General features: G+C 46.1%; 5 protein-coding genes across 9 annotated transcripts; 1 reads left to right on the plus strand and 4 right to left on the minus strand.

The window, feature by feature from the left end:
- Window positions 1-2,584: 2,584 nt before the first annotated feature.
- Window positions 2,585-10,964, minus strand: dio1 (iodothyronine deiodinase 1). Its single transcript, XM_061825387.1, has 4 exons — window positions 9,092-10,964; window positions 7,832-7,975; window positions 5,653-5,852; window positions 2,585-4,071 (listed from the first exon to the last, which is right to left on the minus strand). Exons 1-4 carry the CDS (start codon window positions 9,426-9,428, stop codon window positions 4,006-4,008), a joined length of 747 nt encoding a protein of 248 aa, XP_061681371.1. The 5' UTR covers window positions 9,429-10,964; the 3' UTR covers window positions 2,585-4,005.
- Window positions 10,965-11,672: 708 nt separating this feature from the next.
- Window positions 11,673-16,836, minus strand: rex1bd (required for excision 1-B domain containing). Of its 2 annotated transcripts, XM_061825389.1 has the most exons (6): window positions 16,675-16,836; window positions 16,221-16,303; window positions 14,280-14,484; window positions 12,193-12,281; window positions 12,000-12,106; window positions 11,673-11,807 (listed from the first exon to the last, which is right to left on the minus strand). In XM_061825389.1, the coding sequence occupies exons 1-5, from the start codon at window positions 16,675-16,677 to the stop codon at window positions 12,034-12,036; spliced, it is 453 nt and encodes a 150-aa protein (XP_061681373.1). In that variant the 5' UTR covers window positions 16,678-16,836; the 3' UTR covers window positions 11,673-11,807; window positions 12,000-12,033. The 2 variants fall into 2 exon arrangements, with proteins under 2 accessions (XP_061681373.1, XP_061681372.1); XM_061825388.1 differs by lacking the exon at window positions 11,673-11,807 and having other exon boundaries at window positions 11,931-12,106.
- A 1,211-nt stretch (window positions 16,837-18,047) lies between these two features.
- On the plus strand, window positions 18,048-25,866 carry fam78bb (family with sequence similarity 78 member Bb). The gene is made up of 2 exons (XM_061825094.1): window positions 18,048-18,325; window positions 23,075-25,866. The coding sequence occupies exons 1-2, from the start codon at window positions 18,060-18,062 to the stop codon at window positions 23,595-23,597; spliced, it is 789 nt and encodes a 262-aa protein (XP_061681078.1). The 5' UTR covers window positions 18,048-18,059; the 3' UTR covers window positions 23,598-25,866.
- A 780-nt stretch (window positions 25,867-26,646) lies between these two features.
- Window positions 26,647-38,406, minus strand: LOC133503074 (UDP-N-acetylglucosamine transporter-like). Of its 4 annotated transcripts, none has more exons than XM_061824211.1 (8): window positions 36,818-38,406; window positions 34,231-34,441; window positions 33,934-34,088; window positions 33,079-33,201; window positions 31,105-31,279; window positions 29,784-29,902; window positions 29,573-29,706; window positions 26,647-28,718 (listed from the first exon to the last, which is right to left on the minus strand). In XM_061824211.1, exons 1-8 carry the CDS (start codon window positions 37,007-37,009, stop codon window positions 28,628-28,630), a joined length of 1,200 nt encoding a protein of 399 aa, XP_061680195.1. In that variant the 5' UTR covers window positions 37,010-38,406; the 3' UTR covers window positions 26,647-28,627. The 4 variants fall into 4 exon arrangements, with proteins under 4 accessions (XP_061680195.1, XP_061680197.1, XP_061680196.1 ...); XM_061824213.1 differs by lacking the exon at window positions 36,818-38,406 and adding an exon at window positions 36,135-36,388; XM_061824212.1 differs by lacking the exon at window positions 36,818-38,406 and adding an exon at window positions 35,721-35,855.
- Window positions 38,407-39,616: 1,210 nt separating this feature from the next.
- On the minus strand, window positions 39,617-103,406 carry notch2 (notch receptor 2). The gene is made up of 35 exons (XM_061824215.1): window positions 103,227-103,406; window positions 88,661-88,742; window positions 71,638-71,912; window positions 70,746-70,953; window positions 70,275-70,408; window positions 68,858-68,980; window positions 67,681-67,918; window positions 66,110-66,264; window positions 64,482-64,667; window positions 63,508-63,621; window positions 63,062-63,175; window positions 62,744-62,977; window positions 60,290-60,400; window positions 59,040-59,232; window positions 58,800-58,945; window positions 58,531-58,644; window positions 57,732-57,851; window positions 57,212-57,364; window positions 56,370-56,598; window positions 55,339-55,540; window positions 55,103-55,256; window positions 54,823-55,007; window positions 53,233-53,365; window positions 52,893-53,144; window positions 51,906-52,015; window positions 49,667-50,202; window positions 48,226-48,567; window positions 47,194-47,336; window positions 46,906-47,110; window positions 46,653-46,740; window positions 45,649-45,802; window positions 44,232-44,551; window positions 43,282-43,429; window positions 42,141-42,238; window positions 39,617-41,891 (listed from the first exon to the last, which is right to left on the minus strand). The coding sequence occupies exons 1-35, from the start codon at window positions 103,297-103,299 to the stop codon at window positions 40,500-40,502; spliced, it is 7,464 nt and encodes a 2,487-aa protein (XP_061680199.1). The 5' UTR covers window positions 103,300-103,406; the 3' UTR covers window positions 39,617-40,499.
- Between the last annotated feature and the right edge of the window lie 616 nt (window positions 103,407-104,022).

The raw sequence follows: 104,022 nt of genomic DNA on the forward strand, positions 1-104,022 counted from the left end.
ACCATCGAAGTCTGCTCTCTCTCGGACCTTGTCTCCAAAACCAACTCCAACTTTGTCTGTCCCTCTAATGAGCTCATTTCTAATCCCGTCCAACCTGCGAGAACCTCAAAATCTTCATTTCTGCTTCCTGTAGTTTCTTCAGAGTCACTAGTGTCTCTAATCCGTCCATCACGGCCGGCCTCACCACTGTTCTGTTTTCTAAACTTCTCCCTTCGTCCTAGCGGAGGCTCTTCTGTCACATAGAACACCAGACACCCTCCGCCAAACTGTTCCACCCCGCTTGGACCCGTTTCTTCACTTCCTTTCCACACTCACCATTGTTCCGTACTGTTGACCCCAAGTATTTGAAGTCCTCCACCCTCGCCATCTGTTCTCCCTGGAGCTTCACTCTTCTTCCTCCGCCCCTCACATTCACGCTAATCTTCATTCCTCTCCTTTCCAGCGCGTGCCTCCATCTTTCTAATAGTTCCTCTGCCTCCTCCCTGCTTTCACTGCAGATCACAATATCATCTGCGAACATCATCGTCCAACCGCATTCCAGTCTAACCTCAATCTGGCGGCCTATCCATTACTACCGCAAACAGGAAGGGGCTCGGGGCGGATCCCTGATGCAGTCCCGACTCCACCTTAAATTCTTCTGACACACCTCACCGCCGTTCTGCTGTCCTCGTACATGTCATACATACAGTACATATTTTTCCACCACACTCATTCACGCACATGCACATATACTCGGTACCACATCGATACGGCTTTTATCTTTGGTTCTGTACTTAAACAAAGTAGCTGTAATCCACATTTCTTTTTGGGGGGGGGTTCCTAAATGCAGTGCCGCTAATGATGGGAATTTATTGGGGGACCAGGATGAACCCTTTGACACCATTAACGTGACCTTTAACCTGTATAACTAACTAATAAAGGTAACGAAAAACAACAGCGAAATGGAGAACTCGGGACCTCCCAAATAAAAATTGATAAAAGACAACAATAATATCGATCGGCGGGGGTGTTCAGCAAGACTGAAGGAAGTGCCGGAAGTCCTGGGAAGTCTCGGCCAGGCGGCAGCCACAAATTTCCCACGTTCAAACCCCGCAAAATGTAGAAATGAGACTTTTGGGGCGTACTTCCCAAAAGATCTGGAATTGGAACCGCGGTGCGCCGACTTCTCCCATTAGACGTGACATGGCGGCCCTCTTCCGACTGAAAGCACTTTTTCGTTTTCGACGCTCGCGGTGGAAATGCGGCAGAACAAGCCGCGACATGCGATCTGATAAGAAGAAGAATTTCTCTCTCCAGAAGTTGCCCTGCGTGCGACTCGTCGCCCCCCAATTTTGCCCCAAAAGTCCCCCCCCCACCACCACCACCACCACCACCACCATTTGCCTGTTCCGAGAAAATGTCGACAATCTGTCAATTTTACTGTCTGTGTGACCGAAGCCGCGCCAGTCAATTGCATTGCGGGTGTTTGCTCTGGAATTGCTCAAGAGCACGTGATATTCTGCAGCGCCTCGACCCCCCCCCCCCCACACACACACAGTTATTCCGCGCTTCCTTCGGGACACGTTGGGAGCAATTTGCCGTATTCCCGCAAATTTCGAGTGCACCCACGATTCCATTTTTCAGAGGGGAAAAAAACAAAAACGAAATCAAAGTTACATTTTTCAAAAGATTCACACCATTCAAATTTTATGACGATTCCCCGGCAAAATTCAACCGTATTTCAATTAATATTGCACACTTTCCTGCACAAAATTTTTCATACGATTCAAACCAATCTTGAAACTGTTCCGTTCATTCGGGACAACTTAAACATTTTTTCACATTTCTCAAATTCTGACAATGTCACAGTAAAAAAATTCTCAAAACTATTTGACACAAATTTTCACCCCCCACCCCACACACAAAATTTGTCAAGCAATTCATCCGATTCCAAAATGAAAACTTTCCGCATTCCGGCGATGTAAACCCACTCCGTTGGACAGCTCATTCCATATTTTTCAGTCTTGCACATTTCCCAATTCAATGCGGACATTTTACGTGTTGACCGCCTGCTTCCCCTTCGTCTAAAAAAGTCCGCCGTGAAACCATCTGGCTCGTGACATCACCCATTCAGGGTAAAATTCTCATCCATTTTCTTACCTGCTCATCCTCACGAGGAGTACTGGAGCCTATCCCGGCTGTCAACGGGCAGGAGGCGGCGTACACCCCGAACTGGTCGCCGGCCGATCACAGGGCTCATAGAGACAAACAGCCGCACTCTCAATCACACCTAGGGGCAATTTACAGCGTCCAATTAATGTCGCATGTTTTTGGGACGTGGGAGGAAACCGGAGTGCCCACCCGGAGAAAAGCCACACTTGCAGGCACGGGGAGAACACGCGAACTCCACACAGGCGGGTCCGGGATCCAACCCGGGACCTCAGAACTGTGAGGCCAACCCTGTACCAGCAGATCGACTGTTCACCCCATTCAAGACATTTATGGGTATGAGTGATAACATTCCCAAAAATTCCTTCATGTACAGATTTACCTACGCTATATCAAATAAAAATTGTCCAGTAGATTAAAATCCAAATTATTAAAACAAATGTGAGCATCGCATCAACGTGGAGAGCACTTTTTATTTTTATGACACTGCAATACAAAAAAAATGTATTAGATGCAAGACAGCCAAGATCCATCACAGGCGGCTCAACTTTCAAGCCTTCGGATTTGAGCTCCCGGAGGTTTGCGCCGCAATCGTCATGTAAAAAGCGGCCGAGTGTGAAGAGATTTGGCGCGTCGTTTTATTTTGAAGGTAAATGCCGACAGGCGGCATCCCCTATTACAAAAAAAAAAAAAAAAAAAAAATAATAATAATAATCCAGAGTCGTTCTTGAACTGTCAAAACGTAAACATTCGCAGTGCTCAACAACTTTATTAGCACAATCCTAATTTAAAAACCTAAAAAGATTCAAATCAAAATGGCCGACTTTAGGACATTCCGGTGTCAAATCTGACGTCCCTGCATTCATAAACTTTTATGTTTTTTTTTTTTTTTTGTGAAGGAAGAAAAGGCCTAATGATACGATAATTAAGTACCGTAATTCCCGGCCTACAAGTTAGTCTTAGCGCCGCGGCGTTAGCACTGCCGGGTTAGCACCGCCCCGTTAGCGCTAGCACCGGCGCGTTACTGTTAACAGCTCCGCGTTAGCATTAGCACCGTCACGTTAGCGTTAACAGCGCCGCGTTAGCGTTAAACTTTCTGTGTAGCGAGATTTATCACCAGGTGATCTCAGTAGGCCGCAAAATACGGTATTGTTTTTTTTTTTTCTCCAAGAATTTTCCTTTTTCATTTTATTTACAAACAAAATACAATAAAAAATAAAGTTTCATCTTGAAAATCCCTTGTTCAGAATGACGTTCTTCCCTTATTAAACTCGAATACATGCTTTTCATATTTTCACTCGATCCTTTAAAAAAAATGACAATTTTAATCCGGTGGGATTAGGATTTTTTTAATCCTGATAAAAAAGGTCTTTGCTCGTGTTAAAGATGAAAGATAACTCTTTGTTTCTTGAAGAAAAATGGAACTTTATTCTTATATTACAACTGTTTTTCTCCGGGCTTCAAGCCGTCCGAGATTTGGCCCTCGGACAAAGTCATTTGGTAATAAATTTGCTCAGCACTTGCGAGTCTACGTTTCCCCGCCGTTGAGTCGCGGCCGCGATCTGATCTCCAAAAGTCTGCGTTTCGCTCTATCGGGGCGCAGAGTCCGCGCGGTTTTATCTGCGGCCGTCACCAAGAAACGCAGACGAGCCGAGACCAGGTCCAGCTCGGGGGACACGCCGCGCGAGAGTTTTGAGCGTGAGCGCGTGTTGCCATGGCGAGGGGGGGGGGGGGGCATGCCGGCCGGCTGGCTGCCCCAAAAAAAAAAAACACAAAAACTGCGACTAGCGAGCGCCGTCTAGTAAGGATTAGCGAGCGGAAAAGGGAGACCGCGAAGCGCGGGAGGCATTTTGCGTCCTACTTGATCTTCTCCAGCACAGAGCGCACCTCCTGCGGTTTGTAGCCCCAAGGCCCCATGCCCCCCTGCGGAAAACACAAACATCACAACAAAGTCTCCATCCGTACTCCTCGCGGGCTCAAAAAGGCAGCGCTGAATTCGCGTCACCTCGGAAATGTATTTTCGCATCCCTGAAATTCCCGTCAATCCGCACGCCGGCTTTTTCCAATTTGAGTATTCTCGGAAATGTCGCGACGCTGACGCGCGTTTTAAGATTTGGATTTGCCGGTTGCGACGAAGTACTTTTGCCATGGCGGTTGCGTCTTTGTCTTTGAAATGCAGCGTAGACGAACAGTAAAGACGAGAACTAAGAAGGGCCTCGGCGCAGTACCGGTGTGACGGTCTGAGCGCTCCCCCCCCGTGCTGAAAAGTCTCCTTGTGATGGATGCGCACGCGTTACTAACAGGGGAACTCCCGGTACACGGCCGACGCTTCCCCCGGTCTCGTAGTTCCCCTTCTTCTACATAGAGGGAGCTAACATACGTTATATTCCAACCTTTAAACAAAAGTTGATACAAAAAAAGATATAGACATATATGTACGTTCGCTGTGTTCGTCTTTCCGAGATGTCCAGAGCGAACGTGAACGCCTCGGATGGGGACGTTTCAGACTGGCCGGAAGTTTACAAAACACACGCGCATGCGCGTTAATCACAGGGAGACTTTTCAGAACCGGGAGCGCTCGGACCGTCACACGGGCGAGCCAAACGATTCCTCGGCTCTCCGCAGGCTCCGGACACGCGATTGGCGTGAACCGAGAGGACGTCGACGTCCGCCCGCCCGGCCGAGTTTCCCCGTCACGAAATTTGCACGGAAGGAGGCGGACGTGAGACGTGGCAGGCAAAATGTTGCTTCGCCTCCTTCTTCTACAAGGAAATCCAACTCAAAAGTGCAAACACGCAAATTTTCCTTTTTCCTCGTGGGATGCGGGTGAATTTCCCTTTAAGGCATCATAAAAAAAAAAAATGAACTCAAACTGTCATTTATAATCAAAGTGTTTGACTTCTTTTTTTGCCTCTGAATTTTTTTTTCATACATTAACTTGCATCGACCTCAACAGAAAGAAGCGATTTTTTTTTAAGGAAACCACTGCGTACTAATTACATATCAGTGCGGAAATCTAATTTTCCCAGTCAGGATTATTGAAAAATCAGATGCCGAGAATCTGAGTCAACTAAATCCATTTTTTTTTTTTTTTAATTTCCCACAACATTACTAGTTTCTCTGATTTGACAATTTCAAGTTTTGCGTCAAATGAAGTTTTTGTTTTATGCTTTGAACTACTGACAACTCCCAAATTCCAAACAAATTTTGAGCGCTTATTTGCATAAAATGAAATATGGTTGCGTATTTTGTTGGACTCAAGTTTTGTTTTCCAGAGCTACGTACATTATATTTATTTACATGTTAACCGCCTCCTTCCACATTGTCCAAAACATTCCGCCGTGAAACCGTCTGGGTCGGGAGATGACCTATTTTCATATTACATGCTACTTCTGTTAAAAACTTTTTTTTTTTTGGGGGGGGGGGGGGGGTCATTCAGGATTTCTTTTTTTAACGATTTATGTATACGTTCTAGCGCTTCCTGCCGCGTCAAGCGGGTCTGACCTTGTAGAGGACTTTGCCCTCTCGCAGCACGTAGAGCCTCTCGGGCAGCGCCCCGTACTCCACGGAGGCGGCGTTGCTCATTGGGTCCAGCACCACCTGGCACAGCGGGTCCTCCTTGATGAGGATGCGCGCCGCCGCCATCCTGTCCTCCAGGGTCTGGTGCTTCTGGACTTGGATGTTGTTGGTGAAGGACCAGCCGTCTGAAACCGAAAAGTACGGTCAACCGGCGCTTCGACAACAGACAACAGGTTCGACGTCCCGGACCGCAAAAGGTGGAAAAAACAAAAGCATGCTATAGGGAGACCATATCATTGAGTTTATTATTATTATTATTTTTTTTTTTTTAATAAAGTTTCTGTTAAAAAAAAAAAAATGGAAGCATGTCTCGTCGTGCCTGTGTATGTGCCTTTAACAGATTGTGTGCCAGATGAACTGCATCAACTTTTCTCATGACGCTGACGCACATTTTGTACTAACCGCAGAGACCCGCAGTACTTGAGTACTTACATGTGATCAAACACGGATTTCGAACGTGCTTCGGATACGCCCCCGCTCAGGAGATGTTTATTAAAAAAAAAAAAAACCGAGAGACCAACTGCCACCGATGGATTTTGAGCCGGTTATGGAACGGTAGAAACGCACAAATGCAAAACCAATTGGCCACGAATCACTCGGACGGACCAATCAATGCCCTGCCCGGAGATGCTGCGGTGCAAAAACTCTCCCAGACTCGCCCTCTCTAGCACAGGTTTCAGGAAGACAACAAAGCGGACCCCCCTCCTCCTGGCCAAACCAGTTCTCAAGGGACCTTTTTGTTTTTTTTTTGTTTTTTTGTAATCAGGTCTTGTAAATGTTCTTCCGATGTGAACTGGAACAATTATTAATGATTTATGGCGTCAGGTGGTGATGTCATGCCAAACCCGCTTGGAGGAATTTAGCGCACCAGGCTTCAGTTTCTAAGGGGGCGGGTATCTTCGCCCCTTTGGGGCACTGCCCTGTTCCGAGAATTCAATCGGAACTCCATCAGTGCCCGGTGCTTTCCTCAGCAACCCTCCAAAGCTTGCATCTCGTTATTTGGGACACGGCGTCGAGAGGGGGAATCTTCTCCTCGGTGTTGGTGCGACGGCGGTCGTCCGGCACGGTCCCACCGCCGACCTGATCCCCCCCCCCCCCCCCCCCCGAGGTTGAGAGTCCACTGCGCTAAGCGGCGCGGGCCGATAAGCGACCAGACAGCGCAGCTCTCGGGCAAATGAGGTTTTGACCAGCGGCCTCTTGCACAACGCTGGCCGGTATTCGTTACATTGCCGTTGACGGGAGTACAGTTCAAAGATGTGAATCAGCCATGAGTGAAGTTGTTCAAAAACCGGTTACGCTGGTTTGAACGCTCCACATTCTCCCCAGTGGTGGAACCATTCACAGGACTGCAGCCAGCGCTAGTTACCTTTACTCAGGACACTTGGGAGCTTTTTTTTTTGGGGGGGGGAGGGGTTTAACGGCGTTTCAATCCACTTCAACGGGGAACATTCTTTGGCTATAGAATGAATAAATATAATATATATGAATGAATATAATGAATTACCAGCTTGGTCACGGAAGGAATTTAACTTAGAAATCAAGGAAACACCGCATTCCGAATCAATGTTCTCTCATAAAGTTAACAGAAATGTTAACAACAAAAACAAAACAGTTTTTCCTAAATTAATATTGAAAAGTAGCACTAACGTCGATAAACAAACAAGGGAAAAGTGTAACTTGAAATTGAAGAGCAATGACTGCACATGTTGGAGCGTTTGTGTCTCAGGTGTGTGCCTTTAAGGGGTGTGGCTTGGTGTGTGACATCAGGAGCCAGAATGAGTTTGCGTGTGAGCGCCCGGACGTGAGCGGTGGCCTACATCTGCATTTAGTTTGACTGCTCGTCCAGTCCAGCACACGGCGTGAAAGTGGGGCATTGTTTTTTTTTCCTTTTCTTTTGTTCCACTTGACATATTGATCAATTTTTTTTCCCCAAATTTTCCATCTTGGTCTCTCTCTCTTTTCTAAATCTCCTAAAAAAACACGGCATGTGTGTACAGTTTTGAAATCCACCGTATACGTGAACGGGACGACGCTGATTGCAAAAAATGCGCTTAAATGTTGCAACAAAAGCAACGTTTTACGGCACGCGCCAGCGGCAGCCCACCCGTCGAGTGCGCCTCCTCGATGTAGACCACCAGAAAGTCGGCCACGTCGCCAAAGTCCCGGACGAGCTCCTTGAACAGGTCCAGCTTGAACATGAACGGCGGTCAGGTGCAGCTCCCGAAGCTCAGCACCAGAGGCCTCGAACCTGCACGCACAGCCAGGAGGGGGCGCATGTTTGCAGGGGGGGGGGGGGTTGGAAAATTACATTAATTAGAAATAAAATGATTGCAGGAAAATTTAGTGTAATTTATTTTTTTTAATTAAACCATTTCACATCTTCAATATAAAATGAAGAATTTGGAAATAGTGTGTACTTTCATTGCTTGTGAACACAACTTAACAAAAATTATTTGATATCAAATGAGTTTTTATTTTTTCAAATTCTTGTTTCAAGAACTATAAATAAATGAATAATCATATGAATTCAATCATTGACAAATTTATTACCATTAAATATACCAGAAATATGATCCATTTAAACTGATTTTACGGTGTTATTTGAAAAATACAGATTACATTTTTTGAACATAAAAATGAATGAATTTTTTTTCCCCCAAAAGCTTTTTAAAAATGTAGAATATTTTGGGTTACAGTAATCATAAATACCACAACTTTTATATTGGATATTTTTTTCATTTAATCAAATTATTCCTAGTATTTATAATCAATAAGAAATCTGGTGTATTTAATCACTGGCAAATGTATTATAAATTACGAATGGTAAACTGCAGAGAATTATTTTATCACAATGATCATTTCCATAAAATTGTATGTTTGTAAAAAAGAAAAGTAGAATTTCACATTTTTTAATTTAACCATTGGTAAAATCACTAGCTGGGGTGTCGATTGAACTCTTCTCCCGCAGGAGCTCGACATTAAAAATTGCAAGAAAGATTTTTTTTTTTTAAACACAAAACGCTAAGCGGGCGTTGGAATTTAATTTATTTCACTGACTGTTAAGTTTCTTTACGTTTTTTTTAACGCCACCTGCGGCGTTTCCTTTGAAATATGAAGGCTTTTTTAATTTTTTTTTTCTATTTTCCATGTAACCAAGAACACGCATCACTTGTTTACTTGTGCATTTGTATGGGGAATATTGATTTTATCATCATTTTCGTCGTAAAGTCCACCTACTGCTCACCCACACTTAAGGAATAGGAATAATATCCTCCTAACCGAACAAGCACCACACCTGTCTGCTGGAAACCAAGCAAAATTATTAATACAGTCTGACATTTTTTTTTTTTTTTGTAGCCCTCACCTCGGAAGAAGTTGCCGATGCTGCTCTGCCGGCCGTCCATGGTGACCACGGGCGAGTCCGGCGCTCGCCCCCCGACGAACGCCTTCTGCCCCAGGGACGCCCACATGTGCTCCGCCGCCGTTTTGACGAACTTGGAGGTCAGGAACGTGGGCCCCCAGTCCTCGTACGTGAAACTGGGATTCTGGTTCATCGTGGTCCTTTCGTTCAACTTCAGGATCGCCTTCTTGGCCAGGGCCGGCGAGATCCAGTGAACGACGCGCAGGACCACGTTCAAGCACAGCACGTAGAGGAGCATGAAGCCGGTCCGGACGTACATCGACAGCTTCTGGGCCAACATGACCGCAGCGGCCGCAGTCGAGTCGCCGAGTGCGGGTGCGAGTGCGGCGACGGCGGCGGCGGCGGCGAAATAGCTTACAAAAGACACGAGTGATGCCTTCAGGGGCGGGGAGGGAGGAACGAGGAGGACGGAGGCGGGAGCGCGAGCCGCCTTCACGCGCGCCTCGGACTTTCCAACGCCACCTGTTGCGGAAACTTACACAACGGCACGGAAGCGAGGTTTTCAACCGAAAACCTCCAAACGCCAACGTAAAATGACCATTGAAGGTTGAACCTGTACGAACAAGTATTAATCTGCAAGCTGTTTATTTGTAAAAGGAGCTTTAGCAGAGAATACTACTGCCAAGGTACTCAAGAGAGGCAGGCAGGAGAGTACTTGGGGTGCCTTCTAATAGGAAATGGGGAGAAGGTGACTTGGTGGTGGAACCGCAAAACACAGGAAGTCATCCGAGCGAAGAAGAACTGCGACACGGAGAGGACGGAGGAGGGGCGATGTAGGGCAAAGGTAGAGGTAGAGAAGGCTAAACAAGAGGCATACGACGACAAGTACAACAGCTTGGATACGAAAGGATCTCTACAGGTTGTCCAGACAGAGGGATCGAGATGGGAAGGATGTGCAGCAGGTAAGCCTGATTAAGGACAGCGATGGAAATGTCTTGACTGGTGCCAGTAGCGTGCTAACGAGATGGAAAAAGTACTTTGAGAAGTTGATGAATGAAGAAAATGGGAGAGAAGGAAGAGTAGAAGAGGCAAGCGGGAAGGACCAGGAAGTGGCAACGATCAGTAAGGCGGAAGTTAGAAAGGAAAATGGAAAGACAGTTGGTCCCGATGACATACCGGTGGAAGTATGGAAGCAATTTGGAGAGGTGGCTGTGGGGTTTTTGACCAACTTATTCAACAGAATACTTGGGGTCAACAATCCAGAGCAATGCAGAGTGTGGTAAGGAAGTGAAGAAACGGGTCCAAGTGGGGTGGAACAGTTGGCGGAAGGTGTCCGGTGTTCTATGTGACAGAAGAGTCTTCTCCGCTAGGGTGAAGGGAAACGTTTATAACCAGGAAGTGGCAACGATCAGTAAGGCGGAAGTTAGAAAGGAAAATGGAGAGACAGTTGGTCCCAATGACATACCGGTGGAGGTATGGAAGCAACTTGGAGAGGTGGCTGTGGGGTTTTTGACCAACTTATTCAAAGGAATACTAGCGGGAGAGAAGATGCCAGAAGAATGGAGGAAAAGTGTGCTACTCCCCCCTGTTTCAAGAACAAAGGGGATGTTCAGAGCTGTGGAAACTACAGAGGAATAAAGATGATGAGCCACACAAATGAAGTTTTGGGAACGAGTAGTGGAGGCTACACTCAGGGCAGAAGTAAGTATCTGCGAGCAACAGGATGGTTTCATGCCGAGAAAGAGTAACACAGATGCATTATTTGCCTTGAGGATGCTCTTGGAAAAGTACAGAGGTCAGAAGGAGCTACTTTGTGTCTCTGTAGACCGAGAGGAAGCCTACGACAGAGTACCATGAGAGGAACTCTGCTGTGTCAGAAGTATTTAAAGTGGAGGTGGGACTGCATCAGGGATCCGCCCTGAGCCCCTTCCTGTTCGCGGTAGTAATGAAGAGGCTGACAGATGAGGTTAGACTTGAATCCCTTGGACCATGATGTTCGCAGACGATATTGTGACCCGGACTGAAAGTAGGGAGCAGGCGGAGGAACAATTAGAAAGACGGAGGCACGCACTGGAAAGGAGAGGAATGAAGATTAGCGTGAATGAGAGGGACGGAGGAGGAAGTGTGAGGCTACAGGAAGAACAGATGGCGAGGGTGGATGACTTCAAATACTTGGGGTCGACAATACAGAGCAATGGTGAGTGTGGTAAGGAAGTGAAGAAACGGGTCCAAGCGGGGTTCGACAGTTGCCGGAAGGTGTCTGGTGTTCTATGTGACAGAAGAGTCTCCGCTAGGATGAAGGGCAAAGTCTGTAAAACAGTGGTGAGGCCGGATTAGAGACGGTGGCCCAGAAGAGACAACAGGAACCAGAACTGGAGGTAGCAGAAATGAAGATGTTGAGGTTCTCGCTCGGAGTGAGCAGGTCGGGTAGGATCAGAACCGAGCTCATTAGAGGGACAACCAGAATTTCACTCGCAATCTCTTAGTGGCACCACCTCAACACCCAAACTAAAGCCACAGATTGAGGATGACGCCTGGAGTGGAAGCTCCTCCTCCCACTTCAACATAGAACGCGGTCTTGAGGTTTGTGTTCAGCGATCCCCTGCTTCAAAGGTGACGATGACGCCACACTTGTACTACTGCTGTCGACCGCAGCTCACGCTCAGCACTCACGCAGACTCACAGACATCAAGCGCAAACACCCGACCAGGCTCCGCCTCTTAAAGGTAAATGCACACACACACGCAATCCAATAAATTCAGTATTTTCTTGTCATTGTATGTTTGGATTTTTTGTGTGTATGTGTGTGTGTGTGGGTAAGTCAAAGTACATTTGCAACGTATTTCACAGAAAACTTATATTATTTGCCTTTACATATTTACACAAAAAAAGAACACTACGAAAAGCTGACTTGTGCCCATCGGCCCAAAGGAGGTCTCCGCCCGTCAGTGGCTCTCCTCGGAGTCGTACTTGAAGTCCTGCATGATCTCGCTGAGCGCCTCCTGGGTCTTGACGATCCTGAACAGTCGCAAGCACACGGGCGCAGTGACGTAACGGTGGGCGACGTAACCGCGGGCGACGTAACCACGGCGACCGGCCCTCACTCCTGTTTGAGCCGCCGGACGGTCTCGAGACTCGTCTCGTCTTCCGGGTGGTCCTGCGCCCGCTGTCGGGCCAGCTGCAGTTGAGCTGTCTGAACGCAGAAAGCACAACTCAAAGACGGTCGCGCAGACGTCAGAAAAATTAAAATAAATACAATAACTAATTGGCTGGCGACCGTCGACAGCTGGGATCGGCTCCAGCGCTCCCCGCGACCCTTGTGAGGATAAGCGGCAAAGAAAATGGATGGATGGACGATAACTAAAAAAAATGATTTGACATTCTTCTAAGCCACTGTAACATTACACGGAGTTTGAACAAGAACACTGCACTGAGCTGTAGGAAAATAAAAATAGAAATTCAAAATGTATATGAAAATATACCTCAATATTAATATTAAAATTTAGATACTGACTGGAAATATTCAAAAAAAAATCACTTCAAAGTTAATTACAACAGCACTGTAAATAGGCAGTGATTCACTTCATTTTCACTAAGACAGAAGTTCTTTTATTAATTTTTGTAATTGTATCACAAGCGCAATATTGAGGCCTGGTGCGCGTCTTAAAATTGCGCGCCCTCTTGTGGCGATTCGGAAAAATGCATTTAATTGACAATAAGCACTAATCAGTACAAAATGAAGGCAGCTTGTATAGAAATCATGCGTGAAGGTCAAAGAAGTGACTTTGAACTGTTGTGGAATTATTTTGTTTGCGCAAAATTGTAAAATGGGAAATTTAAAATATGGAAGGACGAGGTCATTTATGCAAAACATAATTGTTATTGTGACCATGCGGTAACGTGACGAATAGTTCCGAAATGTATGGAAAACTTTGAAGTTGGAATTCTGTGAACCCATCAAGAAATGTGGAATGTGCAGCTTCATGTGTGATATGGTTTTTAATTAATTTGGGGGAGTTTGAAGGTGAAAAGTGTGAAGGTGACAATCGTTGGAATATCAAAAATTGTTTTCAGCAATTCTTTTCAACGATCTCAACAGTTTGAATTTAGCGTGAACAAAAAAAAAGTTGCCAGTCACTCACTCCAATTTCATTTTTGTTCAACAGTGCCTTCATCTTCGTGCTGATGAGCAATGCAAAACGCCATCAACAGGCTAACGCGGTGTCATAACCCTTTAATGAATGGATATCTGAACACAAACGGTGGAGCAACAAGGCGGCACGGTGGAACAGCTGGTAAAGCGTTGGCCTCACAGTTCTGAGGACCCGGGTTCTATCCCGCCTGCGTGGAGGTCGCATGTTCTCCCCGTGCCTGCGCGGCTTTTCGCTGGGCACCTCCCAAAAACATGTGAAATTAATTGGACGCTAAACTGCCCCGAGGTGTGATTGTGAGTGCGGCTGTTTGTCTCTATGTGCCCTGCGATTGGCTGGCGACCAGTGCAGGGTGTACCCTGCATGCCTCCTGCCCGTTGACAGCTGGGATAGGCACCGGCACTCTCCGTGACCCTTGTGAGGATAAGCGGCAAAGAAAATGTATTGACGGACGGACAGACAGTGGAGCAACACATGTAGCCGCTACCACAAAACAGGCATATATTCTTTATCCTGTGGAAAGAATGACTGTAGTGTTGTACTGATGAGCAAATTAGAATAATATAATATATACATATAATAAATAGCAGATCTGCTTGTTTGTGTGTAAAAAAAAAAATACTTCCACTCATTGAAAAAAGGCCCGTCAATCAGCTCCGTACACAAAAGTGCCATTCCTATAAAACTCGAGTGACCACAAAATATCTCGCGGACCGCCAGTTTGAGACCCCTCTGATATAGTTACATTTTTCTTAAAATATTTGTTTTTTTTGTGGGCAAGATGGAACAGGTGGACAGTTCCACTCATTCCATGATAAAAATTTGTTTTTTTTTTTGTTCTATTGGGAAAAAACAAACTGGAAGAAAAAAAAAAACACCGATTGGCTGTTTAATCCACCACTTATTCGAGGACTCTTTTGGATTTAAAAATGTTTTTTTTTTTAAAATTCTATTTCTCATAACCGGCGTTCCTCGCTCATCAACGTCCCGCCCGGTTCCGAGCGCCGTGTTGGTAAATCCCACAGAGGACTCGAACTCACCAGCTGGAGCTTGCGCTTCTCTCGGCACTGCAGCTTGTCGACGTGTTCCGACAGGTCGGGCCGGTCCAGGCGGAGCCGCAACTCGTCCTTGATGTCCAGAACCTCCTTGGAGATGCCGCTGAAGGCCAGCGTGATCTGGTGCACCAGCTGCTTGTAGTGCTCAAAGTCGTAGCGGGGGCCCGTCTTCAGGTAGGCCTCGTGGCCTCTGCGACGACAGGAAATGAGGCGGCGTCACTTCACGCTTCACCGCCCCCGCAAATTTTCGTTTTGATTCGATATGAATAACGTGACTTTGTTCGTTGAGCTGTGACAAAAAACCCCCCAAAAATTTCCAACATTTGGGCACATATTTTACACAGGGAAAAAATCTCAGTGCGCACAACCAACAGGTAGATGGATTGGATAACAAAAGTCTAAACACCCGCGATATAATCCCAGTTGTTTTTGTGATATTAAAAAAAAATGGGCAAATCATTCAAAAATATACGCCATTATGTGACCTGTACAACTCGTGTCGCTCACATTTGAAAAATGTACCAGTGTGGTCAGTCAAAGTTGCGGGTGTGTGTTCCGTTTGTAATTATGAGTGTACCCCTTTAAGAGCGGAGGGGGGCGGTGTCAGGTAAACAAGGAAGTAGAAGTCAGCTGAGCAGCAGCTCGTTCTCCGAGACCGTGCGACAACTGCGCGATTGCGCAGTGGTGCAGCTTAGACGGAACATTGGCCAAACTACACAAAATAAGCGGCGCCTTTCAATATCTATTTTTTTTTTACTCTTAAATTTTACGTGCGTGATTTTTCGTGTTCGACTGTGCAGATTTGCGAGCGCGATGGCGTGCGTACACACCCGTGAAATCACACTGACTGCAACTCAACTGTTCTTTTTTATTTTAAACGGTGATATCATTGTTGCACAAGTGTGCACACCCTTTTTTATAACTCAGTAAATGGGAGTCCTCACACACCTGCCATAATTTCAAGTGGCTCTGATTAATGCAAAAAATAAATTTCAGCTGCTCGAGAAGGCTTTTCACCATATATCTTCCTAATTCTATCAGAAGCCAAAAGATTTTATGCTTTTACTGCTTGCTATTTTGAACTATTCATAATTCCTCACACATGGTTTAAGGCACAGGTGCCAAACTTAAGGCCCGAGTCCAAAATCCAGCCCGCCACATGATTTTATGTGGCCCGCAAAGGCAAATCATGTACGTCAACTTCCGTGATTCTTGTTCAAATGTGTACCAAAATTTCAAATGGTCATATCACAAATCATAATCTTGAGGTATTGCAAGTGTTTTTAACGTCACCAAACATCAGCAATGGTTGAAAACCCCATTACCCTTGAGTTCTGATTCCAAAAGTAACTCGTAAATCTCACGCGTCAATATGATGAGGTGATAAATGACTTTTATGGTTTCAGAGTCATAACGGCCCTCTGAGGGAAACTCGAACGACAATGTGGCCAGCGACAAAAATGAGTTTGACACCCTTGCCTTTGGCGCGGGCAGCGTGGGATCGATTCCCGCTCAGGGCGTAGTCCGCCTGAAGCTAGCAGGGATGGGCTCCAGCTTTCCCGTGACCCTTGTGAGGATAAGCGGCTTGAATAAAATTACTCCCAAAAGCATGATCCATCCATGATCCATGTTTTTGGGATTACAGCTCCCAAAAAATCCAACCTTGGTTTCATCAGATAATAAAATCTTGCAAAATTGTGGGAAAACATTTGAACTGGGGTCATCCACGATAGATAGATGAACAAATATAGATTTGTAGTAAATAAACACCTCCCAAAAAATTTTAATAGAAAAAAAAAAATGAGTGAAACCACTGAGAATGAGAGAGATTATCAGGTGTGCGGTGAGATAGCAACCAGATTCACTTGCAAAAAAAATGGATCCAGTACATGATACGACGGAATCGTTACAAGCAAACAAACGTACTCCTCAAAGAGTCGATAGGCCTCCAGACGCTCTGACTGCAGCTGGTAAAATCTTTGGATCAGCGCTTTGGAATCAGTGGAAACCTGCAAGAAAACAGTCACGTTGGAAAAAGCAAAAAAGTTATCAATACTTCGTTACATGACTTGAGTACATACAATCCATTATGCCGAGTTTCAGAAAAAAAAAAAAAAAAAGGTACAGTGAAGAAATGACTGGAAAAATCCATTTGTTCTCTTACTTGGGAAGTTAGGTACATTTCGCTCTTTTCTTTTTAAGAGTTGAACCAATACTTCTACCGTCAGAAGATTTTAGACTCGGTTTATAACTCTATTATTGAATAAACGAATGCCGACGTGCTAATACTTGAAAAAAAGACCACAGTAATTTTCTTAGCTTGCCACACGTGCGTCGCTTTAAAAGTTTCTACATATAACAACATGACGTAATTACTTACCATATTCACTTGTTCAGAAACACACTTATTGTCTGAAAATGACGATGAAAGAATTCAAATGTTGACAATCACGTTCTTCCAAATTTTGTTTCGAGTTTAGTCATCGGACTGAGTAGACGCGCACTTCCGCGTGGAAATGACGTCACGACGCCACATCCGTGTTAGTTTGAAGGGGCTTCAAAATAAAAGATTTGCTGACAACGATAAACCATCTCCTTTTGCAATTTCCCATATTACTTGTTCATAATGAGGACCAAATGTTTATATTATTACATTTCACGTCGCTCTTTTTGTCTCAAGCCGTCTGCCTACCCACGTGTGATGATGATGTTATCCTACCAATGTTAGAATTGGCTTCATAATTAAAGACAATAACCAACCGTGCTGATTAAATGCGTTAACTTGTAACCCCTCAAAAAATTAAAACACTAATATACGAGTTTCTGATGAGGACATATAATATTTCGAACACGTTGTTTTCCGCGTTTCTCCCGTGGAAATGACGTCACACAAGTGTAACTATTTTCTGAGAGCTTCAAATTAAAAGACTAACGGAACAGCAATAACCCGTCTCCAAAAGTGTTTGGACAGTGCCGCATTCAACACCATATCACTTATTTCAGTAATATTAATAACAATTGGACGTTAAAAGCCTTCTTAAATGCGAAAATCCCTGCTCTAGAGCTTCCCGATGTTTTGGAAACCACAAGATCTCTGCGATACAGTTTTGTGTTTTGCTATTGTGTTAAATAAGAATATAAAAATGGCTTGTGCGGGTTTCAAACTGCTTGCAAGATTTGAATGTAGCCTTACTGGAATATTCTAGCCGAGAGAACCCGTAGAAACTGTATTTCCATTTCTCTAAAACAAACAATGAGATTTGAAATTTTTCATGATAAACATATATTTCAATACAAACATATATGAGCGTTCATCATACGAATTGTACAACCTAACGGGACAAGGCGAAAGAAAAAGATTTAAATGTTCCTTCTTGAATGGTTCAGGATTTACGGGGTTAAGGGAGAGGGAGATCCACAATATGGCTCCGCAGGTTTGCTGCCGATGACGTCACATCCAGACGGGGGCACTCCCACGCAGCGTGCCCGGCGGTCCACGGAGCCTCCTCATCCCGCGGAGTTCAGCACCGCGCACGGATGAACAGCGACACCCGCGCGATGCCGGCGGCGGCGGCGGCGGACTGATCCGCGCTATCGTCGGGAGGGGACGAGGAGCCCGACGCCCGGCATCCGCCTCCCGTGACATGGCAGCCCGGGCGAGCACGAGGAAGCCACCGGCGGGAGGGCAGCGAGCGACTCGATCCCCGGTGACGCACGCACCCTGTCGGTGAGGGCTGCCCGTCCCCCGTCCCGGCGGCGGTCGCCATGGGCTGCATCCACGGCGTCGCCTGCAACAAGTCGCGCGTCCGCAAGGAGAACGTGGTCGTGTGCGAGCTGGCGGCCGCCATCGACCGCCGCCCCACAGCCGTGGAGGAGGACTCGGCCATCGTGCTGCGCTACAAGACGCCCTACTTCAAAGCGTCCGCCCGGGTCGTCATGCCGCCCATCCCGCGCAATGAGACTTGGGTGGTGGGCTGGATCCAGGCGTGCACGCGCATGGAGTTCTACAACACCTACGGCGACCTCGGCATGTGAGTGGGCTCGAGGCTATTGATTGGTGTTTTATTTGCATTTTCATTCTTTGATTCTTTAGGTAATTTTTTTTTCAAATACTTTTGCTGTATTTTTTTTTCAGTTTTTCTCCATTTTTTATTTGCACAACTGCACATTTTTCATCTGTTCTACATTTATTTTAGTAGCGAATTTCCCAGTTTTCATTTTGCCTTTTATTTTTTTTACATTCTTGAAATATCCATCCATCCATTTTCTTTGCTGCTTATCCTCACAAGGGTGACATGGAGTACACTGGAAGGAGGCGGGGTACACCCTGAACTGATTGCCAGCCATTGGCAGGGCACATCAACCAGTGACACTCACAATCACACCTTGGGGCAATTTCGAGTGTCCAATTAATATTGCATGTTTTTGGGATGTGGGAGGAAACCGGAGTGCCCGGAGAAAACCCACAAAGGCACCGGGAGAACAAGCAAACTCCACACGGGAGGGGCCGGGATCGAACCCGGGTCCTCAGAACTGTGACCCCAACGCTTTACCTGCTTTAACGCTTCTTGAAATATTTTCAAGTTCATTTTTTTTGTCATATTTTGTATATCATTCCTACAAAACCATCAACCAGTTGATTGCAGTCTGGAAGGGCTGATGACAAGTAAACAGAGGACAAAATAGATTTGGTGTTTGGTTTTTGTTGGGGATGGGGGTCACTAAACCCGGGCATATTCGCTGCTTTGGACTCACAATGTCGCTAACTTTTGGGGTAACCTATCCTCCGCTGCCATTGACGGCTGTTGACGTCCAATATCAACGCTAACATGGAGGCCTGGCAGTGAATTCATTGTTGAAAAACTCACCTATTTGCTGCTTCTGTGTTCAAGCCAAAGCCATCTCCGAATAGAATTTTTGTTTTCCTTTGCTGCCACATCCACAGGCAACTTCAAACCTTTTACTCCGTTTTTTTTGTTTTTTTTTTTATCGGTGGCAGGGCTCAATTTTTATCGTTATCATTTTTTTAATCTTTATTTTTATATGTGAGCAAATTCTCTCGATGAGCCTCATGTGAAGGACGTAAATTTGTGTTGAATAATTCAATTACCGAATATCGTTGGTGTAACATGGTAGCGCGATTGCGTTGATGCTTTTTTGATCCTTCAATTTCAAGGCCAGATTTATGTATCGCCAGAGGACCATTCGGCCACGCAACAGATGATCCGCACACCCACGCATTTTGTTCTTGTGACTTTGCCTTCCTGCGTGGAATTTGCACATTTCGCCGGCGTACCCGGAGAAAGCCCACGTAAGCGCGAGGGGTTTCCTCCAGCTGCTGGGGCTTCCTCCCACGTTCCCAAAACGTGCATTTTACGTCAAAAATCGTCAACGTCTACTTTCGTCGATTGGTGCCTTCGACTGGCTGGCGACTAGCGCGGGGTAGGGAAGAGGAAGCGCCGCGCTAGCATCTCCTTGAGTGGCACCAATCCATGAATTATTTAGTGTATAGATATGTCTGGGGCGCCCCGGTTGGAGTCTTCCAAATGATCCAATATGCTGATTAAGATAACTCATAGAAAGATGAAACCAGAAATGATTGCTTGGTTATGAATACATTTTCAAGCGGTGGTTCTTTCATATACGTTTTTAGAGCACTCATGGATTTGCAAGTGCGATGTTATGTTATCGCACTTGCAAATCTGCACAGTCGAGAATGAAATATCGCGCGCGTAAAACTTGTTACTAAAATAAGATATTGAGAGACGTCGCTTATTTTGTGTAGTCTTGACCGATGTTCCCTCTAAGCTGGGCAACTGCGCAATTGCGCACTCTCAGCGCACATGAAAACCGATCCAGCGCAGTGACACGCAGCCTGACGTCGGAAGCGCAAGGTCTCGAGCTGCTGCTCAGCCTACTTCTACTTCCTAGTTTACCTGACACTGTACCCTCCTCTCTTAAAGGGGTACACTCATAATTACACACAGGAGAAACACCCGTAACTTTATATGTGCGGGCATGACAGGCGGACCACACCCGTAGCTTTATTTCTGCGGGCAGCCTGACGTCGGAAGTACCCGGTCTCGAGCTGCTGCTCAGCCTACTTCTACTTCCTAGTTTACCTGACACTGTACCCTCCTCTCTTAAAGGGGTACACTCATAATTACACACAGGAGAAACACCCGTAACTTTATATGTGCGGGCATGACAGGCGGACCACACCCGTAGCTTTATATCTGCGGGCAGCCTGACGTCGGAAGTACCCGGTCTCGAGCTGCTGCTCAGCCTACTTCTACTTCCTAGTTTACCTGACACCGTACCCTCCTCTCTTAAAGGGGTACACTCATAATTACACACAGGAGAAACACCCGTAACTTTATATGTGCGGGCATGACAGGCGGACCCCACCCGTAGCTTTATATCTGCGGGCAGCCTGACGTCGGAAGTACACGGTCCCGAGCTGCTGCTCAGCCTACTTGTACTTCCTACTTTACCTGACACCGTCCCCCTCCTCTCTTAAAGGGGTACACTCATAATTACAAACAGGACAAACACCCGTAACTTTATATCTGCGGGCATGACAGGTGGACCACACCCGTAGCTTTATATCTGCGGGCATGACTGACCACACCTGAACATTTTTCAAATGTGAGTGACTCTTAAGAGTCACAAAGTAAATCACAGCACATAATAAAAAAATCAAAGACTTTTCTTCCGCAAAACACCAGAGAACTGCTGAAACAAGACCACAGTTTGTCATAACATTAGTTGGAGTTCAATCACTGAGGGATGGGGGCGGGGGGGGGGGGGGATTTGCCATTAGGCAAATGCAAGCGATTGCCTGTGGCCCCAAGCGTCTCATAAAAATGGATTAATAAAGCTCTCACCCATTGAACGCAGTGATTTTCGTCTCGTTCCACATGCTTGAAAACAGCGAAAATTGAGTGCTTCTCACGCAAGTCAATATTCTGTCTAGTGAGGGCGCAGGTGCAAAACTGATTCAGGAAGCAGGTCGCAACACGCTAAACAAAGTTATTGGTGCGTCCCGAGGAAAATGAAGTCTCCTTCTTCCAGTGAAGCGGAAAAGCCAAGGCAAGAGGAAAGCAACATTTTTTATTGAAACTACTACCTATTCAAATACAGTGGTGCCTCGGTCCTCGACCGCAATCCGTTCCAGAAGGCCGGTTGAAAAGTGAAACGTTCGAAAACCGAAGCGTGTTTTCCCATGACAATAAATGGAAAATGAAATAATGCGTTCCAAGCCTTAAAAATATATTTATTTTTTAAGCGTTCTTCCACCATCCCCTCCACAGCCAACCTGGCTGCCAGGACCAGTGGAGTGGTGCCGTCATTCATTCGGGCGTCCAGATCTGTCGCCCGATTGCGAATGAGAATCTGGGACGGTGCAAAGATTCAGAGGGAGAAATGAGTTTGTGTGAAATGCATCTTTTCACTCAATCCTCGACCGCAATCCGTTGCAGAAGGCCGGTTGAAAAGTGAAACGTTCGAAAACCGAAGCGTGTTTTCCCATTAAAATGAATGGAAAATGAAATAATGCGTTCCAAGCCTAAAAAGTAGTTTTTTTTTTTTTTTTTAGCTTTTCCTAATAATAAACTACATAGTAGGAATACATGTATAATTTAAATACTTTATATAATTAAATCATTTGAGAAATATATTTATTTTTTGCTTAAAATGTATGCTTTAGCAGTATAATATGCTCGGCTGGGAATGCTTTGCCGTATTTGTAGCGACTCGGCCTTCAGCCTTGTAAACCTTTTTTTTTTTTATTAACAAAAGTGGGTGTGCATGGTGGAAAGGGAGTATTTGTTGCCTTAGGAAGTAGAAAAAACCCACTGACATTCAACTCAAGCCATGAGTTTCTGCATATCTGTCAATAAATTATTATTTTGGGACTAAAAGCCCTCTCTCTGTATTATTTTTGTCGCTTTATAGTTTGTGGCGTCACAAAAGCAAAAAATTTATTGGTGTTAAAGTCACTGTTGTGCTTCATATGTTTCTTTGTATCCCCCCCCCCCAAAAAAAAAACCACTGATTAGAAACTGGTGTTTTTATTAAAAACAACCAAAATTCTACAACTAATTATTAAGGGAAAAGAAAAAGCAAACAAACTTTCATTTTTTTTTTTGGGGGGGGGGTTGCTTACAGAAAAGAAAATATTTTGTGGGTTTTGGAAGAACAGTGAAAATGCCGTAAATCCGCTAACGGTGAATTAGACAAATGCCAATATTTCATCACAATTAAAAGGTCTTACAAATGTGGATCATCGATCCCAATTTTGTTGTAAAATGCTCCGACCAACAATCACACAAAAACATTTTTACAAAATTAAAACGCTAGCGAGCGGCCAGTGGATCAGCTTGTAAAGCGTTGGCCTCACAGTTCTGAGGACCCGGGTTCGATCCCGGCCCCGCCTGTGTGGAGTTTGCATGTTCTCCCCGTGCCTGTGTGGCTTTTCTCCGGGCGCTGCGGTTTCCTCCCACATTCCAGAAACATTATTTGGACACTCTAAATTGCCCCTAGGTGTGATTTTGAGTGCGGCCGTTTGCCTCCATGTGCCCCTGCGATTGGCCGGCGACCGGTTCAGGGCGTGCCCCGCCTCCTGCCCGTTGAGAGCTGGGATCGTCTCCAGGACTCCCCTCGACCCTCGTGAGGATAAGTGGCAAAGAAAATGGATGGATGAATGAAAAAGCTAGCAAAATCCTGGAGGTACCGCAAAGGCCCTTCTGACCTCCCTCCCCGTGTGTCGCCCCCCGCAGGTCGAGCTGGGAGCTGCCCGAGCTGCGCGAAGGCCTGGTGCGGGCCATCAGCGACTCGGACGGCGTCAGCTACCCGTGGTACGGCAACACCACCGAGACGGTCACCATCGTGGGTCCCACCTCCAAGCCGTCCCGCTTCACCGTCAGCATGAACGACAATTTCTACCCCAGCGTCACCTGGGCCGTGCCGGTGAGCCGATCCGACGCGCCGGCGCTCACCGGCGTCAAGCGCGACCAGAGCTTCACCACCTGGCTGGTGGCGCTCAACGCCGCCTCCAGGGAGAAGATCCTCCTGCGCGCCATCAAGTGGCGCATGCGCGTGGACATCGCCGTGGACCCCGCCAGACCTCTGGGCTCCAGGGCCCGGCTGGTGGGCCGGGCGCACCAGGACCAGCCGCGGGTGCTGAGCCGCGCGGAGCCCATCCCGGCCAACGCCATGGGGAGGCCCAACGCCAACGACGCCCAAGTCCTCATGTGGAGGCCCAGGAGGGGGCCTCCGCTTGTCGTCATCCCGCCCAAGTAGACGCCCCTACCACAGCCCCTCGACCATTTATTCCATATCAGTCTTCATGTCCGTGTACTAGTGCGCAATTTCCCGTTACGAGTAAGAGAATTCAACGCACTAATAGAACGACTATGTCTTACTCGGTAACTAGTGCCACTTTTGCTCTGTGAGTACGGTAAATGCCTTTTCTTGCTTGAGCATTCACTGTTGGCCTACTAGCACATAAGGAAACCTTGCGAGTGCTGCACTAGTAACACTACCAGGCCCAACTGCTTTGCATGCGTCACACACTAGTAGCCTCCCGGAACCATTCTGAGCCACCCCTATAAATCTCAAAAGCTAGCAAGGCCCCCTGGTTTGAGTATTTAATCATGTCGATGCCCATCTTAAGGTCCATACACTAGTACACTCTTTCTCCTCACTAGTAAAACAATAAAGCGCACTAGTAGAAGGACCAGTGCGCAGTAGCTGAACAATTGTCTGTTTTTTCCACTACTCGTGCCACTTTCGATCTTCCAGTACACAATTAAACTACTGTACTGCACTAATAACACCGCGAGGCATGTGTGTCACACACTAGTAGCCTCCCGGAACCCACGAGTAACACGAAAATGATTAAACAGCATTCCGTAAAACCCCCAAAAATCTTGTCAAGCCTTCCGGCAAAATATTTCGCCATACATTTTTATACACCCCCACCTCCCCAAAACAAATATTGATCTCTTAAAAAAAAAAAAAAAAAAAAAAAATTCACACACACCCCAAAGATTACATTTTGGGGCAAAATATTATGCCATCACCACACCCCACCCAACAGACTTCTTAAAGGCTAAGCCACCCTAAATCTCAAAAGCTAGCAAGGCCCCTGGTTTGAGTATTTATTTAATAATGTTGATACCCAACTAAAGGTCCATACACTAGTACACTTTTTATCCTCACTTGTAAGACAATTCAGCGCACTAGTAGAACGACCAGTGCGCAGTAGCTGAACAATTGTCTAATGTATTTTCCACCACTCGTGCCACTTTAGATCCTCGACTACACAATTAAACTGCTGTACCGCACTAATAACACCACGAGGCATGTGTCACACGCTAGTAGCTTCCTGGAGCCGAATAGTCGAACGAAAAGTTTTGTCTCTCCAGTAAAATAGAATTGTGTTACCATTGTGCAGAAATGTCGTGGAAAACCTTTCTCAGTGAGCTGTTCTACTAGTGCTCTGAATTGTTTTACGAGCGAAGACCAAGAGTGTACTAGTGCGTGTACCTGAAAGCTCCATATGAAGAATGCCTTAAATCCTCGCGGCTACCTTGCGTGATCTGAAAAGCATCACGGCCTCGACTTCGGCACAACCGAACATCCGGTTTTCCGTAGTGCTTATTTGGGGTCACAGGACTTTAGGCAAGAGGTCGGCGACACCATGGACTGGTCGCCGGCCATACGCGGGGGAGACGACACCGATCCAGTTTGTAATAAGTCAGCCTTAAAGAAGCCAATCGCGATACGTTTCCATCGGGCCCCGCGGTGTCCGCTTGCTGCTTTGTTACACGAGACTGCCTCAAACGCCACTCGGACCGGACACGGCGTCGGACTTTACTGTGTTCCTTTGTTTCTTTCTGTTATCGTTTACAGCCCGGGGAATTGCGAGTCGCAATGCGCCGTCGTCCGTCGTTAGCCTAGCGGGGTTGCGACACAAACAACGGAATGAAAATCGGAAAGCGGAGGTACGACGTGTTAGCGCACGCTGTCCGTGACCTCAAACGCGGGAGCGCCACGACCCGAGGACCCCTCTCGTTTACATATTAAAAAGTATTGTGATGATTTCCTTGTACCTGCGTTTCGTTTCGGTCAACAACTTGAGGATGTTACGTTTGTCCCAATTTTGAGCTCGCCCGACTGGTGTTTATATGTATGTGTATGCACGTATCATATCAGAACTGACTGAAAAATTTCATGTTTACACTGGAAAAAAAAAAAAAAATTACCTCAATGAGTGACTGTACTGTGAGGGCTTCGGTTGGTACTATGAAGTACACACTTCAGCCCCTCCCGCTATTGAAAGTCATTTTTTTTCCATTTAGTTATTATTGTAAATGTCATTCATAATGAGGTTGATTGCAACCGTATTTATTAAAAGGAAGGCCTTGTACACATTTAATGGATGAGAATGATTTGTTTTAAAGGAGTTTTTTTTGGAACTAAATATGTATAAATATGTACCGGCTACAATTCGGTGTCTAGAATGCACCGTCTGTACCACCGCGCAGGGTTACTTCAGGTCAGAACCGAACAGCCAGCCAATCGCAGTGACGCTTTCTTGGTCACGTGACATCGCATACTAAGAAAGCGTCACTGCGATTGGCTGAGTGTTCGGTTCTGACCTGAAGTAACCCTGCCTGGTGCCACACACGGTGAATTTTAGACAGCGAATTGTAGCCCGTTGAAATGTTAACATTGAAAATGGACACTGAAATACAACTCTTGAAAATGTGATGACTTTACATTTCAAATTCAAATCCTGGTGGCACATATTTATTTCCATAGTTTTTCCCTACAATGGACAATTTTTCAAAGACCCCCCCCCTGTACACACACATTATCCTAGTGCCAATTTAAATCTTACTACCACCATAAATGCCACTGGAATTGGGGAAAAACAACAACACACATTCAAATTCACGGATAGTACAGTGCAGAAGGTGAGCGTGGGGACCCGAAGTGCAGATGTACCGCATTGTTTGACGATGCAAAATCATTTTTATCCGATTGATTAATCAGTAAAATGCTTGATTGTAAAAATGTTACATATTCAGATTTCATTTAGAAAAAGAAATGTTACGAGACTCAAATTGTACTTTTTCAAGAGAAAAAAATTGCAAGGTTTACTAGTTGTGTATATTTAGGGCTCAAGTAGAAGATCGTGCTTCCCAGTTTTGTCTCAAATGTGACAAAGCAAAACTTCCATTTAGCAAAAGTGTCGTTGTTGTGTGTTTTTTAAATATACTGCTTTGGGTTGCAGAGGGGAAAAGAAAGTTTATGCATACCATAAAGGCAACACGAGCACGCATTAGACACATTTTTCGACTTTATACAAAGATTGTCTTATTCGTAATTGAGACAATAATTTGACAATTCCAACAAAAAAAGAACAGTAAGCACAATTAAATGATACAACTTGATGAAGCTCTTCAAAATAAAAGCTCATAAATCTCTCGTCAGCATTAAAAAAAAAATAAAATAAAAAAGGGGAGGGGCCCATTTTAACCCCAACATTGACGACAATAAATTACATGAGCCGAAGGAATGAGTGATTTAAATTATTTCATTTTCGGGTAACAGCCTATTTTTAAAGCCGCCATTATTTACATCCACTGTTAACGACTTCATATTTTAGTAATAACTTTATGTCTCAGTGTTTCTCAAGTGACTTGGTAGCCATGTTGAGCCACTATGGCCACTGGTTGCCTGGCAACAACACAAAAACGCCTCCCTAAGTGCCCACAATCGTTTTTTTTTTTTTTCCCCCTCTCCTCCTCCAAAACATGAAAAAGTTTGCATTTCGATTCCACGAGATGCAATCTCGGCCGCCACGATTAAGAAATGGGATTCGGGCTGCTGGGTGAAATTCCCCAAAACTAAAACGGGACCACAACCTTTCACTTGCTGACCGGAGAAGGTCCGATGATCTTTCCCTGAAAAGGTTGCAGCGCTTTCTCGGTTCATTGCGAAATTTGAATTTTTTTTTTTTTCCCGGTGAATACAGTGGAACCACGTTTTTCAAGATGAACCAGGAAGTCTGACTAAAACCAAAATGTATGAAAAACCAAAGCAACATAACCCCATAATGTAAATCCAATGATTCCGTACTAGATACCTAAAATCATTAACACGAGAGAGAGAGAGATGAGAGATTACAAACAGAAACCAGCAGGAAATCAATCGGATAGATTAAGTGGAAAAATAATTTAACATCACCTTTACCTTTATTTTCAACTCTTGGAATGGAAGACAGTGAGAATGTGGAGCGGGAGGAGCCATTTTCGTACTTTGCTAAGTTCTTTCTCAAATCCTCTCATCTTCCTCACCTCACTTAGCAAATGGCTGACACTCGGAACTTTTTGTCGTATTCTAACAAAGGCCCGTTCAACAGAGCGCAAGGCGTATTCCACGATGGAAGCTTTTCTCAACAATTCAAGCCAGGAACAAGCCTCCCGGTCTGCTCGGCAAATCGGGTCTGTGGATCACCTCTCGCCGTACATAGTAAGTTTCTTTCGGCTTGTCCCGTTGGGGGTCTCAGATGAACGCTCGTATTTGTTTGCTTGATGCCCTTCCTGACGCAACCCCGCTTGGGGAGCGGGGGCCCAGGTGAGATACGAACTCACCATCCCTGGTTTACAAAAGGCCTAAACATCGAAACATCTGGCTTTCAAAATAAAATCAGGTCATTATAATGAGTTTCACCACACTTTCTTTGGCCCCGTAATCTCTTATTTTGTGGGCATACACAAACAATTTTGTGTTGTTTATTGGGTGTTACTGCTGAATATGCTCGCAAAGAAACGGTGTTGAAACTGTTATTATAAGGCACGCTTTTATTTTGAAAGCCTGACCTTTGCCAGGATGAGGTACTCCGACTGCCAGGACGATTGTTATTGCTCTGAGTTGTTATTAAAAGCTTGCATTGTGAAATACGCCAAAGCTGTTTGGTGATCCTTTTTAAAAAATGTAATACTTCGAATGTATGAGAAATGGGATATAATTTTGATGGGGGGGGGGGGGTAATTGAAAAGCGAGGTTCCACTGTAATGAATTTCCTACCCTTACACGGCACCCGTTCCTCAGTTTGAATACACGCAGACATTATTGCTCCAGATGGAATGATTCTGCAAAAACGTTGTGACTTCCTGTTGCCAGCTCAGGCACTTCAGGTGTAAACAGAGATTGTGCTCGACCTTTTCCTGACCTCTTCCTGTACGCCCCTTCCAAACTGACCTTTCCGCCTCTCTTTCCCTGACCCCCGTTTGGTCCCACTGGGCCTTGGGTCCGCCTCACGCCCTGCTGGGGTTTGGGGCCGGCTTGCCTTTGTAGCCGTAGAGGAATGTGGCGGCGATGACCAGGACGGCTCCCAAGAAGAAGATGCTGGTGTGGTGACACAATTGGAGAAGGGGATCAAAACCATAAATCTCTCGAGCACAAATTACCGTACCCCAACTATAAGGCAGATTGTTTAGAAATATTTATGGGTTTTCCCCAATATACAAGTTCTGTAATTCCCGGCCTAGAGCGCACCTGGTTATAAGCCTCGGTACACAGAGTTTTAACGTCAGCGCAGCACTAGTGTTAGCGAGGGATAGCGTTAGAGAGGTGCTAGCGTGGCGCTAGCATTAAACTCTGTACCGAGGCTCATAACCAGGTACGCTAACGCCAGCACCGCGCAATCACTATCGGCACACTAACACTAGCGCCGCACTATCGCTAGCGCCTCATCACCGCATAAACCGCAGGGTTGAAAGCGTGTGGAAAAAAGTCGCGGCCTGGAGGCCGGAAATTACGGTACAAGTTTCGCGCCTTCGGTGCAGTACCACGTTGTGCCACAAGATGTCGTAAATAGGAAGCAAGAAAAAAAGGTGAGAAAGGGTCTCATAATTAGCTCAAATAATAAGACCTTACCAACACAGGTGAATGAATATATACGTGCGTATTGTTCTATTTCCTGTTTGCATACTCGATGTGTTTACGGAGCAGTTGTTTCAATATTTATTATTACCATAAGACCTTCGCCAATTTCTGTTACCCCGTCTATGGCGTTTTGCATTATGTTAGTATTAAGCTTGCGTGGTTTTCTTTAATATTTTGGGGTTTGAAAATCAAGTTTTGTGTCTGACGACAAAAACTGGCAGCATACTGTATATAAGCATATAACTGTAAAAGCTTTAGCTTTACAGATGCCACAGCAAATCACAACGAACCCTAAATGAGGGCGCCGCACGCACCTGGTGGGCTCGAAGTCCTGGAGGAAAAAGTAGGAAATAAACGCGGAGAGGATAATGGAGAGCGACGTCGCAAAACCTTTCAGGATGTTGTCAGCGTACTTGATGACCGCCGCGATGACCAGACCGCCCAGCGCCTGAGAGAAAACAAAACACATGCGACGCAGACGGACGGAGGCGGGGCCTGAGGCGCCCGGCGGACAGCGGGACTGACCTGCAGCGTGACCACCGCGCAGGTGACCGCGTTGTAACCCTGGAACATTCCCGACTCCATCACTTTGTCCCCGTCGAAGCTCAGCATCCCGAAAAAGCCGAAAAACAGGCCGAATATCCCTGAAAAACGCACACAGAAGTTCCTCAAGGGCCGCAATTGAGTTTTAATAGCAAGTCATTCGTAGAAGACATTAAAAAAGTAAAAAGTTTACGTGCATGATGTAAAAAGGTTTATTTCAATTATTTCCATTTTGAATCATGAATTATAATTCATTAAACTTTTTTGACATCCAGTCAACATGCAAACTAGCTAACGGTTAGCCAGTTGACAGTATACCGCTAACCAGAGCCACAAAATCTGCTATCACTCACTGACGAAACACGTCACTCATCAGAGTCACAGATACTACAGTGTAGTACAGAAGGATGGCAACTCCAAGTGTACGAAAAAGAAAACGCCCGCAACACAGATGCACATTTTTTGATTGCATTGGTATTGTCAGTATTCATCCATTCATCCATTTTCTTTGCCGCTTATCCTCACGAGGGTCGCGGGGAGTGCTGGAGCCTATCCCAGATCTCAACGGGCATGAGGCCTCACTAGCAAGACAATTTAGCGAAATTAACTGTCTTGTAATGGGTTTTTTTCGACTGCAAGTGACAATTTTGGCCCCAAGTCATATTACTAGTAAACTACTGTTTTGCAGTAGTTATACGACTAGACCAATCTTATAGGCATTTAACATGCACTAGTAGCCACTTGGATCCTACTAGTCGGATCAAATTGCCTACAAGTAATGATTTTTAACGCAATGGTAACATGTAGTTGTTTTACTGGTATCCGGAAATATCATGCAGCAATGGAAAAAAAAAATATTACAGTCCTCATAATACATTCTACTATTGTGCTGGATTGTCTTAATAGTGAGGACAAAGATGTACTAGTATAGGGATGAATTTGGCATACTAGTAGGACAACAACATGTAACTATCCATGCATCCATTTTGTAAACTGCTTAACTACCCCCACAGCCATTTTCTAAGATGCTTATCCTCATGAGGGTCGCGAGGAGTGCTGAAGCCTATCCCAGCTGACAACGGCCAGGAGGCGGGGTACACCCCGAACTGGTCGCCAGCCAATCGCAGGGCACATAGAAACAAACAGCCGCACTCACAATCACACCGAGGGGCAATTTAGAGGGTCCAAATAATGTTGCACATTTTTGGAATGTGGGAGGAAATCGGACTGCCCGGAGAAAAAACACACAAAAAATTGTAATGGATTTGATCAGAAGCGTGTACACGCGCTAAGTTGAACCGACCGAGCTGGATGTTGCGTATCCAGACGCTCTGCTTGCTCTCTTTCAGGATCTTCTCAAAGTAGACGCCGGCGAAGCCGCTGGAGCAGCACGCCACCAGGACGGCCGTGACGCCCGCAAACTGGGAGCCCGCGGACACGGACGCCTTCTCCGCCACCACCGAGGATTCGGACGGCCACTGCGGACGCAAGACATAAAGTGAGGCGGTACTCGTCGAGGGCCGTGGCTGTATATTCCGAAAAATAATCGAAAAAAATAAAAATCACAGTTTCTTGATCGGCAGCCGTAGCGCGACATCATTGAACTTCGCTACGAGCCACGTTCAAAGTAAACAGGCACAGTTGGAATCATGAAATCGGGGGACTCGACTCGAAAATGATCCAATTAGAATGCACAGCGGCAGTCGCAATTACACTCAGCGGCGTTTCGTCGGCGCCGAAGGGAGGCGGAAAGGAGTGGGCGGACGCGTTCGTGAAGTCGCTTTTGTCGTCTGTTGTAGCAAACCACCTGCTAGCAAAAAGAAAAAGAAAAAGCTCTCCGTCGTAGCGGGATGTGGAGGAGGTGATACGACAACTTTGTCACCCTTTCATTGGTTCATCCCGTTCCCGAGTCATTGTTGTAATTAAGACGTAGTCGTTTGGAACAAAACATTGACCACGTCGACTCATTACAAATAAAGTCATCAGGCCAAATTTATGCCGCAAATAGTCAATAATCCATTAGTATTTGACACTGTAAATATGATCCGCAAACACTTTAATGCAGTCACTCACGTTTGAAAATTGTACTGGTGTGGTCAGTCATGCCCGCAGATATAAAGCTGCGGGTGTGTGTTCTGTTTGTAATTCTGAGTGTACCCCTTTAAGAGCGGAGGGGGGCGGTGTCAGGTAAACTAAGTAAGGAAGTAAGATGAGGAGCCGCTCGTGTGGTTGCGTGTTAAAAAAAAAAAAAAAAAAAGACGTCAGGCTGTGGTGCGGTGAGAGCGTGCGACAAGTGCGCAATTGCGCAGTGGCGCAGCTTAGACGGAAAATTGGTCAAGGCTACACAAAATAAGCGACGTCTTTCAATATCTATGTATTCCTACTTGTAGCAAATTTTACACGCGTGATTTTCCGTCCTCGAGCGTGCAGATTTGCGAGTGCGATGGCGCAAATCACAGTGACTGTTAATGTCAGTTTAAACTCACACAACTTGACAAGCTAACCCGAGTTAAAAACGAGCAACTACAGCCGAACACGGTGGTGCGCACAGCACCCACCAGTCCAGGCCCGGGATTTTAGATCCAAGCACATTAAAAGTCACAGATACGACTGAGTAGAACGTGAGGATGACGAATCCAAGCACTTCAAAATATAATTTTTTTTTGCAGTGTTTGAAAAAAAAAAAATAAAAAGATCACAGTACCGTCACTGTGATTTGACGAGCGCGTACGCGCCTCCACGCCATCCCACTTGCAAATCTGTATAGTCGAGCACGAAAAATCACACGCGTAAACTTTGTTACAAGTAGAAATAATAGATATTGTAAGACGTTGCTTATTTTGTGTAGTCTTGACCGATGTTTCCTCTAAGCTGCGCAATTGCGCACTCTCAGCGCATATGAAAACCGATCCAGCAAAGTGAACCACAGCTTGGCGTCCTTTTTTTTTTTTTTTTTAACACTGCTGCTCAACCGACTTCTACTTCCTAGTTTACCTGACGCCGCCCCCCTCCGCTCTTAAAGGAGTACACTCATAATTACAAAGAGAACACACACCCGTAACTTTGTATCTGCGGGCATGACTGAGCACACCCGTACATTTTTCCAATGTGAGTGACTGACAGTATTCTACAAAAACAAAAAGGAGTGAAATAAAAAAAAAAAAAAATAACTGGTACTATTAGTTGTGAGGCCTCAAATGTTCTGCCACGTTTTCACTTCACCCGTGCACTCTAAAAATTTAAAGACATGCTGTAAAAGTGAAAATTGACCAGCTACCTGCACGAGAGCCACTCCGGCCATGAGGATGATGAGCGAGAGCCACTGGTAGATGCCCAGCCGGCGTCCCAGCATCAGCACGGAGAACAGAGCCGTGGTCAGGATCTTCAGCTGGTACGTGAGCTGGTGGAAGGAAGGACGTGAGGGAGGGAGGGAGGGAGGGAGGAGGGAGGGAGGGAGGAAGGGAGGGAGGACGGAGGGAGGAAGGGAGGGAGGGAGGAAGAGAGGAAGGAAGGGAGGGAGGGAGGAAGGAAGGAAGGGGGTTAGAAGGGAGGGAGGGAGGAAGAAAGGAAGGGAGGGAGGGAGGGAGGGAGGGAGGGAGGAAGGAAGGAAGGAAGGAAGGAAGGAGGAAGGAAGGAGGAAGGAAGGAGGAAGGAAGGAAGGAAGGAAGGGAGGAAGAAGGAGGAAGGAAGGAGGGAGGAAGGAAGGAAGGAAGGAGGAAGGAAGGGAGGGAGGAGGAAGGAAGGAGAGAGGGAAGGGAGGGAAGGGAGGGAGGGAGGAAAGAAGGAAAGAAGTGATGGAGGTAGGAAGGAAGGAAGGGAGGGAGGGAGGAGGGAGGAAGAGAGGAAGGAAGGGAGGGAGAGAGGAAGGAAGGAAGAGAGGAGGAAGGAAGGAGGAAGGAAGAGAGGGAGGAAGGAAGGAGGAGGAAGGAAGGAAGGAAGGGAGGGAGGAAGGGAGGAAGGAAGGAAGGAAGGAAGGAGGGAGGAAGGAAGGAAGGAGAGAGGGAAGGGAGGGAGGAAGGAAGGAAGGAGAGAGGGAAGGGAGGGAAGGGAGGAAGGAGGGAGGGAAGGGAGGGAGGAAAGAAGCTCCGAAAGTGAGCCCGGAGAACAAACCAGCACGGCTCTGTCGTGGTACCTGGTAGGTGGCGGCGTCCAGGTTGGACAGGGCCACGTAGAGCAGGTTGTTCTGCAGGGTGTAGACGCCCGAGGGGATGGCGAGCTTCAGGGTCTCCAAGGGCTTGTGGGCGATCTCCTGGCGTAGGACGCTGTTGAAGGCTCGCACGCTGTAACCTGAGGAGACGCCAAACGCCGTGTTTGATTTTCACAAGCCGCGTCGCCGAGGTGACGGCAAACCTTGTCTTTTGTTCCCAGCTGAAAAAAATCGGCTGAGACGGATTTTTGTCACTTTTGACTTAGCCGTCGCTCCACTCACTGTGGTCTCTGAAGACGAGCATCAGGCAGATGAAGATCTTCGTGAGCTCGGCCGCCACCACGGCCGAGGAGGCCAGGTACCGCGGGCCCTCGGCCTGCAGGGTCCGCGAGTAGCGCATGACGAGCACCAGGGACGTGGTCTGGAACACCAGCACGCCGAGGGAGAGGTACTTCAGCCGGGACGAAACCGTGGCGGCCATTGGGCAAGAAGGCTGAATGGGGAAAGGGGGGCGGGGGGACAACATGAAGAAAAGTGAACTCTCAAACACTAACGGTGTAGCAACACATGTACACAGGCAAACAGTCACAAATATTCTTAATCCTCTGCGGAAAGTGTGAGTGAGTTGCAGCAATTAACAACTGAACTATTCCAATGTTTAATTTACTGTAACATTAGCACCATTACTGTTGTACTGTTAACGTCGGATACACTTTTGCTTTTTCTCCTTTTAATTTGAACTGTGTTGCTTTTTATTCTCACACTCAAGACTGATTAAATTTACCATCCGCTACGCAGAATGATGCTTTCAAGGAATGCCTGATTTTGGTTGTCTACATTTGTGTATTGTTATTATTTAGAGTACTAAACCAGCAAAATGCGACAAGGCAGTCGTATTGCGTTTCAGGCTAATTTAATCTCGCGCGCAAACGCGACAAAATAGCTAACGCGAAACAGAAGTTCGAAGGCCGAGGAGTTGAGCCAAGCTACGAAAAGACGCCAGAGTTGAACAACCAGGCAGAGCGAAGATTCCAAGTCAACAAATGCAGTGCGGCGTGGACTTGTAAACTTGTCCAAAAGAGCGGTAGTTCGAAGCTCCGTTGACGGTCCCTCTCATCCTTACGTAGGCACTCCTCGGAATGTTCCAGAATCCCGCATCGCAAAAGATCCGCATCATAATAACATAAAAGCATGAAAGTTGTGCTGTTTTGCAGATTTCAAAACAACTTGTTTTGTTTTGGCTTTTGAGGAGGCCGCAACAGATAATCGATATTTTGATTCATATCATCTCTGGTACCGGTATTTCAAGGCTCGACTGTACGTTGAAGTGAGTTGAGGAGCTCGGTTGGGAATGTGCGTGACTTCCAAGGACAGATATTATGGATTTGAGAATTTGTAATTTGGATTTTAAATTGGCGGAACAGCTGGTAAAGTCTTGTCCTCACAGTTCTGAGGACCCGAGTTCGAACATGGCCCCGCCCGTGTGGACTTTGCGTGACCTCCCCGTGCCTGTGTGGGTTTCCTCCGGGTGGGCACTCCGGTTTCCTCCCAAATCCCAAAAACATGCAACAATAATCGGACACTCTAACTTGCTCCAAGGTGTGATTGAGTGCGGCTGTTTGTCTTGATGTGCCCTGCGATTGGCTGGCGACCATTTCGGGGTGTACGCCGCCTCCTGCCCGCTGACAGCTGGGATAGGCTCCAGCACTCCCAGTGACACCTCGTGAGGATAAGTGACGAAGAAAATGGATTTAAAATCGACCATTTCAAACCTTTGGGGGGGAGCCATCAATGACTCGCCATTTGCTGCAGGGCTCGATCCCCATCCCCCACCAACTTCCGCTTTTTCCACCAATCACAAACACGCACCTGTACAGGGCCGCTGGCCAGCACCCCCAAAATATTAAGAAATATATTTTTCAACTTTTTGCCTTAGCTGTTATATAACATTGCTTAGCATTTCGTTAGCTACACTAGTTGGTTTTAACGTGTTAAGTAAATCGAAATTAATAATGTTCAAAGTCGCCCTTGCATCCTTCGATTTATAAAAAAAAATAAGTTTGAACACCCCACGAATCGAAGGAAGTATTTTTACGCTTTAGCGTGTATTTAATACATTATAAATACACGCTAAAGCGTAAACATAATTCCCTCAAAATGTGAAGAAAAAGGAAATTGTAGCTCACGTCTCGTCCAATGACGTCAAAACCGAAGCAGCCACAAAAGCAATTCTTTCCTTCCTTCCTTCGCTCACGTCCTGTCGTAGGTTGACCGAGGCTGGAAATCCACCATCCACGGAGACGCGCACCTTAAGACGCACTGGGCGTCTCTGAATAACATTTTAATCTAGATATGAATAACCAAAGACGGAAAATTTGCACCACACGTCCGCGTCGCCTGAAAAATAATAAAGAAATCGCTTCCGTGTCGGTTTCTTCTTCGTTACGTCCCAGGGCGAATCGCTGCTGCTGTTGTTGTCGATAAGTTGCCACCTGCAGGTCGGTGACGGAACTGCACAACATAACCACGCTTGCAACGAAATGTTTTCTCGCAGGATAGATGGATAGCTAGATAGATAGATAGATAATGTAAAGTACTGCTTACTTTTGTTTGATACTTGGATATCAACATTTATGTCAAGCCAATATTTCCCTTTTCATGAACTAAAGGTCACTCCCATTTACACACACACACACACACACGCACACACGAGTGTCTGATTATCCAGGCTTTAATTCAGAAAGGAAACGTGGTCGATCTTTTACAACAACAGGTTTGCGCTCCATCTTACAAAACGTGGCCACAGCTACTTCATATGTCGTAAGAAAAAGAAACACGGATATATGTTCATATATAAATATGTACAGACCTTATAAACACAGCTTTTGCCTGCTACACGCGCAGAGATATCAATTGCGTTTGGTGGAAACGGAAACACGATCGCTTGTTTGGGATTATTGTCAAAATAGTTTCCAACTCTGCATCCGCTGTTTTGGATGCGCGTGGATTTAAAAAAAAAAAAAAAAAGCCATTTAAGCATTTGTTTAATATTCTTGAGCATATACTCGTATGATCTTTGGGCACAATAACAAAACAATTCAGCGTAATGATGGAAACAAATGCGTCGTACTGGCAATGTTTGTTTGTTTATTTGTTTTTCTACAACTGCCTTCAATTATCAAGGAAATGGAAGAAGTATAAACTTACGTGACGGCACGGCCTCACAGTGCTGAGGACCGGGGTTCAAATCCCGGCTTCGCCTGTGTGGAGCTTGCATATTCTCCCCGTGCCTGCGTGGCTTTTCTCCGGGCGGACACTCCGGTTTTCCTCCCTCATCCCAAAAACATGCAACATTAATTGGACACTCTAAATTGCCCGTAGGTGTGATTATGATAGTTGTCTGTCCCCATGTGCCCTGCGATTGGCTGGCGACCAGTTCGGGGTGTACCCCGCCCCCTGGCCGTTGTCAGCTGGCATAGGCTACAGCGCTACCCGCGACCCTTGTGAGGATAAGTGGCAAAGAAAATAGATGGATGGATACATTTACATGACAGCACGGTGAGGCAACTAGTGAGAGCGTCGGCCTCACGGTTCTGAGGACCGGGGTTCAAATCCCGGCCTCGCCTGTGTGGAGCTTGCATGTTCTCCCTTGGCCTGCGTGGGTTTTCTTCGGGTGGGCACTCCGGTTTCCTCCCACATTCCAAAAACATCCAACATTAATTGGACACGCTAAATTGCCCCTAGGTGCGATTGTGAGTGCGGCTGTTTGTCTCTATGTGCCCTGCGATTGGCTGGCGACCAGTTCGGGGAGTACCCCGCCTCCTGGCCGTTGTCAGCTGTGATAGGCTACAGCGCTCCCGGGACCCTCGTGAGGATAAGCAGTTTACAAAATGGATGCATGGATAGTTACATGTTGTTGTCCTACTAGAATGCCAAATTCATCCATATACTAGTACATCTTTGTCCTCACTATTAAGACAATCCAGCACAATAGTAGAATGTATTATGAGGACTGTTAATATATTTTTTTTCCATTACTGCATGATATTTCTGGATACCAGTAAAACAACTACATGTTACCATTGCGGTAAAAACTACTACTAGTAGGCAGTTTGATCCGACTAGTAAATTCCAAGTGGCTACTAGTGCATATTAGATGTTTATAAGATTGGTCTAGTCGTGCTACTAGCGCAAAACAGTTTACTAGTAATTTGACCTGGGGTCAAAATTGTCACTTGCAGTAGAAAAAAAAACATTACAAGTAAGACAGTTAATTTCGCTCAATTGTTTTGCTAGTGAGGCCGAAAAGTGTACTGCTACGTGTATTGACCTTAAGATATGAAGAATATCCGATAACTGCTTCAATGTCTTTTCATCAACGAAATCACAAAAATTCACTAAACACTTTGATTGCCTTCCAGACTTGGCTTATGCATCATGACAAGTAAAATATAGCAGACAATGATTGTAATAAAAAAAAAAAAAAAAAAACAACTTCTATAGCTTTGGAAGAAGAAACAGGAAAAAAAAACAAGAGTTTAAAAAATAATCATCGTCATGCACTTTTGTGACATTTAACGTTCACAATCATCCAAGAAGTGCGCACAGTATTCATATTTATATGCACAAAGAGCCTTTGGGGGGTAAAAAAAAAAAATGTCTTTGCCAATAAAATCTTTACAAGCAGAATGTGCTGTGCGTCCACTTATGTTTCAACACATCAAAAATTGGAGAGCGACAACAACAACATAAATTTGATGGCGCTTTGCGACTATGATTGCTATTTTCATAACAAAAACTGCCCACATGCTAGTAGAAGCTTGAGATCAATTACGAGACACACTCGGCTTCGGACATTAACGCACGTCTCGACATAAATAGGATACAGCGTGTAATGCGGCAAAAAGTACCCGACGCATTTCATCCCTCGCTCACAACTCCAACGTCCATCTCTGTGATCGTAAAAAATAAAAACCAAAAATAAAAAGTCAACGTTTGGTTCCAAAATGAATCTGCCGGGAGCAAACGGTGAGCTAGCATGTTTGTTTGGTACACGTGGAAACATTCCAGCTCAAAATACACTTTTGTTACTGTACAGTAGTGCCTTGACTTGGCGCGTAAGTTACATTTTTTTGCCAATCAGGAGCTGAAATCCGATTGGCCGGTTAGACCGCTTGTGAGCATCTGGGTGTGAGTAGTGGCCTACAGCAGCTCTTTGCGAGCGTTCTTCTTTTGCATTTTTGTTGTTGTTGCCGTGTTCGATAAATGAATAAAAGCACATCAGTGAGTTTGCCCCCACCCCCAACCCCATTTTCACACGAGTGAGTGACAGAAGTCACGTCTCCTACACGTCCCTTGCAAGTGTTTTCATTTTTTTATTTGCGGTTTTCCTCATTCTGGCTTCCACAACAATAAAAAAAAAACAAACAAAAACTAGTAGCATAAATAGTGGTACAGTGGTACCTCTACTTACGAAATTAATTTGTTCCGGAAGTTGTTTTGCTTCGAAATGTGAATTTTTTTGTAATTAGAAGCGCTTTTTACATGTAAATAGCCTAATCCGTTCCGTACCCCCCCCCCAAAACTCCTCCCCCACCCACAAGATAACCATTCAAAGTACATAATGTAAAGAATAAAAAAATTTTAATGTAGATTTACATTTGGCGTTGGATGACTATGTGAAGAGGAGTGAAAAATATGTACGAGTGTACGCACACAGCGTAATTCCGCTAAAGTTTCTTAAGAGAAAGACGAATAGTAAGTAAGTTTCTTTCGGCTTGTCCCTTTCGGGGTCGCCACAGCGTGTCATCTCCGATGAACGCACATATGTTTGGCACAATTTTTACGCCGGATGCCCTTCCTGACGCAACCCTTCTCAGGTTGCAAAAAAAAAAAAACTAGCTCATGAAAAAGTTGTACTTTTCCAATGTGTGAAGTTGAGTGTCAAGGCAAACGAAAAGCTTCATGGGTAAAAATTGACGTCCCTCCTTGCCAATGGGATGCCAGGAAGATGCTACGGCGATAGCCAATGGGAGAGCAGCTCCGTCTCGCCACGCAAACCAAGTTCCGGGATGTTTACGCCGAGGGGACGTTTTGTAACCTGAATTTTTTTGTTACTAGAGACGTTCGTAAGTGGAAGTACCACCGCTTGTTGGAGTAATGACGTGAATGGGCCTCGATCTTTGTACGTGAGGGAGGTACAAAGTTTAGCCCCAAGTTGTTACTGCAAATTAAAGCGAGCCTTCGCTTTTAAAGGTAATTTTGGGCATAAGAGAAATGTGTTTATGATCATCGCTTTGGTGTGCATTCCAGATTTTAACCATTAATATTGCGTCTGACCCCAAACTTTCACAGGCCACAAAAAGCCTCGTAATTTGGGGCACCCATCAGTCAAGGCACCACTGTTTTTGATTTCTTGTTCAAGGAGCTTCTAGGAACTTTCTTAAGTGCAATGAGAGACTGTTATAACGTATGACGAGAACAGAGAAAGTTGCTACGCGTCGACGCGGAAGCGCATAGAACCCCAACAAGTCATTCTTTGGGCGCTTTGCCTACGCGAACACCTGCCGGTTCCCCAGGGCCGGTTGCTGGGACGGCTGCTGCGGGGGCGGCTGCGACTGCGCCTGCAGCTGCGCCTGCTCTGGAATGTGTGTGTGGCGGGCGGAGGGCAGCGCGTGGTGGCCGTTCGCCAACGGGGTGGGGCTGGTGGTGACGTCGGACCAGTCCGAGTTGGAGTGCGGCGAAGACGACGACCAAGGGTCCGGGGACTCGGGCGAGGGGGTGAGATAGGGGTGCTCGCTGGGAGGGTGCGCCGGGTGGCCCGGGGTGGTGCCTTCGGAGCCGGCGGGCGTGAAGCTGTGCTGGGAGGGCGGAGTGGGATACTTATCCACCGGGCTCTGCATGGGCGGGTACGAAGGCAGCGGCCCTCCGTGGGCGACGGTGTGGGGGTGCTGCATGGGGTGGGGGAGCCCCATGCTCATCTGCTCGGGCATCTGGTACATCAAACCCTGGTTGCAGTGGGGGTGGCCGGGTCCCGGCTGAGGGTTCTGGGGCTGAGACTGCGTCACCTGCACGTGGCCATGCTGGGGCTGCTTCAGCATGGCTTGGCCTCCGCCGGGCGCCATCATCTGGAAGGTGACAATCGGGGGCAGCTGCTCCCGACTCATGGTGACATTCATGGGGGTCAGCATGGGGCCCTGGCCGTGGTGCTGGGCCATACCACGGCGGGGGCCCCCCATGGAGTGCGGCACCAGGCCGTACATGTGCCCGCCGAAGCCGTGCTTGTTCATGCCCACCCAAGCCGGCTGCTGCTGTTGCTGCTGCTGCTGCTGGCCGAGCATGTGGCTGACGGGGGGCAGCATCGGTCTGGCTCCGGGACTGCTCATGAGGGGCGGGGAGTTGGCGGCGGCGACGGCGGCGGCGGCGGCCGCGTCGCCCGTGTACGAGTGCGGCGATTCCAGGGAGTCGACGGGGGACATGGTGACGGAGCTCTCGGGAAGTCCTCCGGCCGCCTTCACTCCGTTTACGCCACCCGAACCGCCGCCACCAGCGGCCGGACCCTCCCCTCCGGCGGGTTTCTTTCTTCTCTTGGCCTTCATGTCTTTGGGCTCCTTAGCTCCGCCGCCAACGCCTCCCATCTTTGCGCCGCCCCTCCGGCTCTTTTTGCCCGGCGGTCCGGGACGCATGCCGATGAAGGCGGCGCCGTTGGCCCCGCACATCACCGAAGAACTCCCTCCGATGTGATTGGGCCCGTTGTGGGGGCTGTGAACCAAATTGTACTGGTCCAGCAGACGGACTATGTCGTGATGCATTCTTTCTTGAGCCGTGTCTCTGGGAAGGCGATCCAGGTGGTCGGTGATGTCGCGGTTCGAGTAGTGGTCCAGGAGAACTTGAGCGGCTTCGAAGCTGCCCTCTCGGGCCGCCAAGAACAGGGGGGTCTCCTCCTGCAGGAAAGAGTTCAAGCCGTCAGGCTGTCTTGTCCACCTTGGTGGCTAAAAACATCCGCTGGTGCCTTGACTTACAAACGTATTCATATCATTTCAACGATCTCAACGGTGAAAACCGATTTGACGTCCAAGTAAATTGAGTTTCAAGCTTGGTCACGGAACAAAATTGAATTGGAAGTCAGGGCAGCACCTCGTCTATCTTTTGACCGATCCGAAGACAACGCAGACAAGGCTATCGGAACAGACCTTATTGTCCTGCATGTCGCGGTTGGCGCCGTTCTTCAAGAGGACAAGCGTGGCCTCCACGTTGTTGACTGCCGCGGCCCAGTGAAGCGCCGACTTGCCTGAAAGAACCGAATGTTAAGAAAGAAGTCTTTCTTGGTCAAAAAATGGTCTAAATAATATTATATTCATAAGTGTTCCCGTAGATATTCTGGTGGATGTTTTTGTGCTTCAGTCAAAAGCCCTGTCAAGTACAAATCTAGTGCTTTGGTGCCATCTTATTGTGTCTGAAAACAATGGACCTTTACGACCTGTCAATCACTCGTACAATAACAGCCAATCAGATAGCCGCATTGTCTCAACCCCTGGCTTGACACGCCCCTCTCGCCGCCATATTGTCCCACAAGCAATGCTGGTTGTCAGTAGCGGGCGCTTGGAAAAGTTCATGTTACGAAGAAAATGGTCGTCGGGTGCGCTTGTGGAACGTACAATTCTGATGAAAGATATCGTGCTAGGTTACAAGGGGAAGAGAAGTGGGTCATGTTTTGCGCCGAAGAGTCGGGTCAGGGATATACGTAAATGCGCCATGTCGTGCAAGAGAAATGCCGATTTACCGATTTGTATCACATCGGACTTTTAAGACACAGCACTGGGTTCCATCACGGGCCAAGTCAAAGACGACAATGATATTACTCGGGATTTTTCCAAGCATGCGCAGTACGATTGCACTATTTTATCCTGTTGGATTTCAATATGATATTTGCGAGGCGTCCAAAATCTTCATTCCGTGTACATACAGTATCCTTGCGTGGAATAGTTGAGACCTCTCTGTAGAACTCTCTTGGACAATGTCTGACGCATTTGGCAAAAAACATACCCCGATATTATCTGGACTACGCGATAGAGAATCGACTTCAAACATGTTCTGTTCAGTCGCCATTTTGGAAGCTCGTGGGACATGGCGAAGGGGGCGGAGCTCAAGATCGCCATCGGAAAGGTCCATTATAACCTTTTTTAGGGAGGTTTCGATGACTTGTGAATTTTCACTTTGTGGCTGCATTTCAATATTATCCATAATGCATCTTGTAGGCGAACATGGTACATTCCGATACTTGCTGAGCGAATCTCAAGGGAAAAAAAAATGCTTCACTTATGCATTACTGACCATGGTCATCCACAGCGTTGATGTCAGCATGGCAGTGGATGAGTTCTTCCACCATCCCCTCCACAGCCAACCTGGCTGCCAGGACCAGTGGAGTGGTGCCGTCATTCATTCGGGCGTCCAGATCTGTCGCCCGATTGCGAATGAGAATCTGGGACGGTGCAAAGATTCAGAGGGAGAAATGAGTTTGTGTGAAATGCATCTTTTCACTCAATCCTCGACCGCAATCCGTTGCAGAAGGCCGGTTGAAAAGTGAAACGTTCGAAAACCGAAGCGCGTTTTCCCATGACAATAAATGGAAAATGAAATAATGCGTTCCAAGCCTAATTTTTTTTTTTTACAGCATTTTTTTTTTCGCTTTTCCTGATAATAAGTGGCGGTCTCATCCCTGCCGCAACAGAGCGACGTGCAAGGACTACCAGGGCACATATGAATGCGCCGTAAGTGGATTGTGTTTCTTTGCACTTGATGTGATTTACCTTGGGACTTTGCCCTTCAGTCAAGTCCAACCCAACTTATCCACCGTTCAAAATACCCACTTTTGCGGTGTAATCATAGAAACCATCAATACGATACAGTAATGCCTCAACCACGATCCGTTCCAGAAAATGGTTCGAGAAGTGATTTGTTCGAAAACCGAATCGATGTTTCCCATTACGATGAATGGAAAATGAAATAATGCGTTCCAAGCCTAAAAAATTGTTTTTTTAAAAGCGTTTTTTTTTTCAGCTTTTCATGATAATAAACTGCATAGTAGAAATGCATGCATAGTTTAAATACTTTATATAATGAAATCATTTAAGAAATATATTTATTTTTTGCTTAAAGTGTATGCTTTAGCAGTAGAGCACGCTAGGCTGGGAGTGCATTGTCGGCACTATCGCACATCATGGTGAAAAAGTTGATTCAGTTTGGAATGTCGACGTGACGTTAAAAACTGAAGCTGTTCTCACCTGGAAGACGCCCTGCGCATCCGCCGCCACAGCAGCGTGGAGGGGGGTCCTCCCCATGTTGTCGTGGGCGTTGGGATCAGCGCCGGCGTCCAGCAGCCTCTTGGCGGCGTCTGCCCTGGCGTAGCGGGCGGCCAGGTGGAGCGCCGTCTCTCCCGTGCGGTCCGTCTGGGCCAAGAGCGACGCGCCCTGCGCGATCAGGTCCGATATGACGCTCGGTCCCGGTTCGTCGCCTCCGCTCTCCTCCTCCTCCTCGCCGGGCAACGAGCAGTCGGGGCCTCCGCCGTTGCGGAGCGAAGCCAACATCAGCGGGGTGAAGCCATCTGGAACAGAAGCCGTTCTAGTGATTAACAGCGGTGGGACGTAACCAAGCGCAAACATCTTTGATACATTCACGTATCTCTTCTTAACTTAAAGCCCAAGTGCCATCCCTATAAATATTCTAAAACAGATATCGAAATGAAAAATACATATCACATTATTCACTTCAATGTCTAGCGGAGAGCGCGTCATCCACGCGCAAAGTGTCAGTCGACAACCGGGTGGTCGCCATATTGGCTGCATCTACTGCCCGTGACATCACCCCGGACATCCGCCGTTGAAAACACCCTACCACGGGAGCCGAACGCGCCCCTTCTGACACGGAAGCTCTTTCTCGAAGAAGAGAACATCTCAAAACCGAGTGAAGTGACCGGGACAATATTACCCTATCGTTTCAAGCCATATTTAGATGATATGTGGATCACGGCCAAACCACCTCTCCGCGCGGCGGTGATAAAAACGCCGCCCGTGAGCGACGACGACGCTGCGGCCAAACCGCTTCCCTGTCCAATCCACTTCCACGGCGAGGATTTACCCCCCCCACCCCACAACTATTGTTTTTTTTTTTTTTTGTAGTAGCTTTATACACACCTACCACTCATTTGGAGCCCACGAAGCTCTCATCCTTTGAAGCAGTGCAATCCATTTTTCACGACGAGCCAGATCTTTTGGAAAAGTATGAAGACCGAATCCATCCTCCCGAGTGCTGGAGCAATATCCAGCAATACAACGAGCCGACATTTTGGCTAACACGAAGGAACAACGAGCTAAATTCCAACAGGTAAAACTAGTATAAACAGACGAGAGCGCTTGAGTGCGCTACTGCCTTGTACGTCACTTCCTGCTGCTTCTCGAAAACAAATCCCTCGAGAGAATTCATACCGGCTGGCTTTTTTTCATGAATAACATGCATAATAATAATCATGCATTTCATGACAGTGGCCCTTTAAGTACTGCATACAAATTTGACTGTATTTCCAATACCGAGGTTGCGAAATAAGTACTTTTCCAGGTCTTTTTTTTTTTTCCCCCACTTACAATGTAGTACAGAGCATGCGTACTACTACCTCAGGCGCTAAAGGCCTCCGAGCTTCCTTACCAGGTCCCTTGACGTTGACATCCAGGCAGTCTGTATCCACGTCGGCTTGCGGCGGGGTTAGAATGACGTCGGCGGCCTTGCGGTGTTGCAGGGTCCACTCCCTTCGGTCGACGCCGCCGTCAGAAGACATGCTCAGCAAGGGCTTGTCTTCGTTCTACCGAAAGACAAGGTGAACTATCAGCGTACGTCCGACAACCTGTTTCCTTTTAATAGAGCTCTTGCACGTGACGTCATTTCAGGTTGGGATTATTCTTCTTAATGGCAAATTACCAAAAGTATTTATCTAAATTGGCTCATTTGATAACGATGAGTGTATTAAAAAAAAAAAACTCTCGCAGAGGTTTACAGAGGTTAAAGTGTGGCCGCAATCGCTTCCGTGTACGTTCCGTGGAGATGACTCCATCCTCTTTTTTTTTTTTTTTTTTTTCCAATCATAGTTAATGAATGGGAGTTTGTGTAAAACCAGGGGTCATTTATTGAAATATTGGTATTTGTCTTGAATACTAGCTGAAAAGATCGACGGATTCGGGCAAAGGTTAACGTGTGGCCGAACACGCTTCCGCGTTCACGAGCCGTCAAAACCGTCACGATGTGGGATTTATTCCCGTTGAGAACAGATCCAGCAACAAAGTATTCGTACGCGTCCAGACTTTTCTACGCTTTCAAACTTTTCCGTGCAAATCTAGACGACTTACTCGCCAGATCCACGTGTAGATCCAGTTGCCCAAGACAAGCGGAAGCGAATTAACAGTCGTATTTCTTATTGGCGAAAACATCGACTTCGGCATTAAATTCGGGTCCTCTATGCCGAGTTTATCTCATTTTTCCATGTACCGTCATTTATTTTCACCGTCTAAATAAGACTCTGGGCGTCGCGCTACGACATTTCAGATTTCTGTGTCGTCTCCAACCGACTTAGCATTGAGCAACGCTTAGCTAGCATGACCGGCAACATAGCGAGGTCAACAAAAGTCACGTGATTTGATGACGAGTTCTATACTCACCCTTGGAATCTTAGCCGGAACCTCATCGTCCAACCACCTCTGGCCTTGACGTCCATCCATCATGGCTCCATCTTGGCTCTTGAAATTTCTGGGTTGAGCACGAAAAAAAAAAAAAAAAAAACCTTTCTTTACTTTTATATCTCCTCGTCAGTCAGGAGCGTGAGAAAGAATTCCACTTTTCACTGCATGTCTGACAAAGTATACAAATAATTGCAGTTTTCGCTCCTCGCTCAGCTTGACGCGTCCCACTCACTTCATGTCAAAGTCATCTTGACCGACAGGTTCTCTCCTCTTGTCGTTCTTGTTGGCCAAGAAGCCGTCGGGCAGCCACAGAACGCCGTGTTTATTCTTCCTCTTGGCCGCCAGCATCCCCAACACCAGGATGAGCAGAATGATGACAAACGCCACCCCGATCATGTACATGGGAAACGTCGACGGCTTCGTAACCGTCAGGTCACCTGCGGGTGAAACGGGACCGACGTGAACCGGGAGTCGGCCCCCTCCCGTTTACGTGGCCGGCACCGGAACCCGACCGACTTACTGTTAACGGACACGAGAGGATAAGGTAAGTCGGCCTTGATGTGCGCCGCCGCGATGAAGGAGGCAGCTTCGTTGGTGTTGGAGAAACAGTCTTCGGATTTCTGGGCACATTCCCGGTTGTCAATTTGCAGGTGGACCACAGAACTGTACAAACAACAACAAAAAAAAAAAGCAGCCTGTAAGAAAAAAATGTTTTTTTTTGGGGTGTTTTTTAACAAGTAATGTTCAGAGGGTTTCCGGCATGGAAAGACTGTGGGATAAAATTTGCCTTAGTCCCTTTATCAAAATAAATAGCAATATTATAATTTAACAGGATGTAAAGAATTCCGTTCTCCCCATGCCTGCGTGGGTTTTCTCCGGGCACATCCCAAAAACATGCAACATGAATTGGACACTCTAAATTGCTCCTAGGTGTGATTGTGAGTCCGGCTGTTTGTCTCCATCTGCCCTGCGATTGGCTGGCGACCAGTTCAGGGTGTACCCCAGCTGCCTCCTGCCCGTTGACAGCTAAGATAGGCTCCAGCAATCCCTGTGACCCTCGTGAGGATAAGCGGCAAAGAAAATGGATAGATGGATGGATGTAAAGAATTCAATAGTTTGTCAAGGATGATAATAAGCGCTGAAAATTTTGAAGCAGGTGGGGTGGTGCTGAAAATATTAAAGCAGCGGGGGGGGGTTATGATTACCCCCCCCCCACCCCACCTCCTGTCACTACGCCACCCGGCTTAAAGGGTTGCACGAGAGAAACACATTTCATTGTGTATTCTGAAAAGGGCAAAAAGGCAATTCAATTTATTTGATTAGCACACAGATGTTAGTTATTAGCCCATCTATGGCATTTTGAACTGTATGTTAGCATAATAGCAGACATCCCTAAGGGAATCTGGTTGTCGTGTGTACACAAGTCTGTGTTTGATATTTAGTTTGACAGTCAACTTCGACAGCTTGTTCACAAGCTGCACCGTACAGCACTCAAACCTTAAATGTACGCTTAGAAGATCCTGGAAAACGCTGGAGTTAGGACGAGCCTTACCCAATAACCTCCCTCTCCAGCTCCCGCTTCTTTTTGGCCCTTTGCAAGAGGCGCCCGTGCCCATCCTCCGGCCCGTAGTACGGGTACACCATGGGCTCCTTGTTCTCGTCCAGCTTCACCTTCAGGTTGGTGTGCAGCAGGGCCCCCAGGGAGCGCAAGAAACCGCGCAAGTCCTCAATCAGCTCCTTAGGCTGCAGCCGGACCACGATAACCAGGGTGCCCTCGATCACTTTGGCCGGAGTGTCGCTGGCGCAGTCCAGCCCGTCCCAGCCGCAGGCCTCCGTGTTGCAGCTCCAGTCGCAAACCAGGTTGCCGTAGTGGTCCGGGCAGTACTTGTCATACCTGGAAAATACAACATTTCCTCGTTGCAAGTCTTTAACTCGGCTCTGCTCGTGGCCATTTCTGCTTCTTTTGCTGCATAAAGTTGGTTCATGTCATGAGTACAAAATATCTTTTATCTGCAAGATGCACAGGCTGTAAAACAACCTGAAAAATGAAATGTTCACAATACATTTTGAGTTAGGCTTGCACTCAAAACAATATTTCATTATCATTATTATTATCATCCATCCATCCATTTTCTTAGCTGCTTATCCTCACGAAGGTTGCAAGGAGTGCTGGAGCCTATCCCGGCTGTCATTGGGCAGGAGGCGGGGTACACCCCGAACCGGTCGCCAGTCAATCGCAGGGCACATCCAGACAAACAGCCGCACTCACAATCACACCTTGGGGCAATTTAGAGTGTCCAATTAAATGTTGCATGTTTTTGGGATGTGGGAGGAAACCAGAGCGCCCGGAGGAAACCCACGCAAGGCACGGGGAGGACACGCAAACTCCACACAGGTGGGGCCGGGATCGAACCCGCGTCCTCAGAACTGTGAGGCCAACACTTTATCGGCTGAGCAACCGTGCCACGTATTATCATCATCTAACATGAAATTGTTCCCTTGTCCAAAATTGTAAAATGATCGTAAACGGGCGCCACGGTGGATCAGGTGGGAAAGCGTTGGCCTCGTAGTTCTGAGGACCTGGGTTCAATCCCGGACCCGCCCGTGTGGAGTTTGCATGTTCTCCCCGTGCCTTGCGTGGGTTTTCTCCAGGCGCTCCGGTTTCCTCCCACGTCCCAAAAACATGCGACATTAATTGGACACTCTGAATTTTCCCTAGGTGTGATTGTGAGTGCGACTGTTTGTCTACACGTGTCCTGAGATTGGGTGGCGACCAGTTCGGGGTGTACCCCGCCTCCTGCCCGCTGACAGCTAGGATAGGCTCCAGCACTCCCCGCGAGCCTTGTGAGGATAAGCGGCTAAGAAAATGAATGGATGGATGGATCTTGTATGTAAAACCGTAAAAATAAAAATCAACTGACAAAAAAAAAAAAAAAAAGCCAAAAATATCCAATTTGATGTACTTTTCCAAATGATTGGAATATGGAACATACTTGCAGGTGCTGGGCGCGTGCTCCTGGCATTCAAAGCTGTCGAAGAGGCAGCCGGGGTTGTCGCACTCCTTGTCGCAGCGTCCGTTTTTAAAGTAATCCCAGCAAGGAACGGCGGCGGTGCAGTTCACCCACGGCTGCTTCCAGTTGAGCGAGCAGTCTCCGCCGTCCCACTGACATTCGTGGTTGTTACACTGAGTGTCGCACACTTTGTCGCCCGACTGGCGCTCGCACTGGAGGTACGGGCAGGACGGCGTGCGCGGTACGGCCACTTTGTTCTCGCAGTAGCGCCCGGAGAAGTGCGTGGGGCAGCGGCAGCTGTACAGGTACGGGTTGGAGGGGTCGCTGATGCAGGTGCCGCCGTTCTGGCAGGGCGTCGGGCACGTCTGCTTGTTCTCGCAGTGCGGCCCGCTGAAGCCCGGTTGGCACTGGCAGTAGAGCTGGCCCACCGGCGACTCCACGCAGTTGCCGCCGTTCTGGCAGTGGAGCTTGGCGCAGCTGTAGCCTTCGAGATCGCCGCAGTTGAAGCCGGTAAAGCCCTAAAAGCAGAACATCTGATTTTATATCTGTTTGTAAAGTGGTAATAAAGCGGTAATAAAGCTTTACAATGGCATGGATGGGGGGGGGGGGGGCATTTATTACTATTTGCAAGACTTCCTGAAAATTTACTGCTTGTCTATCATACCTTTGCCATCACTTGGCCCTCTGAAGCGAGCGTGAGGATTAAAGAAGGGGAAGAGGTTAGTCAAGAGAAAAACAAGCATTAAGTGATAAAAGTGTGATAAGAAGAATCAAGTCGGGAGAAGAATCTCTCAACTGTTTGGTGTGCTAAAGAAGAAAAGGACGTCAAATGAGGCCTGCATCTGCACCACTCTATGTGGCGTGGACATATCGCGGGGTCTGTCGTGTGTTTGTGTTCACGCTTATTAAAGGGGAAATCCAGTGCTTGCATTAACAGTGTATCCAATATTTCATGTAATATGTACTCTATTTTGACAATGTGATGTTAAACCCTCTCTCATTTAATCGTGTTTTCATCGACAATTACGAATTTTCAGGGGCGCTGCCGTTTTCGCGAGTCACATGATCTACGTGGGCGTACGTGACGTGTACCGTGCCGTTCCAAACGCTGGATTACACGGGACACCGTTTATGCTCAGCGCTGATTTCTCGGATTTATCCTCATCTGATGAAGAAATTGCAGTATCGGCTGATCGGGAAGACGGAGGAATACTTCCATACAGATTTGAACCTGTGGCTGTAATTAATGTTGAATATTCGGATGGTTCTTTGGGCGGAATGACGCAGAGTCTGACTTGTCGGAGGCGTACACGCGACTTAAGTGCGTGAACAAAGGCCCCCAAGAGCTCCAGGCCGGCAGCCGCGGATGGTTCTTCGGACTGGAATGACGTCGGGTCTGACCAGTGAGCTTCGGTGGCGGCCGCGGGCCGAGGTTCCAGGCGGCGGAGGCTGCTAGCCCCGGATGCCGAAGCTAAGCTAAACGCCTCCGCCGCCACCGAAGGCGGGCCACAACGAGGCCGTCCGGGGAGGCCTTTAGCCGAGCTTCGGTGGCGGCCGCGAGCCGAGGTTCCAGGCGGCGGAGGCTGCTAGCCCCGGATGCCGAAGCTAAGCTAAACGCCTCCGCCGCCACCGAAGGCGGGCCACAACGAGGCCGTCCGGGGAGGCCTTTAGCCGAGCTTCGGTGGCGGCCGCGAGCCGAGGTTCCAGGCGGCGGAGGCTGCTAGCCCCGGATGCCGAAGCTAAGCTAAACGCCTCCGCCGCGACCGAAGGCGGGCCACAACGAGGCCGTCCGGGGAGGCCTTTAGCCGAGCTTCGGTGGCGGCGGGGGCCTTTACCCTAGCTTCGGCGTCTGGGGCTAACGAAGCGGGCGGCGGCGGGCCACGAGCCGAGCTTCCAGGCGGCGGAGCCATGACCGATTGAATACACTGTTCATGCAAAGCACCGGATTTCTCATTCAATTAATAGAAATGCAAAAAACAAACATTTCACATTCGACGGGAGAGTCCCAAATATTTCTTGCCGTCTAAAATTTAAATATGTACAGTGAAGTCCCACCTACCCAATCATAGCATTTTTCTGTGAAACCGATTTTCAGGTATTCGCTTATGCTATTCGTGTCAAGCCTCGAAAGGAAAAATTGTAAGATCGTCCATGGCTCCTCCTCATAGAGAAAAATGGAAAAACTCCAACTTTTACGAAGAAGCACCTCTGGGAAACCTACCGGGGGACAGGAGCAGGTGTAGCCGTGGGAGCTCATGTTCATGGAGCAGACGCCGCTGTTGTGGCACGGCTTGGACAGACACAAATCCACCATGGACTCACAATGACGACCTTTCGCGAAGAGAAAACGCGACACGTCAGGGGGAAAAAGAAATGCAGCAGTGAACGCCTGAACATCTCATCGACCCCCCGCAGCCCCTTCGCGATTGCTGAATTCAACTTATCCAAAGCTATTCACTGAAAATAATAATAATAATAATAATTCATTTGCAATGCCCTCAGATGGCCTTGTCTAGTAACTATCTAGGAAGTCTAAGTGAAATGATACATCTTGACTGATAAGCTAAAATATTTGTATACGCTTGGGTTGCAATCATGGCCGCCATTTCTACAGACAAGCTCGGCGTTGCAGACGACATCACCGTGGCGACGTCCACAGAGCTGCACGTAAGCGGCCTGCCTACTTTAATTCACCCGATGATGTCGCCAAAGCTAGATACGTACAGAAGATGTGAAGATATTGATCCGTATACTCTCCACGACGACGCGCTTTCAAAGGATCTGAAAGACTTCCCTGAAGTAGAATATCCGGACACTGGAAATACACGTTTACCGCTTACGAAATGATCAGAACAGACTTTCAAATAACCATTTGCCTTGTGTACTCGAGCTCCGTTCCGATCTGCACGTCGTATATTTGCAAGCCACTTTTGTTGCCGTTTTTTTTTTCGATGACTCCGTTGTATCTTGTCCTTCACGCAATCTAATCTTTGGAACACGGAAAAATCGCTTCCCGATGTCTCCGTTTCCGCGATTTTCACAACAAAAATCTGGCATGATGACGAAGGACAGCTGACTGCTTGTCTGCAACAATGGCGGTCACAAGCGCGACGTCACGTGCAACCCAGCCATTGGGGAGGAGCTAAGTTTAGCCTGGGTTGTTAGTGGAAGTCCCGAAGCTTAGGAATTATAAGGAACCGTAGCAAACCTGTGTATCCGAGGCGGCAGTGGCACTGATAGTCGTTGATGAGCTGTACGCAGTCCAGACTGCCGGCGGCGTGGCACGGCCCGGACAGGCACTCGTTCAGATCGCCCTCGCAGTGTTCACCCACAAAACCGGGCGGGCAGGAGCACGTGTATCGCCCGATGCCGTCCGCGCACTGGCCGCCGTTCAGACAGCGGGGCTCCCACGAGCCAGGCTTGGGCGCGCAGTCGTCCACGTTCACTTCGCACTGCAGCCCTACACGACCGAGGACGAGCGGTCGACGTCACGTATAACACGTTTAGCACTTTGGAGCGCGGCGATGGAAACGCGGAGTTGCGCTCGCCTTGCGTTCCGGGGGGGCAGGCGCAGGTGAAGTGGTTGATGAGGTTTATGCACGTTCCGCCGTGGAGACAAGGCCTGGAGTGGCATTCATCCACATCATACTCGCAGTTCACCCCCTGGTAGCCTGGCTTGCACTAGAGAAGCGAAAGTGTTTTTGATTTCAGCATCTATGTGTTGACAGTCTTTGTGCGAGTCAAACTATATTAGCAATTAACCAAATCACAACTCAATTTCGTCCTCGCAGTGACTTCGGCACGTTTCCCGTGTTAGGAGACAAGTACTCATTGCGAACTAGATGGTTTAGGTCTAGATGATTTACATGGCCCTGTTATACTGCGTTCTTGTAAATATAGTGGAGTAAAACCTCGGTTTTCCAACGTGACTGTTTTCTAACAAATCGGTTTTCGAACGGAAATTTCGAGATTTCTTTTGCTTCTGTACTCGAGCGAAAAACGGTACTCGAACACCGTCCAGAAAAAAAAACGGAAATAACATATTGCGCCCGGCCAGACCAGCTGACCCATGACACTTTGTTGTGAATTCCCACACCGCTGAAAAATCCAGGAAATAACGTTGTGCGCGGCGCAAGCAGTTGACCCACCCACGACGTGTTTTGGTATTGTCTATTCAAAGACACCACCCCCTCCCCCCCCCGAAAAAAAAAAAAAAACAGAATGACATAACGTAAACGCAATCAGCGCACTTTTTGTTATTCTGTGTAACACAAGCCTCTGTACACAAACGTGTCCTGGTAGTGACTGTTGTTTGTCCCAAGTGCTGACGCCAAAGCCATCTCTGCCAAGTGGAACTAAATCCATAATTTCGTCGAACTTCATCACCCCAAGAAATCCGAATGTAGCAGAGCAATCCAAAATTTGAATGAATTCGTGATGAGCCACTTCAGAAATGTTCTTAAGAGACAGCAGAAAATGACATTAGATTTGTTTTTTGTTCAAAGACATTTGATACGTACAGTTGTTGAAGCATTTCTGCATTTTTGTTTTGTTTCTTAACTCGAGTTCCAAATGTTTTGATGTGTTACTTTATGTAAAAAAAAAAAAAAAAAAAAAAAAAAAAAAAAAAAAGATTTCCCCCCCCCCCTCATTATTGTTTGTTTAGAGTTATTCTGCACTTTTGTTAATGCATGGGGGCCGAGTCGCTACAGATGCACTCGCAGCCTCATGAACTCGACTACTAAAGCGTACATTTTAAGTAAAAAATATTCCTTAAACTATTTGATGATATAAAGTATTTAAACTATACACGTATTCCTACTATGCAGTTTATTATCAGGAAAAGCTAAATAAAAATGCTTTTAAAAGCCCATTTTGTTTTAGGCTTGGAACGCATTATTTCTTTTTCCATTCATTGTAATGGGAAACATCGATTCGGTTTTTGAACAATACACTTTTCGAACGGTTTTCTGGAACGGATTGTGGTCGAGAGCCGAGGTATCACTGCATTGACGGTTTCTACGATTGCAAGGCAAAAGTGGGTATTTTAAAAGGTGGATAAAGTTGGGTTAGGCTTGACTGAAGGGCGAAGTCCCAAGCAAAATCACGTCAAGAGCAAAGAAACACAATCCACTTACTGCGCATTCATACGTGCCCTGGTAGTCTTTGCACGTCGCTCCGTTGCGGCAGGGATGAGAACGGCACTCATCGACCATATCTTCGCAGTAGCTGCCCGTGTATCCCGGCTGGCACAGACACTGGTGGGAGTTACCCACGTTCATGCATCGGCCTGCATTTTTACAAACGCTCTCCACTTCCAGACCTGCGTAAATCACGGAAAAGAAGATCGCGTAAAAGATTCTAACCACGGACACAACTCGCAAAAACCTATCTTGAGTATCGGAGGAAATCGCTCACCATTCCTGGCGGCAAAGTCCTGGCAAGACATATTGGGGACGTCGCAGTAAAGTCCAGTCCATCCCATTTGACAGTGGCAGGTCCAGGAAGTCGCCGTCTGGGAGCAGGAACCGCCGTTGTGACAGCGCACTTGGCTGCACAAGTTGACAAAGTTCTGGAAAAGGGAGCGACGGCAAATGCGTTTCGGGTCACTCGAGGAGAGGTTAGAAGACGAGAGGGGACAGCGGATCGCGGACCTGGCAGTTCTGTCCGTTGTAGCCCACGGGGCACGAGCACCTGTACGTGCCCAGGCCGTCCGCGCACGTGCCGCCGTTCTTACAAGGCTGGGAGTCGCACTCGTTCTGCTCGTACTCGCAGAAGGTCCCGTAGAAGCCGGGACGGCAGCGGCACGAGAAGGTGTTGATGTCATCGATGCATGAGCCGTTGTTCAGGCAAGAGCTGGAGGGACAAAGGAGGAGGAATTACTTAAAATATGGCTCTCATGATGATGAATCAGTTATTAAGCACTGTACAGTACCATATTTATATTGACCTCTGTGGAACGCGAACCAGTCACAAAAAGCAAGTTTGGCCGACTCGTGTAAAGTGCAGTGACGCCTCGGTTCTCAACCACAATCCGTTCCAGAAAACGGTTGGAGAAGTGATTTGTTCAAAAACCAAATCGATGTTTCCCATTACAATGAATGGAAAAAGAAATAATGCGTTCCAAGCCTAAAACAAAATGGGCTTTTGAAAGCATTTTTTTTTAGCTTTTCCTGATAACAAACTGCATAGTAGAAATACATGTAGTTTTATTTTTTTTGTGTTTTCCTTAAAATGTATGCTTTCGTAGTAGAGTACGCGAGGCTGACAAGCAACTTGCCTCCTTTGGAGCCATGATTGGGGGTTAATACAGTCGTCCTCGATAAGAAGAAAAACACGTCTGTGTACAAAGGCTGCGTTCTACAGAATAACAAAAAGGTGCTGGTTGCGCCACGCGCGTTATGACATTTTTTTTTTTTTTTTCGGGGGGTGTTCGAATTGACAATAACAAAGCGCGACGTGGGTGGGTCAGCCGCTTGCGCCGTGCACGTTACGTTATTTCCAGTTTTTTTTTTTTTTCGGCGCCGTGGGACTTCACAACAAAGCTCTTCGTGGGTCAACTGGTCTGGCCGTGCGCAATATGCTATTTTCGGGTTTTGCTGGGTGCGTTCGAGTACCGATTTTTGTTCGAAAACGGGGACGTTTGAGAAGCGAGGCTTTACCGTACATCGATTCCGCAGCTCACCTTTCGGTGCATTCTTGGATGTCGTGTTCGCACAGGATGCCGTCAAAGCCCGCCCGGCACTCGCACACGAAGCTGTCGACGTAATCCCGGCAGTTGGCGCCGTTCCAGCAGGGTTGGCTGGCGCACTCGTCGATCTCCGTCTCGCAGTGGTCCCCTTCGAAACCCGGGCGGCACTCGCAGGCGAAACCGCCGACGTCGTCCACGCAGGAGCCTCCGTTCAAGCACGGGTCTGCAAGGCACACAAGAGGGGCGTTGCATTGAAATCGGACCTAAACGGGATCGACGGTGAAACTTCACGCTTCTCGTTTTTTGTGTATTTTCTGTATTGTGGATTGATGAGCAATTGTTCCTAAATCCGTTTTCACCCTAAACAGGCAAGTCAGAATTTAAAGAACCAACACCGACGTCCACTAAATGAGACGCAAGGTCATTAACAGCAAGAAATGGCAGACGAGGTCCCCAACTAAGCTCCCCAAATAGTTGTTCTTCCCTCAAAACAGAGAAAACGCGTATGTGTGTCAACAACGAGATAACAGAAGTTCATTAGAAATACCATTTACTTGATTTTGAAATATTACACAAAACCTGATTTGAAAAAACAAACGTAAAAAAAAAAAATACTCTCTTGACAGCCAGAGAGTGAGAACATGTGCTCATTAATACTTTAAACTTCAAGTAGAAATAGGTTAACATTAAATATTACGTAGTTTTAATGAGTTTAACTGTGTTTAGAGCTTTTGCGAGGGGTAAAGAAAAATAATCTTTTTTTTTTTCCCATGCAGTCTGTCTATATTTCAGATTTTAAACTACTGTGCATGACATACAGTCGAGGGAAAACTCACTGGGCGAACAGTCGTCCACATCCGTCTGGCAATTGTGCCCGCTGTAGCCCGGCTGACATCGGCAGCTGTAGCTGCCGGGGCTGTTGACGCAGCGGCCGCCATTTCGGCAGGGGTTCTTTTTGCACTCGTTGACGTCCTCCGAGCAGCGCGGCCCTGTTTGAAGAAAGGGACGAGGACCTTTTACTTCCGCATTGAACGAGATCATGTTTAGGTGGCACGGTGGAGCAACTGTTGGCCTCACAGTTCTGAGGACCCGGGTTCAAATACCGGCCCCGCCTGTGAAGAGTTTGCATATTCTCCCCGTTGCCTGCGTGGGTTTTCTCCAGGCACTCCGGTTTCCTCCCGCATCCCCAAAACACGCATTGATTGGACACTAAATTGCCCATAGGTGTGAACGTGAGTGCGACTGTGTGCCCTGCAATTGGCTGACAACCCTGCCTGGCGTTCCAGTACACCCGCAACCGTTGTGAGGATAAGCGGCTCAGAAAACAGATGGATATAATATTCGTTTCGATCGTACCTTGCCATCCGGCAGGACAGCGGCAGGTGTAGGAGCTGTAATCTGCGGTCGGACGACACACGCCTCCCCTTTCGCACGGGTGAGAAGCACAAGGAACGAGCTCGTCCTTACAGTTTTTACCTGGTGGGAAAATTGAATGGAAAAAAAAAAAAAAAAAAAATCACACAAAATAAAAATGGGAGAGGCGCAATTACGGGGAAAAAAAAGACGGAAAAAACACAATCACCAAAGGACAGTTCGGACATGGATGGATCAGTCACTCACATTTGAAAAATGTACGGGTGTGGTCAGTCATGCCCGCGGATATAAAGTTGCAGGTGTAACTGAATTTCCTTTGACATGGCTCATTATGTTGACGACTTTCGACGTAAATGCGCTCGCGGTACGTGAAGCAGCTCCGAACACGTGCTTTTGGCATCACTTCCGTACACGCTCACTACGGTTAACTTGCATTTCCTGTTTCCGGGTGAAGACTGATTGCTTAGGAGCAGGCTTGTTTTGTTAACAACGTTTATGAAATAAACGTGTAAATGAATGTCAAGACTATAAAATGAGCGACGTCTTTCAATATCTATTTTTTCTACTCGTGATTTTTCGTGCTCGATTTGAGAGTGCGATGGCGTGCGGGGACAAATGTGAGTGACTGGATGGAAAGACAATGATTTTATTTTGTAGCAATTTTTGTCGCTGTTGTTCTTTTTGTTCTTGTTGAAAGAGATTATAACAAAATAATCAGTGTCAAAATAAATAATAAAGCACCGCAATGATAATTTAGCAATTAGAAATGTGGAGACCTGACCTGTAAATGGCGGACTACACTGGCAAGTGTAACCGTTGACCCGGTCCACACAAAAGCCTCGGTTGAGACAAGGATCGGACGCGCACTCGTCGATGTTCACCTCGCAGTTCACACCTGAGAGCAGAAACGGAAGGTGGAATGAAGTTGACGCCTACAAGTTGTGCAGGCTTTTGAGTTCATCCTGACATTTCACCTCAAAGTCCAACATGGCAGACTTAAAAAAACAAACAAAAAAAAATCACATTCCTCGAAATCCACCTCTGCGCTACCTCTGAATCCGAGATGGCACACACAGGTGTACCCGTTATGTCGGTCCACGCAGGAGCCCCCGTTTTGGCACGGGTTGGGCTGGCACTCGTCTTTTTCCTGCTCGCAGTGTTGTCCCCCCCAGCCGGGTTCACACTCGCAGCGGTAGCTGGTAACAGGGACGAGGACGAGTTGAGGAGAAACCGCAAAGGATCCACAGCAGACCCGCGCGCGAACCGGACCGGCGTACGACGAGTCCTTACCCGTGTTGCTGCTCGATACATTCGCCGTGCGCGCAGGGGCGGTCCTCACAGTGGTCGACCCCCGAGAGGCACAGAAGGCCGTGGGTGCTGGGGGGGCACAGGCAGTGGAACCCGTTCACCTTGTCGACGCAGGTCCCGCCGCTCATGCACGGGTTGGACTCGCACTCGTCGATGTCCTCGTCACAACCGAGTCCTGTTGGAGAAAGCATCCAAAGCGCCGTCAGGCAACGCGGCAGCCGGAAACGCTGCGTCGGGATCACGCGGTGGCACCACTTTTCGTTTTCTTCGTAGAAATGAATTGAAATGGCATTAATAGCCACCGCCACGACTGTTTTTAAAAAAGATAAATATCATTGCAAAGGTTGAGATTTCATTCCCATCAGAGCATTTTGAAGAACAATTTTGTGTTTTTGCAAACTTACACTGAAAATGTCAAAAAACAAAAAAATATACATGACAATACAAATCCATACCAAGCCAACTATTAATTACAAATTTGAAATTTCGCTTCCAACTTCGTTTCATTTATTTTTTTTAAACCCACAATGATATCCCCGTCTGTATTTCTTGGTGTAAAATTGAATTATCGCTTGCAGAATATCTTTGCGAATGCATGTTAAAAGCTGAATGATGCTCCCAAACAGTTTTAGGGTTGATGTTATGTTGCCACCTATATTTAAAATACAGAATTACATTTTTGTGCTCGTTATCGTCTGTGCTTTTATCCTCAATCGGGCTGCGCCAAGGTGGAATTTTATCATTACACACCATCTCATCCTGTACTTTCTACTTTGGCTTCAGACCAGACCTTTTTTTCCTCAAAAAAAAAAAAAAAAAAAAAAAAGAGAAAATCTCATCCAGTTTCACCACTTTTTTTTTCTTCGATTATTCACATACGTGTCCACACGTTTGCAATTATGAGTGTACCCCTTTAAGAGCGGAGGGGGCGGAGTCAGGTAAACCAGGAAGTAGTGTGAAAAAAATAAGACGTCAGGCTGTAGTTCACCCGCGCTGGATATGTTTTCCTCTGCGCTGAGAGTGAGCGACAAGTGCGCAAATGCGCAGTTGCTCAGCTAAGAGCGAACATTGGTCATGACTAAATATTATTGCATTTGTCCGCATATGAGTATCTTTAACTAGTCTTTAGTACTCCTTTTAGAATCCAAATGTTCTGTACCGAAAAGTTATTTTCACCTCTTTTGTAACTGGAAAACATTGGTTTGACCTTCCGGGCGTATATCCACGCATACCTGCGTAACCCGGGGAGCAGACGCACTTGTACTCGTTGATGCCATCCTGGCACTGCCCGTGCTTGCAGGGGTTGCTGGCGCAGTCGTCTTCATTGATTTCACAGTTGACGCCTGAGGAAAGTGACATAAAAGCAATCATTTAGCAACGTCCCGGGTGACTGTTTGAATACAGGCAAATACGGCGTCGTTTGCTCACTCGCTTATATCTACCAGATCCAAAATATAACGAGAAATAATAACGTGGGGGGCGGCACGGTGGAACAGCTGGAAAGCTTTGGCCTCACAGTTCTGAGGTCCCGGGTTCAATCCCGGACCCGCCCTGTGTGGAGTTTGCATCTTCTCCCCGTGCCTGCGTGGCTTTTCTCCGGGTGGGCACTCCGGTTTCCTCCCACATCCCAAAAACATGCAAGATTCATTGGACACTCTAAATTGCCCCTAGGTGTGATTGTGAGTGTCTGTCTCCATGTGCCCTCCTGTACAATGACTGCTGGGATAGGCTCCTGCACTCCCACGACCCTCGTGAGGATAAGCAGCAAAGAAAATGGATGAACTACTTTTGGACTCAGAAATCAAGGCCAATGGCTTTTTCAACTATTGTCAATGCTTGCAATATGTCAATTTGATCATTTATGATATGACAATTTGAAATTTTGGTACAGATGTGAACAAAAATCATGGAAGTTGATACACATGCAAAGATTCATTGGACACTCTAAATTGCCCCTAGGTGTGATTGTGAGTCCGGCTCTTTGTCTCCATGTGCCCCGCGATTGTCTGGCAACCAGTTCAAGGTGTGCCCCGCCTCCAGCCCGTTGACAGCTGCGATAGGCTCCAGCGCTCCCCGCGACCCTTGTGAGGATAAGCGGCAAAAGGGGAAAGCCGGGTGGTAAAATTCAACATGATGCCGGGAGAGAGCGCGCCGAATCGCTATTGCCATTGGGAACAGCTCATCGTAAGGAAAACTAAGTGTCCAATGAAGGAAGATTTATATTAATATATCACTGAGTCAAAAATGTCATAGAACAGAGTAACAGAGTATTTGGACAGAAGCTGCAACATACACACCAGAATCCTCACATTTTGGTGCGTTATTTTTCCCAAAAATCATGTAATGATCCAAGATGACTTTGAAATGATCGTCTTTTCATAGTTTGGGGTACGTATAGGATATACATAATTATATATACAGGCAATTATTTAATAAATTGGGAGTGGCGGTTCCTAACTCTTGCCAGTATTTGCTTTAGTTTCCTTACAGTCATTTGGCCTCTAGGGGGCGCCCGGGTTCGCCTTTCCAAAAAGGTCCCGAGCAGGAAGTGAAAAAATGCGAACAAACCAGTAATTCAGCAAAAGTCAAGTCCATTAGCCTGTGTCACGGCACGACGAAGCCAACGCACGAGTGAGACACAAAAGAAAACCTTCAAAAACAGGAACTTGACGGTAGACGGAGGGAGGAAGTGTGACTTTGACATTGGAAAGTGAAAATGAACTCAAGTGGTCCACTTCTGGTCAATTCAGGACAGAATTGCCACCGGGGCCAAATATAAGTACACTGTACAGTTTTCATTGGACTAATCCGCAGTCCTAATGTGTCGTAACAAACGTGTGATAGAAACCAATCTCGAGTGTTGCACTCGCAGCAAAAGCGTACAAAGATCCGCCCACCTTCTTTCGCATCTACGTAACCTGATAAATATATTCAAAACGCTCACTGTCAATAACTACACAGATGAAAGCAAATAAATTCAATTTTTCAATGTGAAAATTCCGTTCAGCGTCGACACCGTCACCGAGCGGGAATCGATCCCACGCTGCCCGCACCAAAGGCAGGCATGTGTAACACTACACCATCAGTCACTACGTTCCTTCGTGATGTGAATGGAAATACTACTGATCCGATCCTGCCCCCACCGAAAAAAATAACAACAACCAAAACGTCCGTCGTCTTTTTAAAACATTCTATAAAAGGACACATTAGTGACATCATTCAATAGAATGTAAATAAATGTAGCAACATTTAGAACATCATTTGTTTCAATTCAATGGAGATTGTGCTGCTCCGGGTATACCAGGCGATGTCTCAGCTTCCCAGTAGGCCACAGTAACATTCGTCATGCTTTGCAAATGATAAATATATACCTGTGAGTACTGTTACTCGTGAGTACATGTATTGTTTTGTGTTGTTGTTTAGCATTAAGCTAAAAGGATTTATCAATAGGAAAGCTACGTGGTGCTTTACATAATTGGTAATTCTCTTTGTTTGATGTTTACTTTGACAGTAAACTTCAAGTAATGGCAAAAAAAAAACGGAGTTGCATTGGGGTTGCGTTCACTGCCCCCAAACAATGTTCGCAAAAGCGAGAATGACGGCTTGTATCCTGACAAACTTTGCTTCTCTTCAAAACGACATAAATGATCCATTTTCTCAAAGCCCTTCAGGGCCAATAAGTGTACCTGCGGTCCCGAACGGGCAGTTGCACTTGTAGGCGTTGACCAGGTCGATGCAGCGTCCTCGGTTCTGACAAGGGTTGCTGTGGCACTCCTGCACTTGGATGTTGCAGATGGATCCGACGTATCCCGGCTGGCACTCGCAGGAGAAGGTGGCGATGCCGTCCTTGCACACGCCGTGGTGACACGGCTCCGGTTGGCAGTCGTTGATGTTCTCTTCGCAAAGAAGACCCGCGAAGCCTCGATTTCGGGGGAAAGACACAGTTTAGTTGTGCTTTTACGGCAGGTTCCGGAAGTCGCAGAGTCCGGCCGGGGAGGTCTCACCTTCCGCGCATTCGCAGTCGTATCCGTTGGGTAGGTCGATACACTTCGCTCCGTTCGAACAGGGTGTGCTCGAACATTCGTCGTTGTCTATCTGGCACGTTTCCCCGCTGAAGCCTGAAAACGTGAGACAAAAATAAGTGTATCAGAGAGAAATATATGAATTGTTTTATGCTGCTCATAAAGTATGTGTTGCACCTCTGTGTGTTCAAAAGTAACAGTTGAGTGAAGGTTTATGTTTACATTGGTGCAAATTTTACCGAGAGCTTGTCTGCGTTACATATTAGCATCAGGCTAGCAGAATCTTGGGAAAGGAAATAATTGTTCGGGTGATTATTTCGGTGTTTGGATGCATCATGTTAATCGCATTTTGTTTTATGTGTTCTAGTAAAGTTCAACTGGTCACAACTGCGGTATGAATAAGATCTTGGGGTGCGATGTGTACTAACCTGCCGGGCACTCGCAGACAAAGCTGCTGACCTGGTCCAGGCATTTGCCCTGGTTCAAGCAGGGCGAGCTGAGACACTCGTTCACTTCGATCTCACAGTGAGTGCCCTCAAATCCTGGAGGAAGTCAAAAAAAAAAGAAAAATAGTAGGATTTATTTACAACATCGGGCGAGAGAAAAGTTACATGCTTTAATTTGGGCAACCGAGCATTTACATCCCCGCCGAGGATCCTGTATATTTGTCACGTTAAGTTAGATTATTTTTTTTTTTGTAGAATTTCTTGCGTTTTTTTAACTTCATTTATATCTTTAAATATTAGATTTTTTTTGGTACTTCTACATTCAAAAATTTTTGGGTTAATCAAATAGGTTGATTTATTATAAATCAGTATATTGACATGTCACACATTAAAATTTTTTACAATATTTTCCTGGATTTTTTTATCCATTTATCTTTTAAACAATTGGTCAATTGAATTATTGATAATTGCATTTTTTCAAAATACATAACTGTGTTTTGCTCAAATCACGTTAGTTTGAATCAAATAAATTATATACATTTAAAACACATTTGTTTTTAGAATTCTAATAAAACCACAAACATTTATAATGCATATACTGTGTGTGTGTGTATATATATATACATACTGTGTGTGTGTGTGTATACATATACATTATATATATATATATATATATATATATATAGAGAGAGAGAGAGAGAGAGAGAGAGATTTTTTTTAAGTTTTTCCATTTTCACTTTTTATCCATTTGTCTTTTTAATAATTGGACAATTGAGTTATTTTTTTCAATCTAAAACTAACTTTTTTGATCAAATCATGCATTAATTTAAATCAAATATATTGCATATATATATATATATATATATATATATATATATATATATATATATATATATATATATATGACAAATTAGTGCTCCTTTTCAAGAACATTTGTAAGATTTCACGAAGCCTACCAGGCATGCAGATGCAAGTGTAGGCGCCGATCCGATCCAAGCACGTGCCGTCGTTCTGGCAGGGGTTTGACGCGCATTCATTGACGTCCTGTTCGCAGCGCGGTCCGGCGTAACCCCTCACGCAATTGCAGGTGAAGGAGCCTTCGGTGTTCATGCATTGGCCGCCGTGCTCGCAGGGGTTGCTTCCTGGGGACGGGAGGGGATCATCGTTTGAAATCAAGCAGGTTGGAAGAACCGTCATTTCCGCACGCCCTGTACATCTGTCAAGAAAATACCATTTGGTATATATATATATATATATATATATATATATATAAACCGCACCTGTGTAAAAGCCGCAAGTGCCCACACTGAAAAACGGTACACAGAAAGTTTTCAAAGTTTTAATACCTTAGCTTATCTTAACATGCCAACGACACGGTAGCACGAACAGGGCTGGTAAAAAAAAATTAATACATAAAAACAGCCCCGGCAGCTACACGCTAGCATAGCACTAACGGGCCCGGTTAAAAAAAAAAAAAAAAAAAAAAAAAAAAAACATACCTAAATTACTGACACACGGCAGTAACACAGCAGCAACACACCAGCGCTAACAGAGACAGTTAAAAAAAAAAAAAACGTAGCGGGAAAAATCACTGAGACACGGCAGTACCACAGCAGTGACATGCTAGCACAACACTAACAGGACCAGTTTTTAAAAAAAGCTACGGTAAAGCTAGCACTAACGCTAGCGCCGTGCGGGTGGTAACGCTAACAGGGCTGGTTAAAATAAAACTTACCAGTAAATATCACTGAGACACGCCAGTAACACAGCAGCAACACGCTAGCACAGCGCTAACAGGCACGGTAAAAGTCACTGCTTCGGCACATATATTCCTCCGCTCTTGCTCTTACCTTTTCCGCTCGAGCGCCCCCTTGCGGCCGTTAGAAAAAAAACGCATAAATTAAAGGTGTGTGAAAAAAAGTTAAATTGAAAATTTAATTAAATGTAAAAATTTGAATTAAAATAAAAGTGAAATTATGGTAGTTTAAAAACCTATACTTGCATTTTTTCCATAAAATGGTGCCAATTCTTTTGATTTCGTAGCACTTCTTCTTTGCTGTATTGCTTCGAGTAGTACATGTATGTCGATGTTAAACATTTTGTCCAATTGCATTTCAGGATTTTTCTGTCGCCGTGTCCATCTAATCTGCTCAGGGCCTTCTGAACCAGTAGGACTGACCCATTCAACATCGAGTAAATAGTGTGTGTCCCCCCCCCTCCCCCCGCATATTTGAAACGTTCCACTCATCTGGAATTTACAGAACCTTACCTGTTATTTACTAAAAAAAATGTTCATTTTTGTTGTTTTTGCAATTAGGCCAAAACCATGTCTATGATAAGAAATATGTCTCTTTTGTCAACACCTCAAGGGATTATGGGGCGAAAACACAATTTTCAAGTGGGGGGGGGGGGGGGCATTATTCAATCATCCCATAAACTGTCCAATAGGAAAGAAAATGTGCTTTACTGTATCGGCGCCAAATATTCTCTATCCTTCTTATCAAAAAAAGCAGCAAAACTATTGGCGGTATTAAAAGGTAAGCCCCCTCTGGAGTCCCGGGTACAAAATTCCCAACGTCCTCACCGATGATGCACTCGTCCCTGTCGACGTTGCAGGTGCTGCCGACGTAACCCGGCGGGCAGTTGCAGTTGAACATGCCGCTGATGGGGTTGGTGTCGCACTGGGACCCCTCCCGGCAAGGGTTGCTGATGCAGGCGTCGTCGATGTGGCAAGTAACCCTGGCGGGACAAAAGGGGAAGAAACGTGATGACTTCGGGCCTGCGCAGAGACGGCCCGAGGTCGTCCGAAAAGTCTCAAAACACCCAAACGGCATTCACAGCGGGTCACGTTCACGTCCTCGTCATTATCGACAGACAGACAGACCGGATGCGGCGAGCCAGTCAGCTGGGTTTGCGATCCCGTGGGGGGCCGATTCACACGGATGGCGGCCACTGCCCCTGCCTGAGGTTAGACGGCGAGGCGGCAGCAGAATCATAAAATCTATATTTGGAAAGTATTATTTCTGGTTAGACCTGTTCCACAGATTGCCGTCGCCAAAGTCTAATAATCTTTGGAGGGTTGTTTTTTTCTTCCTGACTCGTGTCTGTAACTGCTACACTCATAGTGGACCAGGGGGGTTTTATTTACCCACCTGCAGCCTATCGAGTGTCTTTAAATGGAAAGCGCTTATTGGGGGAGGACGCGTTTGCACAATTTAAAATGCTAACATAAAAACACAACATAGATAATAGTCACTTCCTTGTTTTGTTTTGTTTTTGAACCAAATCTCCTCTGCACATTCTCCATTGTAGTATCTGTGATTTGGAGTGTGTATGACTTTAAAAGGCGGGGCTAAGCTGCTGAGCAACGAGGGGATCAGCCAATGAAATGATCCCAAATTTGAGCCCGTCTCCATTTTGTTCCTGTAAAGGAAAAACTATTTCAACACATAGTGCTTGTTCTAGTGATCGAATTATGTATCAAATTTCTTTGATTAACCTTTGCGGAAATGAACTGATAAATATTTGGTTGCTGCTATATTCCGTGACTTCTGATTTCAATTTGTTGTTGTCACACACACACACACACACACACACAAATGTCTAAAAATAAAAGGTGGCACTTTGGGTCAGCTGGAAAAGTGTTGGCCTCGGAGTTCCGAGGTCCTGGGTTCAATCCCGTACCCGCCTGTGTGGAGTTTGCATGTTCTCCGCGTGCCTGCGTGGGTTTTCTCCGGGTGGGCACTCCGGTTTCCTCCCACAATCCCAAAAACATGCAACATTAATTGGACACTCTAAATTGCCCCTAGGTGCGATCGTTGTCTGTCTCAATGTGCCCTGCGATTGGCTGACAATCCAGTCCCTTGTGAGGATAAGCATCTAAGAAAATGAATGGATAAATGTATTTAATACATAAAAATCTCTAATAGAGCATCACTTTCTCTTTTGACTCCACCCCGAACTTAAAACGTAACCTGGGGGGGCACCTCTTTGAGGTTTGGCGTTTTTTTATTCAAGTGAAAGATACACCCAGTGATTAATTGAGGCTATAACCCTAGTGAGGATAAGCAGGACGTAAGATGACCGAAACAATGAATGACATTATCTGGTGTTTTTTTTTTTTTTTTTTTTTTTTTTTCTCTCCGCGGGAGGGGCTCACCCGTCTTCCCGTGGGGGCAAAGGCAGATGAAAGAGGCGACGCGATCGATGCACGTGGACCCTTGGGTGCAGGAGGCGGTGGCGCAGTCGTCGATGTTTTCGGAGCAGTCGCGTCCGCTCCAGCCGTTGACGCACACGCACACGTAGCTGCCGGCCATGTTGTTGCAGGTCCCGCCGTTCTGGCAGGTGTTGGGCTGGAGACGGCATTCGTCCACATCCTCCGTGCAGCGCTGACCTGTGAAGGGCGCACGACAATCTGTTCACAATTTCTACGGGGGCCTTTTCTGCTGGCTTAGACGCGATCACACGCGCTCATCTACATTTAGAATTTCAATTCTAATTGTTCCATGATTCATAACAGTCTATGGTCTTCAATTTGTGGCAATTTTCTTGGCTGCACGGCTTCCATAAATTCTGCATTTTTTTTTTTTTTCACATTTCAGCTTCACATTATATCGCACTGTTGTCTGCTTCCCCTCTTTCATATTTATATAAAAGTGCCTCCAAATTCCAATTTTTTTCTGGTTTACGTTATTTTGTTCTTCACATTGCACTTCATCCATCCAGCCACTTTCTTTGCCGCTTATCCTCACAAGGGTCGCAGGGAGTGCTGGAGCCTATCCCACACTCGCAATCACACCTAGGGGCAGTTTAGAGTGTCCAATTAATGTTGCATGTTTTTGGGACGTGCCCTGCGATTGGCTGGCGACCAGTTCAGGGCGTACCCCGCGTCCTGCCCGTTGACAGCTGGGATAGGCCCCCGCACTCCCGCAAACCTCGTGAGGATAAGCGGCTAAGAAAACAGATGGATGGATAACCATGAAACAACATAAATCCAATTAATCCATTCCAGACACTGAACTATATGAACAAAAAAAAAAAAAAAAAACCACATTTTATCGAGAATTAATATACTGGAGTTTAACAATGTTAAACACAAAAAGATGACCAATGAAATGTCGAAATCAAGTGTAAACGTCACTTTTAACATTAGTATTTGGGAACCATAAATGGGGCGTGTCAATTTAATGCGATTTTTAAATTGGGGTGTGTGACTTGATTGTGGGCTGTTCTCGCAGTGGAAACTGTGCAGTAAACTTGTCAAACAATAAGCAAAGTGAGCTGAAGGGCATTCCCACGCGGGTACAAAATCTCACGGGAGCGTCGGTCTTACCCGTCCACTCAGGCGGACACTGGCAGTTGTAGGTGTTGACGCCGTCCATACAGGTGCCGCCGTTTTCGCACTGGTGACCCGGGCAGTCGTCGATGTTGTTCTCACAGTTGGTGCCGTTGAATCCTGGGCCCCCCGGCGAGCCGCGGGAGAAAGAGAAATGAATCCGAGCACGCTCAAAAATGTCGTTGCAGGTGGAATGCGAGAAATCTCAACACAGAACTTTCCTCGCGTGACTTCACTCTCGGCAGAGCTTACGCGACAACTCACAAAGTTTGGGATAATCGGGTTTTTTGAGATGAATATACAAGATGAAACTAAAATGCACTTACATGTTACAGATTCACTTGATTTGAGCTTCTTTAAACTTTGAAGGTACATCCGGCAGTTCAATGTTTCAGTAAATGAACATTTTCAAAGCATTTATTCATCCATTTATTTTTATTTTGTAAAATTAGCGCTTTTTTTTTTTTTTAGCTCTGATTTCCAGGGGAAAGATAAAAAATTCTATTTAAAGGGTTTTAGTTAGTATAGATTAAGCATTTACCAGCCTAATTTGGAAATGTAATTATCAGAATCAAAGCTGTTATTACAATTTTGGGAGGGAGAACCGATGTTTAATCTACGGTTAAAGAGTCGAAAAGAAAACAGAGTGAAAGTAAATGTAGTTTAATTTTTGTGTTATGGACATAACAGCCTTTAAATCAGACATACACTAGCTTAATTGTTGGAAAATCTAAGAGACAGCATCATGCTCATTTGCTGTATGTCACACAATTTCATAAAATGGCAACGCACACTGCTTTAAATAGAAGGCAGTACAACAATGTCCTCTATTATGTGCGAGCACTACATGAGAGGCATTTTTTGTGTTCGGGCGACATGCTTAAATGGAAGCTGAGATGGCGTCGATGTACGCAAACGTCTCGTGTACATAAGAATTATGACACGCCCCGATAGTGGAGAAATGGCAGCTGTCTGCGTTTGCGGCGTCCTCTCGCTCGCTAACTGTAGCAGAATGACAGGAAAGCTTGTTTGATGCAAAAGAGCCAGGAGGGCTTGAATGTTTGCACCTCAAACAACACTTTGAAACATCCTCTCTGTCTTGCTTACCGACAAAAAAAAAAAAAAAAAAAATCCAAAGATGGGCAAAAAGTACGAGGTAATTAAAAGGCAAAACTTCAAAGTGGAGTTCTTGTAGGCTGAAATGAGGACATTTTTATGCAGAAACAGATGTCGCTTTTCTTTTTTACTGTGGTGTTTAAAATCAACACAGAACGAACGCGAGTCATCAGAAAAATAAATAAAAAGACAGACTGCCAAAAATCTTCACTAATTGTACTTTGTAAGATCTAAGATGAAAATGTGTTATTTTTTTTTTTCACCCTGAAAACAAGTTTCAGCGCATTTCCTGCTTTACCTGGAAGACAGTGGCACGAGTAGCTGCTTTCGGAGTTCTGGTGGCAAGTGCCCCCGTTCAGGCAGGGCGAAGGAGAACATGGCACGTAGGAGCTCTCGCAGTTCCGACCCGTGAACCCGGCATTGCAGATGCATCTTTGGGAGCCACACAGATCACAAGAAAATCTGAATTTGGAGTTTCCAGCACATTGTACCGCAACATGCCAGCCATGTTTCACATGACATGCTAGCATTGAGCTAATTGACATTTGTTAGATGAAACTGAAAGCTTTGCCGGAACATTTTGGTGTAAAATTCTAATTCTCTTTTCTTTTATGTGTGAGTTTTACCTTTGAGTTCTGGTTTTTTTTTAATGTGGTCTTTCTATTGCAGTTTTTCACCTATTTCAGGTGGCTCAAGAAGCAATTTGCAGTTCTTTATACATAATGTTTCCAGCAAATTCAAATGTGTACGCAATAAAGTAGATTCTCACTTGTAGGAGCCAGGGGTGTTGACACATACGCCGTCATTCTGACATATCGTAGGCGAGGCCACGCATTCGTTGGTATCGTTGAAGCAGCGGGCACCCGTGTAGCCCGGCGGGCAGTAGCACACGTATTTACCGCCCGGCAGGGCGCGGCACGATCCGGCGTTGGCACAGGGGCTTGACAGGCAGCTGTCCTCGTCCTCGCAACGTTGTCCTGGGAATGGGAAGGAGAAGCAGAAATTAATTGAAATGCCATAAATCTGGCCGTGACAAAAAAATGTGTGCCTTTAAGGGGCGTGGCCGAGGGAATGAGGTCAGGAACCGGTTAATAGTTCGGTGTGAGCTCCTGGCCGTGAGTTGTGGCCCACAGCAGCTTCTTCTGAGCGTTCTCGTGTTGGATTGGTGTGTTTGACTGTTTCACGCCATCAGCTGTCATTATAAAATGGCGGAAACCAAGTTGATCATTTGCGAAAACTCAGAAATGAGTGGTCTGAATTATTATTATTATTATTATGAATTTTTGAGCCCAATAAATTATTTAAAGCCGAACACGATCCCATAAAAAAATATTAGTCAATCATTTTATGTTACTCTATCAATGCATCGATCCCTCCATTTTTTGAGCCGCTTATCCTCATAAGGGTGGCGAGAGTGCTGGAGCCCATCCCAGCTATTTTTGTGCAGGAGGCGCGGTGCACCCTGAACTGGGCGCAACAGTCTGTTACAATTTTGTTATTCTACTTTAACTCATTACACCAATACATTTCAATAAAAATGAAATATAGGTACAGCGAAAAAAATGAAAGGGACCACTTCCTGAAAAAGTTTCTCCAATATTTGATTGGCATACGTTCGCCCGCAGAACCATGAGAACTGAAAACGAGAACGTTTCGCTCACCTGTCCATCCACGAGCGCACTTGCAAAGGTATTTGTCGAGGGACCGCAAGGCGCACGTGCCCTTGTTGGCGCACGGGTTGTCGGGGTAGCACGTGGAGTTCTGCGGAACGTGACAGTGCTCGCCGATGAAGCCCAGGGGGCAGGCGCAGGTGGCGCTGCCCGGCACAGGTATGCCGGCCAGCATGCCCACGGAGCAGTTGCCGCCATTCTGGCAGAAGCCGGGATGGCAAGGGTCCTTGTGTTGGCAGTATTCCCCCAGGAAGCCGGGTGCGCATCTGGACATGGATCCAAAACAACAATATGTAAACATCCAGACCCCCCCCAAGTACACGAGACAGAACTGCTGCGACTTGCAGGTTTTTGACGACATGAACCATTGCCCGGATGATTTTTTTTTTTGCTTCGACTTGCAACAAAAACTCAACTCAATTTACAACGAGCAGTAGTTTTGGCACATCACAATCATCTTCATTCCAAGTATGTCACAAACATAGTTGGACGCTATTTGGAGGAGTTCTAGTACCGCAGACCGACTGCCGTGGCTGCTTGTAACGACGATGTAGTGAGCAATTCTTCAAAAAAATGAGACCACCACCAGTTGAAGTTTGCTGTCAAACTAAACATCAAACTGAGAGATTTACACGTGCTTTTAAAACAACCACACAACTTTGCCTCAAGAATCTCTGCTACCTTAAATCTGACACACACTGCAAAACACCATAGACACCAACGGAGAGACCGGAAGCTACCGAATAGCATCAATAGTCACAGTCTTTAAAAAATGGATATTGTGAAGAGAAATGCTGGAGCAACACACGTAGACAGACAAAAAATACTTAAGAGGTCACTTTTTTTTTTTTCGATCCTGGTTGTCCGTATGTTTGCGTTATGCTGCCCCTCGGTGGTCAAGGCGCACACAAAAGGAGAAGCACCGTATTGCTTGAATTTAGGCAAAATAATGTGGCGAAAGCTGCTGATTTTCTTCACATTCTGTTTAACTGTTATTGCTAAACATTTTTATAATGCGTAATATTATTAGCCCTTTTGCAAACATTTGTTTTCTGCAAGGAGAACGCATTAAAGGCATTTCCATTCCTTTTAGTGGGGAAAGATGACTTGAGGCGGCACAGCGGACGACTGGTTAGCACACCTGCCTCACGGTTCTGAGGACCTGGGTTCGAACCTGGCCTCGCTTGTGTGGCGTTGGCGTGTCCTCCCCGTGCTCGAGCGGCTTTTCTGTCTATGATGTCAGCATTTTTCCAGTCCTTTTGATGAGCTGCTCAGAGCAAAATTGAAGTTTTCCAGTTATTTGATGAATATTAATTCTCCACTGCTCTGACACATACGCCGCATGCTGTGTTTATATGTTATGTTACGTTCTCGCATAGTATTTATAGTATTATAGGTTTTGAAAATTACAATGTGGTATTGCTGCAATTAAAAGGCGGCTTAAGTCCAATAAATCCCTATAAGGCACGGTTACAACATTTTTCTGTCAATTTTTCATGGTCATCTGCAAAAAAATATTTTCTTTTTGAAAAAGGGGAAGTTGAGGTTGTTGAAAAGGTGACGCTAAGGTCAGTCACGGTGAAGAAGAAGTCCAAAAGCGGAAGGATGAGAGGTAGCATCAGCTGGAAGTTGTTGACAGAGTCTTGCCAGAAATGATCACTTGATTTAAAAAAAAAAAAAAAAAAAATGCTTTTAAGACAATAAAATAATAAGTCACTCGTCTGCACTGAAGCCGCCTGCGAGCCACTCCCGGTTAAGCCACTCCCCAAAAAGGAGTTTTTCCCCCGTCCGGATCTTTCCAGCCGAAGAAATCTGTTTTTTTTTTTTTTTTTTTAAACGCGATCCGCATCACAAAACGGGAGCCTGCGCCACGGCAACCGGCGGAGCTTTTTCACTTTGACGTACGTCATTGTGGGCAGAGCAACCTGAACCACTTGGGGGGGAATAAAAAGAAAAAATGGCACTCGATGTATCATTTTACCGTTTTTTTTTTTTTTTACATTTCTTGTGCCGCGGGGAAAGGAATTAAAAACATTACACAACACAAAACGTCCACGAGGGATCACACGTCAGAGACGACGTTCCCTTTGAAACTTTCGCTGAGGCCATCGTTTTGTCACGAGCAAATTTACAACAGCTCGCACAATTCCCCCCGCCGTGTCCCTGCATTCTTGTAGTGTGTGCGGGCGCGTCGCGGGCGCACTGTCTTGGGACTTTGGGCGATAGAGCAAACTGCTGCCTCCTACAATGGACCCCCCCCCCCCCCCCGCAAACCGGCCTCCCCTGGACAGGGCTCATGTAACATCGAAAACGGACACCGGAGTGACTTTCACAAAAGCTGCCACTGTAGCATGTTTAAAAAAAAAAAAAAAAATGAGACGAGTTCAAGTCGTCTTGCTTCATTCAAGCATGTTAAGATGACATTAATACCCACTCCAGTAATAAAGGCTTTATGATCAATGAATAGATTGCTTCCATTTTTATGAAAGTCAAGCAAATTTCAAACCTGCAACAGTGATTTGTGCTTAAATTTCCACACACGAGGGCATTTCACTGGGGAATATTTATTTGACGCGAGATAAAAACGAATTTGAGGTGAGCGTTTGCCTCACAGTTCTGAGGACCAGGGTTCAAATCCCGGCCCCGCCTGTGTGGAGTTTGCACGTGCTGAAAATGGTTTTCTCCGGGCACTCCGGTTTCCTCCCACATCTCAAAATCATGCAACATTCATTGGACACACTAAATTGCCCTTGGGTGTGATTGGTCGACTGATTGGTTCCCTGCGATTGGCTGGAAACCAGTTCGGGGTGTACCCCGCCTCCTGCACGAATATAACTGGGATCAATTGATAGATGGATAAATTGAATTCAGAGCTCAGTTGTGCATTGAATTAAACTAAAAAAAGAAAATGAACTACGTTATTCCAATTAGGCCTACAAGCAATGACGTTTTTTTTTTTTTTTTTTTTTAGAATCAAGTATTATACTGATTATCCCATCAATTAATCTAGTAATTAAAATTAAAAAAAATATTTTTCATCTTATTAAAGACAAAAAACACGTAAATGCGATGTGCAGGAATTATTTTTGTCCACTTGAGATCACCTTAGTAAGAATCTATTTTAGGATGTGCGATTTTGAGTGTGTATGGCTTTAAAAAGTGGGGCCTCGTGAGTCACATGGTTCAGCGAACGAAAGCGGCTGTTAACTGGGTTACCCCGAATAAAACTAATTTCAGACAATTGACCACTCCGTGGATATTGCGCAATCCGCGTCACTGACCAATCAGAGGCCAGAGATCTCCATAAACCAAAGCCCGTTTTTGCTCCCGCCATTTTCTCAGACAACATTGCGTGGTCCAGTATAGGTTTGGTTAGCGTTTTATCGCGTATTTGGGTTATTTAACAAAAAATATGGTTAAGAGGTGTAGTCACGGACTTTGTAATAGTGACGACAGGTATCCCGAAAGCCTAGTTGGTGGAGTTCCATTCGTACCCTTTCCAAAACCGAAGACCCAGTACGAAAAATGCCTTCGATGGATCAAACTTTGTGGAAGACCGCATCATCAACTAAGTCCATCTAATATCAACCGGAACAGATATGTTTGCGCGAAGGTAAGCCCTATATTTGATTTTCAATACATGTCTCGTACAAATAAATGAGACGTTCTCCGCTAGCATAACACTGCTGCGTGTGAACGATTGCCACACTTGATCTGTGTTGAGCGATCTTTAGCGATGATCGGACTGCACAAACGTGTTGATTTCTTGCCGGCTCGCGGCCGAAGCTTAACCAGACTGTGTTTGCACGAAGATATCCCCTAAATTAGATTTTTAATATAAGTCTCGTATAAATGAATGAGACGTTCTCCGCTAGCATAACACCGCTACGTGTGAACGATTGACACACTCATTCTTTGGTGAGCGATATTTAGCGATGATCGGACTGCACAAACATATTGATTTCGTGCTGGCTCCCGACCGAAGCTTCACCAGACTGTGTTTGCACGAAGATATGCCCTAAATTTGATTTTTAATCCACGTCTCGTATAAATGAATGAGACGTTCTCCGCTAGCATAACATTGCTACGTGTGAATGATTGAATGAAATCAGAAGCATGGCGTCTCTCTCAGTTAAGAATGTATTGTATTTCGAATGTAGAATATATCGTTGATTTGAATGAAATGAGAAGCATGGAGTCTGTCTCAGTTGAGAATGTATTGTATTGTATTTGCCATTTTTACTGTTTGTCTTACGTCAGCGCACGTGGCGTGACGTCACTTCAGGAGGCGTGGTTAAGTGCTCTGTACGGAGGGGTCAACTGAGTAAAATTGAGTAAAATTACCGTAATTTCCGGCCTACGGCGTGCACCTGATTATAAGCCTCAGCCAGTTCATTTGTAAAGGAAATACTATTTGGTACATACATAAGCCGCACCTGTGTAAAAGCCGCAAGTGCCCACATTGAAACACGAGATACTTACAAAGACTGTACACAGAAAGAGTCAAAGTTTTAATACCTTAGTTTAAAATAGCAACAACACAGTAGCGCTAACAGGGCCGGTCAAAAAAAAAAACATATTGGTAAAAGTAACTTCCTCGGCACATATATTCCACCGGTGTCGCTCTTACCTCGAGTTGCCCCTTAAAAATGCACAAATTAGCCGCATGAACCGCAGGGTTGAAAGTGTGTGAAAAAAATTGAGGCTTATAGGGTGGAAATTACGGTAATAAATTTGTGCTGGCGATGGCCTCGTGTGCTGTTGTGGTACACATTGCACTTCCTCGTATTTTTCAAGTAATGAAACGATCCCAAACTCTGGGTTCGCCCTGGCATCCCGCACACCTGACCCCCTCCTCGTTTCCAGATCAGCGTATCTGCAGCAGAGCCACCCGCCCGCCCCCACGCCCCCGCTTGAACACACACAACAACAACAACAACAACAACGGTCCCTCCCAAATCCAAACACAAACACGACTCGGTCAGGAGATCACGACAAGACGTCGCGCCGAGAATAAGGACCGCTCGCTTTTGTTCCGACGGCACAATCCGCCGCTCGCTAATGACGCGACAAACATCCCATTAACATGTCCGTACAAACGCTCGGCTTACATTACAAACCTTTTCACTTCTATAACTCCGAGGAATGTGAGGCCTCGTCGCTAAATGAGCATTTATGGTTAAAAGTTAACCCGCTGTGATTTTCCGCAAAGAAAGCATCACCTTGTTGCCAAATAACAACTTTCTGAATTGAAAAATGTTCTGTTTAGCACTGCAGCCCAAAATGGAATTATCCAATTTTTTTCTGGTGAACAAACGTTGCAAAATGGATGGTTTGATGAACGAGAGTTTACTATTGTGCATACCAACTTGCAGCAAAAAAAAAAAAAAAAAGTGTGACTCTCTTTCTTCCTGCAGCACACAACTTTTAAGAAAAGATCTGGAATTATCGTAATTTCCAGACTATAAGCCGCGACTTTTGTCACACGTTTTCAACCCTGCGCCTTATTCAATGATGCGGTTTTTTTAGGGATGCTCAAGCAGAAAAGGTAAGAGTGAGACAGGTGGAATATATGCGTCGAGGAAGACCCAAGTTTAATATAACTTCCCGCTTTTGTGCATGAATAAAATTAGCATCAACAGAACCTCATCGTGGAAAATGCAAGAAGAAATGTATATCACGCGGCTTTCAAGTTAAAAGCAATCGAGGCGGCCGATAAAGAAGGAAACAGAGCCGCTGCGTGTAAATTGAGCATAAATGAATCGATGGGGAGACGCTGGAAACCGTCGCGGAAAAAACTGGAGCAAAGTAAAAAGACGAAAAAAATGTTCCAATGTGGGAACATGGGGCTTATAGACAGGTGCGGCTTATGTATGTACAAAACATTTTTTCCTTCCAAAATGTGCTGGTTGAGGCTATAGTCCAGAAATTACGGTACGTGCACAAAATGGTTGCAGGCAAAAGAGTTGCCTTTGCTCCTGCTCACTGAAGAATGAATACGAGCAGAATCTGTGTCACGGACGCTAGGTATGTACGGCAAAACTTTACCTGGCATTATTGATTCGTTGTCAAATGACGAGAATAAACAGCACAATGCTTTTTTTTTTTTTTTTTTTTTAAAGTGTGGGCCAGAAAGTCCTACATCAGCAGCGTTTAATTACCCACTCGCTGACGGCGGTGGCCACTAACTACTGCAAAAGCTCAAAACCCGACCGAAAGCAAACATTTCGGAGCCCTGCCGACGAGAAGTTCGCTTTTCTTCCAGCGTTTAATTAAACGGCCGCCGTTCATCTCGTGTTGACAGAAGCCAAATGCCGGCGCGTCGGGAAATGATAACACCCCGTCCTTCTGGTTCCAGTTCCAGATAGAGCGCCGGCGAGTATGGCTTAAACCCGTGGCGAACAGACGGGGCCGTGCATGATTCATATTATTGTTAGGGAGCGGTTGTCTCACCGGGGAGGAAGAATTCTGTCAATGGATGCAACACATGGCACATTACTCATCATTGTCATCCACACAAACAACTAAACTCGCACTCGACTGGCTTTGTGTGACCGTCTCGTCTGTGGGATTCTTTCTGCTGCTCTGCGATGCCTCTCCCCCCCCCCCCCCCGCCCTCCCCCTCCATCTGTTCTCCAACTCTTTCCTCCAGATTTTTTTCACCCCTTCTTTACTTCTTTCTCACTCCTCCACCTCGCAGTTGTAGCCCACTCAAGGTGTCAGGTTTCTACAGCTGGTTCACATTAGCGCCCCCATCTTGTGCGCACACCTACACACACACTCACTCATTTCTCCCCCCCCTGCCCCCCCCCCCCTTCTCCCTCCTCCACCTCATCCTGACCTCGGCCTGTACCGGCTGGCCGTGAGGCTTCAATTATGCAGCCGTGGTTGGGCTTGAATCTATCAAATGTCGTCTTTGCTGATCCCCTTTGCATCGTCCCATTGTGTCCCATCCTGATACATTTGTGCCGATTTCATCCCCCCACCCGACCCCCCCCCTCACCTCTCCAGAGTTCAACTCTCAACTACAGACCTTACAACCCCTAATCAAGTCTCAAGGAAGCCTAATAACTCCATTATGCCCCCCACGCCGCCCCCCGGCAAGTGTGTGAGCTCGATTGTGTATACAAACCAGCTCACATTTCAAGCCCCGAATGCGTCTCTGGCTTGACTAAAGTCTGTTCAATGTACCGCGTCCCTGTTTGCGCATGTTTTGGATGTCAAAAGTTAAGTACATGCTACGTGACTGGCGCGATCGAATGCCTTTGCGCGGACAAAATGGCTGCTTTGGTGATGGGGGGCCCAAAATACAACAACCGTGGATGAGCCCACTGCCCGTGAAGAGCCCCAAAAGCCTGTTAGCAGGGGGGTCCGCGCCCAGTGGGGTAAAATCCAGCCACCGGAGGGTTTAAACTTATATGCGGTGGTACCTCGGTTTTCGACCGGCTGTGTTTTCGTACAAATCGGTTTTCGAACGCAAATTGAGATTTTTTTTTTTTTTTTTTGCTTTGGTTTTCGAACGCCGCGACCGGCTCACCCACGACGATTTGTTATTGTGCTTTCGAACGCACCCCCGAAAAAAACGGAAAACGACGCAACCAGCAACCAAACCTGCTTTTTAAGCAATATTAACCCCCGATCATGGCTCCAACTTGCTGGTGCTGAAAAAAGGAAATTGGCGCGTAAAACTGTCGACTTCAAGAAGGATTTGAATACGAATCTGGCGTGCGTGTTTCTGAGCTATCAAAGAAGTACGCCGTGGCGAAATCGACGATCAGCACCATTCTGAAAAACGAGGATGCCCTCGAAGCAAGCGATGTTGCTAAAGGAGCAACCGCGTTGACCGAGCGGAGGGCGCAGATCTCGGAGGAAGTCGAAAAAGTTGCTTCTTATTTTCGTAAATGAGCAGCAGTCAGCTGATGAGGCTGAAGGCAGGAAGGATGTCTCAAGTGCCGATATAAAAGCTATCAGCGCTAAATCCATAATTTTGTAGAACTCACCCTAACAAAGAAGGATGTTGCAAAATTTCAATGACGTTGTTATGAGCCGCTTCAGGAAGGTGCTCAAAAGACGGCAGAAACAGTCAACGTTAGATTCTTTCTTTGTTAAAAACGGGCGAGTCACCCCCACCAAAGACATTTGAAAGAGTTGTTTTGCATCGCTTTTTTCTTTTGTTCCATTAACCCGACCTCTAGCTGCAAGTTACATTTTTTGTATGTTACGTACTTTCTGTGCAAATAACAAAACAATTTGTTTTATTTTCCCCTTCATTATTGCTTGTTTAAAGTTATTCTGCACTTTTGTTAGCAACCACTTCAGGGTGTACCCCGCCTCCTGCCCGTTGACAGCTGAGATTGGCTCCAGCACTCTCCAAGACCCTCGTGAGGATAAACGGTAAAGAAAATGGATGGATGGATGGATGGATGGATGGATGGTTTACAAGGCTGTGGGCTGAGTCACTACAGATACGGCAATGCACTCCCAGCCTAGTATACTCTACTACTGAAGCATACATTTTAAGCAAAAAATGATTTAATTATATGAAGTATTTAAACTATACACTTATTTCTACTATGCAGTTTATTATCAGGAAAAGCTAAAAAAAAACAAAACTACTTTTTAGGGCTTGGATCACATCATTTCATTTTCCATTCATTGTAAAGGGAAAACGCGCTTCGGTTTTCGAACATTTCGGTTTTCAACCGGCTTTCTGGAACGGATTGTGTTCAAGAACAGAGGCACCACTGTATATTTAAGCATAAGAAGGATGAGAAACAAAGAGGCATTCATTTTTCAACACGGCATATTTTTGCTCTTTCGCGTCCACGTTTAAGAAAAGATTTTTTTTTAAGCCTCATATATATTTGGCATTTTTTTTTAATCATTCATATTCAATGGTTAGCAGTCTTCTCCCCTGTGTTAATTTTAAGAAATGTATTTTCGCTTCACAGGAACTTTAAGCAAATTCAGATCTTACTGAGGAGGTGGATATTCTTAGAGATGAAAGTAGAAGCAAAAGAATGAAAAGACCATCACAGAAAAATGAAACTAACCAGAATGAGCACAAAAAAAGTCTTCAGCGAACGCAGGAAACTGAGCAGAAAGGGGGGAAAAAAAAAAAATAAGTGGCGAGAATAAGAAGTCAAAATAGGGTGGAGTCCATAAGTGGTCAAAATCTGAGACTTATTTTGTGACATAGTTCAAAAAGACGAAGACGCTGCGGTCGGCAGCGTGATGAGGCCTAACTACAGACCTTCAAAACTTATGAGCAGTCATTATCTGACTGCAAAATTTCGCTCAAACCAACAAAGCTAACGCGTGTTATTCACACGAACTGGGTCTGCTTTGAACTGACACAGAGCATGCGTGACCTTTGTGGTTCTTGGTTTAGGTTCCCGGTTTGTAGCGTTTAGCGCAGAAATGTACTGCAACTTGAAGCTAGCATTTCTCAACCAAATACTGCATGTCCGAAATCTGCCAAGCGACTCCTTCTCCTTGCGATGTAGTCGTATGACGAGGCAACTTCAAGCCCCCGTGCCGAGGTGCTTTCGGCCTACCTTGTCGTCGTCGGTGAGTGACAGGAAGAAACTGTCGCCGGGGGCTGGTTGCTACATTCCCCACCGGTTTGCAAGTCTTGGTACTCGTCGGGAGCCTGATATGAAGTGGCTCATTAATATTTCGGGACTTGTTTGTTTGTTTTAGTGAGTGAGTGCGACTACGTAAGGTCCCGAAGACCTGGCATGTCTAAAAGGACACCAACCTATTTTTATAACTTGAAATAATCACGTATTTAGTGGTTTTGGCCTACTGTCAGGCACAACAGTCAGCCCCGATCACGATGACGTTTATCCATCAATTTTCTTAGCCGCTTATCCTCATGAGGGTCGCCAGAGTGCTGGCGCCTATCCCAGCTGTCAACGGGCAGGAGGCAGGGTACCCCCTGAACTGGTTGCCAGATTTCAGATTGCTGATGGCGCAGAATGGAGTAGTTGTCATACAAATATTTACTGTAAATGGAGGATACACCAATACCACCGACGAGTACAAGTACTGACAAAATGCCAAATACTGCACCGATACTTGATAAAGTGATGAAAGTGGGTTTTTTCCACATTAGTTTTCCATCCATCCATCCAATCAATCCATCCATTTTCTTTGCCGCTTATCCTCATGAGGGTCGCAGGGAGCCTATCCCAGCTGTCAACGGGCAGGAGGCGGGGTACACCCTGGACCGGTCGCCAGCGAATCGCAGGGCACATAGAGACAAACAGCCACACTCACAATCACACCTAGGGGCAATTTAGAGTGTCTAATTAATGTTGCATTTTTTGGGGATGTGGGACAAAAAACCCACAAAGGAGAAGATGCAAACTCCACACAGGCGAGTCTGGGACTGAACCCGGGACCTCAGAACTGTGAGGCCAACCCTTTACCAGCTGAGCCACCTCCGTGCCGCCCACTATGAACTTTATTTATAACCAAAATGGAACAACGCGGTGTGTGAATTTACCCAAGGCTCCAAGGAAGCGCTGATTCGGCAGGCACTGATCCACGTCCAACAGAAAGAAGTCCTTATCTTTGCGGTTCCGATTTCAACCACATCTAGCGGACACCGCAGTTGATTGATTTTACGATTTTGCCAAAGCTCGCTTAATCGCTACAAATCGGAATTCATTTGCGATGGCTCACGCAATGGAGACCATCTGAACGTGACAAACATCCTCACAAATTCGGATTCCCTGTCCACTACAGTACCGCATGTACTATTTGGTGCTCGGTGTGGGCCAATTTGTGGAGGACTTTCAGGATAAAAATATCAATAACGTTGTTGACATTAGCGTTAGCTGCAAAATCATTTCTATTGGTAGAACCACTAGTAGGGAAAACAGTGGGCTGTAACGTTTTCACATCAAACATTTTAAAGTGTTGAAAAGCGCTTGGGAGCAAATCTGTTCATTCTGTTGGACACTTCAACTTTCTGGGAAGTGTCGTATAACTCCGCCTGAGCGGGAGCGTCCATTACATCGCCTCAAGATTCAAAGTCTAAATCTTTATTTAGAGAAAAGAAAAGTGAGGATATTTTGGTGAGGTTAATTAGATTGAGCCTTTTTTTTTTTTTTTGGTTCTGCTTTGCTGCAGAAGGGCCCCGTTAGCCAAAGCTAAATTTGTAGGCTAATTTTTTTTCCCCACGGATCAATCAATTCGTGAAAATGTCTTGTGTCACTCAAGGCTCTTAGAGGTTTAAAAGAGAGTTTGTGAAGACTGAGCAACATTTGTTAGCTTCCGTTTAGTTTTGCAGCATTTTTACTCGTTTGAATCAATGACAGAATAGCAAACAACATTTATAGCTAATTAAATTAGCGATCGAGCACAATGATGGGGAGGTGTTGATGTTGGTGAGTGGTTGGTACAAAATATGAGAATTCTTCTCGACAGTAACCATCTATCGTATTTGACTTATTTCTTTCAATATGACAGAAGGTCACAAGGAGACGAGCTGGTACGTTGTAATTACAAGACAGGAATGATGTAATTCATGCCGCACCCAAGTGGCATTCAAAAACAAGTTTTCTTTTGACTAATCGGTAAACTATATACAACGTTGTACTCCATTATATAAAGATCCGTCGTGATAAAGGAATAAGGGAATAAAACAAACAATATCTTTGTCATTCCTTATTATAGTTGAAATGTTTCACTAATAACTAGCATTAGTTAATAGTCAGGGCTGAAAAAGGTTTTGTGACGACGCTAGTTTCTGTCACATCCGTTAAATAAATTGTGCGCAAATCCAGAGGAGGTTTGAACACCGCGAACGTCAATTTGATCAGCGTCACAAACAAAGACAACAAAGTGTGAGTGAGCAGCGGACGAACGTGACGTGCAACGCGATGACGACGCCAAAATTGGCGACTCTCGGAATGACGACGATGCCGAGAAGAGAGGCGGGAGGGTAATGAGCCTTGTTTAGTTGCGCCCCCCCCCCCCACCGTTTCGACCTGCAATTCTGATGGAGGGATGAGTGACAGTCCGATGTCCCTCCACAACTGTCCTCTTTTTGCCCCCCCCCCCCATTCCCTTCACTTGTTGTTGTTCTCCCATCAGTAAGAAAAGAATTTGTGCTCTGGGGTTGCTCTTCTCAGATTACCTGAAAAGAGACATCCTCTCTTTTCTTTTGGCCTTTTCTCTTCCTCTGTCTGCCCCGCAGGCAAATTCTGCCTGTCAGATCAAAAAGGCAGCAGGTCTACACAACACCGTTCCTCTTCTTCTTTTTTTTTTTTCCTTTTTTTTCCCCTCTTTCTTTGTACTGAACCTGACTGTGAAAGAGACGACCAAGTGGAGGGGAAAAAAGATGCGCTGTGTAGGAGGTAAAGTTCATCTGTTTCAATCATCACCTCGCCGTAGTTGTAGCGATCTTTTTTTTTTTTTTCCTGCACAAAACTGGGGTTTGGTAAGTCAGTGGGTAATTTTCCGTAGCGCGTGATGAAATTTACGGAACATGTCCGTCGGTGCGTATCGTGCTTACTACGTGGCACTCGGGCAAAGATGGCGTTAAGTACGGTTACACTGAACGATAACCTTGATCTGTCTTGTGTGCAGGTTTAAGGGTTCTTTATACTCGCACGTGCGGCGACCACGCTGACGTCAAGCGCAACTCAGCCTGGGATAGGCTCCAGCACCGCTGCAATCCTTGTGAGGATAAGCAGCTTGCAAAATGGACATAGACCAAGGCAACCCTAGCACTCAGTTTTGAAAATGCACCGCAGTTCTTCTCCAAGTCAGAGGTGTCGCTACAGCTGAGCACATTTTGGTCATTTTTATTTTCCTTTCCGTATCGAACGGTGAGTACGTCATCAGAGAATGTGACCAAAACGGGCACATCGTGAGAGATGAGCTCTGCGATCTAAAAAAAAAAGAAAATAAATACTGGATGGCTCATTGGCCACCAAAACTGAAGTCACCATCCGCCATCTTGATACTCATCAAAACAAACATGCCGACCTGTGCGTTAATCGCCATTTTCGTGGCTGTGAGAAAACATTCCACCGGTAAGTTAGAAAGATTTATTTAAACACTGTTAAAGTTTGTTTGCAAAGTGTTTTTTTTTTAAATTTTCTGATGAGCTTAATTCACTTGAACAAAGTTTTGTTTACGGTTGTTGATGTTGACTGTTCACTCTCTGGTTCTCCTTTATAGGCCGACGATTTTTCGCGAAAAAGCGATGTCAATATTTTCCCAAACTTCATCAGTGGATAAGCAAGAAAACCCATTTTCTGCGTAATTTTTTGATGAATTTCATCATACAGAACTCTGCAAATTGAATTTGATTTTCAAATGCGAGGAAACAATTTTCGATTTTCTGTCTGAAATAGGACGTCGCAAAGACAACAAATGAGCAATGCATTTAGCACGTTTTTGCCCATTGCGAGTCCTTATTTCCAAAAATATATAAAACTGATTGACTTGAAATTTAATGTTTTTATGACGAAAAATGCTTGTGTTTTTTTGCTGTTATGATGATAGTGCTTCACAGCGTATTTCGGGAAAAGTTAACACGTCACAGAAATCGGGCCCTAGGTAATATGCAAGGTTTCTTGCTAGTCACGGTGTTCTATGTCTTTCTTTTGCGCTGGGCCTTTTTTTTGGCTTACCTAGTCGAATTAAAACTCCTTCACATTAGCAAAACTGAAAAAATGTCAAGGTCACACGACCAGTTTTCATTCTACATGCCGAACTTTGAGAAACCCCCCGCCATAATCCAACCTGTAAACCATGTCCTCCACACGTTGTGGGAGTACCAAGATGGCGGCCAACTGGTTTACACCAAATTGACATACCGCTCAATGTGTATGCGCTATCCAGTCTTTTTTTTAAAGATCAGTGGGTGTACCCCACACAACCTCTTTTTTTGACACGTGCGCAGCAAGCTACGTAGAAGTGCTGCGCCAAGCAATGCGTAGGTCACATGACAAACCCGCGTCCGCCGGAGTGCAAAGTGGAATTGACGCTTGGTCCAAACTCTAACGCTCACCTCGGCACACTCGATGAAGCCAACTCTCTCGAACTCGCGTTTTAGGTTGAACAGTGATTATATATGCGATCGGTGAATTGGTGCAGAAGTTGAATCTTTTTTTTTTTTAAACTGTTACCAAAAAAGACCGGATGCTAATCCGAAAAATAATGCTGACGACGAAACCAACAATGGCTCAAGGCTCACTGTGTGCACTGCATGTTTAAGAACTTGAACTCAATCCCATTCAAGAATAGGTCAGCCAACTCGGAAACAGGCATGAAGTGTTTCAGCAGACGTGCAGAACACCGTGAGATCGACCTATGGACGCACATCCCACCTCGTGAAATATGAATGTAGAGCATGCGTCATCTGAGTAACGCTATGAGCGGCATACCAGGCAATTTTGCGACTTGCGCGGATTAAATGCGCATTCACGCGAAATCTTTTCTTCACGCCCAGACTGATGGCTTGCAGTGACACAGGTTGGGCAGCTTCTCTGAACCTTCCCCTAAAAGGCAGACCGGCGAGCTTTCCCTGTTGACTTTTGCTTTTTATGATAACATTCTTACTGTCCAATGTACGATCTGTGAGCTCTCTCGGCACGGTGTGTAATTCAAGATGAGGATTTACGTGATATAGAACAGATGTATTACATAGGAATAGCATAGTTCTGCTCTTTTGGGGGGGCGGGGAGGGGTAAGTTGCATGGATGCCTCTCGAGGTTTGTTTAGAAGAAGGCCATCGCACGCACAGAGATGAATTGTGGAATTTCTCTCTGAATGTTCTGGACTCCTGCTTAAATAGCGACTTTTTCACTCTCTCGCTCGCACACTTCTCCAAATAAGAGGCAAAGCGTGCTTGCTTCAAGCTGTTTATTTGGCACCTCCAGTCAAAAATTATGCATCATTAAAAGAAAACCAAACTTTAAATTCTCATTGAATGGAAAACATCGATATCGCGGCAGTTCACGGCTGTCTCTACTTGAACAGAATCCAGTTCATCCGGTGTGATCCATGTGACATAATTACACTGTAGTACACTGCTCCGGGCCAAAAGGCCGAAGCGACTGTATATTTACAAGCGACTGCCTTAATTCGCTGACGAGACGAGCGAATAGAAAATTTGATTTGGTTAACAATGAGCCTTTTGAGAGGGCGACACACGGAGGACGGGACGGAAACGGGCAAGTGTGCGCCGAGGGTTGTGTGTACTTAGTCCGTGTCTATGCGCGGATAGGAGGAGCAAAAAAAAAAAAAAAAAATGACTGATGAGTTAAAGAGCGTAACACTAAGCAGTCGTTCGTCAGCTGACTCTTCTAAAGAGAAAGAGTCTTCTCTGTGCGCGCCCGATTTATCATTGACATCATCGCTGAATAAAACAAGGAGCCAATGTTCACAAGAGCAAGTGGAAAGACAGGAAAGAGGACAATCTGAACTGCTCTTCCGGCATCAGCTGAAAACCTTCTGATTCTGGTTAATCCTCAATTAGCCACTTGACAGTCAAGATGACCTTTGACACGTCACCTGATATTGCGCCCTAACGTCGGCTTGCGCGCGCGACTCAGATGCGGTGCGGAACGCACAGTCGAGGCATCCGCGATGTACTATATCCGTTTCCGGGGCGTGGAAGGGTCAGAGTAAATCAACTACGACAAATGTCCACAGCGACCGCCGCCGGAGGATGCGTCATTCTGGGAGTTTTGCGTTTGGACTCCTTCTTTTACGCACGATGAGCAACTTAGCAGGTAATCCTCATGACAGCCAGCAAGCCGGCAGAAACACAAATAAGAACGAGACTCACAATCTGACCTTCGAGAAGACAGTAAGAATGTCAAACACGGCGCAAGATATGCGGCTTGCTCCGTCTCCCTTTTTACAAGCGCGAGCGCTGGCATTCCCAAAGGTGTGGGAACCGAAAGGCGTCGCCATTCACACTACGCCCGATGAAATATGCTGACGATGACATTTGCGGAGGCAGGCGAAGGAGCCAGAAAGCCGAGGGCCGAACTCGGTTGAACGCGGACCCCTGAACTGTACCTTATGTATGTGGATAGTACAATGGGACTGTTAATCCAGTCTCAACCAGTTCTAAAGAACTGGCGTCGGTCTAAAGAAGTCGGGAAGTCGAACGACAACTTCCGCTAAAAAAATTTTCCCATTTTTTCCCCCATTCTCCCATCCTTCAACATCCCTAATTTGGACCTGGATGATCCGGTGTGACGTTCCGAGCGCTCCCCCGTGCTGAAAAGTCTCCTTGTGATTAATGCACATTAACAGGGGAACTCTGGGTACGTTGCAGACGCTTCCGCCGGTCTCATATTTCCCCTTTTTCTACATAGAGGGAGCTAACATATGTTGCAACCTAACCTTAAAAAAAAAAAAAAAAAAAGTTGATAAAAAGATAAACACATATATGTACGTTCGCTGAGTTCGTCTTTCCGAGACGTCCGTAGCGAACGTGAACGCTCGGCGACAAGTTTTTGAATAAAACATGTTGAAGCACGACTGGGGACGTTTCAGACTGGCCGGAAGTTTACAAAATTTTCACCACCGTGAGCGCTCAGACCGACCTTTGGTAGTAAAAAAAAAAAACGAAAAAAAAAAACTACCGTGTGCTTGTACTGTTGTGACAAACACTTCTAAATAAATTTGACTGATTACATTTGACTTTTCATCGACTTGCAATCACCCCGGGGGTGAAAAAATAGCGGAAAGTCAAACACCGCCGCTGCCCATAAAATCCAATCACGCTGGAGTAACGCGAATAAAATCAAAAACATTCAAGGTACTAAAAAAACCAAGTTGGAATTGGAAATGTGTGTGTTGGTATTGTTCCCAGTCGCCGCGCTCTTTCTCACAGAGCACTCTATTATTCTTCACTCTGTGCTGAGTGAAACCTCATGGTGTCGAGGGTTGATGTAAAGGCCCCCCCCCGCCCCCCGCCCCCCTCGACCGGCTTTCACACGCAACGCTGTCGGCGTCGCAGAAACTCCTTCCTCACCTGCAGTATCCGGTGCCGTTGCTGAAGGTCTGGCAGGTAGCGTTGTTAACGCACGGCGCTTTGTCATCCACGCACTGAAGGGCTGCAAAAAAAAAACACAAAAGAGACGAGTTGAGGAATGCTGTCGGAATGATGAATTATTCAGAGGAATTGAATAACGCCCTATCTTACAAAATTAAGGTGGGGGGGGCGGGGGGGGGGTGAAACGTGAAACCCGTTTCCTCGGCCCTCGGCACGCATTTGCAATCCTCCTCCCCTTCACACTGCAATACGCTTATAAATTGGGTCCTCTTGACCCAAACGGTCTTTTCAATCCCCTTCAATGACGTGTACGGCGAACCCCGTGCTTTAAACACACTGCAACTTTTGAAAGTCGTCCTTTAGCCATTTTTCCTCTACTCTGCCATCTCCCATCATCATAACATCATTTTGAGGAAATGAAAGGACTCGCGTAGTTCTCCAAATGAGAGGTAAGGCTTGTTCGCTCCAAGCAGTTGATTTGTCGCTCTCAGTTCAAGTTTAAAAGAAAACTCACATAAACAAGACGATATTGGATATTTTTAAAGGAGAAGCACGGTGCTGCGTCTGGTTAGATCGTTGGCCTCGCAGTTCTGAGGACCAGGGATCAAATCCCGGCCCCGCCTGCATGGCGTTTGCATGTTCTCCCCGTGCCTGCGTTTGTTTTCTCCGGTTTCCTTCCATATCCCAAAAACACGCGAGATTAATTGGACACTCTAAATTGCCACGAGGTGTGATTGTGAGTGCGACTGTTGTCTGTCTCCGTGTGCCCTGCGATTGGCTGGTTACCAGTGGTGTGCCCCGCCTCCTGCCCGATGACAGCAGGGATAGGCTCCAGCACTCCTGCGACCCTCGTGAGGATAAGCAGCAAAGAAAATGGATGGATGGATGGATGGATGGATGGATGGATGGATTTTAAAGGGGCCGCACGGTGGTGCATCTGGTTAGATCCTTGGCATCAAGGTTCTGAGGACTGGGGTTCAAATCCCAGCCCTGCCTGTGTGGAGTTTGCATGTTCTCGTGGCTTTTCTCCGGGCACTCCGGTTTCTTCCCACATCCCCAAAAACATCCAACATTAATGAGAGACGTTAAATTCCCCCGAGGTGTGATTGTGAGTACGACTGTGGTCTGTCTCCGTGTGCCCTGCGATTGGCTGGTTACCAGTTCAGGGTGTACCCTGCCTCCTGCCCGCTACGATAGGCTCCAGCACTCCCTGCGACCCTCGTGAGGATAAGCAGCTCAGAGAATGGATGGATGGATATCTTAAAGATTCAACCAAACCCTATAATTCGCTCTCTTGAAAGTCTGCTAACTTAATGGTAAAAGACAAAGCAAAAGGCCATAGAACGGCTAATGGAAATTAGCACAGCTGTTACGGTATTTACAAACCAAACAAGTGCTAAATTAAGACACCAAACAGCACCAACGACAATACGCCAAGCCATCTATTCAAATACTTTTCACTTCTCTGTGAGAACAATGAAAACAGAAGCTTGGTTTTCACCATTTTGGATTTTGGGATTTTCAGACCCTCACCCTAACCCTGACGAACAACCCCTTAGCCTAGTCCTGGTGCGAGATAAAGTCGTGTGATAGCCCTGCTACCCGCGGCGGCAAGGTTGGCCTCAGATTAGCGAACGGTCGCAGGGCCGCCGGATGGGGTGGCAGACGGAAACCAGACGAAAACACAGCGCAACTATCTCGCTGCCAACGAAACGCTCGCGGCCGCACCATCCGGCCACTGTGCGGTCGCCGGGCCTCGGCTCAAGTGGTCTTTGCGGACACCCGAGCGGCGTTCCCGTCGCTAATCGTCGGTGCGGCGTGGCAGCCGAATGAAGAAAGACGCTGCGAGCCGGGCAAGATTTCAACGGAAACTGCGGTGAATCTTCAATTAGCCTGATGGCGTCAGTGCCCAAGTCATTTCGGAACGGTAAATTCAAACCAAACACTTTGGACCGCCATGAAATTTGGTGGCTTTCTTTAATCAGGAGGATTATGGGAAAATGTATTTTCCTCCCAACTACATTTAAAAACACTATTGCAGTTCACTCCAATTAAACATTGCCAACTTGGAAAAGTATACATTATGTGATTTAGCATTTTTTTTTTTTTTTTTTAAGATGTGGGTCAGCTGATTTTATAGAAACATCAAAAACGTAGTCATAGCGATACAGGAAGTGCGCCGAGCGGGGCTGCTTCCTGCGCCTGCCATTAATCACGGTGTCACTTAAGTTCAAGAGTCTCTGTGACTACAAGCAGACGTGATCGGATTTGCAGCGGTGGCAAACGCTTCCGAGTCCCGTACGCAAACCGGTGTGAAATTCATAATCCGAGAATACGCTCGCTATCGTGCGGACGTGCCGAGCGATGTCAGCGCAGCCCGCTGGCACCGCTGACCTCTTTTCAAATTATTCGTGTACAGCGCGGACAAAACACCGGCTTAGGAACATTTGAAGTACACGTGAGCTACGCTAACAGGTCCCAGATACGAGAAAGGTTTGGGTCTGCATGCACGTTTTGCACCTGAGCCGACTGATTTTAACTAGGCATTCAAAAATTTGCCATACTTATAGATGAGATACATATTTCATTACGAGTTCCAAGGGTGCATCCTATGTCTGACGACTCATTTGAAATAACCGTAAAATGTTTGTTATTTTATGAAATGCCAAAACAAATGCTAAAGTCGGGCTCTATTTTACTGTCAGTTTGCATTATCAAACCCCCCCCCCAATTTTTTTTTTCTTTTTTTTTTTTTTAAATCCTCCCATAATACAACACCAGTACCAGTCTTAGCATTACTTTGAAATTACAAGTGAATATTGCCAGTTTAAAAATGTATTTTCAGTCAATGTAAAATAGAAAGAAAAAACTAATTCGGGGCGGAACGGTAGCTGGAAAGTCTTGGCCTCACAGTTCTGAGGTCCGGGGTTCTCCCCGTGCCTGCGTGGCTTTTCTCCGGGCGGGCACTCCAGTTTCCTCCCACATCCCAAAAACATCAAACATTAATCATACACTTTAAATTGCCCCTAAGTGTGATTGTGAGTACGGCTGTTTGTCTCTATGTGCCCTGCGATTGGCTGGCGACCAGTCCAGGGTGTACCCCGCCTCCTGCCCGTTGACAGCTGGGATAGGCTCCGGCACTCCCCGCCACCCTTGTGAGGTTAAGCGGCGAAGAAAATGGATGGATGAGTCAGTCTGATGAAGGTTCTGTATAGTGGTGCCTTGAGATACGAGTAATTTGTAAGTTACAAAAGACTTGTGTCTCAAACTATCATTCCTTAAAGTCATGTCATTATCCAAGCTGCTTATCCTCACAAGGGTTGCCGGAAAGCTGGAGGCTACGTTCGACAGCCGGGATAGGCTCCAGCACTCCCCGCGACCCTCGTGACGATAAGTGGCTAAGAAAATGGATGGATGGATGGATTTGTACGACAACTACTTCATTCCGCGCCATCGTCGATCTCAAATACTTACACACTATCACATTGACCTTCGGGTTCTGCGAGGAGGCTCAAAAACTTTACGGTGCGATCATCCCGTAAGTGCTGCCCCATTTTTAAAATGTCATGACTTTCTGTAGATGTCGACAAAAGAAACGGCGCACGTGAGCATAGCTGACCCCCAGCCCTCACCGACGCTTTGCGGATCCCCACAGAGATCCAAGAGGGAGGCTGAAGGGAGGGGAGGGGGGGGGGGAGACTCGAAAGCAAGAGAGAGTGATTGACCCGCATGACAGCGAGGGGGGGGGGGGAGTCATTCCGAAAACGACACGCAAATGGCCGCCCCTGAGCCCTGGCACACATCCACGCAGCCGAGGACAGGAAGTTGTTCACGCTAAGTGAGGAAGTCGAGCCATTTCCTGGAATTGCTGTAACGCGCGAGCCCCTCGGATCCTGCGCTCCGCATTGTTGCCACGGAGACGTCCAATAAAATACCCTCAGCTCAGCGTGGAAGGAGGGAGACGAGGCTCAAACTAAACAGCGTCGGCCCCGAGGGGGGAAGCCCCTTTGCCGGCCCCGCTCGGAAAGATTTGGTCGTCCGGCATCGCGGTCCGACTGACCCAAAACCAGAACCTCACACGACGTGAGGCGATTTCTTGAGTAGACTTGGAAAACACTCAACAGCAGCCGAGAACTCAAAGGCAGAAAATGATTTGCACGTTATTATATTCTGTTTTTATTCATCTTTTACGCGACGTCCCGACTTCGGTGGAATCGGGCTTCGGATGGCGAGCCAACGGCACTGAAGCGAAAAGTCACAGAACGACGTAAACGCACAACTGGAAGCAGTGCTCTCGTCTTCTTCCCCCACAAAACACGACTGATAGTTTACCGAGTCACTTAGTTGTGAACTTCTTCTCCGTGTACTAAGCACGTGTGTGTTATACTGCCCCAAAGTGGCCAAAGTGTGCACAACAGAAGCACCAGAACGTCAACGGGCATTAAAGCGCGAAATCAGGATGCACAAACTGCTCCCATCTTTGCATCCATCCATCCATCTTCTTAGCCGCTTATCCTCACAAGCATTCTATTTAACTTTGTGATTATATTGTGTTTTATTTCTTTACACAAAATATAAAACTTTGCTTGTTTTTTTTGTGCGGCTGCGACGGATTGTCATTTCAAAGGAGAAAAATGATTTACGCTAGGGTGTTTTTAGTTAGGTGGCAGCTACAGTACAGATTACACTCGTAAATCACGACTACTTAAAGTATCAACATACTTGAAGCGATGGCGTGACACGCTAATTAGATGGCCGACGGTCACACTCGCATTTTGTAATTACGCGGAGGAGTCGGTGGAGCGTCTCAAGCGGGACGTGAAGACGTGCGTTTCTCGAGCCAGAGAAACAAAAAAAAAAAACAATTGTGAGAAGAGTGGAAAACTATTTTAGGGACTTTCCCTCTGCTCGCTCCGGTCCAAAGTTTGTGTCTGGTTCCGAGCTGTTTCGAGGGAAGAGGATGAAAAGGAGGAGATTGCGTAGAACTTTCTTCAATTACCGGAACTCGAAGACATTTTCAAATTCTGCCGCAATGTTTTTTTGTTGTTGTTTTTTCTTTTCCCCAAGCAACTTAGCTGCGTTTCTCGTACTTGGGACTTACTGCGTGCGCCCTGCCCGGCTATCTCCGGGCTTACGGGCCTATTTGGCTGAGGATTGCCGCTGGCGGTAATTCCCTCTTCGTTTTCTAACCCGTCGGACGGGGCAGACACAACTCGGCGCAACTCGCAAGTTCACAGCCACAGACGCCGCCTCCCGCGGTCGCTCGCGCCTTTCCTCGTTCCACCTATTTGAGGCCCGACGATCAAAGCCGTCGAGAGCAAACTGGTTCAGCCGGCGCTGGTGCGCCAAAGACTTGTCGCGGAACTAAAGACTTTTAACCAGGTCTGTGATGTAAAACTTCAGGCGGGATCTGGTGTTGTAACGATTGCCGGAGGTTATACAAACATCTGGAGACAAGTCCTCCGTATCAAACTGTGGTCCCTGGACCCCCAGGGGTCCAGGAGCCGTAGCTTGGGAGTCCATGTGGTGAGCAATCCCCCATCTGGGGACCAGCGGGCTTAAAAATCCATCTTCAAACATCATCAAAGAAAAGTGCGAGACTTTTGAAATTCGCTCGTTGAAATATGACTTTCTTCCTTTATTAGACTTTGTTTTTAATCTCATAATCCATCCATCCATTTTCTTTGCCGCTTATCCTCACGAGGGTCGCGGGGAGTGCCGGAGCCAATCCCAGCTGTCAACGGGCAGGAGGCGGGGTACACGCCGAACTGGTTGCCAGCCAATCGCAGGGCAGATAGAGACAAACAGCCGCACTCACAATCACACCTATGGACAATTTAAAGTGTCCAATTAATGTTGCATGTTTTTGGGATGTGGGAGGAAACCGGAGTGCCCACCCGGAGAAAACCCAGTCAAGCACGGGGAGAACATGCAAACTCCACATAGGCGGGGCCGGGATTGAACCCGGGTCCTCAGAACTGTGAGGCCAACGCTCTACCAGCTGATCCACCGTGCCTAATATCATAATTTCAACTTTAATTTTGCAATATGATATTATTCAGGTGTGATTGGCAGTGTGATTGGCTGATGCCCCTTCGATTGGCTGCCAACCAGTTCAGGGTCTACCCTGCCGCCTGCCCGTTGACAGCTGGGATAGGCTCCAGCACTCTCGTGACCCTCGTGAGGATAAGCGGCGAACAAAATGGATGGATTGATATGATTCAACCAGGTAAGACAATTCAGAACAGATTCCCATTTGCAGCACAATAAAACAAAGCAAAATGAAACCCAACCAACAATTACACAAACAATCCGCACAACGTGGCGTAATTACATTGTTACATATTACAATGCACGAAATCATCGTGCAAGTGCAGCCATGTACAGCAATTTTTTAAAACAATATCGGGATAAATGAGGTGAGTTTCCTTATTTGTTCCAGTCGAGTGAGGCAGATAATAGAAAAGAGGACGGCGCAAAAGTAGCGCAACGAAGAGGTGAATAAAAGCGCCGGCACGGAAAGTAAGGGTGATGGTATGCACGGTGAGTAGACGTATTACCGGGACAAAAATATTGTCAATATTTTACTTGAAAAACTACCACTCTTTTCTCATAACATTTGACTTTTTGTAACACAATATAAACTTGCTTTTGCAACATTCTGGCGTTCCCCCCCCCCCCTACTTGAATAGAGGCAACTTTTGAATTGTTTAATGAATTGATGTGTTCTAATTTTTATTAGGATTATGCGAGGCTTGGGAAAATTTCTCCCTTGACCAAAAAGGTTTGAAGATCCCGAATTTGAACTCGCAGCCTTGCGCAGCAACCTTTTGAACGCAAAAGACCGAAAAAGTAGTGGCAAGGAGATTAATTAAGAAGTCAGACGACTTCACGCCACATTAACAACAGAGCCAAAAGGCCGCGGGCAGAAGTGGTGGGGCGGGGGCCGGGGCCGGGGGTGGGGGGGTGGGGGGCGTCAGTAAATAATGCAGTGTTGTGAGTCGCTCAACAAATTGCTCTGTTTTCGGAGGGGGGGGCTGAGGCATTTGACAAATCGACCGCATTTCACACCAGACGCACGGTTTGCGACGTTTGGTCGGTTTGAATCGAACTCGGACTGCTTGAGTCTGGTCTCAACGCAGTACAGGACTCGGGGCTGGGCCAGAATCAACCGGCGGATCAGAACGGAGAGGACATCGGGTGAGGGCCGACGCCGCAGGTGTCAAACTCAAGGCGCGGGGGCCAGATCATGTCTATCAACTTCCTTGATTTTTGTTCACATCTGTACCAAAATTTCAAATTGTCATATCATAAATGATCAAATTGACATATTGCAAGCATTTCCCTGTGAGTAAACATCGACAATAGTTGAAAAAGCCATTACCCTTGATTTCTGAGTCCAAAAATAGTTCATCCATTCATCCATTTTCTTTGCTGCTTATCCTCACGAGGGTCGTGAGAGTGCAGGAGCCTATCCCAGCTGTCATTGGACAGGAGGCTGGGTACGCCATGAAGCGGTTGCCAGCCAATCGCAGGGCACATGGAGACAGACACTCACAATCGCACCTTGGGGCAATTTAGAGTGTCCAATTCACGTTGCGTGTTTTGGGGATTTGGGAGGAAACCGGAGTGCCCGGGGAAAACCCACATAGGCGAGGGGAGAACATGCAAACTCCACACAGGCGGGGCCGGGATCAAACCCGGGTCCTCAGAACTGTGAGGCCAAAGCTTTGACACCCCTGGCCCATCCAGTTGCGATTCCACAATTGTGGTATTGCTACGCTCCCTCTAGTGGTAGGCAAAAGTATCACTAAATACAATGTTCAAACTGTGTGTGATGTTCTAGTAACTTCAATTTTTTTTCCCATCCAGTACATTTCTTAAGTAACGTTTATTAGTATTTAACTTTTATGTACAATAAATTTGCATGTAATAATTTGGAAATGTGTAATTTTTCTTTGACTATTTTGTGTAATCCATTTGAACTGAATCAATAAGTCAAATTCAGTTTGTGAGATTTGGTCTGGCACTCGCGCATTACCAAGTAGAGAATAATTTGCCTCCATTGCGCTCCTGTGTTTGCTGTTGCCGCGGTGCCTTTGAGCTGAGCAGCACCGACCAAGTCTGCTTCATGTGTTCATAAGCCGTCTCCCGTTCAATACTTTCTGATGTGGATCATTTTATCATGCATTTTGGTTAACTTGTTTTTTTTTTTTTTTTTTTTTTACAAGCTGGAGGTAAACAAACATGACCAAACAGGATATTTCTACGTAATATCATCCAAGAATTTTCCCTTATCTTATCTTATCTTATCTGAATGAAAAGCTTGAAGGGATACCAAAATCAGCTCGAGGAGTGATGTACTGCAGTTTCAAAGATAGAGATCAGTGGTGTCGAGCGCCACAACGGAGTTCCGGTTTCCCTCAGTGGGCCGTTCTGGCTGAGAAACCATAAAAATCTTAAATCACCTTGTCATATTTCCGCACGAAATTTACGAGCTAGTTTTGGAATCAGAAATCAATTGTAAAGGGTTTTCAATTAATTCTTGATGTCTGGTAACACAAAAATGCTGGCAATGTCTCAACATTATCATTTATGATGTGACAATTTTAATTTCTGGTTCAGATTTTAAGAATCATGGAGGTAGACATATTCATTTACATTTCGCGGGCCGCGTAAAATCATTTGGAGGGCCAGATCTGGCCCCCGGGCGTCGAGCTTGACACCCGTGATATACTGTAGATGTTTCAGGTCGAGATGTTTCGCTAATTGGCCAAAAGTCTCTTCGTATTTCTAATTAAGAGGTTTAGCGCAAACATCTTCAGTTTTCTGGTGTTTTCCTTCTAATTACTCTCAAATCTAAAAATACTCAAATCTGAAGAAAGTCTGAGAGGTGGCGGGAATATTTTGGGTTGGATTTAACATCTGACACGACACAAAGTCTACATGTAAACCCAACAGATGAAAAAGAGAAATCAATGTGTTGTTTGTTGTCCATCCATCCATTTCTCTTTTGCCGCTTATCCTCACGAGGGTCCCCGGGATTGCTGGAGCCTATCCCGGCTGTCAACGGGCAAGAGGCGGGGCGCACCCCCAAACTCGTTGCCAGCCAACCGCAGGGCACATCGAGACAAACAGCCGCACTCACAATCACAATTATTGGTTGTTTGTTGCGTTTTCGTATTTTGCCTCATTTGGATTGTCGCTGCAGGGCGGTGACGCAACTGACTAGAGAGTCGGACCTCACAGTTCTCAAGACCGGGGTTCAAATCCCTGCCACGCCTGTGTGGAGTTTGCATCTTCTCCCCGTGTCTGTGTGGGTTTTCTATGGGTGCTTCCTCCCACATTCATTGAACACTATCACAATTCCTTCAAGTCATGTCATTATCAATTAACAATTTCCCCAAGGTGCGACAGTTGCCTGCCTCCACGTGCCCTGCGATTGCCTGGCATCCAGTTCTGGGTTTACCCCAGCCTCCTGCCCCCAAGATAACCGGGACAGGCTGCAGCACCCCCGCGACCCTCGTCAGGATAAGCGGCTCGGAAAACGAATGACCGTATTCGCAAACTGCTTTGGGGGCTGAATGTCGAGATGCAAAAAAAGTCGAGGGTAGCAAATGTAGGTCAGGACAGGAGCTATGACGGGGTTTTTGTTTTTTTTTCCGAGGTATGAGAATATTTTCCGCTGCCATTTACAGACAGAAAAACCAGAACGACAAAAAAGCTTCATTCTGAGTTCCGGCATTTGCCACACTGGGTTATACAATACATTTTTTCTCAGGAATAACCAAAAAAAAAAAAAATGATAGGCAGGTGAGCCTCTTTTCATGAACACTAGACATATCTAACCTGTACTACGTAATATTGTATTGTATTATAAAAACACAGACGCTAAAACATATTTACAGTTCACAAAAAAAGGAAAGTGTTTTGGGTAAAAAAAAAAAAAAAAAATTGCAAATAGGTGAATCCTCGCCCAGTACATTTGTAAAGGAAATACCATTTGGTACATACATAGGCCGGAGTTGTGAAAATGTCGCAAGTGATATTTAGAGTTATTTACAAAGAAAGAAAGACGATACCAGTATGTATTTTTTTTTTTTAATGGCCCTGTTAGCACTAAGGCTAACGCTAGCGCCGCCTCGCTAACGCTAGCGCCGTGCTAACAGGGCCAGTTATAAAAAAAAAAAAAAAAAAACATACTAGTAAAAATCGCTGAGAAACCGCAGTAACACGCAAGCGCAGCGCTAACAGGGCCGGACCGGTAAAAGTCACTTCCTCGGCACATATATTCCACCGGTCTCACTCTTACCTATTCCGGTCGAGTGCCCCCTTGCGGCCATTAGAAAAAATGCACAACTTAGCCGCATCACGGCATAAACAGTTGGGTTGAAAGCGTGTGAAAAAAGTGGCGGCTTATAAGCCGGAAATCACGGTAGGTAATATTGCATGTTTTTTGGGGACGTGGGAGGAAACCGCAGTGCCCGGAGAAAAGCCACACTTGCAGGCACGTCAGAGAACATGCAAACTCCACACAGGTGGGGCTTGGATCGAACCAACCAGGCCAACGGTTTTCCACCTGAGCCACCGTGCTGCCCTAACAGCAAAAATCTTCCACTTAAAAAAAAAAAAAAAAAAAACACTTGCGTGTAAGCTAGTAAACTGTCCAATAAGTCTTTTATCATTGAGTTGAATTAATGTGTGGTCATAAAAATTCAACAGCGGCAGAAGTAATAAGGACGTCCACAACCCCCCCCCCCCCCCCGCGCGATCTTGGGTGCCTCTATTAAGGGCGACCGGACCCCCCAGTAAAAGACGCATTTTTGGGCTTGCGGGCACGATTATCATAAGGCAGTATGGAAAATGAATCTGATGAGTGGGAACATTTTACGGCGAATTCATAGCTGCGGTGTATGCATGTGTGTGAGAAAGCCAGTGAGAAAAAAAAAAAAAAAAAAAGCGGGCCCGGGGAGGCGGTGGAATGTCAAACAGCAACAACATTCCACTGCTCCTCCTTGCGCTGCCTGCAGCACTTTGGCATTGTCTTTTCTCCTTTTGTTTGATTTCCAGTCGCCGAGCATTCGCCGACGCGATGCCTTCGGATCCGGAATCGGAAAAAAAAAAAAAAAATCGATGAGGAGCTTTTCGAAAATAGTCAAAACGATCCAGTTCGCTTCACCATTCCATTTCCCTTTTGCGCTATTCGAAACTATTCCCAATACACCTCGGACTGGTCGCCCGGTCAATCGTTTCAAACTGTTGGGAAATGTACATCATTTACTTCCTTTACTTGAGTATTTTTCCTCACAACCTTTCATTTTTATGCCCCTGACCACGATCTGGAACGCGCTCCATCGAACAAAAACTGTTTTTTTTTTTTTTTGCAAAGACAATCAAATCAAAATGTAAAAGTCCGTCTTGATCGCGGGCCACTCGGCGGTGAGCCCGCCATGTGAAACGCTGGACCGCCACAGGCCTCTCACAACCGAGCGCATTCATAAATCTTCCACACGAGAGCCTGGCACAATAATTCTTCCGTGGTTCACAAGTGCGGAACGGATTGTTGATCAATGGCGTCTTGAGAGGTAAAATGGAGCCCACGACTTGACTGAATTAGTTTCCAATTAGCGCTTGAACCAATCGGTGGAACGTCGGAACCTCCGGCGCGATTCTGCCAAAAGTATGAAAATTAACTTCTTATGATAATGCAAAGAAAGTTCCAGATCGCTGTTGGCTGATCAGAAGCGAACGGCTAGCGGCTCAACGTAAAATACAGAAATAAGTGCCGGACAAAAGATGATTCATTTGGATATATTGTACAGTAGACGTTTCTTTCGGCTTGTCCCGTTAGGGGTCGCCACAGCGTAGTATGTACTTAAAAAAAAAAGGCCTTCACGACATCCTTTTTCAGCTGTAACTTCAGCGACAAAACCAAAATTGCATTTTTTGCCCATTTTTGAGCGAACATTTTCACTGGCTGAATTTTTGGCCCATCCCTTCGACAATTATAAAGTTTTCGTGGAGGGGTTCCGCCACTTGCGAATTTTAACTTTTGGGGTTTATGGCTTGGTCATCAACCATTGCAAGCGTTGAGGATTCGCTGTATTGAAGTGCAGCGAGTCTGCGCTGTTGTGAGCCAAAATTCTTGGTACAAGATATCTGTAGACTGCGTTTGGACGGCAACCGGTTCAGGGTGTACCCTGACCGCCTCCTGCCCGTTGACAACTGGGATATGCTCCAGCGCTCGCGCGACCCTCGTGAGGATCAGCGGCTAAGAAAATAGATGGACGGATACCTGTAGAATCAGATTAGATTTAAAACCGGTTAGTCGACGAGTTGATTTAAGTACTCTGTATCGACTTTACCACCTTTGGATTTTTAAGTTTCGACGCCGGCACGGTGGCGCAGCTGGTAAAGCGTTGGCTTCACGGTTCTGAGGTCCCGTGTTCAATCCCGAACCCGTCTGTGTGGAGTTTGCATGTTCTCGCCGTGCCTACGTGGGTTTCCTCCGAGTGCTCCGGTTTCCTCCCTCATCCCCAAAACACGCAACATTGATTGGACACTCTAAATTGTCCATAGGTGTGATTGTGAGCGCGCCTGTTCGTCTCGATGTGCCCTGCGATTGGCTGGCGACCAATTCAGGCCTCCTGCCCGTTGACAGCTGGGATAGGCTCCAGCACTCCCCGCGACCCTCGTGAGGACAAGCGCCAAAGAAAATGGATGGATGTTTCTACGCTTGCACGTCAGAATACGACTTACGGTGAAACCGGTAACCCGATCGAGGACTTCTGCACTGTGCGAAAAAAAAAAAAAAAAAAAAAAATTGTCACGACATCCGCCCGGCGTCCCGCGTCGCGCTCACAATTTGAGATGCGAGCAAATTGAGTCACAAGCTCGGCAACAGATTGAATTCCTCTCCGAAATGAAGGCGACCACTGAAAGGAGGAGAAAGCGGACGAGCGCTTGGCGGTTCTTCTCCTGGCCACGCAAACAACATTCAACATTTGTAGGTCACAGACAAGTCACGCAGCAAAAACGAATCCGCGTTCAAACTCGACACAAAAAGGTCCGTTCACAAGAAGCGAGGGGTCGATTACCGGGCCGACACCCCCAACTCGGACGGCAACCCAGCGAGTAATGACACCGTCTTGTTTTCGTGCGACGGTTTGTTTTGCCGCGGGGACGTTCTGAGACACAAAAAATAATAATCAATCGCTAAATTGTGGAGCGGCAGCTCAACGTGACCCGTTTGAAGTGGTCGTCGTTCGACATCGGGCGAAAACGCAGCTGCTCGGGCGAATCGTCAGATGGTTTCCCAAAAGCGTTCACGGTCTGTACTGAAGGAGGTACTGGGGGGGAGTCAAACCGGCAACTTTTTGACAGACGGCAGTCAAAGTATAGACGTCTTTCCAAATGTCGGAAGTAATAGTAAAGTACGGTGCAATATTTGCACTTCGTTACTTCCCACGACTGTGCTGAATACCGTTGTTAGTCCTAAAGGAGGAGCGGGAGCGGATTTGAGTACCACTGGTGGTACACCAAAAAAAAAGTACTGAATTTAAAAACATAGTTGCCTAAGTAATGAGGGGGGGGGGCGCGGGAGAAGGGGGGGGGGTCCAATTGCCACGATTTAACCTTTGCAGGTTACCAGGACTTGGATGACTCACTATGTGCGAGGACATAAAAATTGCAATTTTTTTTTCCAACGTTCAATATTGTGACAGTTAAAAATGATTTGGAAAACGATGTTATTCGGCAAGCAAAATCTTAAAACTGTCCTTAATCATTCATTTTCTTAATCCTGTCAAGTGCATGTATCGAGTACAGTTCGATTGTATTTAACTTTGACGTGCATCTGGGTGTAATCGTTTGAAAATGTTTGAAAAGAAACATTTTGAAGGTATAATTGAATCATTTTTGTATATCCTGTGTTGAAGCAGGGTTAATGTTAAGATGAATGTTACAGAGGCTAAAAAAATATATGTAAAAAGTGGGTTTTTTTTTGTTTGTTTGTTTTTTTTTTAATACAATCTCTGCCTGATTTGTAATCAACACTTATTTAGTGACGTAGCAAGTGGTGTAAAAAAAAAAAAAAAAAGTTTGACAACCACTCGATGAGTCAACTTTCGCCGAAGGAAATTTTGTAAAATTGAGAAAATGTGTGGCGTCTTATGACTTTCCAAAAAAAAAAAAAAAAAGCGTGAGTAACTTCTGAACTCGGGTGCTGGATGTTGCCATAACAGGCCAAATTCGCTGAAATTTGGCCAACTTCCTTTTAAGAAAAGAAGCAAAAGCGCCCGTAATGTTTCTCCATCGTTTGTTTAGTGTTCGAAAAGTCGTGAATAAATACAGAGTTAAGTTTGAAGGGGAAGTAGAAAGAGAAGAAGACGGAGGACGAGCGAACGCGCAGAGATGCTACGCGAGAGAGAAAAGCGCAGCGTTGTGGGGGTAGGATGGGGGGGGGACGACAACCAAAAAAAAAAAAAAAATAGACCATTTGTGACTTTAACCGCGTCCTAAAAAAAAAAAAAGAAACGACACTTACCCAGGGAGAGGTGAAGGAAGGCCAGGACGAAGACTAGCGACGTCCCCGAGGAGAAATCGGGTACCCTCTCCATGTTTTTGCTAGTAAAATCCACATAAGGTCGAGCGAGGCAAAAGTTGAGCTGCTTGCCTGCCTGCCTGCCTGCCTGCCTGCTCGATTCCCCGGACGGTGACTTCTCAAAAAAAAAAAAAAAAAAAAAAAAAAGTTCGAATGTGAACTGACTCGTGCGGAAAAAAAAAAAAAAAATCACTACAACAACACTCAAGGAAGGTCAACTAAAGCTTTCGGGTAGTTTGTTTCCACGTAAATGGTTCTTTTTTTTTTTTTTTTTTTTTGCTCCTGGGTAATTGTTAAAAGTCGCTCAGCCGCCGCGTCGCAACTTTCTACCTCTCATCGAGTCAGGACGACACAGCGGGTATCCTTCCGCCGTCCAAGTCAAAGTAGATCTCGTCACCGGCTCGGACTCTGTTTTTGTTTTATTTTTAGTTATTTAACTTCATTCTCGAGTAGTGTATTATTTGAATCTATTGATAATAATAAACTTTTACGTTCAGCTGACGGCGCTGTGAAGAAAAGATTTTGAAGGCAAAGTTTTCCCTCTCGATGTGTCGCCGCAGCGGAGGAATTTTTATTTTCTCATTTTTCGACTTGGCGGATGATTTCAAATTAACCCGTTCATTGAAACACACACACACACACACACCACACACACACACACACACACACACACACAAACTACACGCTTTTGTTTCCATTGAAAATATAAATAAAAAAAAATCACTCTTCATCTTACATG

The sequence above is a fragment of the Syngnathoides biaculeatus genome, chromosome 7 (assembly GCF_019802595.1).
Source record: "Syngnathoides biaculeatus isolate LvHL_M chromosome 7, ASM1980259v1, whole genome shotgun sequence".
Classification (NCBI taxonomy): Eukaryota; Metazoa; Chordata; class Actinopteri; order Syngnathiformes; family Syngnathidae; genus Syngnathoides; species Syngnathoides biaculeatus.

Bases quoted from the DNA above. Each gene is read 5' to 3' on its own strand.
- fam78bb (XM_061825094.1), top strand. From the start codon at position 18,060: ATGGGCTGCATCCACGGCGTCGCCTGCAACAAGTCGCGCGTCCGCAAG. The intron at 18,326-23,074 runs GTGAGTGGGCTC...CGCCCCCCGCAG, and splicing joins ACCTACGGCGACCTCGGCAT to GTCGAGCTGGGAGCTGCCCG.
- rex1bd (XM_061825389.1), bottom strand. The intron at 14,485-16,220 runs GTACGTTTGTTT...CTGTCGTCGCAG, and splicing joins GCCTATCGACTCTTTGAGGA to AGGCCACGAGGCCTACCTGA. The intron at 12,282-14,279 runs GTGAGTTCGAGT...TTCTGCGTTCAG, and splicing joins AGAAGCGCAAGCTCCAGCTG to ACAGCTCAACTGCAGCTGGC.
- notch2 (XM_061824215.1), bottom strand. From the start codon at position 103,299: ATGGAGAGGGTACCCGATTTCTCCTCGGGGACGTCGCTAGTCTTCGTC. The intron at 66,265-67,680 runs GCCCCTCCCGCG...TTGTCCCGCCAG, and splicing joins CCCCACGGGAAGACGGGTGA to GGTTACTTGCCACATCGACG. The intron at 53,145-53,232 runs GCGAGCGCAACT...TCGGTCGTGTAG, and splicing joins CTGCCCCCCCGGAACGCAAG to GGCTGCAGTGCGAAGTGAAC.
- LOC133503074 (XM_061824211.1), bottom strand. From the start codon at position 37,009: ATGCTCAAGAATATTAAACAAATGCTTAAATGGCTTTTTTTTTTTTTT. The intron at 33,202-33,933 runs GTACCACGACAG...TCCTTCCACCAG, and splicing joins TGGACGCCGCCACCTACCAG to CTCACGTACCAGCTGAAGAT. The intron at 31,280-33,078 runs GTAGCTGGTCAA...TTGCGTCCGCAG, and splicing joins CCGGAGTGGCTCTCGTGCAG to TGGCCGTCCGAATCCTCGGT.